General features: G+C 55.2%; 2 protein-coding genes across 9 annotated transcripts in view; one reads left to right on the forward strand and one right to left on the reverse strand.

Annotated features, from left to right (window-relative positions):
• The first annotated feature begins 27,531 nt into the window (after positions 1–27,531).
• SLC45A4 (solute carrier family 45 member 4) lies at positions 27,532–91,533 on the forward strand. 3 transcript variants are annotated; one of them, XM_088844824.1, is made up of 10 exons: positions 27,532–27,767; positions 28,536–28,598; positions 47,190–47,337; positions 63,059–63,700; positions 83,699–83,887; positions 85,068–85,247; positions 85,718–86,739; positions 87,397–87,496; positions 88,509–88,720; positions 89,734–91,533. In XM_088844824.1, exons 4-10 carry the CDS (start codon positions 63,457–63,459, stop codon positions 90,094–90,096), a joined length of 2,310 nt encoding a protein of 769 aa, XP_088700950.1. In that variant the 5' UTR covers positions 27,532–27,767; positions 28,536–28,598; positions 47,190–47,337; positions 63,059–63,456; the 3' UTR covers positions 90,097–91,533. The 3 variants fall into 3 exon arrangements, with proteins under 3 accessions (XP_088700950.1, XP_055288082.2, XP_055288081.2); XM_055432107.2 differs by lacking the exon at positions 47,190–47,337; XM_055432106.2 differs by lacking the exons at positions 28,536–28,598; positions 47,190–47,337.
• An 8,492-nt stretch (positions 91,534–100,025) lies between these two features.
• Positions 100,026–139,915, reverse strand: part of DENND3 (DENN domain containing 3) — a 50,330-nt gene continuing 10,440 nt past the window's right edge. For 3 of the 6 annotated variants that reach the window (XM_055431736.2, XM_055431732.2, XM_055431734.2), the window contains 18 exons: positions 134,203–134,322; positions 133,750–133,968; positions 130,801–130,916; positions 127,786–127,941; positions 125,928–126,024; positions 125,042–125,145; positions 124,306–124,505; positions 122,094–122,615; positions 120,190–120,449; positions 119,900–120,070; positions 116,424–116,553; positions 113,657–113,764; positions 111,779–111,918; positions 107,992–108,152; positions 106,641–106,774; positions 101,948–102,066; positions 101,729–101,866; positions 100,026–101,628 (listed from right to left, as the gene is read on the reverse strand). In XM_055431736.2, the coding sequence (XP_055287711.2) occupies positions 101,428–101,628; positions 101,729–101,866; positions 101,948–102,066; positions 106,641–106,774; positions 107,992–108,152; positions 111,779–111,918; positions 113,657–113,764; positions 116,424–116,553; positions 119,900–120,070; positions 120,190–120,449; positions 122,094–122,615; positions 124,306–124,505; positions 125,042–125,145; positions 125,928–126,024; positions 127,786–127,941; positions 130,801–130,916; positions 133,750–133,968; positions 134,203–134,322 (3,096 nt within the window). In that variant the 3' untranslated portion in view covers positions 100,026–101,427. Of the gene's footprint in view, positions 101,629–101,728; positions 101,867–101,947; positions 102,067–104,707; positions 105,539–106,640; positions 106,775–107,991; positions 108,153–111,778; positions 111,919–113,656; positions 113,765–116,423; positions 116,554–119,899; positions 120,071–120,189; positions 120,450–122,093; positions 122,616–124,305; positions 124,506–125,041; positions 125,146–125,927; positions 126,025–127,785; positions 127,942–130,800; positions 130,917–133,749; positions 133,969–134,202; positions 134,374–139,915 lie in introns of those variants that run through there. The other 3 variants (XM_055431733.2, XM_055431737.2, XM_088844825.1) reach the window with 3 other exon arrangements.

Here is a 139,915-nt window from a genome sequence, read left to right on the forward strand (position 1 = left end):
ATGTCTGCCATGGAGCTGGGGGTGGGGACACATGTCTGCTCAGAACACTCTGGACCCTCAGAAGCTTAGTGTTTGAGAGTCTTCAGGTCCAAGAGCTCTGAGTCTGTGGAACTGTAGGATTTGCGAATTCTGGAACCTCAGGCAGGAAGGTTTTATCTGCAGGTCTCTCCTGTGCTCAAAAAGCCTGGAGGGACCTCCGGCTTCCTGCCAACCCCTGCAAGGCCCAGCCTGGCCCCGCACTGGGGATTAGGCAGGCCTGGGGCGGTGAGCCCTGGGGGACAGAGCACAGCCAGGACCCTGCAAAGAGGAGCTCAAAGCCCAGCTTCAGCCCGAATGTCCATCGACAGGTGAGCAGTTAAACGGCCAACTGGTGGAATACTATTCAACCATGAAAAGGAGCAAGGCTCTGACACACCCCTGCACGGATGAACCTGGGAAACACGCTCGTGAAAGCAGCTAGCTGCACACAACAGTCATCCTGTGTGAGCCCATTTATAGGAAATGTCCAGAACGGGCAAATCCACAGAGACAGAAATGAGGTTAGCGGCTGCCAGGGCCTAGGGGGTGGGAACGGGGAGGGACTGCTTAATGGATCCAGGGCTTCCTTGTGGGGTGATGGAGCACTCTGAACCCAGAGTGGGGGGGTGGTTGCTCAACGTTGTGAATGTACCAGACACCACTGAATTGTACACTTTAACATGGTGATTTTATGCTGTGTGAATTTCACTTCAATTTAAAAAAAACAAAAACACTATTAAAAACTCCTTATCTGAGAAGCAGGGAGAGCAACACCCTACAAGACCGTTGACAGGATTAACCAAAAGTACCTTGTGTGACCCGCCCAGCACTGCCTGCAGCCAAGCCCAGTGCTCAGACCAGGCAGGCTGGGGTGAGTCAGCACAGGGAGGTGTAACCTCCCTGCTGGCCCCAGAGTCTCCAGAGAGACCCCAAAGGGCCCCAGAGAGTGGCCGGGGGACCTCACCTACCTGTGCATCACCCACCATCCCTGCCATTCCTGTCGGGACCCCAGCACCACACGGGAAGGGGGCTGGGGACTCCCAGAAGAGTCTGCATGTGACCTGGGGGCCACCCAGGCCCACCTGTCTCCACGGGCCTGCAGGTGAGGGCCAGCTAAGTGCTCCCAGTGCAGGTCCCAGGACTGGCCGACCACCCCGGCCCCACGAAGGCAGCTGGGCAGGTCCGGGGCCTCAGCCGGCCTCTGGCCCTAGAAAAGCCAGTCTGTCTCCTAGAGCTACTACACTAAATGATGACACATTCAGCGGCTTAAAACAACTCCGTCTATTCTCTCTGGGTTCTGGAGGTCAGGAGTCCTGAGATCAGCAGGCTGGTTGCCTCCGAAGGCTCCAGGGGGCAAGCCCTTGGCCTTCCAGACCCTCCTGTCCCTTCTAGCCAGCAGAGTTCCCAGGCCCACGTAGCCTCTCCCCCAACCCCGTCCTTGCCCCTTGGCCCCGGGGCCCATTGCTTCCAGGCACAAGTCTCCTGATGCTCCCCCAGCAGACTGGTGCTCCCTGAGGGCGGGTCTACGGGGAAGTGCTCCATTACCCCAGTGCCTTCGGCCCAGCCTTGGCAAATCCTTCCTGTCTTCCCAAGCCTCGGCCATGCCAGCCACTCAAATAAATTAATGTTCCCATCACCGCTGACTCACAGATGAGAGCACAGAAGACCCTGCCAATGGCTGCCCACCCCCAGCCCGCCCCGGAGCAGCCCTCCCCTGGTGGGGATAGTGCCATGAGCCCGAGGAGCCGCCAGCCGCCCACATCGAGGCCACCTTGGAGTCCTTCCTAATAGAGTTTGGGGGCTTGGCGATCTTGCTCCAGCTCTTCGAGGAGGGCGGGACCCCCCACCTCATCTCACAAAAGAGGAAACCCAGGCTGGCACTCACCCTAGGGAGGGAAGCTTCAGCTCAGACTCCAGGCCTGGTAAGACCTGGAGGACTCGCCATGGCTCCTCATATTAGAACAGCCCAGGGAAACTCAGGGACCCCATGTTCCAGGAGTCCATCCCCCAAGCCAAGGGGACCTTGGAAACCCTGTGGTCCAGGAGCCAGACCACACTGAGAACTCAAGAGAGCAGCAGATGGACAGTCCTCAGCCCTGGACGGCCCCTGGGCGCCTTTGCCCCGGGGCGGGCCTGGGTCAGCAGGCCTTCTTGAGCTAGGCAGGTACGTGAGGCAGGCTGCTGAACTTTCAGCAGCAGGGAAGGCGAGACAGGGAAAGCAGAGGGCAGGGAGGGGTGGCTGAGGTCAGATATCACTGACAAACAGAGCAGTGGATAAACCGGGAGAGGGAGCGGCTGGAAGACAGGAGTGATGCTATCAGGGTTGCTGAAATGTTAATTACAGACCTCTCCACCTCTCCCAGATCCGAGGGTGCCCTTTATCTGCCAGTCGTCTCACCTCTGCTCTTCCCAGGCAAGCCTTGCCAGGAGAGGGCACAGGGTGGGGACTGCTTCGTAGTTCACAGAGAGCAAACAGGCACTAGTATACATGTGGGCTTTCCTCGCAGCTTCGATGGTCAAGAATCCACCTGCAATGCAAGAGACCTGGGTTCGACCCCTGGGTTGTGAAGACCCCCAGGGATGGCATTCTTGCCTGGAGAACACCCCTGGACAGAGGAGCCTGGCGGGCTATAGCCCATGGGGTCACAAAGAGTCAGATGTGACCGTGCTGCTAACACTTTCACTGTTCCTCCTGTTTGACAGGACACCGAGACTCTGGCAGGCCAAGTCACTTGTCCGGGGCACACAGCTCTTTTGTTGCAGAGTCTGAATCCAGGACTGTGGAACCCCCCCGCCCCAACCTCCAAGAGCAGACTCCCATCCCCTCCATCTCTGCTGCCTGGTTAATCAGTTCCATCAGCCTGGTTCCAGGGGTCTGCTGCTCCCACCAGGGTTAGGGCAGAGCTTCTAAAGGAGGATCAGGGTGCTCCCTGCTTCATCAGCACAGAGGCAGGGTCCCATCCTGTGTCTTCCTCCCCAGCAGGATGACCTTGGGCACGCTGCCTAACCTCTCCGGGCTGTTTCCTAGTCTGTAAATGGGCTGTTAAGAGGATTTATTTCCTGAATAAATAAGAGATAATACGGAAAAAAAAAAAAAGAACAAAGCCTGCTACACAGGACACCCTTAATAAGTGTCAGCTGCTGGCAGCATCTCATGAGTGTTTGTTTAAGGCTGGAAAATCCAGGAACGTTACAGGATCAGATGTGACCCTAATGGGGGGTGTTTCAGGGCTGTCAGCAGTCGAGGGAAGGGAAAGCTTGCAAAGGCCTGAAGCCCACGTCAAGGCCCCTCACCGGCTGCTCGGTCACCAGAGTGCAGGCTAAGGGGATTATGAGGCCCTCGGGATGGATCTTATCGGATCAAGTGCTGCCCTCCACTCAAGGGAATTTAGAATGAGTTTTCATTTCTGCTCGGCACAGCCTGTCTCACGGCACAGCGTGACACCCTGCCATTCCCCCAGAACCTTGGCTCTGAGCACTGCCATAGCCCAATGGCCCCCTCTTCCATCAAGCCCTGACGCTATGAACAGAAATTCAGGCCAATTCACAGCCTCCTCTTGCCACTTATCCTGAACCAGTCCCCTGGCTTCACCCTTCAGGCCCAGCATGCCTACCTAGGTCCTTGGCCACAGGGACCCAGTGAAGCTTAGCAGGACCCTAAGGGGCCCTGCATGGGCTTCCCTGGTGGCTCAGACAGTAAAGAATGGAGACCTGGGATCCATCCCTGGGTTGGGAAGATCCCCTGGAGGAGGGTATGACAGCCCACTCCAGTATCCTTGCCTGAAGAATTCTACGGACAGAGGAGCCTGGTGGGCTACACTCCATAGGGTCACAAAGGGTCAGACACGACTGAGTGACTAACACACACAGACAGGACCCTGCAGGACACAAACCTTCCTGTGTCCCCCCTTTTCTTGTTTGTTGGAGCTAGGCTTCATTCAGCCTCCTAGGAACCTTCCTGAGTTCCAAGGGACAGATTCAAAGTTGTCAATCAGGAAAGGGAGAGAGTCCCTTGGACTGCAAGATCAAACCAGTCCATCCTAAAGGAAATCAGTCCTGAATATTCACTGGAAGGACTGATGCTGAAGCTGAAACTCCAATACTTTGGCCACCTGATACGAAGAACTGACTCATTGGAAAAGACCCTGATGCTGGGAAAGATTGAAGGTGGGAGAAGGGGACGACAGAGGATGAGATGGCATCACCGACTCAATGAACATTAGTTTGAGCCAGCTCTGGGAGTTGGTGATAGACAGGGAGGCCTGGCCCAATTCTCACATCTATACATGACTACTAGAAAAACCATAGCTTTGACTATACGGACCTTGTTGGCAAATTGATGTCTCTGCTTTTTATTATGCTGTCTAGGTTTATCACGACCAGGATAGTCACGATAATGTGGTCGCTGACCTAGAGCCAGACATCTTGGAATGTGAAGTCAGGTGGGCCTTGGAAAGCAACACTACGAACAAAGCTAGTGGAGGTGATGGAATTCCAGTTGAGCTATTTCAAATCCTGAAAGATGATGCTGTGAAAGTGCTGCACTCAATATGCCAGCAGATTTGGAAAACTCAGCAGTGGCCACAGGACTGGAAAAGGTCAGTCTTCATTCCAATCCCAAAGAAAGGCAATGCCAAAGAATGCTCAAACTACCGCACAATTGCACTCATCTCACACGCTAGTAAAGTCATGCCCAAAATTCTCCAACCAGGCTTCAGCAATATGTGAACCGTGAACTCCCAGATGTTCAAGCAGGTTTTAGAAAAGGCAGAGGCACCAGAGATCAACTTGCCAACATCCGCTGGATCATGGAGAAAGCAAGAGAGTTCCAGAAAAATATCTATTTCTGCTTCATTGACTATGCCAAAGCCTTTGACTGTGTGGATCACAATCAACTGTGGAAAATTCTGAAAGAGATGGGAACACCAGACCACCTGACCTGCCTCTTGAGAAACCTGTATGCAGGTCAGGAAGCAACAGTCAGAACTGTACATGGAACAACAGACTGGTTCCAAATAGGAAAAGGAGTATGTCAAGACTGTATATTGTCACCTTGCTTATTTAACTTATATGCAGAGCACATCATGAGGAACGCTGGGCTGGAAGAAGCACAACTGGAATCAAGATTGCCGGGAGAAATATCAATAACCTCAGATATGCAGATGACACCACCCTTATGGCAGAAAGTGAAGAGGAACTCAAAAGCCTCTTGATGAAAGTGAAAGAGGAGAGTGAAAAGGTTGGCTTGAAGCTCAACATTCAGACAACAAAGATCATGGCATCTGGTCCCATTACTTCATGGGAAATAGATGGAAAAACAGTGGAAACAGTGTCAGACTTTATTTTTTTGGGCTCCAAAATCACTGCACGTGCTGATTGCAGCCATGAAATTAAAAGACGCTTACTTCTTGGAAGGAAAGTTATGATCAACCTTGATAGTATATTAAAAAGCAGAGACATTACTTTGCCAACCAAGGTCCGTCTAGTCAAGGCAATGGTTTTTCCTGTGGTCATGTATGGATGTGAGAGTTGGACTGTGAAGAAAGCTGATGGCCGAAGAATTGATGCTTTTGAACTGTGGTGTTAGAGAAGACTCTTGAGAGTCCCTTGTAATGCAAGGAGATCCAACCAGTCCATTCTAAAGGAGATCAATCCTGGGTGTTCATTGGAACGACTGATGCTAAAGCTGAAGCTCCAATACTTTGGCCACCTCATGCGATGAGTTGACTCACTGGAAAAGACTCTGATGCTAGGAAAGGTTGGGGGCGGGAGGAGAAGGGGACGACCGAGAATGAGATGGCGGGATGGCATCACTGACTCTGTGGACATGAGTTTGAGTGAACTCCAGGAGTTGGCGATGGACAGGGAGGCCTGGCATGCTGTGATTCATGGGGTCGCGGAGAGTCGAACACGACTGAGCGACTGAAATGAACTGAACTGAACTGAGGTTTATCATAGCTTCTCTTCCAAGAAGCAACTGTCTTTTAATTCCATGGGACCATTCACAGTGATTTTGTAGTCCAACAAAATAAAGTCTGTCATTGCTTCCACTTTTTCTCCTTCTATTTGCCATGAACTGATGTCCAACCTCAAGGAAATCAGTCCTGAATATTCATTGGAAGGACTGATGCTAAAGCTGAAACTCCAATACTTTGGCCACCTGATTAAAAAAACTGACTCATTTGAAAAGACCCTGATGCTGGGAAAGACTGAAGGCGGGAGGAGAAGGGGACAACAGAGGATGAGGTGGTTGGATGGCATCACCAACTCAATGGACATGAGTTTGAGTAAGCTCTGGGAGTTGGTGATGGACAGGGAAGCCTGGCGTGCTACAGCTCCATGGAGTTGCAAAGAGTCGAACACGACTGAGTGACTGAAATGAACTGAACTGAACTGACGGAACTGGATGCCATGATCTGCTTTTTCACTCTCCTCTTTCACCCTCCATGAAGAGGCTATTGAGTTCCTCTTCACTTTCTGCCATTAGAGGGCTTGCATATCTGAGGTTGTTGATATTTTTCCCAGCAATCTTGATCTCCTTGCTTAGCCCTGCAATAAACCTTTCTCTGCTGTAAACTCCAGTGTCTGGGTCTGTTAATGAGGCTAAATCCGGTGCCCAGCTTCACAGGCACAGGAGGACAAGCCTGTGGGGCCCTCTCCCCTCCCCTAAACTTCCAGCTCTCCTACCCACACCTACGGCCCAACTGCAGCTAAGCCCCATCCCAGGTCAAACGTTGTTCTCCACTGAATGGTGAATCCATTCTCCTCCACTATCTTTTCCCAAAGGATCAGCCTGGCAAGACATCTCAGGATAGAGGAATGGAAATGGAAGAGCCTGAGATACTTGAAACTGGAAGCAAAAATCCCAGGGAGAGGGAGGGGGTGGGGTGGGGGGTCGGGGGAGGGTAAGCAGGCAGGGCCTGGACCCACCAGGATGTAGCGTCGAGTCCCCGACGTGAAGCATCAACTCTAGAACTTTAGGGGGAGACGAAGTCCTGGAGAGTAACCCCATCTCCCCCTCCGGTTCACCTGCCGCCCAGGTCCGGACCTAGAATTCGGCTCCTCCCACCACCACCCACCGACGCGCCCCAACTACTTCTCAGTGAGCCGATAAAAGAGGAAGGCATTAGGAAAGGCCAACGCCACCTTTATTTCTGAGTCCGCGCATACTGGAGAGGGTCCTCGGGTGTACGGCCAGAGTGGGCTCCCTCTCGATCCACCCCAGGACGCGGCAAAAACGCCTAACCCCCGAGGGTCCACTGACCTCCGCGGCCTTACCAACAGTTCAGAAACCGCGCCGCCTGCGGGAAAGGGTCCCTTGGCAGGGCATGCGCAGAGGGCGCACCGCCCGTAGAAGGGGGTCCTGGGCTGGGCATGCGCAGAGGGCGCGCCGCCCATAGTGGGGCGGGGGTGCGGGGGTCCCGGGTTGGGTATGCGCAGAGGGAGCGCCACCTGCGGACCCGGCTCCAGGGCTGGGCATGCGCAGAGGGCGCACCGCCTGCTGCGGGGCGGGGGGAGGGGGCTGCCGGACTGAGCTTGCGCACAAGAATCAGTCTTGGGGAGGGGGACAAAGAGAGGCGGGAGGTGCTGGCGGCCAGGAGTAGCGCCGGGGAGAGCGCTATCTACGTGCACTAACTTCCCGAGTGGAGGGGACGCTCCCTTTGCCCCCAATACCAGTCTCCTGGCCATCCTGGCAGAGGGTCTTGCCTCCTGCGGGCCACAGCTACCCCCGTCTCCCCCATTCTGCTCCTGCGTTCCTGTCCAATCTCGGCCCCACACTTGCCCCTTCCGAGGACTCTCCCAGGAGCCAGGCTGACCCTTTAGATCAGAGCACACCAACCCGGCTCAGTCCTTCCAAAACCGATATCCCCAGTCCGCTCCAGGGGGCTTGCCTGCTCGACCCTGCCCTGGCCTCCAGCTCCTCTCCGTGCCCAGAGTGGAGCTCTGGCCACAGGGCCTTTGCACTGGCTGCTCTGCCCCACCACCCCCTCCTCCTGATCCCACCCACTTCTCCATTCTTCTTTCAGTTATCAATGACCCATCCCTCTGCTTTTTCCTTCCTACTGCCAGCCAAGTATCTCTCCAAAGGACTGAGTTGCTGACTCAGTCATGTCTCTTTGCAACCCCATGTATTGTAGCCCACCAGGCTCCTCTGTCCACGGGATTTCCCAGGCAAAAATACTGGAGTGGGTTGCCATTTCCTTCTCCAGGGGACCTTCCCGACCCAGGGATCAAACCCGGGTCTCCCACATTGCAGGCGGGTTCTTTACCTCCTGAGCCACAAGAGAAGCCTGAAGGGCTGAAGACAGTCACAATTTTGCATTTACTCTGTGTAAGTCAGTAGTGTCTGCTCCCAAATTGTCACCTTCAGGAATGCAGGGTTTTCTTTCCTTCCCAGGTTAATACCCAGAGAAGGCAATGGCAAGCCACTCCAGTACTCTTGCCTAGAAAATCCCATGGATGGAGGAGCCTGGTAGGCTGCAGTCCATGGGGTCACTAAGGGTTGGACACGACTGAAGTGACTTAGCAGCAGCAGCAGCAGGTTAACACCCAGTGCCTATCATAGCACCTGGCTCCTAGGAGGTGCTCAATAAATATTTGGGGGTGAGGAGGAAGGGGAAGAGAAGGAGGGGGAACCCCGAGGGTGGGCACTGTTGGGTCCTTGGAGGACCCCGAGTGCTTCTTCTGAAGGAGGATGAACAACAAAGCATGAGGGAGTGAACTGGCGAAGAAGCAGGGTGGGGCTTACACACTGGGAGCAGAGTTCAGCTCAGGTGAGAGGAGGACTCACAGCAGAAATGAGGAGCGGCCCGAAACTTCCATCATGTGGTCACAGGTAGTTCTCACACGTGAGCTCGCTGAATTCTCACCCTGGCCCACAAGAGAGGTGTCCCCATGCCCCCAATTCACAGAGGAGCAAGTGGAGGCCAGGGATTTGAAGTGCCTCATTCGGGCCCCACGTGAGGAGGTGCTGCTGACCCCATCTCTGCTGCCGCACGTCCTGGGGCAGGGGCCTGGGCTGACGGGCAGCTGGCCTCCTGGACTGCTTGTGCTTGTGTGTTCCCCGAGAGCCCCAGCCGTCTTGTGGGGGTTAACCCTGATGCACCCCCAGACCCGGCTGCCGTGGGCGCTCCTCAAGAGCCCCAGGAGGGAGCTGGCCCTCCCCGTCCCAGAGGCCCTCGCCTCTTAACAGCTGCTGGGGGCCACCCTGGCCCAGCGCCCACCAGAGTGTGAAGTGCTTCCCGAGGGAGTCCTCAGGGAAGCCCCTGCCAGCCGCCCGCCGCGGAGTGCATCAAGAAAGAGGCCTTCCTTCCGGGCTCATCCGCCAGGGCCACCAGGGTCAGGCCTTGGGTCATCCTCCAGCCGCGACAGGAAGCCTCCCATTAGTCTGGAGTGGGGGTAGACAGGGGCCAGCAGACTGACCCGGCCGGCTGGAGACACCAGCTGTCTGGACTGAAACCAGCTTGTGCTACTCTGTGATCTGCCTGCTGGACACGCGACATGGCCCAGACCTGGTGCCATCTGGGACTGGTCGTTACAAGCCTGTCCTTGTGTGCCCCACCTGAGCTGTGACAGAGGCGGCAGTCCAGAGCTGGCCACAACCCTCCACACAGTGGCCTCTGTTGGCCTCCCTGTCTCCACTCCAGCCCCTGCAGCCCCTCCTCCACACCTGTGCTATCCAGGACGGTGGCCACCAGCCTCAGCTGGCTACTGAGTTCTTGTGGTTCAGATGGTAAAGAATCTGCCTGCAATGCAGGAGACCCAGGTTCAATCCCTGGATCAGGAAGATCCCCTAAAGAAGGAAATGGTTACCCACTCCAATATTCTTGCCTGGAGAATCCCATGGACAGAGATGCCTGGTGGGCTACAGTCCATGGGGTCGCAAAGAGTTGGACATGACTGAGCGACTAACACTTCATTCTGACATGAGATGTGCTGTAAGTATGAGAAAAATAATGTAAAATATCTCAATGATTTTTATTTAGATTAGGTTAACTAAAATATATTACTTAAATAAATTTCATGATTACCTTTTCCTTTTTATAGCATGACTATTAGAAAATTTAAAGTTGCTTATGTGTCTGGCATGCGATTCCTATTGGAGCCCATTGTCCACACCACCAATAGAGGGAACTTTCCAAATCTAAATCAGTCTCTGACTGAAAAGGACTCAGAGAAAGTCATTCACGTTCAGTGTGGACTTTTCCTGTGACTCAGTGTTGTTTCTAACTGCTAACCCCACCTTCCATCTGCCCCAACCGTGCCACAGCCGCACCCACCTGCGGGCCCAGCATGCTCTGTTCCCCTCTGGGTGATGCCCTTCTTGGATCTCTGATCCCCTTTGTATGAGTGTCACCCCTTCCTTGACACTTCCCTGACCAGCTCTCTTGTCCAGTCCACTCCAGCAGCCCCTGCCACACCCCCTGGACTGGGCTCAAAGAGGTGGGTACCCAGTGCCAAGGTCAGGCTGAATAACACCTCTGAGCCTCGGTTTGCTCATCTGTAAAATGGGAGCAAAGGAATGTGTCCCCCACCGCCCTTCACAAGGCCAAGGCACAGCTCAGAAAGAGTGTGCTCGGATACTCGCTTGGGGCCAGCTGGCACACAGTAGGTGCTTGGGAACCTTTGGTCGGAGGTGTTAAAGTCAGGAAACCAATGAGGCAGTGGATAAGTAACATGAGCTCAGTCATGTCTGACTCTTTGCGACTCCATGGATTGTAGCCCACCAACCTCCTCTGTCCATGCCAGGCACGAATACTGAAGTGGGTTGCCATTTCCTCCTCCAGGGGAATCTTCCCGACCCAGGGATCGAACCTCAGTCCCCTGTGCTGGCAGGTGGATTCTTTACAATGGAGCCACCTGGAAAGCCCACAATGAGGCAGCCACCCTCCCAAATGGAGCCAGGAATTTTCTCAAACTTTCCAAGTCCTGCACTGGGCTCCCTGGGGGGAGAGGGTGGAACAGATCCCAGGGTGCCTCCCAGCTGCCCTCCCAGCTGTCCTCCCAGCCAGGACCTCAGAGGTAAACCTGGAACCCCGCTTTCCCCCAGTGGCTGAATTCAGACCTTGAGTTGTTTTTTGTTTTTTCAAGAGAGTGGTGGGCTTTTTAATGTTAATGCAGTCGCCCACAGTTATTGGAGGTGCTCATCTGCCAGATGTTAACCTAGATGATCTTAACTACCTCCCAGGGTTGGTTTGCTGGGCTGCCTAACCCACGCCACAGGGCCCCAGGAGGGGCAGCTGAAAGGGCAACTTTTATTGTCTCAGGACTCTGAAGGCAGAAGTCTGAGATCAAGGCAGGCTCCTCCTGATGCCTGAGGGAGGTTCGGTTCCAGGTCCCCCTCCTCGGCTTGTAGATGGTGCATAAAGTAAAGTGAACTTGCTCAGTTGTGTCCGACTCTTTGCGACCCGGTGGACTGTAGCCTGCCAGGCTCCTCTGTCCATGGGGTTTTCCAGGCAAGAATACTGGAATGGGTTGCCATTTCCTTCTCCAGAGATGGTGCATAGCTGTGGGCGAATTTCCCCTGCTTAGAAGGATGCTGGTCAGATTGGATTAGGGCTGCGCTCCCTGACTTTAGGGCTTCCCTGGTAGCTCAGAGGTTAAAGTGTCTGCCTGCAATGCGGGACACCCGGGTTTGATCCCTGGGTCGGGAAGATCCCCTGGAGAAGGAAATGGCAACCCACTCCAGTATTCTTGCCTGGGAAATCCCATGGACGCAGGAGCCTGGTGGCCTACAGTCCACGGGGTCGCAAAGAGTCGGACACGACCGAGCGACTTCACTTTCTTTCACTGTCACCTGACTTTAATGTGACAGCCTCTTTAAAGGCCCCCATCCCCAAACTAGGTCCCACTCTGAGGTCCTAGGGGTTAGGATTTGGACATATGAATTTGGGAGCACAATTCAACCCATAACACCCCCAAAAGGGAAGACTCATACCCCACAACCCAGAGGAGGTGGTTAGGAAGGGGGCCGGGACCCCTCACGGTGGGCAGCGGTGTCACTTGCAGGAAGGGAGGCCCGGGAGAAGGTGGCTCCCAACCTGTGGGTGAATCAAGTTCACCAGGGCGGTTGTCACAGTCAAATTTCAAAATCCAGGCCCTTGCAACAGCCTCCTCCTCCTCGACTAATTGGCCATGGGCCCCCAGGCGGGTATCGATGTTTCTCCTCCAGGTCCAGGGCAGTCGTTCCCACAGACTGCGCGGGTCCCGCCCTGCCCAGGGAGCAGCCTGGGCCACCCGACCTCAGGACTGGGGTGCTGCTCTCCTCCCCTCGGTGTGCCCGTCTGTAGAATGGGCTGTGATGAGGGTTGAGGAACAGGAAAGGCTGCAGTGAGGGCCCCAAGGAGCTTTGGGGAAGCAGGCAGCTGGAAACCACACTGTGGACTGTCGTCTCAACTCTGCTGAGCTCAGGCAGTCTCTCTAATACTCAGAGAAACTCTGCAGGCTGCCAGACCAGCTCTTTAGTGGTGACCAGGCCCAGAGAGGAGGCCTGGACCCTGGGCCTGGATAAGCCCGACCTGAGGGTCCTCACCCCCATCCCTTTTTGTCCCTTCCTTGCCCTGAGCCCCAACTGTGTAGTCACACCCCCAGGAAAGCCTCTCCAGGAGGCCCCTCACTGTGTGTCCTGAGCTGGCCCAAGCATGGCGTTGCTCCTGCTCATGCACTTTGGTGGTGGAGAAGAAAGCCTTGGTGAGCCAGGTGGACGGAGTGGAGAGTGCGGGCAGGGCCGGGTGGCATTGCGGCAGAAGGAATGGCATGTGTGATTGGGAGTGTGGCTGACCACTGACCACCGTTCAGGGCAGGATCCTGGTACAGAGCAGTCCCCACACCCCATCCCACCCTCCCCTGGCTCCAGGCTTCCCAGGGGCCTGTCTGGTCTTGAGCAGGCCTCCAGGCCTGAATACTTTTGCACATACTGTTCCTTCTGTTGGAATGCTTTTCCCTGTCTTGTCTGTCAATAGAGACCAGCCCCTCCTCACCACCTGGCTCAGCAGCACTCACACGGGGAGGCCTCCCTGAGCCCTGGTCATAGTTTCACGAGCAGCAGCAAGCTCTGGCCCTGCCCTTGCCCACCCTACAACCCTGCCCCATCGCACAGGTGAGGAAACCAAGGCACAGAGAGCCCAGTCAGGCGCAGGCGGTAGCCAAGAGCCCCCATGAACTCAGCCAGGGGCCCATGACCTTCCTCTGTGGGTCTCACCCCCACCAGTCCTTCATTCACAGATGAGTTAATCCTGCCTGGCCACCCGCCCCCCCGCCCCTGGGAGGGTTGTTGGGTCAGGGGGCCCCATAGGGGTGGGATCAGGCAGCAGAAGAGGGGAGACAGAGAGATGGCGCGGGCGAGAAGGGAAAGGACGGGCGTGCGAGGTGGTGTGCGGAGGGAAGGGGCGGGCACTCCCCGCGGGTGCGGCCTCCGGGCGGGCTCTGTGCACGTGGAGGTACATGTGCCCACGTCTGGAGCGTGCCCATGTGTGTGAGCACGTTCACCGTGGGGTCTGAGGCCAGAGTGTTTCACGTGGCCGTGAATCCCCATCAGGTGCCAAGGGTCCCCCCACCCCCACCCCCGAGAGGTGTCAAAGAATCAAAGGCCCCCGAATACCTGCGCTAGTGCCCTGTGCCGTCACCCATGGGCACCCCGAGGCACGGGGCGGGACGCCTGTGTCTGGCTTCAGGTGGGTGAAGGCGGCTGGGGCGCTGGGACATCTGCATCTGAGAGCAGCCTGCGCCCTTTGACTCCAACCCCAGAACTGGGGCACCAAGCCTCTCGGGGGCCGGGCCCTGGGCCTGCACTGAGACACCAGCCCAAGGCCCTGGCCCCGGGCTTCTGTGAGGAGGTTCATGGCCTCAAGTGGCAGATACGGAAACCGAGGCCCTGGCTGACAAGGTGACCTGTCTGGGTCCAGACGGGGCTATCCGCGTCCCAGGCAGGGCTCTGACAACGCGGCCGCCTCCAGGTCTGTGCGGGCCCTGAGCCGCCCCCGGGCTCACCTGGACTCACCCACCAGGCTGGAGAACTTGAGGCTTTACCTGACTCCTCAAACCTCACTCGTCCCCTCTGGAGGCTAGGGAGGGCGTCCCAAGGACCCGTACCCCTTGTGGGCACAGCTGGCTGTAAAAGTCCCCGCTCTTCGAGGCAGCCAGTGGGGAGGGTGGCACCAGAGGGCTCCCCAGGCATGGGCCTCTGGCAGCGCCAAACCAACCCAGCAAGTTGGGCAGGAACTGGGTGGGCCTGGCCCCATCCCTGTACCCCACCCATGCAGGATGAGGGTGACCTTATTCCTGGCCTGGAGGACAGGCCTGGGGCTGCGGACAGACGGTCAGGGCTCTGCCATCACCTGCCGTGGGGCCAGGTCACCATGCTGCTCGCAAACTCTTTTCCACGTCCTTTGGTGGAGCTCAGGATGTGGCCCCCAGGCTGAGGGATGATGCTCACCCCAGCAGGCAATGAACGGGCTTAGCACAGAGTAAACTGTCAGCAAAGGCCGACTGTGGTCACTTCAGGCTCAGTGATGAGAGCCACAGGCCCGCCAGCGTGAGGTGCCTGGTGGGTGCTGGGCAGGACCTGCCAGCCCCCCTTGGCCAGTCACCTCTGAATTCACCCCTGGCCCTCTGATAGCCCAGCCGTCATCCCAGAGCCCTGTTCACACCAGCGGCGACCCTCGGGTAGGGTGGGGATGCACAAGCCAGGTTGTGGGACAGGGCCCGAGAAGCTGGCAGCCTGGAACAGGGGTGGGGGCAGGGCGACTGGGAGGGGGTGCGCAGGGCAGGACCTGCTCCTGCTGTGCTCCGGAAAGCTCTGCGCAGTGGGGATGAAGCGGGCCAGAGTAGGGGTCAGAGCCACGGTCTGGGCGGGCCGCAGGCTGGGCCAGCGGGTCAGGGGCCCCCTCCCAGTCCTGCACACCCCTGCACAGACGACTCAAGACAAGGGGAGGTCCCCAGGCCTGGGTCTGGTGTGAATGAGGCCCCGAGGCTGCAAGGACCTGGCCGGTGGACCGAGCACCCAGAGACGATGCCCAGGTCCCCGCTACGTGTCCCTTGCTGGCCCTCCCAGGGTTGTGTGCAGCCTCGGCCACTCTGCTGCCCTGGCCTCCGCCCACCCTCCCTCCCTCGCCCTTCCACCCCTTCCCACCAGCCCTCCTGGTCGGCCTCCCACACCTTCGTTCCTTCCCATTGTCTGCTGCCTCTGGCCCACCCATTATGGGCGAACTCCAGGGCAGGGAAGACCCACCAGAGCAACCACTCTGTCACCTGGCGGGACCTGGCCGGGGCCACCTCTGAGCCAGCAGGGCTGTCCGTCCCAACAGGGCTGCTCTGAACCTCGCCATCTGAGCCCCGGGCCCCCGGTTCTGACACTGGCCAAGCACTCTCCTCAGCAACCAGATTCCTTTGCTCTGAGCCAAGCAGCCCCCAAGCCTTTGCTCAAGTGGTGGCCTCTGCCTGGAATGCCCTCCTGCCCACACCCTTGAAAGAACCAGCCTTCAAAGCTTTCTCCAGGAAGCCCGGAGTCCCGAGAGAAACACGTCACTGGTCCTCTCTGGGCCCCGAAGTACCTGGTTCGATGGAGAGCTGGCTGAGCCACCAGGGGCATGGACCGGGCGGGGACTGCAGCTAAGCGACCCTGGAGTTGGAAGCAGTAGAGCCGTGCCTGGCACAGAGCAGAGGAGTCTTCCTCTTTTTTGTAATGGTCAGGTCTTTTTTTTTTTTTTATTGGAGTATGGCTGGTTTACTACAAATGCTATTAGTTTCGGGTATTCAGTGAACCAGTTTTACATATATAGATATCCACTCTTTTTTAGATTCGAGTGGAGGCCTCTCGGGCTTCCCTCGTAGCTCAGTTGGTAAAGAATCCGCCTGCAGTGCAAGATACCTGGGTTCAATTCCTGGGTCGGGAAGATCCCCTGGAGAAGGAAATGGCAGCCAACTCTAGTATTCTTGCCTGGCGAATCTCATGGACAGAGGAGCCTGGTGGGCTACCGTCCACGAGGTTGCAAGAGTCAGACACGATAAATGAAAGACAGCAGAAGCTGAATGGAGCTGAACTGTGCAGAGAAGACCCAGCAACCCTGAGTCCACCCCAGAGTTGCAGCAGCCGCATTGGCCTCAAGGCACCAACCCCACCTGACCTGAGTGAGACCTGAGTCTCACGGTGGTTGCTGATCCCACTCGGAGACTCATCCTGAATCTAGTACCTGAGCCCTGATCCACGCTGAACTCTGATCCTCATCACACTCGAAGCCTTGATCCCACTCACAGGCTGAACGCTGACCTTGCCCGTGGACTGAGTCCTGACCCTGCTCACTCTCTGAGCCCTAATCCTTGTTCACACTCTGAGAACTTTGATCAGACATCAAATCCTAACCCTGCTTATACGTTCAGTTCTGATCTCTTACCCTGGCTCTAGTTTTACCCACTGAACCCTGCTGTCTTTGCCCCTGACCACTCCTATCCCTATTTCCTAAGTCAGATCCCCTTTGCCTCTAGTCTGCTCCCTCCTCTCCAGGCAGCCTGGAGAAAGGGGTCTCCACTCGGTTCCACCCCAGCCTCAGCTCTGAGTCCAGACCAGAGGGAGGCCTAGGGTGGTCTCCAGGCCTGTAGATTCAGGAAGGGCCAAAGAGCCCCCCACCCTGACCCCACCGGTCCAGGTGGCATGACTCAGTCACCCCCTCTGCCCCTTGACCCCCAGAAGGCTGCCGGGGGGTGACCCCAGGACCTTGGCCCCGACACTCAGAGCTCCTCGGAGCTGGGGGAGCTCAGGAGACACCATGGAGAATGGGCCCCCTGGCACCGCCACCCGGGCAAGAGGACTCAGCACTCTTGGCAGCCCGCGAGCTTGGGTATGGACCCCAAACTTCCCCGGCAACTTCTCACGGGCCCTCTGACCACATGGTCAGACAGCACCGGCCTGCAGGGGGCAGCCACCAAACGGGGCTACCACACTTGTCCCCCAAATTCCTGCCTCCACCCCATGTGTGGTGACCCAGTCCCATTTCCAGCCCCTTGTCACCTTTGCCCTCTACCATCTCCTCTAAACAAGTAAGAAGCCCGGGAGTTCCCTGGTGGCCTAGGGGTTAGCATTCTGGGCCAGGGGCCCGGGTTCAATCAGGGAACTGAGACCCTGCACGCACACAGCATGGTCAAAAATAAATAAAATAAAGGAACCACCATTTGCAAAGCACCTACCGTGGCAGGCTACAGTCCATGGGGTCGCAAGAGTCGGATACAACTCAGCCACTAAACCACCACCACCAGCCCCACTGCCACATGCTCTGGCCCTTGGGCCAGAGCAGGGCTCAGCAATGACCAGAGCCTGGGCAGGAGTGAGGTCCTAGCGCCCCACTGGCCAGGAGAGAAAACTGAGGCTTGAGGAGGCTTATTGACAGACTCTCACTGCCGATAGCGACTTCACTCCGCATCTCCTGGCCAGGCCACCTGTCAGTCCTGTGGCTCTGAGGTGCGTCCAGCCACTGCTCCCCTCACTGCCACGGGCAGCTCTCCCCTGCACTCACTCCAGAGCCCCCTTTAGTCCCCTTCCCCTGCCTCTGCCCTAAGGACCTTTTAAAGCGTTAAGTCTGTGTACCCGCCTCTGCCCAGACCCTCCTGACTCCCACACCCACTCAGGGGGCTTTTGTGATCACCCAGACAGCAGCGCTCCCTCCCTGGCTGCCTTCCTCAGCTTTCTTTTTCTCCATAAAATTTATAACCATGGTCTGTCTCCCCACCAGAATACAAGTCCCGAGAGTGAGGACTTAAGAGTGTTTGTGTCACACAGGCTCAGTGAGACCCCGGCATTGCGTGGACAATCTGTTCTGTTTGCTGAATGAGTGGCCATGTGAACTGGTGAACATGAGGATGTGTGAATGGACTTGGGAGCTTTAGAACCAGGAGGGGGCCCCACTTAGCTAGTTTCTAGAGGGGGTGCTGGTTTCCACCTGGCCTGGGAGGGGATGAGCTCCTCTGTGGCCTGGCCTCCACTCCCCAGATGCCGGGCCCCTGTGAGCAGGGCCAGGACCTGCCCAGTGCCCACACGTTCTCTTGTTGGCTTTGGTGTCAGGCAATGGCCATGTGTGCGTTCGTGCCAGCCCGAGGCAGGGAGCCAGGGAGGAGCGAACCAGGGGGCACCCATCCTGCAGAGCTGAAGGTCCCAGAACCAGAGGCCGGGGCAAGGGGAGGCGCCTGGCAGGCCAGCCAGGCAGAGCCACAGCGAGGAGCGGTAAGAGGCACCCCTGCATTCAGCAGGGGTGGAGGGGTTGCCAAGCTCTCAGCATGAGACCAGGCTGCTTTCAGGATGGACAGCCTCGGCCATCCCTTCCCCGGCTTCAGGCCCTTCGCGAGGGGTCTCACGTGACCTCTCCCAGCCCAGCACTTCCTCCCTCCTGCTTCCACAGCTCCTTGCTGTGTGTTGCCTATTCACTGCTCGTCTTCTGATTGGGGTGCAGATTCCAGGAGGAAGGGTTTGTGTTGGTCTGTGTTTCTCATCTCTGCTTCCACAGCCTATACAACAGCGACTGGCACAGGCCAAGTGCGAGTCCACATTTATTGCACGAATGAATGACAGTCACATGGGCCCACCCTTGGCACCCAGGGAGGTCGCATTAGAGCCAGTCATTGGTGCAACTACACCCCCATGTGAATTCAGGCCCTTCCCTCGCCTCTTAGGTCTCCATTTGCAAAATGGGGACAAAAAAATCTGACCCCATAGGATTCCTGTGAACTCCAGATGAGACCGTGGACAGGCAAAGTGCCTTGTAAAGTACAGACAGCTCTGTAAATGGTGACTGAGGACACAGTCACAGCCCAGCTTTTTTTCCTTTTTCTTTTGGCCTCGCAGCTTGTGGGGTCTTGGCTCCCTGACCAGGGACTGAACCCGGGCCTTTGGAAATGAAATCACCAGATCCTAACCACTGGACCACCAAGAATTTCCCAGCCCAGCTTTATTTTTGCTGCCTGCTGATGGAGCTAAGGATGACTCTGCACTGGGGTGGTCTTAGAGGGCTTCCTGGAGGAGGCAAGCATGAAAAGGCAGACCCAAGGAGGAAGGAAGGCTCTGCTGATAGAAAAAACAAAGGCAGGAGGAGAGAGTAGACCCAGAGGACTGAGGGGGCTGCTGACCGTGCAGGGGTGGGGGTGGGAGACCCACCTGAGGACCGTGACCTGGCTGAAGCACCTCAGAGGTCCGCCCTGCCCTTGTTGACATCAGCAGGTGCAGCCCGCGCCAGAGGCTCTGGGTGGGGGCGGTCCCACGCATCACCTGCCTTCACCCTTCACTCCGACAAGTCCTGCCAGACACCCCGCCCTCCACCCGCTGTGGGCGGCTGGTTCCCACCTCCTCTCCAGGTGACCTGGTCTTCTGGTTCACAGCGGAGCTGAAGGGACTCTGACTGCCCCTCCCCATCCTGACAAGTGGACTCGAGAAGCTGAGCGGGGCTGCAGCCCCTCCCTACCCTGGCAGCCTGGGGGCTCTCTGCTCCATGACCTTGGGGAAAGGACTAGAGGACTCAGAGCCAGGCAGTGGGAGTTCACATCACAGCCCGCCCACTGGCCCCCGCGAGACATCAGGCCTGCCACCTTAACTCTCTGTGCCTCTGTTCCCTCTTCTTTCAGACGGAGACACTAACATCGAGCCCAGGGCTGCTGTGGGTGAGAGGTGACCCTGACCAGGCTGAGCCCCCGCTCAGCATGTTCAGTCCAGCATGGTTACCGCCGTTCATCACCTCTGGGCTCTAAGTATTAGCGCTGAACCCGTGCACCCAGTTTACAGATGGAGAAGCAGAGACTGGTTCATAGCTAGCACTGACTGACTACACAATCTTGGGGCCCCTGGGTAAAATGAAAAATAAAATCCCTTTGTTCACAAGTGGTAGCAGAGTGTTAAACCAAGTCCGGGGCCCCTCTGAGTGTAGGGCTCAGGTGAAGCTAGCAACAAAGGGCTAAAGTTGGGACTGGAACCCAGATGGGCTGGCGCCCACCTGTCCCACGTGAGGACTCCTGGGTCTCTGTCTACCAGGCTGCCTTCTACGTGGGGTTCCGGCGGGGACTACAGGCCCCCCAGGGGATCTGACAGGAGGGATCCCTTAATAAGGGCACGGGCCATTCCCTAGGCCCCAGTGGGGAAGGGAGTTGAGAGGCTGGCATTCCAGCCATGGTGTGTATGTGTCTGTGTGTGCTCACCCAGGACACAGAGGCGAGAGGACGGCCTGGAAGGAGCCTAAACTTCCAATGAGATGCATCTGGGACCCTGGGTGTCCATATGACCTGGGTAGCTCTATGACTCTGAGTGGACACATGGCCACGGGTCACCCGCTGACCAGATGGCATATGACTCCTGGCAATTGTCTGATCAGCTGATCGTATGACTCCAGGTAGCTCTGTGACCCCAAGAAGCTACATGATTCCAGATAGCCATAAGAACCCCAAGCAGCCTTACGGCCATGGGAGGCTGTATGATGCTGGGCAGCCTTTGGGTCCATGTAGCTGTATGATATCAGGCAGTCACATGACCCCGAGAAGCCCTGTGACCTCAAGAAGCTATATGACCTTGGAGAGCTCTATGACCCCCTTGTCCGTACAGTCCCAGGAAGCTGGATGACTTCGAGAGGCTGTGTGACCCTTGGTGTCTGTAGGACCTCGGTGGCTGTATGACCCTGGGCAGCCATACGGCCCTCAGTGGCCATGTGACCCTAGGAAGCCTATGACTCTGGGCAGCCTTGTGATCCCACCCTCCTCTATGACCTCAGGGAGCCTGCTGCTCTCTAGTTAACTCCAACACCTGGAGGTCCCGCATGGATTCATCCCCCTTGGGGCTGGGCTAGGCACTGTCTTCTCAGGCCCTGGGGTCTGTCGTGGGCATTCGGGGGGCTCTCCCCCTCTGAAGATCTGGCACAGGTTGGGCATGAGCCCACCGACTCACATCCCTGTAAGTCCGCACCCCACACCCTGGGGCGCCCAGCCTCTGCGTTTCACCTCTGGGCTTACAGAGACGAGCTTTCTCCCAGGGTCATGCAGGGAAGTGGCAGAGGGGCGATGCCTGCCCCTGTGTGCCCCGCTCTGGAGGGAGGGCGGCTGTCAGGCGGACAGCTGCAAGCCAGCACCCCGGGAACCCAGCCTGGCTCAGAGCAGGTGCTCAGAAATACATGGTGATAAATGAGCATGCTAATTGAGATCCTGGGACTCTTTGTAAACGAGTTTGTTTTTAAAACTGTTTGTTGCTTAAAAAAACAAAGGCGAGAGGAGGCATCCAGTAAGTACGTCCTGCTGGCATTCATTTGTCTCAGGAGAAAGCTCCTCACCTCCTTCCCTAAAGAGAGCTGGCGAGGCAGGCAAGGGGCTGGACGCACAGTAGGCCCTCAATTAATAAGCAGCCTCATTATCTCAATCACAGTGAAATCTGAGCCATGCCAGGCCATGCAGTTCCGGGCACACCAGCTCCCTTCCCGGTCCAGCCCCTGGAAAGTGCTTCTCAGGCACGGAGACGCTGCTCACTCGCACTAATGGACACTGGCTCATTCATTTCTCATAACAGCCCCGGGGGCAGGAACTGCCACTCCTACCTCCTGGAAGCTAAGGATGCCCAGGTCCAGGGGGCTGAGGTGGTCTGCCTGAGGTCAGATAGCTGGTCAGCAGCACGACCAGGGTTTCAGCTCAGGCTGACTGGCTGACTCCTAGGTGTGCTCCTGACTGTCACCTTCTCCAAGTAAGGTATCAAAGTGTTTGTGTTCATTTGGGTCTGACTCTTTGCGACTGCATGGACTGTAGCCTGCCAGGCTCCTCTGTCCATGGGATCTCCCAGGCAAGAGTACTGGAGTGGGTTGCCGTTTCCTTCTTCAGGGGATCTTCCTGATCCAAGGGTTGGACTCTTGTCTCTTGTGTCTCCTGCATTGGCAGTTGGATTCTTTACCATTAACGCCACCTGGGAAGTCCCTCTCCAGGTAAGGTCCCCTCCATTTCACACACTCAGGCTCACTTATAAGGAGGTGAAAATTCAGTCCCAGGTACTGCAACCCTCTAAGCCTGTCTGCCCATCACCCCTCCACTTCCCAAACCCTGACTTGCCCCCAAACCTTGCCCTTCCCTCTACCTCTCCCAGGCCTGCGTTCCCCTCCTAGCACTAGGATCAGGGATGCTTAACATCCTAGAGGGGAGTTCCCTGGCTGTCCAATGGTTAGAATTCCACGCTTCCGCTGCCAACGGTACAGGTTCAGTCCCTGGTTAGGAAACTAAGATCTTGCAAGTTTCATGTCATGGCCAAAGAAAAGGGGTCACATGGGCCCCATGCCCTCTGCTGCAGATGCCCTGAACCAAGTGGGGTCCCAAGATCAAGATGAACACTCCTGCCCCGCACAGGCCTGTGACTGTGGGAAACACAGAGTGGTGGGTCCAATCCTCAGCAAGCGCCCTGTCAAGGCTGGCTCATGCTGTTTCAGGGGTCTGTGGACACCCCCTCCCCAGAGTCTCTGCATGGGCTGTAATTAAAAACTTCCTTTTCTCTGTCTTCTCTGTCACCCTCTCCATCCAAATATGTCTGCAGCCCTACTGTGTGCAGGCTCTGGGATGTATCTGTGAACCTTGCCTAGTACCCATCCCTTGGCCAGGGCTCACAGAACACTAGAGAGGCAGACAATGCCCAGTTACAGTTGAGAATGATTGGTGAAGGGGCAGAGTGCCTCAGAGCTCATGGGAAGGAGGCACTCATTCCTCCAAGGCAGGGCATCTAGGAAGGCTTCCTGGAGGAAGTGCCTCCAGGCAAACCTCCAGAAATGGTCAAGGTTAAAGTTTTCCAGTTCTTAGGTCCTGGGGGTTTCACAGATGAGAGGGGCATAGCCCTGCTCCAACGGTCGCCGGGTGAGCAGGGGAGAAGGCAAGGTTGCACAGGCAGTACTGGAGAACCTGTCAGGCCCTGGGCTCCCCGCAGGTGTCCTTGCAGGTCAATGTGCTTGCAAATGAGGACACAGGGCTGGCTCTATCACTTGTGTAAGAACATGCAGAGTGACAGCCGAGCAGGTGAGCAGGCGCGGGGCTCTTCTGAGCACAGGGCGTTTGCAACCTTCCAGCTGTACACCTGTGATGGGTAGCTGCCCACACACATCCTGATCTAGAGCCAGGCCAGCCGAGTCCAGGCCAAGAGGGCAGCGCACGTCCTGCTCTGTCCTCAAAGGACTGCGGTCTACTCACTCAAGACGGGGGAAGGAGAAGCCGGGTGGGTGGGATCCCCGTCGGCCCCGTTCCCAGGTCACCCTGGGGAGCTGGATGCTGTGGCCACGGGCTGTAGACACACCTCCTAGACTGTCTTGGGCAGCTTGGGCTGCTCCTGCAAGACCAAAGATAGGCCGGCTTCTGCAGCAGACACCCGTCTCCCCCAGTTCTGGATGCTGGGGTCTGAGAAGAGGGGCTGGCATGGTGGGTCCTGGGGGCCCTCCCCCTGGCTGTGCCCGCACACCACCTTCCTTGCTGCACGCACACGGCAAGGGCAGGAGCCAGTTCTCCCACGTCTTCTCACAAGGGCACTAGTCCCACAAGGAGGGCTCTACCCCGTGACCTGACGAGTTCTTTTCAGTATTTATTTATCTGGGGGCTTCCCTCGTGGCTCCGTAGTAAAGAATCCACCTGCCAATGCAGGAGACACGGGTTCGATCCCCGATCTGGGAAGATTCCACGCAGCACAGAGCAACTAAGCCCGTGTGCCACAACTACTGAACCTGCCATCTAGAGCCCGGGAGCCACAATTTCTGAGTCCACGTGCTGCAATCACTGAAGCTCGTGTGTCCTCGAGCCCATGCTCTGCAACAAGAGAAGCCCAAGAACTGCAACTAGAGAGTAGCTCCACTCGCCACAACTGGAGGAAAGCACTCACAGCAACAAAGACCCAACACAGCCGAAAATAAAATACTTATTTCTAAAAAATTTATTTGGCTGCACTGGGGCGTTGCAGAGTACAGGATCTTCAGCTGCAGCATGCGGGATCTAGTTCTCTGCCCAGGGATGGAACCCCCTGCACAGGGAGTGGGGAGTCCTAACCACTTGACCACCAAGGAAGTCCCACTCCCCGTGACCCATCTTCAAATATCATCCCGCTGAGGGTAGCGCTTCAAGATGAATTTTGAAGGGACACAAACACGCAGTGCACAACACCTTACTTGGTGGTGGCTCCTGGATGAGGACCCGGCTGATTAGGCTAGATCAGAGTGCTGGCAGAGTGGCCCTGCCCCTGGCCCTCATGCACGTGTGTGCACAGGCACACATGTACACAGGCATACTGGCACATTTGGAGCGTTGGGCCCGTGCGCACTGGGGGCCATACTTTTCCTTAACTTTGTCCTCCGTCTAATCTCTCTGCGGAGCTCCGGATTACAGCGGCGATGGCGTTTATTTACTCTTGCGGAAACAGTCATGGAGAGCCTACACTAGGTCATATCCTGCGCTGGGCTCCATGGCTGCAGCACTAGTCAGGTGCAGTGCATCACCATCAGTCCACCGTGGGCCGTGCTTAGTCGCTCAGTGGCGTCCGACTCTGCGGCCCTAAGGGCCATAGCCGTCAGGCTCCTCTGTCCATGGGATTCTCCAGGCAAAAATACTGGAGTGGGTTGCCACACCCTCCTCTAGGGGATCAAACCTGTGTCTCTTATGTCTCCTGCATTGGCAGGTCGGTTGTTTACCACTAGCGCCACCTGGGACTATCTCACAATTTTTGCATCCATCCTGTGGTGGATGGCCATCTGTGTTTCCCATTCCACCATGGGATCCTTAAGGATAGAGAGTACATCTTGCTGCAAGCTCTGGTTCTAGCACCTGGCATAGTACATGGCATATGACGGGCACTCAGTAATTACTTACTGAATGAATGAAAATAAAGAAGATTCAGTAAACACCAGCATTTAGGGAATAATTAAACAAAGTTATTAAGTCCTTAGGCTGTTCTTCTTACTGTATCGAGTTTCTGTTTTTTTAATGTTTTGGTCACGGCACACGGCATGTGGGATCTTAGTTCCCTGACTGGGGAGCATAACTATGTCCCTTGCAGTGGAATTGCGGAGTCTTAACCACAGGATCTCCAGGGAAGTTCAAGTCTTTTTAAAGAAGCATTATTTGGAATCCCCTGGTGGTCCAGTGGTTAAGAATTCTTTCGTCAACGCAGGAGACAGGGGTTTGATCGCTGGTCTGGAAAGACCCCACATGCCGCGAGGCAACTAAGCCATGCTCCACGACTGCTAGGCCTGAGCTCGGGAGCCCACGTTCCACAGCAAGAGAGACCACCACAATGAAAAGCCCTCGAAAACCAGCTGGGAGGTAGCCCCTGCTCGCCACAGCTTGAGAAAAGCCTGCACAGCGATGAAGACCTACTCTGTGTTAGTCACTCAGTCGTTCCCGACTCTTCGAGACCCCATGGACTGTAGCCCACCAGGCTCCTTGGTCCATAGAATTCTCCAGGCAAGAATACTGGAATGGGTTGCCATTTCCTTCTCCAGACACCTACTGTAGCCAAAATTAAATAAATAGCATTGTTGAATCCTCAAGATGACTTGTGGGTTGGGTATTATCAGAAGTCTCATTTGCAGATGACTCTGACAGGTGAAATAAGGAGCCTGTGCAGCTGGCACACAGGACATGCAGCTGGAGTTGCTTCTGCCTCCATCTTCTGACCATAGAAGCCAAAACCCAACAGGGAAGGATAGATAGACAGTGATGAGCACCCTCAATGTGTCAGGGGCAACTTTGGGTTCTTACTACACACACACCAGATATTCTTATTAACTCCATTGAGGCTTCACATGCACACCGAAGAGTGCACACATGATGACTGCACAGCTGGAGGACGTTCCATGAGCCGAGTACAGCCATGGAACTGGCACCCAGATCAGGAAACAGAGCCGCATCAGCTCCCCAGACACTCCCTCTGTGTCCCGGCTCTGGCACCCCCCGCTCCAAGATTCACCACTGTCCTGACTTCTACCACCATTGGAACATTTTTACTGATTCATCCACATAGAATTCTATAAGCTTTAGGGTCTGTTTTTTTTTTTTTTCTTCTTAAAGTCGTCTGTAAGGGTGGCTCAGCAGTAAAGAATCTGCCTACCAATACAGGAGATGCGGGTTTGATCCCTGGGTTGAGAAGATTCCCTGGAGTAGGAAATGGCAACACACTCCCTCAAAATAAAAAAAAAGAAAAAAGTATCGTGTGTGTGAGTCACCCATATTGTTGGCTGTAGTGACAGATTATTCATTGTCATAGCACTGTATGAATATGTCACAGTTCATACATCCATTCTATGACTGATGGCATTTGGGTAATTTCCACTTTCTGTTTATTACAAACAGTGCTGCTATGCACAAAAACAGGATCACAGAAAGTACTCATTGAGGAGGTCACAGGTTTGACACAGAATCCAGTACTTCTAAACAGATTCCCAAGGTGGCTGCACCAATTTGCATCCCCGCCAAGTAGGGTTATGAGAGTTCCAGTTGCTCCATTTCCCTGCCAACACTTAATATTGTCAGATTTCTCCGTTTTTACTGCTCTGTAGGCTGTGCTGTACACTTTATTTCTCAATCCTTTCAGCAACCCCATGAGAAGGATTTTGTGATCTCTACATTACAGACAAGGACACCCAGGCTCTGAGAGGTGAAGTAATTTCTCCAGCGCCACTTAAACCCTGGCACTGGCACAGGGCTGTCTGACCTCAGCCCAATATATCATCCGTTTCTCTGTTTATCAAGCTGCCTCCTCCGACCTTGTCCCCAGGGGTTCCCAGAAGTCCCATCCTAGGGACTATAGCCACTCTGCTTCTTGGGTGATACCGGACTGGTGCCCCTGGTGTGGGTCGGGCTGCGAGTAGGAGGCCCCCTAGTCCGGGTCCTCTCTAGCTCTCCAGGGCTGGAAAGGCTGGAAAGGGCAGGGGGTGGGCAGCGGGGGGCACATTTAGCGTGGGGGTGGGGGTGTTACGGGGCAGGGGAGAAGGCCCAGGGCGAGGTAGTAGAAACCGAGGGGAGGGTTTTGCTGTCGCACCTGGCGGCAGAACCCATCTTACCCGTCAGGCCGGGGGATAGAGGGAGAGTGGGATGGGAGGAGGCTGTCTGCTGAGGGACCTGGCTGGTGGCGGGCCGCGAGGCTCTTAGGACCCTCTTCCAGGAGGCGTTAGCGGAGAGGCAGGACCGGGGTGAACCGGGGAGGGGCAAGGGTGGCAGGTTCTCCCTCCCGTGGCTACCGAGGGGCACCTCCGGGGCCAGAGTCTGGGGTCACGGCTCCCGATTAGGGTCTGTGCTCAAGTCTGGAGAAGCTGGGCTGGGGGCGAACGGGAGACCCTCGCCAGAGGCCGGAGGCGGGATGCGGCCGGGGCGGGGCCGGACCGGGGCCGGACCGGGGCGGGGCCTCGGCCAGGGGGCGGGGCGGCATGGTTGGCGGGGCGCGCGGAGACCAATAGGCGAGCGCGGCTCGGGCCCCGCCCCGCCCCCCGCGGCGGCTGCTGCATAGTCATGAGCTCGGGCCGGCGCTGCGTCAGCGGAAGCCGCGCGCGGCGGCTGTTTCCGACCTGATAAAGCGGCGTTGTCCCAGCGAGCTGGCCGCATCCTCGCAAGCGCTCGGTTCGCGCCCGCGTCTCTAGCTGACTGACCGCCCGGCCGGCCAGCTGAGGAGCAGCCGCCGCCGGGCCCTGCCGCCGCCGCCGCCCTCGGAGCGCCGCGCCCCCCGCCGTCCCCGCCCGGCCCGGCCCGGCCGCCCCGCCGCGCCGCCGCCCCGCGGCCACGGCCGGAGGAGACAGGTGAGCGACCGGCCCGCTGCCTCTACCCCGCCGCACCTGGGCGCCCGGCACCTGCTGCTGCCCACCCCGATTCGGCCCCCGCGCGGCCCCGGCCTCGAGCTCCGGGGCCAGCCCCTGCCCGCTGCGGCATCCCTTCCCCGGGGATGAGGCCCCCCCACGCCACGGCCGAGAGCCTGCTCCCGCCCGCACAGCCGCCCCGGGCTTGGGCCCCTTCCCTTCTCCGCGCGGGGTGCACCTGCCCGTCCTCGTCTCCGTCCCCCCACCCCGCCCCCAGCCTCCTGGAGCATCTCGGGCCCCTCCCCGCGGGGTGCGCCTTCCCTTGGACCCTGCCCCGGCCGCAGTCTTCGGCATCCCCCACCCAAGTCTTCTCGGGTTACTCTACCCGTAGGAAGCCTGGCGCCTCGGCCCCCTCGGTCCCGACCCTGCCCCGCGTCCTCGGCCTGACGTCGCCAACTTCTGAGAGTTCAGCCACTGTCCCCTCTGCGTGAAACCCTCCTGTCCCCGCACATGCACGCCCTCAGCGGCCTCGCAGGGCGGCCACACTCGGGGCTGCCCCCGTGTTTTGTCTGGTCTGCCCCTTTGAAGACACCTCCGTTCCCTCAGCCAAGCTGTGCCTGGGGTCGAGGGGCCAATGCCTCTGTACACCCAGGTCCAGCAGCCCCTGCCCTGCAGAAGTCCCTGCACGTTTGTCTGCATCTCCGCACCGCTCTCCCTTTCCCGTGCCGGCTGGCCTCCCAGAGCTCTTGAACTTAACCCGTTCCTCCCCAGGGTGTGTTGCTCTTGACTGGGCTGCGGGGGAACACCTTCCAGCAAAGGGCTTTTTCAGAGGAGGTATGTCAAAATGGGAGGGGTGGTGGTTTGAAAAAAGCACAGCCTCCCGGTTAATCATTCATAGTGATTCTGGGGGGCGGGGATACACACTTGATCTCCTAGGGAGTGTGAGTTTTTTTTTTTCCTTTCCGAGTGTGGGCACTGAGCCATCCAGCCCCATAGGTTACCTCAGCTGACTCCAGCCAAAAGGGGCCTGGTCGCTCCTGGTTTTGGGGGCATCTCCTAGCCTGAGGCCTGGGAAGGGAGGAGGGTGTAGAAGATGAGTGTTTGAAGCCATCGTTGTGGGGTCAAATGACTGTCGGAATCGAAGCCTGCTTCTTCTGGGAAAAGCCAGGTCGATCTTCCTGGCATTCTGTCAGTGTGCTCTGCAGTTCAGTGGTCCCCGCTTCTCCCATCAGCAATGGACAGGTAGGGTAAGGGGGGATCTTTCAGCTCTTCTATTTTCACCTGTAGTAGGAGAAAAAGGAAGACGATTAAAAGCTGGAGGATTGGTGTATTACCCTGATGTGGTGTATTAAATGGCAGGGCATCCAAAAGAGTGACCCTGGCCACCTTTAAAAATGAATACTTCCCTCAGTTTTCTGGTGGATCTGAATTATGTATTCAAAGAAACAGTAAGAGTTTATTGAGTGCTCAAGAGGTTTTGCAGAATCCACTTGAAGGTGGGGAGGGGCAGCGGCTGTGGCCTGGAGCTGTGTAGGCCCCAGGTGGGAAGATCCTTGCGGCTGCAGAATGCTGTGGCTTCTGGGGTGGCGGGGAAGGAGGAGTCGTCTGTCTTAAAAATCTGGAATTTCAGTCCTGTTAAGGCTAATTGATAAATCATGGGCAGCAGCTGTAAAGGAAAGTAGGGGCTAGTTTGAGATGCATTTGAAATGCATATGAGGCCCTGAGTGGAGGGTGTGTGTGGCCTGGATGTCCCCCTGGGGAGGCTGCCTGGGGGCTCCGGGCCTGTGACAGTGGGCCTGCTTCCCTGGCTGAGATGCGTGCTGCAGCCTCAGCCCGTGCTGCATCAGGAAAGCAGAGCAGAGATTGGACTGGGCAATCTCCAAGGTGCCTGGCAGTTTTTTTAACATCCTGGGGCTCTTCCCTGCCCTCAGCGCTGCTTGCTGGAGGTCGGGCAGGGGTGGGAGGAGCCTGGCAACAGAACCCTGGTCTCTGGGAGCCGGGAGAGCCCGCCCTGCAGGTCTGCGGGGGAGGAGGGGCTGCGGCAACTGCCGCTTGCTCCCCCACCCCCAGTGGAGGAGAGCACACACAGGCATTTTCGCAGGCTTTCAGGCTGCTTGGTGTTGGATTGGTTTTATCTGTGTTGTCAGAGGGATGGTGGGGAGGAGAGTGGACGGCCTCGCTGGGGTCTGGGCTTTGCTGGTGTGTCCTGACTGCAGTGCCCGTTGATCCCCGTCCCTCGTCTGCACCCTATTGGCCTCTCCTGCTCGTCCTGTGGGGCCCAGCAGCCCCGCCCTGTGTAGCCGGCAGGGGTGGTTCATGACTAACAGCCTGTCGGCCTGGCACGGAGTGAGGGTGACTGGTGAGCACAGTAGGTGGCAGACAACCCCAAATTGCAGTGCCCTCCCCGGGAACACCCCTGGCAGAGCCGTGCCTGTAATTTGTGGAGCCAGAACGCGCTAGAAGCAGAGTCCCCGCTGAGGACGGGCCAGGGTGCTGCTCCATGCTCGCTTCCTCTGGTTTCCCAGATTTTCTTTTTTTTTAATCACAACATAATTCCGCTGATGAAGAAACACTCAACGAAACCCCGTTAGGAGTGTTGCCTTCATCTCCAAGCCAGGAAACCTGAGAGCGTTTTAGCTCTGCGGAGTGGAACTCTGACCGGAGGGGAAAAACCTCCCAGAGGAAGAGCAGCCATAGGAAAGGAGGTGGGAGAGGACCCCCGGGCTGTGGCTCCCAGGCCAGGCCCACCGCCCCTCCCCCACCCCTGCCCACACAAGGTCCCCTTGTTTAAATTAGCTTATTTATCCCACCAAAATCAATGAACAAGGATCTTTTTAAAGTGGAAGTTTCAAAATCTGCTTCGAGTGGCTTTTTTTTTTTTAAGAGTATTAAATGCTAACCCTTTGTGAAGTAAGGCACTTCCAGCTAACTGGGAGATTGTGGACATTTGAACGTGTGCGCAAAGGAAGCTTCCCTGTCTGCATTCAGACCAGCCTACACGGCCGTCATTTTCAACCCCCTGCCACTTAGGTAGTGGTGACCCTGCAAATGTTCACTGGGGGCCACATAGTGTTTGTGAAGCTGCTGCTTCGGCAAGTGACTTTCAGAGGAGGCATTTTAAGAAGATTAAGAGCCACAGGCTTGCAGGGCAGCAGCATGATTCCTGCTGTTTTCAGGGCACCGACAGTGTTCCCCTCACACCAGGGTCGGCAGTAGCGCTGGGACACGGCCCGGACACTCAACGCGGGTGTGATGTCCGGAAGCGCGGGTGGTGGTCTGTCTGGGTCCTCTGTTGAGCTTGCTCATCTTGGGGTAAGCACGCTGCTGCTGCTAGAGATTGTGGGAAAGGAAACAGGTCCTCAGGGTTGGAGAGAAGGGCTCTGAGTTCTCTTCTGCTAGTTTGGAACCTCAAGCGAAGACAGGTCGCCAGAGTCCATAGCTGGGCCTGCAGGAAGCCCCCAAACGAGGATGTGCGCTGTGCCAGGCATTTTGCCCCCAGGTGCAGGGTTGGGGTGCTGGCTGTCCCAAAGTGGGCCCCCAACAGCTGGAGGGTTTGCAGAGCCTTTCCGAGTTGCTAAGCAGGGCTGCCCTGGCCTCACCACCCCCCCACCCCGCCCGCTCTGCTGGCCCTGCGCCCAGGTGAGGGAGGCTTGTTCCACCTGGGCCGCTGCTGTTTGGGTCCTCCCAAACCTGTTGCCGGATGGCTGGCAGTGAGGGGAGCCGCATTCCTGAACCGGTGCCGAGAGGCTCTTTATTGTGCTGCCTTCAAAAAGCACCTTCCAGCCTGGGATTCTGTGTCAGCTGGTTTGCAGTTTCTGGAGCTTGTTGGAGGGTTTCTCCTGGGGTTTCACCCTTGAATCCTGGAGCTCGTTGAATCGGTTGGTGACCAAATTCTTCCCACTGAAAGAAAGGAAGATCTTGAATGCAAAATCCATAGCAGACCCTTAGATAAAAAGGGATTGGCAGAGAGTGGATCCTGGTCCAGATGTCGTGATTGACGAGATTTTACATACAGATCTTCCTGCACAGTTTTAGACAAACAACATTTTAATCACCATTTTAGGAAAATGCGTTTATCCGAAAGAGAAGGTGATTTTTGGTTTGGAAAGAGGAGTGTTTTTCCATCAGTTATTTTGAGGGGAGGGGTTTGGGGGATGGTGAGGGGGGCACCAGCTGAGGGGCTGGAAGGCAGCTTCTCATCATTGTGATCACCTGTTAAGTTAGTGCTTCAGAGCGACAGTCCCTTAAAGCAGAGATCTTCAGACTTTCTTGCCCCTGTTCTGTGAAATAACAAAAACTATGGGCACATTTTTAAGTTGCCATCCAGACTTTTTCGTTTACAATAACTGAACACTCTAATGATCTGACCGCTCACCCTCACCCTTTGAAAAAAGGAGCGAAGTGTTTTCAGCAGTTTTAACACACGTGTCTTCTTTTCTTCCTCATCTTACATGTTTGCTCCATTGTTCCTTGTGGAATTTCGATGTCATGCACTTTTATACTTGAAAGTCTTTTATTGATCATTCTTCACACTTCTCTGTCACCAGAGTATACCTAAACTGCAGTTAAAACGTTCCTGTGATGATGAAGCTGTGTTAATGCAGAGGAAATTTTTAACAGTGTTTATTTGTGTATGGCTCAGAATTTAAAGTGTTTGAGAAGTAATTAAAAAGCAAGGACACAGAGAAGAACAGAAATGTTTCTTTTAAGAAACATAGTTAGGACCAGAAGGTAAGAAAGACAATGCTAATTATAAAGATTCATCAGAAGATTCCTTTAAGTAGCAAGCTCTCCTACTGTATTTACACAGGACTGTGTTTGCAAGAGAGAAGGCAATGGCAGGCCACTCCAGTACTCTTGCCTAGAAAATCCCATGGATGGAGGAGCCTGGTAGGCTGCAGTCTGTGGGGTCGCTAAGAGTCGGACACGACTGAGCGACTTCACTTTCACTTTTCACTTACTTCACTTTCACACATTGGAGAAGGAAATGGCAACCCACTCCAGTGTTCTTGCCTGGAGAATCCCAGGGACGGGGGAGCCTGGTGGGCTTATGTCTGTGGGGTCACACAGAGTCGGACACGACTGAAGTGACTTAGCAGCAGCAGCAGCAGCACCTGTGCACAGGCTCGGTGCTCGCTCTTTATGGTTGCGGCACATGGGCCCAGTTGCCTCACGGCGTGTGGGCGCCTAGTTCCCTGACTGGGGATCGGACTCACACCCCCCACACCAGGAGGCGGATTCTCAACCACCAGGCAGGTCCCCCAGGAGAGATTTTCATTATTGTAAATATCAGTACAGAATTGATCTCAGAATCAGAAATGTAGTACTGGTCTTGATAATTGCTTGATAACTACACATAGGCAGAATGTGTCTTAAAGAGCTGGCGGGTCCCTGTAAAGCACCTCCGTTAGGAGTTATCCCCCTGTGCTTGGTGCCAGTACCCCGCTCCCAACAGGGACTGGGGGAGGGAGAGTGTGAAGGCGGCCTCGGTGGGGGGTGGGGGCGTCAGACTTGACCACCGGCCGTGTCACAGACGGGGTAACGCCGAGGGCCTGCAGACTCAGGGTCTCCCAAACCCGGAACCCTGAGGGCGCTTGGCGTTTGGGCACGGGCTGGAGTGCTGCTCTGTCGCTGGGCCGGGCATGGTGGATGGAGCGGCAGGCTGCTGTTAGACGGTGGCTTCTGTGCTCCTCTGCGTGTGCTGGGATGTTTGACTGGGTGTTTCCTAGATGGACTGTGTTTAAGGGCACAAGACAGTGCAGCTCATAAACAAGTGTGTTTTGGTTAGTGGCAATGCATTTTTATTCGGTTGGGTTAAAATACAAGCCTGTGGACTAGTGCTGAGTTAGGTTTTTGTTCCCCCTCTGGGAATCCATCAGCCTACTCTGCTCGGCTCCCTTCTCAGGCCCAGGGAGAGTGTCAGCAGGGAGGAGAGTGTGCCCGCTGCTGGTCTCCAGGGCGAGGGCCCCGGGGCTGGGGGTGCAGAGGAGCCTGGCAGATCAGGGTTTGGGAAGCAGGGCCTCTCCCTAAGAACGGGTGGCACTGGCATCAGTTTCCAGACCTTCCTCAGAGCCGCTCGAAGCCTGGGCTGGCCTTCTCCTAGGTGAGCCGGAGATCCCCTCGAAACGTGAACATGTACTGTGTTTAGCCTAAAAGCCAGTTGACGTTAGATATGACAGCAAGTTTAGCGATTCAGCAGATTGCTCTGCCTTCCCGCCTTGACCCAGAGCAGGCTTTGGCTGGAGGGGTAGAACGCTGTGTTGCAGGGCAGTCTGTGACGTAGGGGAGGTTCCACGTGACCAGGGGGCTCTGCTGCTGGTGCTTGTGCTGGGCAGGAGGGCTGGCTGCTCTCCCAGCTCTGTGGACCCTGCTCATGTGGGTCAGCCTGCCATCCTCCCGTCTCGTGTCCTCAGGTCTGGCCATTAGCAATCCACTTAGGAACGCTTCACCTTGAATGTGGGCAACGTGTCTTCAGACCGTGAGGCAGAGCCTCGGTTTCTAGAGATAAGGGAAGGTAGGAGCGAAGCCATGGCCCCATCCGGGGGTCCCGGGGCACATCCCGGTGGTGAGGCGGTGGGCCAGGCTGTGCCGCCACCCCCGCCCCGTGAAGACCCCTGTGCCCAGATCCACGTTCACCTCTTGGCCATTTGGGCCTCGGTACTAAAGGATTAGGGCCCCTGCCACAGGGACTTAGAGAGGCCTGGGCTGCTCACGGAAAACCAGGGTGTCCAGGTGACCCCACATTGAGGGGTTTGGCATGCCCATCCTGCTCGGGGAGCTGGGGTGCTGGCGTCACCGTTGGGCTTCCTTGCATCACTTACAGTAAAAACCGGCAGCTGGAAGCATCGCCTTCACACCCTGCACACCACCACCCTCTGCCGGAGAGAGCCAGGCCTTCCGGGCGTCTGGCGCTGCCCCCCACCTCTGAGCGCCCATTACAGGCAGCTGTGACTTGGTGCAGGGGTGTGGTTGTGGGGTTGAGGTCAGCATGTTCTTAGATTTGCTGGCATGGGGCTCAGCAAGCCTCATGGGACAGGGCAGCTGAGAGAGGGCTCAGCGCTGTTTAAAATACGTCGAGCTGGCTCATCCTCGAATTATTCAGACGTTGAAAGTGCTCTTAATTCTTAAGAGGATCGGGACGGGCCATGTGCCGCCTTTTGCAGCAGAGACACGATAGTGCCTGGCGCTGGTGCCAGCCCCGGCTGGGTGACCTTGACCCAGAAGCCGCCCACCACTCGGAGCTCCAGCCCCTGTGTTCAGACCTGGGGAACATAATGCAGGTTTGTTGCTGGTGCTTAGCAGGCCCTGAGGGCTGGGTCCTCCTGGGTGGAGCACTGGGCTCCTCCTCTAACCATGTGGCCAGGGCTGTGCTATGTGTGACAGAGAGGAGAAGGGGGCACACACAGAGAGGTCAAACAACTTTCCCCGAGCCACACAGTAAGTGGCCAAGCCCGCCAGCGCACCTTGGACCTCACTGATGAGGTTGCTGGGCCGAGGTCTTGGGTCTCCCGCATGGCACCATGAGCCCTGGGGGTGCAGGGTGCCTCTACTCATATGATATATGTGTTTCTGGAAGTCTGGGGAACGTGACTTTCTCTCTCGTGCTGTGACAGCGTGTGGAAAACATCAGTACATCTTCACAGGATGAAATGCTTGTCGCTCACCAAATGCAGGTGAGAGTGGGGGCGGTTTTCCCAGCCGGTGAACAGCAGTGGTGATGCTGATGCTGTGACCCGGAGAGGAGGCAGGGGCAGCTGGCTTGGTCGGGTCTCAGAGATGGGCTGGCTCTCAGTCCTTGGCTACTCCCTGGCTGTAGGAGCCACCTGTGCAGAGAGGCTGTGCGCGGATAAGAGCCCGTGGAAGGCGGTGGTTTGTGGTTGTGAAGGTCAGATAGGCCTTTGGTTCCACCTCGAGCGGTAGGGAGCACCCAGAACCCGGAGCACTGGCTGGTTTCCACACAATTTGGGGAAAGTTTACCGGTTTTAACGTGGATTTCCTCGTGGCCTCCTAGATCCCGTCCATCCGGGGATTATTTCTGTCCACCCAGCTTAGGCTGGCCTTGGAGCCCTTTAGTAGGTGTGGCCTGGGGTCTCAGGCCTGCCCCGTGGCAGGCTGGCTCCATGAGAGAGGGCTGGAGGACCGCTCCTGCCGCTCCGCCAACCCCGTTGGCTTTTGGCCAAAGTCCTCTGTGCTCTTGACTTAAATGACCTGGGCAGGGGCAGCTGTAAGACCACCACGTGGATTGTCCGGGGAGGAACCCAGATCCTCAGCGAGGCCATCCCGTGAGTTGAGCCGGGGGGGATGAATGGGGGTCATCAGGTGGCAGCGATGTGCCCAGGCATCTTCCATCCTCTCTGAGTATTTGTGGGTGCTCACAGCCCCTGGAAGGGCCCCAGGCGTCTTTATCAGGCCCCTGTGTGTGGGGACCGTGGGCAGGTTCTGTGCAAGGTGCCACCTAGATTCGGAGGTAACTTATGAATTTGCCAAGCATTCTGCACGGGAGGGTGGTGTCCCCACTTTATTGATGAGGAAACAGGTCCAGAGAGCTTGAGTCCTTGTGGAGTTCTGTCTCCTAACTGAGTGCCTCTGCTGGAAAGCGTACTAGGGACAGCTGCTGCTGCTGCTGCTGCTAAGTCACTTCAGTCGTGTCCGACTCTGTGTGACCCCACAGTCAGCAGCCCACCAGGCTCCCCCATCCCTGGGATTCTCCAGGCAAGAACACTGGAATGGGTTGCCATTTCCTTCTCCAATGTGTGAAAGTGAAAAGTGAAAGTGAAGTCGCTCAGTCGAGTCCGACCCTTAGCGACCCCACGGACTGCAGCCTACCAGGCTCCTCCATCCATGGGATTTTCTAGGCAACAGTACTGGAGTGGCTTGCCATTGCCTTCTCCGACTAGGGACAGCAGGAAATGCAAAAGCAGTTCTCGTCTAAGCAGAGAGGTGAAAGCTGAAGAGGACCACACAGACGAGGGGACACAGTGCTGGCCGAACGCTCCAGATAGTTATTATCTTCACCACCTGAGCCTGTTCAGGGAGGACTTCTCGGAAGTGGAGGCTCTTACAGCTGGCTCAGGAAGAAAAAGAGCCCGACGTCTGGGCATGAGGATGCCGCTGTGGCTCTGCATGATGGAGGTGGGGTGGGCCTCCAGCCGAGTCTGTTTTAATCAGTGACAACCCGCCCAGGTTGCCGCAGAGACGCGCTGGGGGAGGAGGCCCCGCCAAGCCTGGATGGCACGGCCGGAAGGGGCCGGGGGCCGGGGGATGGGGCGTGACGCGCTGCTGGCCAGCGAGGCGTCCTTGGACTTCTCCGGTCCTCTCAGCCGAGGACAGACGCTCTGTGCCGTGCCCTCCGCGTCTTGGCCCATGGAGAGGAGCTGCCTTCAGCACGTGTACAGCGAGGCACGTGGACTGTGCATGGACTGCCCGAGCCCCCTGCCCTGGTCAGTGTGCCCCCTCCTGCCCACCTGGCTGCTCTCCTGGCCTGGTTTCCCTGCCGCCCTCCTCGGGGTCCCTGCATGCTCTGTGGCGGGCCTCCCCCCCACCCCACCTGGGCAGCGCAGGAGACGGGCTCAAGCTGAGGCTGCTGGGTGAGTCCCGCACTGTCCCCCGCATCCTCCCCCGCGTCCCCGAGGGAAGGTGGCTGCTCTGTCTCTCTGCCCTGGATCCCGTCTTGCGGCCACAGGTCAGGGACTGGGCGGGACTCTATCAGGCCTGGTCCTGGCTCAGGGCCCTGCTGCTAATACTCACAGCTCCTAATGACATTTCAACTTAAAACAGCTTTTCAGTGGCTAGCCTCATGTTTCATGTGAGAAGTCCATCTATTTAGGGACTGGCTGTGGCTCCCCTAACTGAAAACCCCAAGCTCCCAGTTCAGCACAGCCCTCCTGAAAGCCCGGTGAGGGAGGGTCACGGGAGTGAGCAGCTCGTTCCCCAGCTGGCTGAGGGAGCAGGGTGGCGTCCCGGGTTACCCTTATCATCCCGAGGCTCGGGAGGGCTGGGGCTGTGTGCTCATGGGCTTAGGGAGTTACCGTCTTCCGTTTGGCTGGGGGTTTTCACATCTGAGAACAGCTCAACTACTCAGGAGATGTGGTCAGATATTGTTCCCCAGGCCCTTCAGGGAGGGGCTGGAGCAGAGGCTGTGGTGGGGGGTGGCATCCAGGAAGACCCCTGGGTCCGGCTGGGTCATCACCACACGCCGCAGTTGTCCCCACGACGGCTGTTCTGGAGTTGTGGCTGGTCACTGAGGGCACTAGTGCTGATGCCTGCCTTCGCTGGAGAAGCCCCCCGGGGCTCCGTGGGTCCTGACCGGGACCGGCAGCAACCCTGTGTCCAGCCCACCTGTCAGGCTGAGCCTGCCCCCTATCCGACTGCTGCCCCTGGAGACGGGTCCTTCACAACTAGCTCCTGAGGGAGCTGCCCTCATGCTGGGCACAGGCATGGTAGCTTTGTAGTGGGCTTTTGGGACCTGTGTCCAGTGACCCCCGACCCGACCACTCACCCGTGTTTTCAAGGGCAGAGGCAAGCCTGCGCCTGTTGGCCTGATGGAACGCCGTGGCAGGGTGCAGGGGAGACCCAAGGTGCTGGCCCAAGGGCCCAGGGTCCTCCTGGTCAGTTTGGCCTGACTATCTTATTTTTGCCACAATCTGGTCTTAAGCCCCAAACCAGGATTTTTCAATCTTTTTTTCAAACCATCGTTACTTTTTTTTTTACATATTTCCGCCCCAGGAAGATCTTGTCTGGATTCACACTGTTTTTTTGAATTGCAAGACTTTTATGCATGCAGTATTCCTTTGCCAGCATAACTGCCCTCTCCTGACACCCCTGGAAGTTAAGCCCCAGGGGAACATACTGCCGTGGCACCTTTGCAGTTCCATCTCATACTCTGCAGAGCGAGCGCCATGTGTTTTTCGATGCGACATGTTGTTGATGCGATGCCAGTAGGCGAGTTGCTCTTTTACATTAAACAGGGCCTGCATGTTCAGTTTACGTAGAGTTGCCGTTAGGCTCTGTTTTCCTCAACGCTGACCAGAGTGGCCGCACGCCTGGGAGCCCAGTGCCCGGTTCTGATGTCTCAGGTGGACTCTGGGTCCTGAGGGCACCTGTACAACCCAGATTTGCCTACACTTTCTGCTTACTGTCTTGCTTCTGAGGGTCAGTTTTAAGGCTGAAGCATTTTGTCTTGATGTGATGATCAATTGACCAAACATTTCAAAGTCCCTCCTTCATACTTGTGTGGAGGTCATAAGGGTTGCCAGCTCCAATGCCCTGGGGTGATGGCAGGTGGGTGGTCTGGCTGTATCCGTCTCATCCTGCTGGTGGTGGGGAGCAGGTGGCATCCTGGTGGTATCCACAGGCAGAGCCAGGGGAGTTAGGTCCATATGGGGGGGCAGGCAGGGCTCAGGGACACAGCAGTGGGGGTGCTATCCCACCCCGGGCCTGGTTGCCACTGGGAGCCTTCCACTCATGGGCCCAGGGGCGCCGGGAGGAGCAGTGAGCAGGCCACGTGAGGGAAGAGTCTGTTGGAGATGGGGTGGCCTTCCACGGAGGGGCCTGGTCAAGCTGCAGTGACAGGTCAGTGTGGGCGCCTGCCTGTGGGACCAGCTTCCTACCGCCTGCTGTCTGAATGGGAGCTAACAGCTGTGGGTTTACGGTGGCTTGGGTTCTGAGCGGTGTTCTGAGCGGTGTCCTGAGCAGCCCAGGTCGAGTGGGTCTGGGGCTTCAGGCCCCTCATGCACAGGCCACGTCCCCTTCCCCAGGGCTGCAGGCGGGCTCCGTCCCTTATCTGCAGGGCAGCCTTGGAACAACTTGAGGGCAGTTTGAGCCCCGTGATGCGTGTACTCTGGGGTGATGCATGAGCGCTGGGGCTGATGCGGGTGCTCTGGTGGCTGATGTGTGTGCGCCTTGGTGATGCGTGTGCTCTGGTGGCTGACATGTGTGCTGTGGGGTGATGTGTGTGCTCTGGGGTGATGTGTGTGTGCCAGGGCTGATGCGTGTGCTCTGGGGTGATGCATGTGTGCTGGGATGATGCGTATGCTCCAGGGGTGATGCGTGTGCTCCAGGGCTGGTGCGTGTGTGTGTGCTGGGGCTGATGCGTGTGCTGTGGGGTGATGCGTGTGAGCTGGCGGCGTGGTGAGAGGTTGGATGAGGAAAGAAAGCCTGGCCTGGGTTGGCTCTGAAACTGGGGGTGCAGCGCCTGGCAGACAGCCTGGAGCCAGGCGCAGAGGGAAGAGCCAGACCGTGTCTGAGGGAGACGGCAATGCCCAGACTCCTCGTTTGAAGTCAACGTACAGATCAGATTAGAGTGTTATCTGGAGTACAGCTTGTGTTTGGTTATGAAACGTGAGACACGTGTTTTGCTGACCTGTTTTTTTCCTCACTCATCCCTCCCCAGCTCTGTCTTGGGTTACTTTTCAAAATGAATGAGCTAATACAACATACAGAAGGTTCAAAACAAGCTCATTATCACCCTGGCAAGCCAAGTAAATAACATTTACTCAGGACTCTTCTGCAGACGTCGAGGCTTGCCGGGCTGACTTTATTTCATTTGACAGAATGACAGTCGTTTCACTTACAGTGGTTTGTACTTTTGTCTGTTCCTTTAGGATCAACTCTGGAAATTGTGGTTTGATCTTTACTTTCTGCTGTCACCATGTCTGTGTGTCTCATAAAATCCCAGCTCCATAACAATCAGGGCTGGCCCTTGTTGGTTTCTGTTTCATCTGCCTTCTTTGTTTGTTTGAGCCTAAATTGCTCAACTACATTCTAAAGGAAATTACAAAAGGAAGGACTGACCTTAAAAAGTTATGAGAAAATGATGTAACAGCCATATCACAGCAACAATGCCCCTGACCGGTTGAGTAACCGCATGTACGCCCTGCTCCCTGTTCCCCAGCCAGGGTGGTTCTCTACCCAGTTGGGTCATGGATCCTCTGAGACTACTGAACACTGTGGACCTCCTCCTCACAAAAATGTGGAGACACCATCTTATGTGTGCGTTAGGGGGTACTCACGGCTCTCCTGGCGCCCCTAGGATGTGGGCCAAAAGGCCCTGTCTGGAGCCAGGTCAAGGACCCGCCAGGTGGGCTGCCTGCTCCGTCTCCTGGAGTGGCTAGCTCTGGCCTGGGGATGGAGATCAGCCCCCAGGTGATGGCTGGCGGTGTTTCCCAGCTGCCGTGACGGAGATGAGCAGTGACCACCCATTGGACTCAGGAATCCATCCCGGACCCTGGAGAGCCTGGAAGCTGTGGGCAGAGCGCCTGCCGGGGATGCTGTCATGCCCATGACATTAGGATGCTCCAGTTCACTTTGTGGGGAATGTAGGGTAGTTAAAATTAGCAGCGAGAGCCTCCGAGAGTCAAGGTTGTCCAAGAGCGCTGAGCAATGTCACATTGAGATCAGGCTCAGGGTGGCGAGTGGAATTCCCAGCCAAGCCTCAGTGGAAGGTTCAGGTCTGCAGCTGCAGCTCGCAGGGGCCCTGGTGTCAGCACCAAGAGGGTCTCAAGAGGGCCTCAAGAGGGCACCGGGTTAGATCTTCGACTGTGCTGCCCCTGATGTGGTTACCCTCGAGCCAGATGTGTGTCACGACTTGGGGAGTGGGCCCCCTGCACCTGCAGGTTCCCCGTGCATGGATCCCGAGGGCGGCTGCATTGTGCAGTTTCATAGTATAAGGGACTCGAGGACCTGTGGGGAGTCCTGGGTAGAACAGTGTGCTCTGTCTTTCGTGTGTGTGTATTAAACAATGTATATAAGGTTGTTTATCTAGCTGCATAGTATAACATACTATAGCACGCAATCACACTTGTGTAATGTCTTCTGCTGCTACATAGTCTATTGTTGTAACGTGTATTTTATTTCAGGTTCCTTGGGGAGATGTCTCGGCTTCTAGTTGCCCCACCAGCTCCTTTTCATTGGTGACATGAGGGATAGGGTGTTTCTTAGGACTGTGATGGAGGGTCTGAAGCTACAGTGCCAGGCATCCGCTGGGCCCGGTTGGCTGACTCCCGATTCAGAGGAGTTGGGGGTGGCCTCCTCCCCTCTAAGTCTGTTTGCCTAACAGAACAGGAGGGCCTGGGGTATTCTCCAGCCTTCCCCACGGGCCTCCTCCAGGCGCCCTCTGCAGAGGGACCCCGCTGGTCTCTGGCACGCGGCCACTTAGTTACTCTCAAGACAGGCCATGTGATCCTTTCCAGCCCAACTCCTCTCCACTGAGAAAACCCGGAGTCCCCCCCTGCTTACAGCACCACCTCTTCATACTCTTCAAATGAAGAGCACGCAGCCGTCCCTGATAATTCTCAGCAATCTGTTACCCGTCTGCAGCCCTGAAGATTAGAGTCCCGTCCTCGGGGGAAGCCACGAGTCACACAACGTCTCTGTGACTTTATGCTCCACTCTAGTGGTTGTCTGTTCTGTGTGAAAGGTGAAGTAGAGGTTGTTTTGAACTAAAGACTTCTGATCGGGCCAGGTTTCAATTTCCACCTGGAAAGGAACCAGCCCGGCCCCCACCTGGCCCACCCCGCGACCGCCTGACCCCTGCATTTGGGGGAGGGTTCCCACGAAAAAGCAAGACCAGAATGGGGCTCTGGCCCCTCCCCCCCAGTTCCCGTTGGTTTTCCCAGCCCAGCAGCGACACTGTTGACAGGCTCACGACAGCTCTGGGATGGAGCATCACCGGCTGGGCTGCCGTTTGTCCCCCTGAGGGCCCAGCAGTCACCATCCTGCATCTTCTGGGCAAGCGACCTAGTGCCTCAGTCTTCCCGTCTGCAAACTGAGGCTAAGAACAGCGTTCACCAGATTGGACTGTTGCGAGGACAGAGCGAGCTCACGCAAAGTGCCATGAACAGTAGTCGGCACCTAGGAGGCCGCTGAGTTTCAGCTGCCGTGACGCACCCACACGAAACGTGAGGATGCAGTACCAGGGAGAGGCTTGGCGGCTCCCGGGAGGGAGGGATGCGCTCCAGTGCGAGATGGGACCTCCTGGGCCCGTGCACACCGGGGCGGGGGCGTGAGTGCGTGCCGTCGTGCAGGGCAGAGCCAGCACTGCTGAGCGTGGGGCCGTGTGGCTGGGCAGGAGGCTGACATGGCACGTTTGGCTGCTCATCCTGGCCAGGGCTGTCGAGTTGGGCGGCGTGTGAACAGAAGCGCGCAGGTGGACATGGTGCTGTCCGCTGTGTTCCCCCTGCTTGTGGGGTCAGGTCTGCAAGCATGGGAGGGGGTAGGGCAGCATGCGGACTGAGGGGCTCATCCCGTCCGGGACCCTGCGGGCAGCGGCCAGCTGGTGCCCAGAGGCACCCGGGCTGCTGCCAGCCTGACTCCCTGGCCCAGCGTGAGCCCGCCGCAGCCCTCGGGGAGGGTGGTGTGGTGAGTCGCACAGTGAGCCTTTTATGGTCTGAAGTTGTCTCTCTCTTTTTTTTTTGGGGGGGCCACAAGCGCCCAGCATGTGGGTTCCCTGACCAGGCATTGAACCCATGCCCCCGACAGTGGAAGTGCCGGGGAGGTTCCCTAAAGTGTTTTCTTGACAGACTTAACCAGATGCCCCAAAGAATAACTTCTTTAACCAAATACATAATTTTCCTATTTGTAGTTAACTGCCTTTAATTGGCTGTTGTGCCAGCCTGACCATCCTTCCACTCCCAGGGATGCTCCGTGCTCCCTGGGAGACATTGGGAAATGCAGGCGCACCATGAAGGGTTCTCCAGGGGGCCAGCTCTGGGGGGCTCAGCGGGCCTTGGAAGAGGGAGGGTGGTCCCGGGGGCGGTGCGCAGCCGGCTCTCCTGGCCCTGCTGGATGCCGGCTCTCTTGTGCAAACACTGCCGTGGCTCCAGGTGACCTCACCTGTCAGCCGTCAGGGCAGCTGAGTCATGACACTATAAATTATATCCGCCAGGGCAGGTTTGTAGCTGCGGTTATATCTTCTTCCTGTTAAAATTAGTCTTGAGGAGAGTGAGGTGGTGTGCTGCATTTCTCACTCGTCACTTACAGGCTTCCTGCGGGCCCTGCAGGCCTTTGTCCTTTGATGGTGGTGCCCTCTCTGTGTGGTTCTGAGCGGGACCAGAGCTGGTGGCCGTGGGGGAGGAGGGGCAATACCCGCAGCCTGGAGAGGCAGCGGTTGGCTCAGGTACAGCAGTAGCCCTGGGTCCCCATCTGCCCTGTGCCCCTCTGCTGTTCTTGGTGTCCAGGGACGGACACTGACCCCATGAGGGGCACCCCACCCCTGGTGGCTGGCCAGGACGGTGCCTTCGCAGGGCCAGCCACACCCAGCTGTGAGCACTCTGTGAAGGGCAGTTGCTTCTATTTGCTGGGGGCAGGTGTGCACATGGGGAAGACAGTGGTGTTGAAGCAGGGCTGCTGCTAAGGGCACAGCGGGGTCTCCTGGGCCCTCTCCCACGGGGACAGTGGGCAGGAACCAGGTCTGCTGCAGATTTGTGCGGTCACTGCATTGCGCCCGATGGGAATGGTGACTTATTCTGTTTATGTTTACCTTATTCTGGAAAGGCTTTAAGCTGGTTTAAGAGTCTGTAAAGGTGCAGTAAGGTATGTTTGCAGCTTGCATGCTTATGTGTCCTGCTATGGTCTGTTTCCAGTGAGCGCCCGAGGAGGCTGCCCCCCCACCCCAGCCTAGGAGCTCCCCGGGAGTGCAGAGGGGCATTTGCCCCTCGCCTCTGAGGGTCCTCCTTGTCTGTTCCCAAGCCGCATCTTTCTGGCCCAGAGTTGAAAGCCAGAGGGACCATGAGCTCAGACTCCTGCCTCCCTGGGCTGGGAGAGGGCACAGCCCAGGGGCTCCCAAAGGGCCAGAGCCAAGCTGGGCTCACTTGTGCCTTTGAGGCAGCATTCATTCAGGAGAAACCCAGAAGGAGGGCCCCCCGGGTCTCCCCACCTGCCTTCCCCAATGTGACGACCCCCTGCCCCTTCAGGCGGCCTCAGGAGTGTCCTGAGACGCTGTGGACGCCCAGCTTGTGGACTGAAGCCAGGGGCTGAAAAGCCCCCTCACTGGTTCTAGAAGCATTGCTCAGACTCCAGATGGAGCATCTTCAGAGACTGTTTGGGGAAGACGGAAATCCCACGATTGCGCACACCCTGGGCTCCCCCGGTGGGCCTCAGGGAGTGCACACAGACCGTGCGCACAGCGCCCTGCTTCTCCTTCTGCAGCGTTCTGTGCCAGCCTGTCTCGGCCTCCCCCGCCCGCCCCGCTCCCCTGTGCCTGTCGGCCTTTTGTGGGGTGTGCACGTCCTGGGGAGCATTGTCAGTGGCCGTGGCCGTGGAGGGCGCCGAGGGGACGCAGACTGGCAGGATGGGACGGGAGGCCGGCGGCTCGGTGGGCTTTCCGCCCTGGGAGCGGGGCCTCTGCGGCGGGCCCTTGTGCACAGCACCAGCACACGGGTCTGGGCCATGCAGCGGGCCCATCGCCCTGGACGGGCAGTCGGCGACGCTGTAGTGAAGGGTGGACGGACGTGGGAACGGCCTGTGCTGCAGCCCCGGCTCTGCGTGAGGCTGTGGCTCTGAGCTCACAGTGATAGGTGGGTCCCTGACCTGGGAAGGCCCATTGAGATGTTGGGGTGTCGGGCGTGGTCCCAGTGGCTGCTGCTGTGGAAGCCTTTGGGCCAAGGTCCCACAGGTGGGGAGATGGGGACCCACGGCCCCTTCTCCCTCGCTGGACCTCCGGGGATGGTGAGCTCGTGCTTGGAGGGAGCCTCCTGGGGTGGGGGACGCCCGCTGTGGAGCCAGGCTGGCACTGAGTCCCACTTACCGCCCGTTTCTGGTTCTGCCTCTCTGGTCACCTGTTCTCTGCAGTCGTCCTGGCTGGGGGTCAGTGCGCAGCGTGGACACCCTGGATAGCTGCAGCTGAAAGGGTGCTGACTCTCTCCCCTGTGAGGCCCCTGGGGACAGAGATGAGCCCCTGGGCCTGGGCGTGACCCACGCCCAGGAGGACCTGCCAGAGGGAGCAAGAAGCTTCCTGAGTGTCTGCGTCTTCAGAGGACTTGGACGAGCACAGGCCAACTTGGCATTGGATTACGCTTTTATCCCCCAGGAGAGAAACCAAATAAACAGAATAGAGTTACTTCAGGCCCCTGGCCAAAAGAGACATATTTTGGATCTGGTGACCTTTTTCTTTGGGTCACTATTCACTGGAGAAGGTTTTGACCGTATTCCATTTCAGAATAGGAAGAACAGCTTATTTTTCAGAGTGGCAAATAAGGAAAAGAATGAAAGTATCCCGGAGTCTCTGTTTCCAGAGGCTCCCCCGGGAGGAACATTTTTATAGACACCACACGTCCTTGCCAGCCCTGGCCAACTTTCCGTCCCGGCGTGCCGGGGTGTGCCGTGAGCTGCCGGCGCCTGGGAGGCCGGCACCTGCCCACGTCCCTGTGGCCCGCCGGCCACATCGGGGCCCCGCGCTGGCCCGCCCAGCTCCCCTGGGATCTTCGTAGATCACGAACCTCAGCATTTTCACGACTGCCCTGCGGAAAGTCAGTGTCGTCACTGAGTCCCAGAGCGCTGGTGTTCCTGGTCAAAGCCAGGGATGGTGGTGTGACGCCAGCCTTCGTCGAGGCCTCAGGAGACGCCCCACCACTCCTTCCCCGGCCTTGGTGCCTGGCTCAGGTGCAGGCAGCGTGTGCGTGGCCGTGCAGCGGAGGTGCTGCCTTGCATGGACACATGTGTGCCGGGCGAGGGCTGGGTGCCAACCGCCAAGCGCCGTGGCCTTTCCTCCTGGCTGCCCTGACCTCGCGTGGCTGCCGGGGTTGCAACTGAGTGCACGCCCCTGTCTGCGTTGCTGCCTCTCTCTGTGCCTTTCGGCTATGGAGAGGTCGCCTGGGAGGATCCCTGTGGCTGAGCATCGAGGGGACGAGTCCCCCTTTGGCCAGGGCCGCGGGATTGCCCTAAGTGCCTAGGCAGACTTGGAGCTGGTGTCACCCTGGCAATTCCGGGGAACCCGAGACCTTCTCAGTGTCCTCGTTTGTCTCTCCTGCTGCCCGCCTCTCCCGTGTGTCCCGGGGCGCTGGTCCCAGGACGCTGCACGAGAAGCCCAAGGGACCCCAGAACCTGGGGCTGGCAGGGGACGGGGTGACTTAGACAAGAGCCTGCTCAGAGGGGCCGCTGCTTGCTTCTCACGGGAGTAAGCACTCTCCCCACAGCTTTCCTCAGCACAGACTCCTGGTGTGCTTGGGGGTCCTGGGCTTGGCTCCCCACCCCACAAGGCTCTGCATATAGCTCAGGATGTTGGAGGGTCATTTGGTGGTGAGATTTTGAGGTTTGGATGTAGCAAACTGTAAAAGAGCAGAGCTCGGGTGTCTTATTGATGGTGCCCGGTGCCGGCCGCCTGGTGCTGGGCCCACGTGGAGCCAGCTCATGCTGCCGGGCTGGGCGAGGCCATCTGGACTGGGGTGGAGGCCACTCATCCCCACCTCAACCAGCTTGTGCTGCTTGCAGGGAACCCTGGGGCCTGAGGAGGCGTGGAGACTAGCGTCGGCCCCAGAGCTGCGGCCGTGTGTCCGGGCTCCAGCCACAGGTCCCAGGCTGCACAGCGTGCGCTGCACCGTGGATCTGCCCTGTCCAGAGAGGCGAGCATGCGGGTCAGGTACAGAGCCTTCCTGCGGGCTGGTGCACGCGTGGGTATCCCTGTGAGGGGCCGGGGGAAGGCACCGGATGGTTACAGTGGTGGGGGGAGCCCCTGCCCTGTGGCAGCCATGGCTAAGACCCCCAGCCCTGTCACCCGCAGCTCCTGGCAGGTGGGCAGCGTGGACACAGGCTCCCTCCTGGTCTCGGCCAGGTCCCTCCCCTCCAGGCACCTGACAGTGGGGGTGGGAGGGTCAGTGGGAGTCCCTCGGCCCGCTGGCGAGTTGTCCGCCCCGCTCTGCTGTTTTCTGAGCCCACCCCTCCTCAAGGGTCATCCCAGGGTCATCCGAGCAGCAGTCAGGTACCTGGCCAGGTACTGTGCAGGGGAGGTTGTGGTTAGCTGCTCTGTGCCTGCCTTAACAGAGAGAGGCTACACTTGGTTCTGATAACCAAATAGAATCCTTAACCCAAATTTATGCTTTTATAATAACATTATCACTTTTAGTGACAAGTGTGGGTCAAAATCCTCATAAAGCTAACGGTTTCATCGTTAACTAGAGCAGCCTCTTGTTCTTCTGGGCCGTTCACACCCAGAGTAGAGCCTGTCCAGTATCTCAGATTCTCGGGGAGCTGGTTCCTGGTGTTGGGTGGTTGTGGTCCTTAGGACTGAGTGCCTGCCCAGCGCATCCCCTGCCCCACGCATGGCAGGGGTTTCTGGAACTGTCCTTGCTGCCCAGAGGCCTGCGTTGCTGCAGTGCAACCCGCTCTCCAGGCGGGGCCGTGGGTGGAGGCTGCACGCTAGCTTCAGGCCTGGCACCCATGCCTCCACTCTGTGGCCCACCTCGAGGTCGGAAGTTCAGCTGCTTCCAGGGTGTTTGGACTTGCAGGATGCTGACCCCCTCTATCTATGCAGAGCCTGCCCTGCTCTATCTTGGAAGCGTGGCATCCCAGGAGCCAGGACGTCGGGGTCCAGGTCTGGGGGACCCTGACTGAGAGTCTTCTTCCCAACCGGGTTCAGGGAGCCCTTCTTCTCAAGCCTCCTGCTTGCCGGCGAGGCTCTCGTATCCCCTCGTGGGCCCCTTGTCCCCTGGGCAGCAGCTGCTGTTGTGACTTGGCGTCCTGTCCCCGCTGAGTGGCACGCTGACATTAGACGTAAAGCTGTCCAGATGAAGTCAGGGTGAGAGGCAGTCTGGAGCCAGTCATGGGCCTGGCCATCGGGGTGCTGACCGACCAGGTCCCTGGGTGTCACCCTCTTGGCCCACCATCCCCCCTGCTGCCTGCATCTGGTCACCAGGAGACTCACCTGTCTGTCAAGAAATTAAGTTTAAATCAGATTTGAGCAGTAATGCTCCTTGTTTGCTTTCATCCCAACCATCATCTTAAAATCTCCTTTTAATTAACTCCGTTTTCCAGTTCCTTCTGCCTGCCGGGTGGTTTGCTTGAGCGCATGGCACTCCGCCTCTGATCAGGAGCCACGGTCCTGCCCTCCTGTGCCCGGCAGCCCAGAATGGGTGGGCAGGGGCCCCGGGGCCTGGGACCCAGGGCAAGGTGGCTTGCTCCCCTCCAGCTACTGCTGTTCCTTCTTTTTTTCCTTTGTAAAACTTGCTTCTTTGGCAGCTTTCACTTCTCATGTAGGCAAGTCCCAAGCTAATATTTATTCTGTGAAGTATCTTAAAAATGCTGGAGGGCAAGTTATTTGCAGAGAGCTTTATCAGTCTTTGAAAGAGAGTCATTGTTACGTTGATAAACTGAGGCACTGCTTACAATAGCCAGATTGTGTTTGAACTTGCAACCTTTAATGCAGCAGTTTTTGTTAACAGATGGAGTCCTGTTGGCTGTTCTGGTGAAGAGGTCTTTATCCTTGTGTGCTTTGTTTGTCCCTGGCATGCACTGGGAGAGGGGAGACCTGGCGCCCAGAGCTGGTTTTGTAATACATTCAGGTGTTACTCGTTTTATGATTGGCAGGCTTTTCAGGAACGTGGACTTTGTACATGGAGCCCTCGGTTTTTATGAATCGTCCCTTTAAAAGTGGAGGTGCTGCCTTTCAGAGGGAAAGCTGGTCTCACCATGCAGTCTTCAAAGACTTGGTTGTGTGCAGGAAATAAAAAATGATGGGAGTAACAAGAATGTGCAGAAGGTGGTATTATTTATGTGTGGTCAGGTGGTTTCAGAAAGGAAAACACTCTGACTATAAACTAAGAACTTTCCTGAGGCCGTTACTTTTCAGTGGAAGGAGTGGCTTCCTGGGTCTTCTCTGGAGCCCTCTTCCCTACACGGCAGCCCCCCTCGACTCTGAGCGCCTGGGTAGGAGGTGGGGAAGTCCTCTGGGGGTAGGAGGGTGTCCAGGGCCTTGGCACCAAGCACCCTCGAGTTCATGCCCCTGCCTCCTGCCCAGGGATATCTGGGATGGAGGTGAGTGCTGCGGCTTCTGTACAGGGACAGACATGGGGACTCTCGTGTGGCTCTGATGAGAGGCAGGTCCAGAGGCGAGTTAAGCCTTAGTGACCAGGAGCTGGGAGCTCAGGAGGTTACAGGGCCAGGCCGGTGGGGGCAGAGGGGCCTTAGGCGGGCTATGCTGGGGCTGGAGGCCGGGACATGGGGACGTGAGCCAGCACTGGTGCTCCTTGGAGGGGCCCGAGGGCGGGCGCCCGGGGGGCAGTGGCTCTGCCCTGGAGAGACCTCAGTCGGACCAGGCACTTCCTCGTGGGTCAGCTGACTCCCTCCGGCTGCTGACTCGCTGTTCATCCGCGGCCTCAGCGTTTCCCTCTCTGTCCCTCCTTTCTGACTCACACCTGTGCTGCGCACGGAGCTGCCTGTGGCCTGAGTGGGGCCGAGAGCCCGTCTTCCTGCTGTCCTCACTGTGGCCACACAGATACACACCCTGTCCATGCCCCCGTGTCCCTGTGGGTGCGGAACCTGTGTTTAGAAGATTGATGGTTGGCTGAATTGTTTGGGGGACGCACTGAGTTTCTGCAGGGGAAAAAAATTCCATTTCTGGCCATCCAGAGAATGACTCTCCAGGTCATTTTCTAGGTGTGCCTCCCACGACTGTCATCCCCAGAACTTTTTCTTCTCTCCCAACAGAAACTCTGTGCCCCTTACATATATTTATTTTTTTCAGAGGAATTCTAGCTTTTCCACTTTTGTCCTTTTATACAAAACCAAGAAGAAGAAATAGAACTGCAGAAGTAGTTAATTGGTAGAATACACATACACAGAAATTTGGATAGGAGGACAAGCTTATTTACAGTGAGGAAACACATTTTTTTTTTTTTTTACTTAAAAATAACGTATCTTTGGCTGCGCTGGGTCTTCACTGCAGTGCGAGGCCTCCTCTGGTTGCCCAGGCTTCTCGTTGCGGTGGCTTTTCTTGCTGCAGCTCGTGGGCTCAGTCGTTTAGCTTGTGGGATCTTCCCGGACCAGGGGTTGAACCTGCATCCCCTGCATTGGCAGGCGGGCTTCCCTGGTGGGTTAGACGGTAAAGAATCTGCTTGCAATGCAGGAGACTCGGGTTTGATCCCTGGGTCAGGAAGGTCCCCTGGGGAAGGGAATGACAACCCACTCCAGTATTCTTGCCTGGAGAGAGGACAGAGGAGTCTGGAGGGCTACAGTCCGTGAGGTCACAAGGGAGTCGGACACGACTGAGCGACTGACACTTTCAACACTTTTCTTAACTACTGGACCACCAGGGAAGTCCCCTTACGTTCATTTTTAGTGCATCTGGAAACTGATCGTCGCTGGTGAGTTTCTGTGGTCAGTGCTGTATGTTCACAAATTTACGCTTTGGAACCACCTAGCCCTTCCTCCAGTGCTAACGTGGCTGGCAGGTGCCTGGGGACCCTGGGCCTCCTTTCCGGCTCAGACTCTGTTTCCTGGTGCTGTGTTTTTGTCTGGAGGCAGCATCCTTCTGCTGGCTCACAGACTGTAATCCAGTCCTGGGTTGTTGCGGGGTGGAAGGGGCAGCACTTAGTCCTGGGTGATGTCAGCACCCATGGGTTAACAAGTGAGAGAGAAAGGTGCTTCTTGGTGTTTGCAGCTGAGAAACTTGAACTCGGGCTTTGGCCTGGGGAGTCCGGTGCCATCTGGGCCTCAGGAGAGGCAAGGTGCTAGACAGGCGTGAGAGCTGCTCAACCCCAGGTGGATCTGTTTCAGACCCTGCAGGACTTTTCTGTCTTGTTGATCATGGCCTGGAGAGAAGAGGGTTGATCCCTGACTCCTTGATGGGCATTATGCCTGGGAGTGGAGGCTGGCCATGTGTATCCCTGAGTGCAGTGCATTGTGGGAGAATCCGTGATGAATGAAGCAGGCAGTGGTGCAGCTCGGTACGGGTGACTTACATCAGTCCAGTGGGGAGAAGGCTAAATAAATAAAGCAGCAGAGCGAAATCTGAGCTCCAGGAGGGACGACAGGTGCTGTCGGCGAAAAGCCCTGTGATTGTGCTTGGAAATTGGAGTAGCCCCAAGTGAAGGGCCTCACCAGTGACATAGGCCAGAGGGGTAGCGTCCATGTACCAGACTGTTTGGGAGGGACTTGCTGCATTCCTGGTGGGTGAATGAATGGTCTGCAGTTACTTTATTGCTGACGACAGATTGGGAAGAGCTTCTGAGCTGGTCCTTGGTGATCAGCTGAGTCATTTAGTGGACCTGCCAGGAGCTGAGTCCCCAGCTGGCTTTGCAGATCTGCCTCCCTGACCCTTCAACGCCATCCAACTCGCTCAGGCTGCCTGGCCTTGCAAGCCTCTGTCACCACTCTCTGGACCATCTGAGATTCAGCTTCATTGTAGAACAGTCCTGAATGTCATTCCACATATCAAGCTCTTATGTGAAGTTTGGATAGGGAAACTAAATTAGGAAATAACTTTGGGTCATATAGAAGCAATAACAATATATGTGTAATCATGAATCACTCAGAATACCTGTTTCTCTGCATTCAGTGTTGTTTAGTCCCTCAGTCATGTCTGACTCTCTTGCGACCCCATGGACTGTCGCCCACCAGGCTCCTCTGTCCATGAGATTTCCCAAGCAAGAATACTGGAGTGGGTTGCCGTTTCCTTCTCCAGGGGATTTTTCTAACCCGGGATTGAACCCGCATCTCCTGCATGAAGGGGTCAACAGAGGGGTGACAGAGGATGAGATGGTTGGATGGCATCACCAACTTGATGGGCGTGAGATTGAGCAAGCTCCGGGAGTTGGTGCTAGTCAGGGAAGCCTGGCGTGGTGCAGTCCATGGGGTCGCAGAGAGTCGGACATGACTGAGCGACTGAACTGAATTCATGCATTGGCAGGCAGGTTCTTATGGCTGAGCCACCAGAAAGCTCCTCTTTGCATCCATACCTTAAAAAAAACTTTATGGGACCATTATGTGTAGTTGATTTATAATGTGCCCTTTGTGCCTATTATTAGGCATAGCTCCACGTCAGCGGATAATCCCACAACGTGGAGTTTGTGTCAGAATCTATCTTCCTTTCCATGAGCAGGTTTCTCAGTGGTGCTGATTCGCAGACTGTACAGGCTTTGCTTTCCAAAGAGCAGAATTGCAGGATCAAAGGGTATTTACATTCTGAGGCTTTCAGTATCTACCAAGAGGACTGCAGTTGTGAGAAATTGTTTCTGATGGAGCCAGGATGGCCGGGATTAATCCCACAGGCGATTGTGCCACTCGCTGTGAGCACGTCAGCCCCGGTGACCCCAGGTAGGTGCCGGCCCCAAGTCGCAGACTTCTCCTGACAGCGGGAGGATTCAGGTACCAAAGCGGGCTTCTTCATCGCAGACCCTCGGGGCCCTCAGGGTAAGGGGTTGCTCAAGACGGAGGACGGATTCCTGAGCTGATAGTCTGGTTGATGCCCTCTGGGAGGACCCCTCCCCTTCCGCCTGGGTGATGTCCCATGCGCTCAGCCTGAGCTCAGAGGGGAGCAGGCCCTCCCCTGTGCCCGCCTGCAGTGGGGCTCCCCAGCGCCCTAGGACCACACCCTCCTCCTGGAAAGACGGACTGTAGGTGCCTGCAACAGTGGGAAGGCTTAGGAAAGGTGGAAAGTCTTCACAAGGTCTGCAGTATGCCTTTAGACCACGGTCTTGTTCGCTCAGCAGCACCTGGCAGTCCTGTAAATGGTGCAGACATGACTCATCCCCTTCGTGGCACGCTGACCTTCAGCTGACTTCAGGTGTGTGTGTGTTGGGGGGGTGGTGGCTGCGGGATGCTGCAGGACGTTTTTGCTGGTTGTCTTTATGGTCTTAGTAAGAATGACTGTAACCCCAGACTAAAGCTGCGTGTGTTCCCTTCATTCACCAAAATGTTAACTTTTTAAGAGAACTAGTTTTGATTTGAACATTCCTCAAATATATTTCATACTTCTTCACTTTAAAAACATTTGGCCATTTTGTGTTTACTTGACACATGGACCGTAATTCAAATAATTCCGTGTTGTTCAGCAGTTCGGTGGTTTCCAGCACTTCCTTGTGGAGCGCTGCATCCTCTTTGCCCGAGAGGGGACTCTGGACGCTGCTTTGATTTGATACAAGTACCATCAGAAGGTTTCATTACAGCTCTGCAGTCTTCAGTGGTAGCCCTTAACTATACCCTTGTCCTTGAGGTCTGTTTCTGTATTTTTTTCTTTTCTTGCCTGTTCCTTGAGGTTTATGGAATCTTAGTTCCCCCACCAGCGACTGAACCCAGCCTCACAGCAGTGAAAGTGGGAGTTCTAACCAGTGGGCCACCAGGGAATTCCTTGTTCTTGGTTGTATGTATGCAAAGTGAGGAATATTTGTTTTCATTTTTTTTAAATAATATTTGTTTGTTAACACATCCCCTTCAGCTGCTTGCCTGTCTCTCACACACTGTAGATGACAGAGTCTGCATTTGTTGGTACCTGGCCCTGTACCTTAGATGAAGTGATGAGTTTTGGGGAAATACTAGTCTCCTCTGGAACTGTTGGCAGTGGCTGCCCACTCGGCCTTCAGGCTGACCCTGAAGCTGGGTTATCCTGGGCCAGTTGGGGTTGCAGGAGCAGTGTGGTTTAAAGGCTTGCTGCTGTTTCCATAGCAGCCAAAGCTTCATCCTGACCCCAGTGGCGAAACTGGCAAAGTGATGCTAGAAATATTTACAGGAAGAGGAAGGCAAAAAACCTCTCAGAGATTTTTAATTAGAAAACAGAAAAACCTCCTACTCAGCTGACCTGCACGTGAAAGAGAACCGTGTAAAGGTCAGAGGTGAGAAGTCGGGTGAGCAGGTCTTTGTTTTAGCAGAAGGTGAAAGTCGTGGAGAATGTTTTCTCTGGTCCTTGTCTCAGGGTCATTTCCTCCGAAATGAATTTTCCTTCAGAACGAGAAAACTCGTTCCGAGTTTTCCTTCAAGTGCGGGTAGCAGTTCGCTTCAGCAGAGGGTGAAGACAGCTTCTGTTTGAGAACGTGCCGTGTCCATCCTAATGCCCTGCCCTCCCAGCTTTAGGAAGTTGGTGGGGGCACTGGGTCTTCGTTGCTGTGCTCGGGCGTGCTCTAGTTGCGGCGAGCAGGGGCCACTCCTCGTTGCGGTGCACGAGTTTCTCTTGTTGCAGAGCACAGGCTCTAGGCACATGGACTTTGGTAGTTGCATCACATGGGTTCTGTAGTTCATGCTTTCAAGCTTACTTGCCCCATGGCATGTGAAATCTTCCCAGACCAGGGATTGAAGCCATGTCCCCTACATTGGCAGATGGATTCTCACCCACTGTACCACCAGGGAAGTCCAGATGGTATGTGCTTTGATATGATGCAGTATTAAACATTTTTGCTGTCATATAAGCTGTCACTGGAGTTTGCCAAGTTTGCTTCCACGTGCCCTTCTACTTATTTGACCTGATGCTGTGCTTTGAGGTGGTTCAGAGCAACTGCTTCCCCAGGGCATGAGGGCAGGGGCGGCATGGAGTCCGGTACGGCGGCATGCATTCTCTGTGCAGGGCTCTCAGGGGGCTCCCGCACACCCACATCAGAGCAGGCCAGCCCCCCCTGAGGTGGTCCGGTGGAGGGGAGCTGAGCTTTCCGTGCTCCCCCTCATCCTGCTGTATGCTCCCTTCCTAAGAGAAGACTTTTAGGAAGTAGTTCTTAAGCAGAGTGTATTTTGAGATTAAGTTGCAGTATGCCAGTTTACAGGCATTTAAAAAACCATCTCTAGGAGGGTGTGCTTCCTCCTGTCCTGAGGACGCATGAGAGGGGCCACATCCCCGCGTCCCTGCTGTGAGGACTGTGGCCCGGCCTCCCAGGGGAGTGGGCAGCCTGGCCCAGGCTGGGTGTCCTTGACGGGGAGGTCCTGGGCACTGTCCGGGGAGGGACCAGCGTGCTGGGCTGGCCCGGGGAGTCACAGAAGAGCCCTCCAGGAGAAGCGCGCTGGAGTGCCTGGGCCCGCGGTTCCTGCCTGTTGCCGGGATACTAATCCATTGAGAAACACTTTAATTAGACTGGCTTGTTACAGTGTAGCAATATTTTCATCCCCTCGCTGCCTGGGGCCCCTTCCAGATTTCCTTTGATTCAGTCTTTGCCTCCTGGGAGTATTTGATACACGTAGTCACACGTCTCCTTACTCCCCTACCCCTCTGCCTGCACCAAGTTCCCGGCAAGCCCATCAGAAGGCACATCCAGCGTGTGGTGTTCAGTGTCTGAAGCGCCCTCGGCCAGGTCTCGTTGCACGGAACATACACAGGCGAGGTTACGAACTCACAGACCAGTCATTTCTACCTAGAGGGGCAGCGGGTTGTCCGGCCAGGTACCTTTGGCCAGCGGCTCCCACCTGGGGCGAGCAGGCCTGCAGACCCTCGGGCTCTTCCCCAGAGGTGTGGTTCCGTGACGCAGCGGAGCCCTGGAGTCTGCATTTTTAAACGTGCTCTCTTGGCCTTCCTGGCTCACACGGATTCAGTGTGTTGGTCCGTTTGGCCGACACGCTGTGGGGAAGTCCAAAACTCTCTGCTTTTCTGCCTTAGGGGGCAGAAACCACTGGTCCTGTTACTGTTTCCATAGCTGTGCCTTTTCCAGAACGTCCTGTAGTTGGAGTCTGGTCATATGTAGCCGCCTCAGATTGGCTTCTTTCACGGAGTCAATGTGCATTTAAGGTTCCTCATGGCTTTCCATGGTGTGATGGCTCATTTCTGTTTAGTGCTGGTTAATATTTCATTGATGCACCACAGATGGTTGATTCTCCTACTGAAGGGCATCTTGGTTGTTTCCAAGCTTCGGCCATTGTGAGTAAAGCTGCTGTATAGCATCCGTGTGCAGGTTTTTTGTGGATATGTTTTCAGCTCCTTTGGGCAAACACCAAGGAACACAATTGCTGGATCGCATGCTAAGAGTATGTTTAGTTTTGTAAAAAGCCACCAAACTGTCCTCCAAAGTGGCCGCACCGCTCTGTTCCCACCAGCAGTGAACGCGGGTCCCTGCTGCCCCACATTCTCGCCTGCGTTTGGTGTGCTGTCGGCGCTCTGGGCCTGGACCGTTCTCACAGGCATGAGGGGTGTCTCAGTGCTGCTTGAGTTTGCGTTTCCCTGAAGACAGGCGCTGGACGTGGAGCACCTTTGCTGTGCTCGTCTGCCGCCTGTCTTCTCTGGTGAGGTGTCTGTTCAGATCCTTGGCCCACCTTTATAACTGAGTTCTTCATTTCCTCACCGTCGGGTTTGTTTTGGATAGCCTCCTTTATCACTGTGTCTTTTAAAGTATTTTCTCCCAGTCTTGGGGCCTGTCTTCTTAATCTCTTGATACAGCATTGATTTTATGTTGGAAATCAATGGCATTTCTGAAATGCTTTGAAGGACGTAACTTTATAAACAATATTATACCAGAATGTTTTCCCCATTTGTATCAGGGGTACCTTGACTTTGCTTGATTCCATTTTATACCTTTTTTACTCTTGGTCCAGCAGCTGGTCTTCTCTGGTATGCAACCGTCTGCCCGGTTTCGCCAGCTTCGGTGTTGGCCTTGGTCAGTCACCTTTGCCGTGCTTGTCTGGAGGGAGGGCACAGTGGGCTGATGGTAGTGGAGGGTGGGCCTGTGCATTGGTTGGATGGGTTATCTGAGGCTAATAGTTGATGACGTCTTAGGAAAACATTAGCCGTTCTGGTAAGTTTTTCGACGATAGAGATGCCTGTCTTAGATGGTGAGTGTACAAATCAAACAGCCGTTGCCACAAATCAGACACCACAAAGCACGGGCTGCTTGTCCCCGACGCTGTGTGCACGTGTGTGTACATGGGGCCGAGACAGGAGCCAAGGCGCGTGAACCCCCCTCCAGCTGTTCTCTGGCACGTGTGGGTCCCTGACCTTCAAGATTGTATTCCCATCGAATACTGTGACTCCTGACTGCCTGTCAAAAAATTATGCTTCAGTTAAGTTTTTGATGATGTGAAGTTTACAGCCAGCTTTTCCACACAGCAGACTGTAGGAAGTCACGTGTTTTGGCATCAGTCACCCTGAAATTAGAAGCAGGACAATAGAGGAAGTTGTTGATTGGAACAATTGTAGTTTCACTTGTCTCGGTGCATCTGCGAATCATGACCAGATCGTCGTCAGGGAGCCTCCGGAGGGAGGCCTGACTTCAGAGTCGCTCTGGGCTCTGAAGAGCCTAGTGGAACAGGTCACAGTGGAAGCCTCTCCGCTCCTTTCAGCAAGTCAGGAGGAGGCTTTCGGGAGGTAGCAGCCTAGTCATCCTCAGATTGCTTTCGTGTGTTGTCACACTTTAGCTCGGGCCTTTTACATCAGGTGCTTTAGAGGAAAGCATTTTCATGGTTTTAGATGCTGTAATTAACAGCTCTAGCCTTTCTAGAAGATAGCTTCCTTAAAGAAAGCAGTTTGCTTGCTGAACGAATACTTCACAGTGGTGTCCGGTTGTCCCCCTAAATGGAGAGACACCCTTCCCACTCACACCTTCCTTTGCTTCTCAAAGCCGCTCTCCTTCCGTCTTCTTGTAGAGCAGAGCCCTGAGGAGAAGGGGCCATCACAGTCGAGTTGGAGCGGGGAGGGGGCGGATATCAGAGCCCAGGAAGGGGGCAGCTCATGCCGCCTGGATCCCTGCTTCATGTCCTGTGCAGGTGCTCTGCATAATTCAGACTGAGGGGACCCCAAGGTCAAGCCTCCATTGAGCTGGGGATTGGATGCATCTTGGTGCTGTTTAGACTTGCTGTCAGTCTGGTTATAGCCTCCTCCCCCAACCCATTCTCACTTAGGCAGAGAACCAGGTTATCAAGTTAAAATACAAAACCATGAGCCTTCACTGGATGGGAAAGGACCCACGAGGACTTGCCAGGATGTTGGAAATGTCCTCCCTGTTGACATAAATGAGTCAAAACTGATGGAGTGGTGCCTTTTCACTGTGTGTGAGTTATACCTAAGGGAGCGAGCAAGCCCTGGCGCCCTTCATGTGCACAGCCAACCACCTGGAAGGTCTAAGGCAAGGGAAAGTCACATCCGCAGTGGCCACAGGAAAGATGAAATCACCAGGTAGAAACTTCACAAGAAATGTCCAAAACTGTGGGAGGAATGTGTTGAAATTCTCCCGAAAGGCACTGGGTTTGGACTCGGATATATGGAGAGACAGCCCTAAGGGTGGCAGTTCTCCTTCAGCTAATTTATAAAATCAGTGAAATCTCAGTAAAAATACTGACGTTTCCCTCCAGAGCTAGTCAGACTCTTAAAGGTCATTTGCTCATAGAGTTCTTGCAAATAAACATGCTGGAGTGGATCGAGATTCTGGGAGGAGAAGCTGCGGGAGGGAAGGTGTGTCCCCAGCTCAGGACCTGCTGGTGGCTCTGTGCCTGCAGAGCCTTTGCCGGGCTCGCTGGGTGAAAGGGAACCAGACCCAGTGCAGACAGAGTCAGTGTGGGGAGAGGGAGGCGAAATCTCAGAGTGCTGGGGGCGGGCTCGTAAATAAATCACGCAGAAGCAACCGAACAGCCACTGGGAAGGTGGGATGCGGCGGGAAAGGGGGGCAGGCTTTCTGCCCTGAAGCCTGGGTCCTTCCTGCTGCCCCCCGCCGAAGGAGCATCAGGGCCGGATCTGGAGGGTGGGTGAGCCCCCTGACGGGCCACAACACCAGCCCAACCCCGGCAGGCCCCCCTTTTGAGAAGACTGCACACACGACTGTGGTTGAGGTCTGGAAGTGCACAGTCCCTGGGCTGCCTGGTTGGCCAGCATGATGCCCCGTGTGAGGCAGGCTCTGCTGACCAGTTTGGTGGCCGTGCCTGCCCCTGACCATGCGGGAGATGGCAGGTGGCTGGACCCTCTGCCTGGAAGCGTCCCGGAAGGGCAGGTGGCAGCCACCACCACCACTAGGGGCTCCCCCGCCAACTTTCTTTCCAGAGACCATGGCTGGGCCATTCTTAGACGTTTGGTGAGGACCCCAGATATGAGGAGGGACTCTGGTGTGGAGACTCGCTCTGCATTGCAGAGGGGGGCGCGCCGGCACTGGCCTGGAGGTCTGACGGCAGGCGGCTTTCCTAAGGGCGCTGGGCCCTCTGCTCCCCCATGTGCAGCCTCTGCTTCCCGGGCTTCCTGGCCATCTCTAGCTGATTCCGCAGGCCCTTGGGCAGGTGCAGCCCTGGGCCTGGGGTTGGATCCCACAGCCTGAACGTGACCGAGGCCAGGTGGACCGCTGGGCTTCTGCCCCTCGGCGGCTCTTACCTTCTCTTGGAAAATAAGTGCCCAGTAACGCCACCTTCTGTGGCCTGGGTGACTGACTGGGGGGGGACAGCTCACACCCCTTCCCACTTAAAAACCCAACCCTAGACCCCTCCTTGGGGAACCAGTGTCCTGAGCTCCCCTGTGTTTCCTCTTCTGCTTTGGGCAGAGGCTGGCTTAAGAAAATAAAGGGGAAGGAAGTGCAGTTGAGTTTGTAAATTCTGGGCTGGTTGACTGATTCACGTGATAAGGGTTTCAGCATTTTTAAGAGCACTTTTCTTCTTGTTTAGTAATAACCCTAGGAAACAGTCGCTCTCTGCTGAGCCCATCGCTGGACTCCCCGCCCCCCAAAGCAGGATACCAACCCCTGCCTCCAGTCATGAGAACCAGAAACATCTGCAGGCATCGCCCAGTGCTCCAGGGCTGAGACTCAACGGCCTTAAAATAACCGCAGTGCACTCACTGCGGAACCTCATCGCCTCAGTGTCAGCTGTTGCTGAGAGGACTCTTCACTCTCCGACATGCAGTTGTTGTTCAGTTGCTCAGTCGTGTCCAGCCCTTGTCCCACAGGCTTCAGCACGCCAGGCCTCCCTGTCCATCACCAACTCCTGGAGTTCACTCAAACTCATGTCCATTGAGTCGGTGATGCCATCCAGCCATCTCATTCTCTGTCGTCCCCTTCTCCCGCCCTCAGGATCAGAATCTGTTCCAGTGAGTCGGTTCTTCGCATCAGGTGGCCAGAGTGTTGGGGTTTCAGGATCATTCCTTCCAGTGAATAGTCAGGGTTGGTTTCCCTTAGGATTGACGGGTAAGGGACTCTCATGAGTCTTCTCCAGCACCACAGTTTGAAAGCATCAGTTCTTCAGTGCTCAGCCTTCTTTATGGTCCAACTTTTAACACCCATACATGACTACTGGGAAAACCATAGCTGACTAGATGGACCTTTGTCGGCAAAGTGATGTCTCTGCTTTTTAACGCGCTGTCTAGGATTGTCATAGCATTATTTCCAAGGTGCGAGTGTCTTTTAGCTTCATGGCTGCAGCACAGTCCACAGTGATTTTGGAGCCCAAGAAGATAAAATCTTCCACTGTTTCCACTTATACCTCGTTTATTTGTCATGAAGTGATGAGTCCAGATGCCAGGATTTTCATTTTCTGAATGTTGAGTTTTAAGCCAGCTCTTTTACTCTCGTCTTTCACTCTCATCAACAGGCTCTTTAGTTCCTCTTTGCTTTTTGCCATTAGAGTGGTATCATCCGCATATCTGAGGTTGTTGATGTTTCCCCTGGCAATCTTAATTCCAGTTTGTGCTTCAACCAGCCCAGCATTTCTCATGATGGTGGCTCAGACGGTAAAGAATCTGCCTGCCATGTAGGAGACCTGGGTTTGATCCTTGGGTTGGGAAGATTCCCTGGAGAAGGGAATGGCTGCCCACTCCAGTATTCTTGCCTGGAGAATTCCACAGCCAGAGGAGCCTGGTAGGCTGTAGTCCATGGAGTCACACAGAGTCGGACACAACTGAATGACTTTCACTTTCAACTCGCAGAGTTTGCTTTATTTCAACCTGACTTTCAGGATAGATACACAGTGGGACCAGGGGTGAGGGGACAGAACTGATGGGTTTGAGGATGATAATTAAGTCCTTAAGGTCTCAGAGAAAACTGGTTACTGTCCTTCTTGCCAAGAGTTCAGCTGATCAGGGATATAATGAGAGTGCTGCTAAGGGTTCACGCTGGGTGCTTGAACACTATTCTGTTTACATTGTGTATATGAGGAAGTGTCATGATAACATGTTTTTAAGAAAAGATTGTAGGAAGGTGACAGTTTGGAAACACTGGTCTTAATCAATATGATTGATTGTATGGTAGCGGACCGGAAAAGGCAATGGCAAGCCACTCCAGTACTCTTGCCTAGAAAATCCCATGGATGGAGGAGCCTGGTAGGCTGCAGTCCGTGGGGTCGCTAAGGGTCGGACTCAACTGAGCGACTTCACTTTCACTTTTCACACATTGGAGAAGGAAATGGCAACCCACTCCAGTGTTCTTGCCTGGAGAATCCCAGGGACGGGGGAGCCTGGTGGGCTTCCGTCTGTGGGGTCACACAGAGTCAGACACGACTGAAGTGACTTAGCAGCAGCAGTAGCAGCATGGTAGCGGACATTTGTAAGTTTGATAGAAGTCACAGGTGAAGGCTGCAGTTGTGGACTTGTAGTGAAGTGGAAGGCATAAGAAGCAGATATATTGGCTTGGACCCATGATTGCCTGAGAAGTTTTGGTGGAAGCAAAGAGAGCATGAGAAAGCCTCAGTTTGGTGGAAGAGTGAGGTGAGGGCTCTGAACCCCCAGGGTCAGCAGCTCAGTTTTGCCAGCAGCCAGGCCAGGGAGCCCCTATCACCTCCAAGGCTCCCTGAGAAGGGGGCTCAGTGAAGACCACCCCTCAACTTCTGGTCCTTTCTGGGGTGAAAAGTAGGAGCTATATGTCTTGGATTAAGTGAATGTTAAGCAGAAATATTTTTATTTAAAACAATTGAAATTTTTTGGTAAGATATCCACCCACCGACCCACCTTAACATAAAGTCACTTGTTGTGTGATGTCAGGTCCCTTCAGCTTGAACGGAGGCCCTTGTCCAGAGAACAGGGATGTAAGTGCATCCTTGTCTGGCCTTTCATGGGGGAGAGGCGAGGGGATGCTTCTAGGTAGGTTCTCGGCAGTCGGCACCTGCTCCTGGCATGTGCATCCAGGTGGAGACTGGTCACCGGTGCCAGGACGGTGGGAGCGCAGGCCCAGGGCCCGGGTTTCAGTGCCCCCAGAGTGCGCCTCGATGTGGTGGTCAGCACCCAGCCCTTCAGGGCCCAGCATCCGCGGATCGGTCCCTGACCTGGGAATGGGGAGCTCTTTCCGTGCCCTTTTCTCTCGTCACGTCTCCCATTGTCCCGGCTGTATCCTCCCCCAGGACCGATTCCGTCCTGGAAAACGTTCTTTATCCAGGGACTGGTTTTGTTTTCTCCGCAGGTGACTCTGTCCTCTGCTCAGAGAACCGAGGGCCTGGGGCGGGCCCGGATGACGGGTGGGGGCGGGCGGCCCCGGCCCGTGTGACCGGCTCTCGCTCCTTTGCAGATCACCCAGTCGCTCGATGGGGCACGCCGGCGACCTACCTCCGTGTGTCACCTGCCCGCCTCTCAGCAGCAAGGAACGGAGCTTCAGCACCTCTTCAGTAATGATGATGAAACTGGTATTAACTGAATGGCATTTATGGATTTTTAACTCTAATTCACAGTAAGCCAGAAAGCCATATGTTCAATCCAACCAAAAATCGTTCTGTTTTGCTGCGTGTCTCATCCGACTGTGAGAAGTTTCAAGATACCTGTTTGTACAAAGAGGAATATAAGTGTTACTTGCCGGAGGAGCGCAGCTGAAGCAGAAAGCGAAGACGTCTTAATTTATCCTTAAAGATATATGATAGAAGTATTTATTTAGATAGAGTAAAGAGAGAGAGATATATATTTTTGGTGGTGATGAAAATGGCTCCGCAGAATGCCGACGCAGAATCTATGCAAGTTCAAGAGCTCCCGGTGCCCCTGCCGGACCTGCAGAAGCCAGGGAGGGCAGAGGCAGAGCCGCGGGACGAGACCGTCAGCGAGGGCTCCGTCGACCGCATCCCTGTGCGCCTGTGGGTGATGCACGGGGCCGTGATGTTCGGCAGGGAGTTCTGTTATGCCATGGAGACGGCGCTGGTCACGCCAGTCCTGTTACAGATCGGTAAGTGCTACCCACGTCCCGGGCCGAGCATCGCACATGGGTGTGCGTGGGCACACGGGCTGACCACGTCCCCGGTCACCCCTCACAGCAGCCTCCTCTGGGCTTTCCTCCTGTGTCAGCGGGGGCGGGGTAGGCGGGGGTGGTCCTCCAGATGCTCACGTGGGGTCAGAAGCCCTGGCCAGGTGGTACTGGGTGTCCGAGCATGTGTGGCCTTCTGAAGCTCTGACCTGGCACACCCTCGCCTTCCATGAGGTGCCACTTGCCGAGCCCCGGGCCCCCCACCCCCAGTGCAGCCCCCAGCCATGTCATCCTGGCCGAGCCCATGCGCCCACACCCCCAGTGCGGCCCCCAGCCGTGTCATCCTGGTCGAGCCTGTGAGCCCCCACCCCCCACTGCTCTTCCGTAGAATGAGGTGAATCTCAGGTCAGGTCGGGGGCCGGGCACCTGCTCAGAATAAGGCCTCGCTGTAGAAAACACTGAATAATGCTGTTTTCTTTATTTTCATCTTGTTATTGACTTAATAGGAGTTTATTGTGGAAGTTAGGTGCCTGAATGATGGGTATTTCCAGAAATACTGAGATTCTCAGAGATACACTCTGAAAACGCTGTCATCCCTTCCACATTTCTACGGGAAATGTCTCAGGCCCTAAAAAAACATGGTCAGAGTGTTTAATTTTTCTCATTGTCTAAGGAAGTCTTAAACCTCTAAGCTCCCAACTTTGTAAGAGTCCGGGTGAGAAGCCAAACTATTCAGAAGGGTGCTTCATTCTAGAATTCCACGTGTGCACCGTAAAATATTTTAAAACTTTGATTTATTTTGGCTATCCCTGGAATGTGTCTCTCTCTGAACATGAGGGTGTGATTTCTGTTCAGAGAGCACACACTCAGGCCTGCCTGTCGCAGGTCGTGGGTGCAGCGGTGGCCCCTTCAGGGCGGTGGGCGGGGGCTGGTGCGGGTCCCAGCATGGCAGGTGCCTCGCCTGCCCACACCGTGTCATCAGACACATTACCGAAGGGGCAGGCGGGTCACTCTCTGTGTTCATGTCCCTGTGCTTCCGCGTGCTTTCCCTGTGACACCCCGGGTGCCTGTCTGTCTCATCTTTCATAACGTGAGGCTTTAACTGGAGGGATGACCCCCACCTGGACGAGTCGAGACCCTCTCCTGGGGAGCCGGGGGCCGTGGGCCGCACCTGTCCTCCGTCTGCATGTTGGCCATTGCTGCATTCACCCCACTCCGCTTCCTCGGTGCCCCCAGGTGCCAGGCCACTGGGCACAGATGGAGCACCACGTCTAGCAGTCCCCACGCGGCCTCGTTCTGGTGCTGGGAGCCAGCGAGTGACCAGCCCAGCAAGAGCCACCTTGCTGGGAGAGCTGGGGTGAGATGCCGGCCCCTGGAGGACCTGGGAAGACCTCTTGCGGGGAGAGGGCGGGAGTGCAAGAAGAGTCTTGGAGACCACCTGTGTGGCCAGACCCTGGGCGGGCCGTGTGCGGTGGCGTGGAAACTTACCAAGCATGCACTTCACGCCTCTGACGTGCCGGGGTGTGTGGGTTCATGGTTAAGGGCATTACGAAAACAGTGTGGCCAGACTCAGGTGGTCAGAGCCAGGTCCCATATTTAACTTCTGTGATCTCTTACGGTTATTAAGGCTGTTGATTACTGAGAAGTAGGTTGGTAGCAGGAGTGGAAGTTTGGGAGCATTTCCTTGGTGGCAGATCACGTGTATGGTGGCCCAGCACCCTGGTGCTTACACAGCTCTTTGGCACTTTCACACTTTACAGGTTCTGCGTCTCAGTTTCCACACAGCTTACATTTCACCGTGTGGTTCTGAGTGTATACGTATTACACGAGACTTGCATCCATTTTAGAGAATCCAGGGTAATATATATTCTAATTTTTCTATATAATGCCTGGGCTGTGCATTAATTGTAGCTTTTGAAAGTTGCAAGTGTGTCTGTTCTGTGTGACCATGCACCAGTGATGATGAGAAGGACAGCTGTCATCACAGTCACTGCGACAGAACGGCCCAAAGTGGGTGAAGGGGACCCTTGTCACTGACCCCAGACACTGCACAGGAGGGCAGGACTCTGGCAGAAGCTGTTTCCGTGGGCTAAAGGAGCAGAGCTTAACAAGAGTTGTTCTGAGATGGGCTTAGATAGGAGCCAGACATTAGGGCCTGATCCTTTTCTCAAGGTTGTACTTGAATTTCACTCTTGGGGCAATGCTCAGTTCAGTTCAGTCGTGTCCAACTCTTTGCGACCCCATGGACTACAGCATGCCAGGCCTCCCTGTCCATCACCAACTCCCAGAGCTTGCTCAAACCCATGTCCATCGAGTCGGTGATGCCATCCAGCTATCTCATCCTCTGCCGTCCCCTTCTCCTCCCACCCTCAATCTTTCCCAGCATCAGGGTCTTTTCCAGTGAGTCAGCTCTTCACATCAGGTGGCCAAAGTATTGGGAGTTTCAGTTTCAGCATCAGTCCTTTCAATGAGTATTCTGGACTGATTTCCTTTAGGATGGACTGGTTGGATCTCCTTGCAGTCCTAAGGGACTCTCAAGAGTCTTCTCCAACACCACAGTTAAAAGCATCAATTCTTCGGTGCTCAGCTTTTTTATAGTACAACTCTCACATCCATACATGACTACTGGAAAAACCATAGACGGACCTAGGGTCAATGTAGTGGTCAGAATTTTCTGATTTGAGTCAGGGCTTCTTAAAGTGATCTGTCACATCCAGAAGTACAATGTTTATTATTGGATTTTGTATATTAATAATTATTAAAGCTGAAACAGGGATTTCCCTGGTGATCCAATGGCTGAGACTCCAAGCTCCCAATGCAGGGGGCTAGGTTTCGGTCCCTGGTCAGGGAACTAGATCTCACATCCCTTAACTAGGTATTCAAATCCCGCAGCTAAAGATCTGGCTTGGCACAATGAAAACTGAAGATCCTTCATGCTGCAGTGCAGCCAAATACATCCATACGCATGTGTGTGCACATATGTGTATATATGTGTGTATATATGTATATGTGCGCATAACTGTATATATGTGTGTATGTAAATGTGTGTATGTGTGTACATGTGTATGTGTGCATAACTGTATGTGTGTATGTGTGTAAATGTGTGTATATGTATGTGTGTGCGTATGTGTATGTGTGTATATGTGTGTGTGCGTGTGTATGTGTGTATGTATATGTGTTTGTATATATGTATGTATGTGTATATATGTATGTATGTGTATATATGTATGTGTCTGTGTATATATATAAATGTGTGTGTGTGTGTGTGTGTGTGTGTGTGTGTAGCTGAAGCTGCTGTCTCAGTGTGGACAGTTTGATCCACCTGATAGATGTCTGCAGTATAACCAGCACCACAGTGCTTCCATCGTCCCAGGAGGCTCCCTGGTGGCCCCTTGCATCAGTGCTTCTTCGTGGTGGGGGTCTGCTTCTGTCGTGATCATGCCCTGTCTGAAGTTTGTACGAGCGGAATCACGCAGTAGGTGGTCTGGTTTCTGCCGTGCTTTGGCAGTTGATTCGTCCATCCTGCTGCACTAAGTGGGCCACTGAGTGGACACACCCCCTTTCCCCTGTTCAATCACCAGCTCATGGGCATCTGGATCATTTCCATCTGGGGGCTGTTTTAAATAAAGCTGCTCTGAGCGTCACCTACAAGTCTTTGTGTGGACTTGTGTTTCATTTCCCACAAGTAGAGACCTCGGAGTAGGGTGGCTGGTCCCATGTAAGTGCAGGTTCACTTTACAAGAAGAGACCATTGCAACGATTCCCCACGTCCTTGAGAACACTTGCATTCCTCTGACGAATAGCGATGTTAAACGTCTATTCTTGTGCCTATTGGGCATTCGTGGATCTTAGGTGGAGTGCGTGCTTAGATTTTTTTGCTGATATTTCAGTCAGGTGGTTTGTCTCATTAATGAGTTGTGAGGTTCTTTATTAAGAAGTCCTTTATCAGATATGTCTGCCCTGGGGCATCCAGCTCTGTCCAGGGCTGATCGACTTGCTCCTCACTTGTGTGGTGAGTCCATCACTGGGCCAGGCTCTCATGGTCAGCCTGTGCATGTCCTCCCCACCCTGGAGACTCCAAGGAGCCACCTGAAGTGCCGTCTTCCCATCACTGTTCTGCATGATCTCCCCCTTCCCCCACCCCTACACCCCCGGGCCCAGAGCAGTTTCAGACACTCACCAGTGCCCCAGGCCCAGGGGAGGCTCAGTGAGTATTTGTGGGTGGAAAGAATGAATGACACAGCTTGGATGCCCGATGTGTCCGTGTGCCTTCATCAAAGCCCAGCTCCTGGTTTCCTGCCTTCCAGAGTCTGTCCCTGATGGCCGGCCCCCCCCCCGGGCTCTTGGGGCCTCTGGACCCATTGATGCATGCAGCACAGAAGGCCCGTGGGATTCCCCAGGGAGCCAGTCAGCGCCCACCCCAGCGGAGCCACGTGCATTGCCTCTCGTGCAAGTCATACGTGTTTGCTCTGTGAATGACTGGGCCTGTCTCCAGTGGCGATGAGGGCACAGGTAAATACTGTGGACACAGCGCTGGTCACCCTCCCACCGGTGGGTTTTTTTCAGGTGGCAACGTGAGGAAGCAGAGGCTGGGAGGGCTGGCCCACCTGCCTTGGGGGAGCCCACCAGGGGCACGTGGGCTGTGTTTAAACCTTGAAGCGTCTCGCCCAAGTTTCAGCTTCAGCATCCCGGCCTTTTTGGTTTGGTCCGATGGCCGTCCATGAATAGAGCTCGTTGCTCTGTCTGCTGGGGGCTGTGTTCCACTCAGATCCCAGCCCTCTGCCTGGCCCCTCACCTGACATCGCACGTCTGCCGCGTCAAGGACCTGGGGAACAGTGGCTGGAAGGCGAAGTGCTCTCCCCACCACGGCCGTGGCCTGAGCTCACACATGGGCCCAGGAAGTTGACTTTAACCTAAATACTGATCCCAGCCATCGGTCCTCAAAGTACCTCATCACCCTACCGCCCCGAGGGTGGGTGCAGGCTGAGGGCCGCCTGGGTTCCAGGCTGAGGGCTGCCCAGGCCACGGGAATCTGGGAAGAGGTAGTGGTTTCTAAGCCAGGCATGTGCTCCTCAAGCTCCATGCCTGCCCGGCATGGCTGCTGGCCTGCGGGAAGAGCTAATTCCAGAGACACCTGCAATTATGAGGAGAGTTATTCCAGCCAAATAGAAAATACAGATTCTAGAAAAGCCACTGCCCTTCGGCATGCCACAAAATTGCCATGTCAGTCCTTGGTGGGCGGCTGCGGGTTGGGATGCCCACCGCTGGAGAGTGCCGTGCAGTGAGGTTGTGGGGCCGAGCCCAGAAGCAGGTGGAGGGAGCCTGCTGGCAGGGGAGGTGTGCTCTGGGTGCCTCGTTTGCCCCCATCCACCTCCCTGAGGAAGGACTCGGGTTCTCAGTGGAAAGGCTACCACTCCTGCTATGGTCTGGAAGGCAGCTGGGCCTGGCCTATTGCATTCCTGGGTTTGGGGAACTAAAAAATTGTAATTCCAGTACGTACTTTGGTTTGTTTCTTAAATTCGGTTTGTCACATGAGCTGGATTGTCAGTAGTCGTCCTGGTTGTCATTCTCAGCTCTGCGTTTTTGTTTTTCTTTTTCACGAACTCGAGTCTCAGGGCTTTGGTGTTTGGCTACAGGCTGTCTCCTGTGATCCTCAGCTAGTTGCACGTGTGTTGACAGATAGCCTTGGCAGGGCTTGTCTGGTTCCAGCTCTGGGGTGATGGAGCCGTTCTGTTTTCATATCTTTTTATGAAGGGGGTTAGAGGACAGGGTCTCTGCCCACCGCCTCCTCACTTCTCTCTCTGATCCTGGACCCACTGACCCCGGTGGCTGCTTGGCCACCTGCCCTGTGGTGGGGTGTAACAGGAAGTCAAATTGCCACGCTGTTTTTGTAGAGAGGTGAATAATTTTGGAAAGTGCAACTTAAATTGCAGCACTGTGAGACATTACTTTGCCGACCAAGGTCCGTCTAGTCAAGGCAATGGTTTTTCCCGTGGTCATGTATGGATGTGAGAGTTGGACTGTGAAGAAAGCTGATCGCCGAGGAATCGATGCTTTTGAACTGTGGTGTTGGAGAAGACTCTTGAGAGTCCCTTATACTGCAAGGAGATCCAACCAGTCCATTCTAAAGGAGATCAATCCTGGATGTTCATTGGAAGGACTGATGCTAAAGCTGAAACTCCAATACTTTGGCCACCTCATGAGACGAGTTGACTCACTGGAAAAGACTCTGATGCTGGGAAAGGTTGGGGGCGGGAGGAGAAGGGGACGACGGAGAATGAGATGGCTGGATGGCATCACCGACTCTGTGGACATGAGTTTGAGTGAACTCCGGGAGTTGGTGATGGACAGGGAGGCCTGGCGTGCTGTGATTCATGGGGTCGCGGAGAGTCGGACACGACTGAGCGACTGAACTGACTGACTGACTGAGCCATCTATGTGTGTTTGCTGGCCCTGGCGTCCAGGGTGCCCCCTCCATCAAGGACACTACAGCCCTCGTCCGCGGGAACCCTGCTGCAGGAAGGCCTTGCCTGGCCGGGCCAGGACCTGCAGTGAGGACTCCTGACTCCACGTGAGCACCTCTTTCTGTTGGAGCCTCTAGACCAGCAGCAGAGCTGTCCCTCGGCGCTGGAAGGGCAACACTGAACCAGCAAGCCTTGAGGACGGCAGTGGGGGCAGGCGGGTGTGGCCAGGACAGCCGCCCCTCCTGGTCCCACTGGCCGGGCCGCAGAGGAGGCAGAAGGGCGTTGCGGGCGGGTGGCGCCCACCCCTTCGGGAAGGTGCGGGGCAGGAGTCCTGAGACTGCAGCTCCGCAAGCTCAGGGAGAACGTGGCGCAGGCTCGGGGCTGCTACTGGTTCTCCGTTCTCCTTCACAGGGGAGGGGCCTTTAAAAACCGGGCCTCTGCTTTCTTGGACCCAAAGCACTTCCACCAGGTTCAGGATTCAGAGGTCAGGGAAGTGAGACTTCCATCCGTCTCCTGTCCTCAGCACCTCCTTCTGTCTCTGGAAGAGCAGGTTTCATGAGCCTCCTTCTGGACGTCTCCCACACGTGTGACCTGTGAGACACGCTCTCCCCACCAGCAGCAGAGAACGTCCCAGACAGATGAGAACCCAGGTCCAGGTCAGGGCAGAAAGCCTGTTGGTCTCTCCAGGCTCTTGCTGCATCCTCCTGGTGGGCCCGCCCACCTTGGCTCCGACCTTGGGGCTGGCCCAGGTGCCTTCAGCATCACCATCACCCCTCCCTACCCGTCTAAGAGGCTGCATCTCTTACACCCTAGATCCCCACACCGTTAGTCAAACATCTCAGCTTCTGGAGGGGACCTTTAAAGATACGTGCATTCTTAGATTTCAGGCTCAAAATGAAGTCGCTCAGTTGTGTCTGACTCTTTGCTACTACCAGGCTCCTCCGTCCATGGAATTTTCCAGGCATGAGTACTGGACTGTGTTGCCATTTCCTTCTCCAGGGGATCTTTCCCACCGGGGATCAAACCCGGGTCTCCTGCATTGCAGGCGCACACTTTACCATCTGAGCCACCTGGGAAGCTAAGGAGGGAAGAGTAGCAGCTAAATATTGTTGCTTTGTTAGTAGGGTTCTGGTAAGTAAGACCCACAAGCTTGCAGCCAAACAGAGGGTGAGAATGTGACATGCAGGGGCAGGGGACCCACGGCCCCGCTAGGAGTAGCAGCATCCATGCCTGCTTCCTGCAGGGCCGGCGGTCTGGGGGCTGAGGAGAGGCTGCCCAGGAACTTCTGCAGACCAGCTCCTGGTGCGAGCCTGGCACTGCAGGTAGGTGCCCGTGGTTTGCACGCTGTGTGTGTGTGCGTGCATGCGTGTATATGTGTGCACACGTTTGTGATGTGTGCATGTGTTGTGTGTATGGTACACACGTGTGTGTTGTGCACACGTGTCATGTGCGCTCACACGTGTGATGTCCGCATGTGTGCATGTGCGCACGTGTGTGATATGTGCATGTGTGTGTGCGGGCATGTGTGATGTGTGCATATGTGTGTGTGCACTCAGGTGCACCTGACGAGCCTGGCCTCAGAGTCAGGGTCAAGTGGGAACGAGGGGTCCCCTGTCAGAGGAGAGTCTGGGAATAGCCTGCCCAGAGCCAGAGCAGACCCCCTTGAAGCTCCGGAGCCCTCCTGGACTGGCGCGGTCTGGTCCCACACAGCTTTTCCCTTGGGAAGCAGACATCTCCCCCCCGCCCCCTACTGTTTCCTTCTTCGTTCCGGAAATACCCTTGAAGGAAAAGGAAAGTCTTAGAAGAGTGTCCTGTGGCCTCTCAGCTGACAGATGCCAGTATCTCTCCTGATGGAAGTTGCGGGGGAGCCTGTGCTGTCTGGGAGTGACCAAGTGCTTTGTACATTTATTAATGGGGAAGCATAGGTTTAATCCTGTCTGTCTCATTCAGGAGGGACAGAACTTTGTTCATTTCGTGTATGTCTGTTTTTTTTTTTTAAAGCACTCTTCCCACTTTCAGTCCTAACTTAATGTGAATCAGAATTCCTAGGATGTGATGTGTCAGAACTGGAGCCTCACCTTTTCTTCCTGTGGGAAAAACCTACCCTTTAGCTGCCGGCCTTAAAGAAAACACGCGAGCTTGAAGTGCCATAAGTGCTAGTCACTTTCCTCCGCTCCCTGGATCGCGGAGGGAAGCGGACAGCGAGGCCGGCACCTGCGGAGCGGAGTGGGGCTGTTACCCGGCAGCCGGCAGCCGCGCTGAGTCGCCCGCCCCCTTCTTCACCCCCCTGTAATCCAGCCTCCCGCCCGCCCCCCAGGAACTCAACGCCTGTCTCTGAAGCTGTGTGCCTTCTGGTGCCATTGACTCAGGCTAGCACTTGACATCCATCGGGCAGCACCCGGAGCACACATGCCTTTTGTGAGAATTGAGCGCTGTGGGCTCATGCTATATCCCAAGTGAGGAGCGTGCCATGCTGAGTGCCTGCGTGTACACTGGCGCGCTGGATGGACTCAAGAGGAGATGTGCCTTGGAGCACACGAGCGTGCCCTGCACCCTTCTCGAGTGAGTGTGGATGTTGCCCACCGGTGGCCAGTCATGAGTTACCTTACCGTAAGGCCTGCAACGTGGCCCTCCCAGCAGCTGCTTTTCGCAGCTCGTGCTTCCCCAGCTCAGATGCGCTTCCTGGGAATTCCCTTGGTGTATAGTGCCCCCTCCCCGGGCCTTCTGCAGGGGGCACTCCTGGTTGGTTTTCCCATTTGTCCAAAGAACTGGCAACTCGCTGCCCTCAGTCTCCTTTGTACCACCCAGTTCCTAAGGCATCCCTGTCTGGTTCTTGCGGGTCCCCTGGTACTCTTTGCACAAAGCTGCGTCACTTAAGGGCTATTTCAGAGAACCAGGCCGCTGCATCACCGAAAGAGGGGCAGCTGAAGGAGGCCGGAGAGCTCGTCCCTGGAGGCCGGGAAGAGGGGCACGTGGTGGAGCCTGGGGTGTCACTGTCGGCTGCTGAGACCACGCTCACAGGCCCTCCAGCCCCTGGGCGGGAGGCTTTCAGGCGGGTGGCCCGCTGCTCTTCGGTACGTGGGCACCTCCCCCTGCGGGTCTTTGGTCCTGGGCCGAGGGCAGCCCAGAGCGCGTGAGCTGAAACTCTGCCCTGATGCTTCCACTGTTCTTCAGCAGCGAAACCCCACCGGGCTTGGCCATCCTGCTCCGGGTGGTGGGGTGTGTCTTTACGATGCTTCTGGTCTGACAGTTGTTTTCGCATCTGTGGAAGCTGATGCTGTGCAGACCTGGAGGATTCTATCAGAGCCGCTCTCAGGATGGGTTTCCCCGGGACCCGCCCGCCCTGTCTGGGCTTATACTTGGTCTGCAGGCCCGGAGGGCAGGGTACCCCGGCACTGGGGGAGGGGTCCCCAGGCTGCCCCGGGTTGGGACGCAGAACCAGGCCAAGAGCACTGGGCTCCAGGTCCTCGTCCACCCCCACCCCAGAGCGCCGTCGAGGGGAGGGGCGGGCGTGCCTGCAGGGCTTGGGGCGCCGAGGAGGAGGGTAAATGGATGAGATGGGCCTTCACAGGCATCTGTGTGAGTGAAACAGTCCAGACACAGAAGGACAAGCGCCGTGTGATTGCCCCTCTGCTCGGCACACAGGAGGAGGGTGTGGGGGCTGAGGGAGGGGCCCGGGAGGGCTTTAAGGGGGATGGAGTTTCAGCTTCACAGGTCACTGAGCCAAACACCTCAAAGTGGTTAGAGAGGCAACTTTTACACGATGGATATCTTACCCCCACTTTTTAAATGTGGAAAAAAATTGGACGGGCCATTCTATCCGACTGAAAACTGGATTTCCTGCTGACGAGAGACTGAGGAAGCCTGAAGGGTGACACATGGCCTGGGCTGGGAGGTGGCGGAGGGCTCACACTTGCCGTGGATGGGAGGTCCAGACACACGCGCGTGTCCGTGCCTGGGGGCCCTGACGTGACACCCACCCGGGCCGGGGGACCCTTGTGGTGCCCTCAGAGCCCAAGCAGCATGCTTGGAAGGACAGCAGGAGTCCGTCAGAATCTCCTGGAGTTTGATGAAATAACTGAAGAACTGTTGTGCGGGACCGTTTTGTTTGGATTGGGAAGTCTGGATTTCCTTGTGTTTCAGATCATTGTATTTTAGAGACAATGCAATGTCAGCCGCAGTCGTTTTTCCCAAGGAATTCCATGCCTGTTTTTCTTTCATCAAACGCTTATTGAGCACCTACCCGCCAGGTGCCGGGCGTTGTGCCAGGTGCCTGGGCGGGGTCAGCAGCCAAAGCTCCTGCTTCAATGGGGCCATGCACATGCAGGGACTGAGCATGTGGGGGTCCCTGTGGGGTGACGGGCACCCGCACTCCAGGGACCAAAGGGTCCCAGGTCAGGGGAGGCCTGGAGGAGATCACCGGCTCCACACACCAGCTCTGACACTGTGCTGCTCTGTGCTCGCCGGGCCTGGGGTCAAAGCTCTGATTTATGGTTTGGAGAAGGAAGGGCAGAATACAGGCCACTGCCTTCTCCGTTGAAGGTGAGCGTGGGGATGGCGGAAACACGACAGGCGGCAGCAGCCGGGCACAGAGAGGAGGGGGTGGGGAGGCTTGTGGGGGCGGTGGCCCTGGGAGCACACGGGTCAGTGAGCGAAGGTGAGTCGTTGCCACGTTCCAGTCTGCGGCGTGGTAGGGAGAGGCACAGAGGGAAGTGTGGCCTGTTAGGGGAGCCGTGACTAAGTCTGAATGGCACAAGCTTGGTGCCACGTCCTGTACGGGAAGCTCTGGCTCCTGGTGGGCCAGATCACAGGAGGCCTTAGGTGCCACTCCAAGGAGGTGATTTCCAGAAGAATCTGAGTGATTCTGTCCTTTGACAATATTGCACACGTGATCCTTAGTAAAGCAAGAATGGAGCAATTATGTTGTATTAGGTAAGTAATCTTAGAGACAATTTAAAATATACGTGAGAATGTGCATAGGTTAGTGCGGATACCTACCGTCTGTATCAGGGACTTGAGCACCTGTGACAGTGCTCAGGGAGGGTCCGGGCCGGCCTTCTGTGGATGCTGCAGGTGAGCGTGTCCATGGGTGACAGGACAGAAGGTGCGTCAGTCATCCCTGCAGAAAGTGGTCGCAGTGCTTTGTAACGAAAGCCAGAGAGAAGCCAGATAAACTTAAGCAGAGCAACCAGGTAGTGCAGAACCAGGGTTTGGGGTGACCTGTCCTCCATGGGTCCCTCTTTGGGGGAGCCCAGCCCCCAGGCCCCCTGCTGCTGATCAAGGCAGAGCTCTCCAGGGAATCACTAAATGTTTAGTGTTTCTCTTAAACCTGAAACAAGATTATAATCAGAGAGAGGAGGTTTATTTAATAGTAAATTTTGAAACCAATGCTCTCTTTGCTGTTAAAAGCAGCCAGTGTAGAGTGTGTCCACCAGCAAGACATGTCCCAGATGGTAGTAATTTTGTCATTAAAAAGCCAACTATTTAAATCCTACGTAAAATGCATACATGTATAAATGATGGAAATGGTGTGTGAATAGGGTTTGTCTTCGGGTGCAGTGTAGGTCGTTTTCCCCCGTTTAATTGGAGAGAGCACATGAGTGTCTCTTACAGCTTGTTAGCTTCAGGGAAGCATCACAGAAAGAAACTTGAAAGAATTGCCAGCCCTCGTGAGGACTTGGGAATGGCTGCGTTAGTGCTTCATCTGCAAACCTGGAAGAGCGCTTCACGCCCAGGAGGCGTAGCTCACACTGCAGAACCAGGCAAAACCAAAAGCCCGAGTCTCGCTGCGAGGCTGGACGCCTGCCTGCTGGGCTGCTGACCGCAGCTGGAAGAGCCCTGCCCTGGGCAGGAGGAATGGAGGCAGCTGGCACAGGCTCGGCTCAGGGTCGGGGGAGGCAGCACCGATTCTAGCAAGTGTCAGGCTTTATCAGTTTCTACCAAGTTACGTGTCCTCAAATTCCCTCCAGATGTTCACGCGTGTCCCTTTTGCTGTCGTTTATTACTGGCACAGTCAGCGGGCATCGCTGCCTGCTCTGATCGATGCCAGGGCATCTCCGTGCGGGCCCCAAGCTCTGCCTCGGCTGAGACCCCAACCCTGAGCACCTTCCTTCCCGCCGCCCCTGGGGCTCTGCTGCCCGGAGCGCTCTACCACAGGTCCGACTGGAGCCCTGGGTCCCCACATCCTCCCCACAGTCTCTCAGACTTCTTTCCTTCACCTTTGTCATGCTAGAGTGTGACCGAAAAGCGAGAGTTAACCAGAGCCAGACGGGAAACGCAGCCCGTGTAGACGCAGCCTCTGCCTGGGGAACGCTCCCCCGGGTGCCCACCCCTGTAATCAGACGCTCATGGTGGGTACGCGGGGCCTCACGTGCAGCTCATGCATTTTAATCGTTTCACTGAAGTGAAGAGCAGGGCAGACGTCTCACACTGTGGATTTCTCTGTGTGGGGTGGTGGCCAGCGGTGCAGCTAGCATGGGTCAGGCCCAGCCTCGCCTCCGGGTCTGGTGAACAGAACACAGGGGCGCAGATCACTGGCATTGCTGGAGGTAGGCCCCCACTTGCAGGGGCCCCATAGCCCCTGTCCTCAGGGAGAGCCGGCCAGCACAAGGAGAGCACTCTCCCTTTAACCCCAAGCTCCAAGGGCAGCGTGCAGGGTAGCCACTGCAGGCGGGCTCTGAAGCCCCGAGAGCCGGCTGCCAGGAGGAAGGCTCACCGTGGAGCCTGGCGCGGGGATCGGGCTTCCACCTTCCCTGGGAGGAAGGCTCAGCACGGAGCCTGGCATGGGGGCCGGGCCGGGCTGGGCTGCCGCCTTCCCCCATTGCGGCTCTGGGCCCTGCCACACTGCAGGCAGAGTGTGGTGAGACCGTGGCTGTGGCCTCTGGGGGAGACTGTGCCAGTGGCAAGCAGCCTAGGACCAGGGTCAGACAGAGCAGCATGCTGCCTAACCACCAGGACGGGCAGTTGGAGAGAGGCGAGGCTGGGCACAGAAGCTCGGTGTTAAACAGGCCCTGAGCGAGGCTCCTGGGCTGCCCCAGGGGCCTGACCGTCTCCTCTCAGCCCTGGACAGGTCTGCTCTGAACCACTGGAGTTGGGGCTCCGGGAGGGAGGTGACTTTCCCAGGGCTCCATGGCCAGAAAGCGTAGAATCAGGGCTCGAGCCTCTCCTTCTCTTCCGGCTGGGCCAGACCAGAGGCTGCTGTGAACTCTGAGAGAGTATGGTGTTCCCTGCTCTTAGAAATGAGATGTGCAGACCCCGCAGTAACCATGCCAGCAGCAGCTGGTCCAGCGACCTGATCCTCCCACTAACCTGGAGATGGCATTACCGTGCAAATGCTCGTTGGGGAGGCAGCCCCCGGCGGCCCTGCCACCTGTGCTGGCTGCAGCTGTGAGAAGGGGAGCCCTGGTCAGCGGGTTTCAAAAGTGCTCACGATCTCTCTCGGTTAGGGTGGTGCAGCCTTTCGTGTGAATTCCGTTTTTAAAGGTTCTGGACGGCCTGCTAGTTTTCCCGTCGTCGTGCTTTCAGGAGGCAGACTGCGAAGGCCCCGCTAGCTGCAGCCCGGGCCTGCCTGAGCTGGCTCCCAAACTTCCAGGGCTCCTCGGGGCCCTTGGCTGAGCACACCCACTATTTAAAAGTTAATTGCGTGCTCACAGTCAATGTGTTGACAGGAAGGCAGCGCACACGCGTGTCTTCCTGCCTACTCGTCTGCACTTCACTGTCCCCAGCCCTTGGGCGATCCCAGCGCCTTGTGTCTGAGCTCCTGGTTCACTGACGTGATGTAGATGTCATGACATTGGCTGACGAAGTCTGCTGGTGCCCCCAGCAGTCCCCGTGCCCCCCCCACAGCCCCACTTGTTAAAACCAAAGCACTGTGAATCACAGCATATAGGTTGGTGCCTGGGGTCCCTCCCCAGTTCAGATCATTGACTCTCGGGGCCGGGAGAGACCTCGGCTGTCAGCACGTCCAGGCCTCATATAGGCACCAGCCTGAGTTGGGGCCAAGTAGCCACCACGAGGCTCAGGGCAGACTTGATGCCCCCACCGTGACCTGGGCACTGTGGCCTGGAGCAACATCTGTGTCAGAGCCGGATGGGTGGGCGGCGGAGAGCCGTCAGTGCGCCTGTCTGTGGGGGGCCGTGCTCCTGGGAGCTGCCCGGAGGAGAGGCCCCTGCATCCGGGCCTCAGGGGCCCCAGAGAGGTTCCCACTGGTTTCCCAGAGGTCAGTGTCCAGTCCTGTCTAGCCAGGAGCACCCTGCTGGGCTGTGGAGGCCTCTCCTGGTCCAGCAGAGGGCCAGTGCCCCCGCCGGGTGTTGGGCAACCCCCGTGTGGGGCTGCCAGTCTGTTCCTGGGGAACCAGTCCCAGCCTCAGGGCCGACATGAGGGGCTGAAGGATGTTTATTTTTACCAGAGGACTGTTCAGAACCTTCCGTTACTTAGGTAATGGTGCCTTCAGTAAGTTTGAATTGTGCTGTTTCCAAGGGGTCGCCTCTCTCCGGAACAGCTCCTTCTTTACCACGGTCCCCCCTGCAGGGAACACATCCGCCCAAACTGGACAGAAGTGGCCACGCCACATGGCTCTCCCCCAGCACTGATGGCGCTGGCCCTGCGTGGCCCGGGCTCTGGGCCCTGCACCTTCAGGCACCTGTCCCAGTGCTTCCATGCTGTGATGAGGGACGTCTCGTTCAGTTCTGGGCTCCCAAGGCCCGGCCCGTCGCACCTGGAGACAGCAGGACTTGCTGTCCCAAGGGGGAGGCCCCAGGAGAGGCGCCCCAGCTAGTTTTTTTCCTTCGTCCTCCTCTCTCTCCCTACCTCCCTGGGGCTCTAGATAGCTCCTTGCAGCTCTGTGGTCCTCCCTCCAGCTGGAGGAGGTGTTGCCTGCTGCCCGGTGCAGACCCTCCCGGCTTGGGGGTCCGGGGCGGGGGGCCCTTTCCCCAGGACCCTGCCTCTGGCCCGTGCCCGGCGTCTCCTGTGTGTGTCCAGAGGCCGGACTGTTGCTCTTTCGCACCTGTACCCCTCACCAGGGCCACTTGGTGATGGCTCCCCACAGGGCTGGTAGATCCTTCCGAGGTCACCCCAGGCTGCTGAGCAGTTCCCACGCAGAGCTGGTTCTCATGGCTTTGGTGTTATCGTGAAGTTTTTGTCTGACAATACAAGCGTATCTTGATGAGGAAGGCTTTGTCTATTGAGAGAAAGAATGAAGTTCCTATTCCCATTTCAGATCTTTTGTTAAACAATTTATAGGCCGCTTTCCCGGTACCCTGGCCCCCTCCCCCCAGAAGGACCAGTTTATCAAAAAAGTGGTTGTGTTGAATGGGAGGCCGCGCGTGACCGAGCGTGGCCGCAGTCGCTCGTGACCTCACTCAGCCCTCGGCGAGCCACAACACCCCAGCGTTTCCTGTGAACTGGCAGCCTTCCTGGTCCCACCATTGTTGTTCGCTTTTGCCTGGAAGAAAACAAAAATTATTTACTACACACCGGTGCTGTGTGTGTTTAGAGCCTTGCTGGGAAATGCCACGTCCGGGCTGTCCCAGCGGCAGCCACGCCGGGGACGGACGGGGGCCGACCCAGGGCTGTGTTCTCAGGCTTGTCACAGCCCCGAGGACGTGGTGGGATGCGTCCATCTTTGTCGCCCCCATGTTTAAACGACATGTCCCTGCTGTGGTCAGCGCTGGGTGCACCCAGCCCTCCCCAACCCTTGACCACTCAGCTGCTGGGGCCTCGCACCCCCTCTGTGACTTTCAGGAGAATCGGGGACAAAGCACGGGAGATGGACCCCACCATTGGTCCAGGTGGCCCCCTGGGCTCTGCATCCTGACCAGCTCCTGGCCCAGCCACCTCTGCACGGAGGCCTCCCTGGGGTTGGCTTGGGGGTCCTGTGCAGGGTGGGGAGGAGGCGGGGGTTTGGGGGGAGGGTCCTGGTGCTCAGCATTGAGCCAGGGGAACCGGCACGTGTGCCAATGCGCTCTGCCTGCGTGGGGCTTCGGCCAAGCCTGATGAATGAGGGCCAGCTGGACTGGCAGGCAGGCGGCCTGGTGACCCATGAGGGCAGTTTTGGGGGAGCCGAAGGGGGGATCCAGGCTGCTGTGGGTGGAGGGGGACGGGAGGTGGGGAGGGAGGTGACAGTGACAGCCTCACCAGAGGAGACACACGCTGGCTGCTATGGCAGCCATGGGACAGGTGCGAGGTGGTGCTGGTGGAGGAGGAGCCAAGGGGTGGCGGGGCTGGGGGTGCTGACTCTGGGGTGCACCCCCCCAGCCCCTCGGGTTGTGAGCCAGCAGGCAATCCATGCGCACCCACAGCCACTCCTGCAGGGCCAGGGCTCTGGGCGGCCGATTCCACGTGGCGGTGGTTTTCCTGGGCAAGCAGGACACAGTTTTGGGGTGAATTGCTGAGCAGCACCCAGCTTGACAAACTTCCCGAGATTCACTTTCAGTTGCGTGACCCCTTTCAGAAAGGGTTGACAGAATTCCCCAGGTCATGTCTCTGAAGCCCCACAGCCCTGCGTCTGAGGAGATGGACGCGCCCACAGAGAGAGCACGGGTCCCCGAGCATTCTGCTCCCAGAGGCCGCCTTGCGTGGACTTCACACCAAGCACAACTCACTGTAGAGGCATTGACCCAGAGTCCTGCACACGGCAGAAATACCTCTGAGGGACAAAAGGAGGAGAACTGCGGTCAACTGTCATCAGCAGACCTCTTGGAAATGCTGAAGAAGCTGAAGGCAGTTCTTCAGGCCACAGGGAAGTGATACCCCGTGACCCTGGGATCCCGAGGAGGGAGAAAGGAAGACAGGTGGGTAAGAAGAAAGATCGTTTCCTCTAGAATGAGCGACTGTTCAGCGCTCCCTGCACAGTATGGGTTTATCAAGTCTGCAGACGTGACATATGTGCCGCTCCAGCATAGACAGACCTGGGCTGGGTGGGCACAGACAGGTGCCAGGGTCTCACCGGAGGGGAGCAGTCTCCACTCAGGCTGTAGGTGACATGTAATAGTCTCGAGAGCAGCCACTGCCAAATAATGCTGAAGCGCCAGTGTGCGGATCACCGTGAAATGTGAAGGAGGATTCAAGTCACCAAGAGAAAGCAGGAGCAAGAGGGACAGAGCCGGCTGGGGGTGCAGCCGGAAGAAGGCGGTGGAGCGGCGGGCCCAGCATTGCCCCGCAACAGCTGCTGTCAGCAGAAGGGGCTAACCACACCGCAGGAGGAGACTCGGGAGAGTGGACCGAACAGCAGGACCCACCCACCGGCTCCAGAAATACTGTGACCCAGAGGGACTGAGGGTGGAAAGGTGGGGACAGGAAGCCTGAGTTGGCTGGGGCAGTGCTGACCCAGATAAAGGGGACTTCAGGTGGACAGAAGTTCGCCCGAGGGACAGGGACCGCTCGGGCTGGGAGGGGTGGCTCCGGAGTGAGGCGCCTGTGTCCTGGGGTCAGAGCCATGAGACACCCTCTTCCTGCACTGACGCAGACCCGGAAGGCAGATTCCAGACACCACGACTGCGCTGCGTCCAGAGCAGGGGTGGGCAGGCGGTTCCTGGCGGGGCCGCAGGGTGTGCTCCCCTCAGGCTTCTGCCGGGAACCGGGCAAGGAGGTGAGCGCCGGTAGCTGTGGAGTCCGGAACGCTCCCTGGTGCCTGAAGCAGGAAGGCCAGGCCCCCAGGGGAGACGGCGGGCGTGTGCACACATGCCTGTGTGCGTGTGTGTGCGTGCTGCAGCTCCGCACGCAGCCCCGGCACCAGGCTAGTCAGTGTTCAGCAGTAAAGTTGTGACATTTGAAAAAGCCCCGCAAGAGCGACTGTGTCCCTGGGGTAAGGATGCTCTCCTTTGTCTCTGGAGCCGACCGCGGACTCCCAGGAGTGGTGCGGGGAGGAGGGAGTCGTTCCTGAGAATCTCGTTCTCCATGCCGTGCTCTTGAGAATGGGCAGTGTCGGCCCAGCCCTGCCGTCCCCTGTGCCGGACCCTGATAGTGAGTGTCAAGGACCCAGGCCCACTGCATAGACCCCGGCGCATCAGTGGAGCACGCTCAGCAAGCTCCCCACTTCCTGAACCAGCAGCTCATCCTGCTGACTTACAAACAGGATCACAGCTCACCCTTCCTAAGGTTCTGGAAAGGTCGAGGCAAACACCTCGAATTCTAGGCTGAACACATCAACATTTTAATGGGCACACTAGCAATGGTTTTGAAAGGTGCTTCCCTCCTCCTTTGAAAATGATTTCCTCCTCCTACACAGTTTATTTTTCTTGGTAGTTCAGCACAATATTCCATTCCTCAGCGCCCTTGGCGGTGTAAAACATTCGCTGACCGAGTCGCTGGCATGCCGGACCACCTTGTATTTTTTTTAAGTTAGCTCTTTACTGAAGTTAACACACAGAGGTGCATGACCCACGTGCCCTAGCTGGGTGAGCTGTCCCCAGGGACCCCTGTCCAGGTCAAGGTCAGAACACACCAGCCTGAAGTCCCCGTCTGTCCCTGCCCCCCGAAGGGCGGCCACCACCTGGCCCCGCCAGCGGAGGCTGTTTCCCCCGTGTGTCTGTGGCATGAATGGAACCCACGGAGTGTGCAGAATGCGGCCGAGGTACATCCCGGGCATGAGCGGGCCAGACCTATCTCTGTCCCAGGGATGGCAGGCCTCGGGGTTGTGTCACCGGGTGACAGCGTGGAGGGTGGGGCTGGGACGGTCTGTGCTTATGCGTGGAAGCCAGGCAGCCCTGGGTTAAACGCTGGGGCCGGGGAGGGTCCGTTCTCAGCGTGGAAGCCAAGCAGCCCTGGTTAAATGCGGGGCTCCTTCTCTCGTGCTCTGTCAACGTGGGGCAGGTCACCTGACCTCTCTGAGCTTCAGAGTGCCCGTCTGTGAAACGGGCACGGTCATCCCTGCCTCTGGGCGGGTGGCAAGGTTGGGTACCACACCCAACCCCCTGGCTCCAGCTGGACACGCACGGAGGTGTCCCCTCTCGTCGCCCTCAGGAGCCACTTGGAAGCCCAAGTGCTGGGGCCGTTTAGCGCATCAGTGGTGCAGGGTCCCTCTGTAGGGCCCTGGTGATAGATTTTGGCCAGTGAGGCCCAGGGTCACAGGTCCTCTACTCTCTGAAGCTGCAGCCCCCTGCCATATGCCGTTTTCTGGGCTGATGGGGGCCCGGTCCCTGAGGGTGGCATTGAGCACCGCTCCTGAGACCCCAGGCTCCGGTCAGCGCCAGTGGAGCGAGAGGGCCTCACCCTCATGCCACCGCCCCCATCGATGCCAGCTTCGTGGGCCTGACACCGTGTTCTCCACGCATGCGTGGCGGCCTGGGCCCGCTGGGCCTGGGTGCTGCTCCGAAGGCTCTGTACCCTGGGGCCCAGCTCCACAGCCCACGTCTGGCCTTGGGCCACTTGATGCTTCCCAGGTGGGCTTTGGTTGGTTTCAGACTCTTGGCCTTGCAGGGGGACGCCTGCCCGAGGGGTCTCCAGCGGCGGGTGTGTGCGCATGGCATGTGCTGCCGGCCGCCTGCCTTCCCGAGGGTGACAGCGGTGTGTGTTGCAGGCCTCCCGGAGCAGTACTACAGCCTCACCTGGTTCCTGAGCCCCATCCTTGGCCTCATCTTCACGCCCCTCATTGGCTCCGCAAGCGACCGCTGCACCCTGAGCTGGGGCCGCCGGCGGCCTTTCATCTTGGCGCTCTGCGTGGGCGTGCTCTTCGGAGTGGCGCTGTTCCTCAACGGCTCTGCCATCGGTGAGTGTCCCGCCCCGGGTGCGGGGGCATGGAGCCGGGCTCCACCGGGCATGCAGGTGTGAGGAGCCCAGGCCGCTGCTCCTGGCCGGGACTGCTGGCGGGCGTCCTTGGCCCCCCGGGCGGCGGCCGGTCCACAGGCCCCACGTGGGAACGCCGTGGGAACCTGTTCTCAGGGAGCGCTTCCTGTTGTGACCCATTTGTTTTTAATGCGTATCTGACACCACGTCCTGTTTCCAGCATTATTTCAGAAATTATCTTCTTTTTTCCTCCTTTCTCAGACTTGGTATTGAAACTGCCCAGGCCCACTCTGCTGCTTGTTTTTTTTGGTTCACATGCTCAGGGTTTGTTTTGCTTCTTTCTGTCGTCTTGTTTTCAGTTAAAGCAGCTGTTTGTGGGAAAATACCTTTTGTCCTGAGAGCACCCGTCAGAAATGTGAAGAAGCAAAAAGTCCTGTTTTCTGACGACAGCTAAGATAAAAGCTTAACCTGTGTCCTGACGCAGGTGAACCTGCCCGCGTCCACGCCGGTCCTCGGGTGGTAATGGGCGCTGGGAGGCTCAGGAAGGGAGGTGGCCGAAGAGTTTCGTGTGCAGCAGAGCTTCACTCAGCTCCTCCAGGGCCCACATGGGCTGGCGGGGTGGGGGCAGTCCCAGGCTTGGAGAGGGTGCAAGAGGGGCCTCCCTGAGCTGTGCACCATGCCCCCTCCCAAGCTGGCTGTCCCTGGGTCAGGAGTCCACAGGCTGCTCCCCTCCAGGCACCTGCAGGCTCGGTTCAGAGGGAACACTGGCCTTCGCAGGGACCCGTCTGTTGGGGTGGCCCCAGCCCACTGTGGCCCGCACCCTGGTGCCACTTCTCTCTGTGCCCGTGCGTCTCCTGGTTCCCGGCCCTCATGTGGGGCAGGGCTGTCTGGGAACCCCCACTTACAGAGTTGGGGGATCCCAGGCCCCCCAGCACCTCTGTGCCCAGAGTGCTCCTCGTCCAGCACCGCCAGCAGCCGCTCAGCCTTCAGGGAGCAGGCTTTTCTCCGGGTTCAGGGACAGACTTACCTGGCTCATAACCCGCTTCAGAGCAGCGGGAGAAACAAAGCCCACCTCCCCTATGGAGAGGCTGTGCCCAGGAGCGCAGAGCCCCCCGAGACGGCTGAGGTGAGCACTGAGCCGCTGCTCCTCTGTGTCCCGGCAGGCCTGGCCCTAGGCGATGTCCCCACCCGGCAGCCCATCGGCATCGTTCTCACTGTGCTGGGGGTGGTGGTTCTGGATTTCAGCGCTGACGCCACAGAGGGGCCCATCCGTGCGTACCTGCTGGACGTGGTGGACAGCGAGGAGCAGGACATGGCACTCAACATCCACGCTTTCTCTGCTGGTGAGCGGGCCCTGCGTCAATATCTGGGGGAGGCTGCTTTGTGACCCCCGAGCGGCTTCATGTAGATCCTGGTGGGGGAGGCAGCGAGCAGGGACCCGGCAGGGCCGAGTGACTGGTCTGAGGTGGGGGGCGTGCTAGGTTGCTGGCCCGAGGCCAGGGCCCCGTGCTGGCCGCCCCCTCCATTTGGGCCGCTTTCCCATCCAATGGGAACATGGGCTCCTGAGCTTCGGGGCTGGTGGTCAGTGGGGAGAGAGTCCAGGGCGGCCGCCAGCTTCCCTCAATTCAGGAAGCAGGAAGCTGTTGGGTCAGGGTTCCAAACCTGGGCTCAGCTGTCCCTCCTCCCGTTTTCTCTCTCCGAGACACCCTGGAGCCCACCTTGGGCGGGGGCAGTTCTGAACACCTTTCTGAGCTTCCCGCCCCATGGCCCGTCCCTCTCTGCTCACGTCTGCTCTGTCCCCTCCCATCCCCAGGCCTCGGCGGGGCCATCGGCTACGTGCTGGGCGGGCTGGACTGGACCCAGACCTTCCTGGGCTCCTGGTTCCGGACACAGAACCAGGTGCTGTTCTTCTTTGCGGCCATCATCTTCACGGTGTCCGTGGCCCTGCACCTGTCCAGCATTGAGGAGGAGCAGTACAGCCCCCAGCAGGAGCGCAGCGGAGACACAGCTGGTGCGCCAGCCCCTGGCCCCCGCGCCTGCGTGCTGGATGGCAGCGCCCTGTTCCCAGACGAGGTGCAGTCGGAGCACGAGCTGGCCCTGGACTTCCTGGACGAGGGCCTGGTGCGCAGTAAGAGCGACTCGGTGCTGCACGTGCCTGAGGCCACGCTGGGCTTGGAACCTGAGCTCTTCCTGCAGGACATCGAGCCCTCCATCTTCCACGACGCCTCCTGCCCCGGCACCCCCCACAGCACCAGCCAGGAGCATGCCCCCGCCCGGCCGCCCCGCCGGCCCCCGCTGCTCCGTGCACCTGCCAGCGAGGATGAGACCTTGCTAGAGGAGCCCCTGAGCACAGCCAGGCTCCCTAACGGGGGCAACGCGGGGCTGCGGGACGGCCCTGGCACCTGCACCTACAGCCAGACCGCCCTGAAGGCCCCCACCGCAGCAGGCCCCACCCGCCGGCGCCGGCACATGTTCCGCCGGCAGGCCTCCAGCACCTTTTCCTACTATGGCAAAATCAGCTCCCACCGTTATCGCCACGCCGTGGTGCTCATCAAGCCCTCGCGCAGCATGAGTGACCTCTATGACCTACAGGCACGGCCACGGCAGCACCGCCGCCGCCACCAGAGCGGGGCCACCACGTCCAGCGGGGACTCAGAGAGCGAGGAGGGCGAGGGCGAGACCACCGTGCGGCTGCTCTGGCTGTCCATGCTGAAGATGCCCCCCGAGCTGGTGCGCCTCTGCCTCTGCCACCTGCTCACCTGGTTCTCCGTCATCGCTGAGGCCGTATTCTACACCGACTTCATGGGCCAAGTCATCTTTGAGGGGGACCCCAAAGTGAGCACCCAGGCCCCCCTGCCCTGTGGGAGGGAGCAGTGACAGCCGGCCCAGGTGCGCCCCTGTTGAGAACATGGTTAGGAGTCCTCGTGTATGAGTGCGAGAGGGCACCCAGGCCTGGGTCTGTGGTGAGCACATCTGCCCCGCCCCAGGCTTTGAAGTGCGGGAACACCAGGGAGCTGGAGGCAGACAGGCCAGCTCTCGCCATACACAGGTGGCCCCAGAACCCACAGGCTGAAGCAGCTTTCTGTTGTTGCTGGTGTCCAGGCCACGGGGGTGCGGCTTCTAGGCCCCAGGGCGTCTGCAGGCTCACACCTGTGCTCGTGTGGCCCAGAATGGCACCAGGAGGTCCAAGGTGGTCACGGCTCAGGCCTCCCCACCCCACGCAGCCCACCAGGCCGCTCCGTGCAGCCACTGGGCTCCGGGAGGCCAGAGGCGGGAGCCGCGGGCGTCCTGGGCCCAGATAGTGGAGCAGGAGCAGGACTAGGGGAGAGTGCGGAGGGTCCGCTACAGGCAGCGGCCTGGGCCGTGGCTGCTTCTCCTCCCTGCGCTGCCGCAGTTGAGATGCGCCAGTGATTTCAATATAAACGACCCCTCCCCCTGGAGGCACAGCATGCCGGCCCCACCCCCTGAACCCTCGTCTTGTGTCTGGAACAGGCTCCGTCCAACTCAACAGCATGGCAGGCCTACAGCGCGGGTGTGAAGATGGGCTGCTGGGGCCTGGTCATCTACGCGGCCACCGGTGCCACCTGCTCAGGTAAGCGGCCCCCAGCCAGGTGAGCCGAGCACCTGGACTCGCTCCATGACCTGAAAGACCGATAGGCGTCCTGCTCCATGGGCCGCAGGCCCTGCCCTGACGGGGCCGGCCCTCAGGGACAGCAACAGTGTCACCGTTCACCGTCGCCTTGAGGCAGCAGTGCTGCGAGCCCTCAGCTGTCCTCCGGGTGGACGCCTGCCAGCTCCCGGGGAGGGCCTGCCAGGGCTCAGGGCAATGGCAGCACTGCAGGAACTGTGCTCTGAGCCAGAAGGGCGGGCGTCCCGGGTCCTGCCTTAGCGCATGCTGTGTATCTGGGGTCTGCTGGAGGTTGGGGTGGCTGGAGGAGACAAGCAGCCTTTCTTGGGGTCCACTGTGTCCTCGAGGACAGAGGGTGGGAGTAATAGGCTTCGGGCTCAGGAGTGGCGTGCGGGCACGCCTTCCAGAGATGGGGCAGAGACGCCTTTAGGGGCCTCTGGCTGATCCTGGCCTGGACCCTGCTCAGTCTCTACCTGAGGCTGACTGGATAACGGCCAGTGACCATGGACAGCCAGCCTGACGGTCGCAGTGCTGTCTGCTTTACTAGAGGACTTCCCAGGAGGGCTGGGTCAGAAAGGCTGACCCAGAGGGGTGGGGACTCACGAGGAAAACCAGCTATAACTCAGTCCCCAAGGCAGGGCAGGACCCAAGGCCAGAGAGGGCACCGAGTGGGCCTGGACTGGTGGAAGGATTAGAAGGACTGGCTCTGCAAGGTAGGGAGTCCCCATGGGGCTGCAGGATAGAACTAGGTTATAGGTCTGGAACCAGGAGGGTGGACCTCCTTTTGAGGTGTGGAGCCCCTGGCGGTGGAGTGGGGCACGGCCAGCTGGGGTCCATCCGGGAGCTGTGCATGGTGGCCGGGGAGTGAAAGACCAGGGGCGTCCCGTCCCTGTTCCTGAGCCAGGCGAAGTGCAGTGGAGGCAAGGGAGCGAGCAGGCCACGTGCCTTCCAGTCACCAGGCAGCCCCTCCCCGCAGCCTTGCTACAGAAGTACCTGGACAACTACGACCTGAGCATCAGGGTCATCTACGTGCTGGGCACGCTGGGCTTCTCCATCGGCACGGCTGTGATGGCCATGTTCGCCAACGTCTACGTGGCCATGATCATGATCAGCACCATGGGCATCGTCTCCATGAGCATCTCCTACTGCCCTTACGCCCTGCTCGGGCAGTACCACGACATCAGAGAGGTGCGTGGGCGGGGCTGGAGGGGCCCAGGCCGCACGGTCACCAGCTGTGGGCGGCTCTGGGCCTCTCCCTGGCGCGCTCTGGGTGGGTGGAGCATTCTTGCTCACGTCTTCCCTCGCACTCACGCCCTCGGCCTGTGGTCTGCCTGGGATAGAGTGCATGTGTGTGGTCTAAGGTCGATCAGAACTTTACGGCACCCCCAAGTACGATGGTCACGTGACCGGTGTCCTGCCCCGCCCCCACCGCCGAGCCATGGCTGTGGTGGGGGGTCCACCCCCTTCCCCCCCACCGCCGAGCCATGGACGTGGTGGGGGTCTGGCTGGGGGGTGTCTGTACGTTCTTCCGTGGCTCGCTCTGTCCACTCACAGTGGCTACACTGTCTTAAGTAGTTTTACGAGAAGACCTAAAGGAAACTTGGTAGTGTTAAGTTCTCCAGCTTGGTTCTTCAGCATTGTTAATCAGTTACCTTGACCGTTTCCTTTTTATTTAAATGTTAGAATCATTTTCTGGACTTTTTTTAATTGGAAACATATTGATTATATGGATCAATTTGGAGAGAGTTAAAACTGTAGTATTGAGCCTTTGTGAAGTTGCTCAGTTGTGTCCGACTCTTTGCGACCCCGTGGACTGTAGCCTACCAGGCTCCTCCGTCTGTGGGATTCTCCAGGCAAGAGTACTGGAGTGGGTTGCCATTTCAAATATGGTATATTGTATCATTTGTCATAGCATATTTATAGATTCTTCCAGGCTTTCTGTACACACAGTCACATCCTCCATGGGTAATGAGTTTCATTTCTTCCTTTCTAATTCTTAAGGGTTTTATTTATTTTCCTTGCCTTTCTGCAGTGGCTGGAACCCCCAAAACTGTGTTCAGTGTAAGTGGGGGGGACAGAGAGCCAGGTGAGCAGGTGTGCAGCCACTGAGGGAAGGCAGTTCTATCTCAGACCCTGGGGAGGCCGGCGCGCGGCTTTCCTGTTTGAGCCCTGCCCTCACGCCGTGCCCGCCTCTCTTGCAGTACGTGCATCACAGCCCTGGGACCTCCAGGCGTGGCTTCGGCATCGACTGCGCCATCCTGTCCTGCCAGGTCTACATCTCCCAGATCCTGGTGGCCTCCGCCCTGGGCAGCGTGGTCGACGCGGTGGGGACCGTGCGTGTCATCCCCATGGTGGCCTCCGTGGGCTCTTTCCTGGGCTTCCTGACGGCCGCCTTCCTGGTCATCTACCCAGAGGTGTCCGAAGAGGCCAAGGAAGAGCAGAAGGGCCTGTCTTCCCAGCCGCTGGGCGAAGGCACGAGTGGCAGCGCCGAGAAGCCCACGGTGCTGAAGCTGTCCCGGAAGGAGGGCCCGCAGGGGCTCGTCGAGACCGAGTCGATGGTCTGAGCCGCGCCGCACACACATTCCAGGGCAGCGGGGAGGTGGGGGTGGCGCCCGGCAGGCCGGCTGCCGTGGCCTTGGCGGCCGCGCACACTACAACCCTTCACTGACCCTGGTGGAGGCTCAGTAGCTGTAGGGTAGGTTTGCGCCAGTAGGCGAAAACACCTCATTAATTACTTTTTCCACAATTAAAAAGAATCATTTTTTTTAATCGAAAAAAGATCTTTTAATTTCAGCTGTCTCTTTTGTTCTGCAGGTATATTATTCTGCATGTTTTAAAATTATAAACCAGAATTACCATATAGAGAAGTGATTTAGAAAAAAATAAGATTTTTGCATTTCTAAAGTTATATTTGAAAGCAAAAATGTATCTGATGTATTTTGCTATATCTTATCTGAATTCTTCAGATAACGGTCGTGTAGTCAGTGACTAAAACACTTTCTATCACATTTTTTCCCTGTGGATGCCTACAGGTGTTTGAACGTTCTGTCAGATCTCGTCACATTTTGTTGGTGCTGCAGCTATTAGAGAGTATTTTTCTCTATGATTTATTTTAGAAAAAAAAAATTTTGTCTTTATTTTCCAAAACTGTGGTTTTCTTGAAGAACACATCTCCTGCTTTCCTGTTTGGCACGTTGTACCCAGGCGGCGGGCAGCAGTAGCAGCGCCACCAAAGCTGGGAGGAGGCTGGGTCCCCAGGATGGGTGGGGAGGCCTGCCAGGCCGGGCAGTCCACCGGGGGCAGCCCTGGAGCCTGGCAGAGCCGTCCCTGCGCCCGCTCGCAGCTGTGCCCGCCCCCTGCCCGTCGTCTTGTCCCAAGCTCCGGGAGACGCTGTGACTCTTGCGTTGCAGTTTGTCTTTGAATCATCTGTTGGGGGACCACGGGGGCAAAGCTCCCAGCATGGCATTGCCACCTGTGTCCGCCGCCAGGTCCACACGCCGGACACTCTGCGCCCATCTGACCTCTGCGCCTGCTCACCCCCGCCGGCCGCTGGAGTCAGGACCGCCCCGCCATGAAGAAAGCGGGTCTCAGACAGGGGGACGGTCTGCCCCACAGGTCAGCTCAGCACGGCGTTTCCGATTTCAGCGCAGAACCAAACTTGCACCCGGGGGAAGCTCGGTCATCACATGCTGCAGCTGTTTGGAAATGCTTTTCAAACCACAATCTCTTTCTAAGTAAGCAGTTTCTGCTTTTCTTCTTTGGGACGGTCAGTCTAAGTCCGCTGATCTCAGGAGAAAGAGGGAGGCCTCCCACACATCTCCCGGATAAAGTGAGAGGACTGTAACTCTTCGCTGCCTCAAGTCGATGTGTTTTTAAATAAAGTACTTTAAAACGCATGAGAGTCATGCTGCAATATGATCATTCTAAAGCGAATATATATAGAGAGAGATATATATTTCAAGATGGAGCTACGCAGTTTTTAAATAAACTACTTGAATTTCCTGTGTGTTGAGAGGCACAGCGTGCTTCGTGTACTTGACCGGCCTCTGGTCCCGTCCCGTCTCTCCGTCGCTGGTGGCACTTTGCAGGTTGCAGTTTGTCCCTGAGGAGCAGCGGTGTCTGTCTTGGATGCAGCCACAAGCCACGTTTCCTCCCCTGGAAGCCCAGGGTCACGGAGAACTGACTGGGAAATGGGAGCGTTTTCGACGTGCATCACAGCTGGAGAAGGCCCTTGGGGATCCTGTGCCCAGACGGGCCAGTCCTTCCCACTCCTGAGCCCCCGCATCCGGTCTGTGCTCCTCCCCTCACCCCCCACCCCCGGCGGGCAGCTTGTGGCTTTAGGGTGGAAAGTCCTCCTGCTGTGACTCTGTAGATCGCAGCCTCTGTTTAGCTGCTCTGCTCTTTGAGGGGGTCTCCTGACAGCTAGAAAATGGAGGGGGACAGTGAGCTGTGAATGTAGGGGTGCGGGGGAGAGCCCGAGTCAAGCTCTGAGATGAACCGGCCAGAAGGGCCGTGCCTCCCGGGCGCACCCGGTCCACAGCCCGGCCGGGGCTTGATGTGTAGGAGCAAGCAGGGCTTGTGGCAGGACCACCGCCCCGGGGATGCCAGCCTTAAGCCTGATCTAAAACAGCGAAGACACGGAAGGATAAGAACCACCCTGGATCACGCTCGGGGCAGAGGCCTGCTGGGAAAAGGCCTCTGTCGGTGGCTGATTCAGAAGTGAGTGTGTGTGCGGCCGTCTCAAGTCCTGCAGGCCGCCAAGCCTTCTGCCTGTGTGTGACCGGAGTGTGTCTTACCATGTGGGTCTGGGAGGGCAGGTGCCTCACGGCCCAGATCAGGAGAGAGCAGTCGTGGAGCCGGCCTCCAGCCCTCGACTGGTAGTCAATTTTGTGGGGGGTGTTGTGGAGTGAGTGCTTTGCCTCAGCCCCATCCCCTCAGCGAGGTTATTCCCAGGTTGCACTGACCCGAGGCTCTGGCGTCACCTTGTGTCTTAAGAAAAGCGAAGCGGCTGTCCGCGTGTTGGTGGCCAGCCGTGGCTGGGGGCTGTGGTTGGTTCCTAACGCTGTACCTCAAATAGCTGTGGGGGCCGCTGGTGGGCCACCCCAGGGAGCGCAGCTGTGGCCCGGGTCTGGTCTCCGGCCAAGGTGACCAGTGGGTGGTGCCACCCACGGTGTGGGCTGGCCGGGTCACTGATGCCAGAGTCGAGCCTGGAGTTGGCCTCATGGGCCCTGGGGGTCATGGGTACTGGTCAGGGCTGGGTGCTGTGAGCAGAGAGCTTGGTAGGGATTTGGCTGGTTGCCGGGTCATATCGATGGACTACCCAGATAGGGTGGTATGGATCTGATCTGTGCCTTTGGTTCCTTCAAAAGTCAGCTCAGGGAAGACAGGCAGCACCCTGTCCCCATTCTGCTGGCAGTTAGCGTTGGCGATGTTTCTGGGTGGGTGGAGGGCTGGCAGTGGGGAGCTCCTGCCGCTCCCCACTGCCCCTTGAGGGGGGCAGGCAATGACTGGGCCCTGAGAAGGTCATTGACTCCAAATAGTTCTCAGGTGTGTTTCTTAAAGGCGTGAGTGTGTGGAGAAGTAGCTCTCTGCCTCCCAGAACCCCAAAGTGGAGCCTCCGAAGGGGCTGCCTGTGTGGTATGTCTGAAGAACACTCCAGAAGGTCCCAGCCATCCCCTCCTGTGGTCGAGGGTGTGGGCTGCCAGCGCCAGAGAGCCACTAGGAGCGAGTCTGTCAAACACCACATTCACTGGACACAGAGCACCTTGGAGATGTAGGCTCACACCTGAGCCTCCGTCCGCCTTTGGCCACCCCCGCCCCGAGCACAGGCTAGGACCCTCCCGGAACGTCGCTACCGGTGACAGACGCGTGGCTGTTGATGCTACATCTGCAAGTTGCTGCTTCTGACTCTCCATCCGCCTTCTGCCTGCTTCCGGGCCTGGGGGCTCAGGCTGGCCTGACAGGGCTGCCCAGGGGCCCACTTCCTGAGTGCAGCTGCCCAGGGAGTGGTGTCCACTCAGTGCGGCCCTCAAGCACAAGCACGTTGGGACCTCCGTCACTACCTCCTCGTGGGGAGCCGGCCCCCGCCATCCTGGCCCTCGCCCAGCCTGTTCCCGGGTGTGGCCACCTCTGCTGGACCCTCGGCAGAGCTGAGCGCCCGCCCTCCCCCGGGCGGCCAGGAGCAGGCTCCATGTGCTGTGGACCAAGACTGTGTCTCAGTGGCGGAATGACCTGATTATTGGAAATGCCTCTTGTTACAAGAGGAACTCCCCAGGCATCTCGGAACAGGACTTATTTAGTTCCATTGTGAACTGGCCACAGGACAACATTTTTTTATCAACTTATTAAGTTGGAGCACTATAATAGCTCTTGCTGATTTTAGCAGTGATATAAGTGTGTGTTAAACACATAACGTTTTATGAGGAAAAGGGATTATAAAGAGTAATATCGCACATTTCTGAATTTTGTATCAGGTGGGCACAAGCGGCCTGGTGTCTGTGTGTCTCAGCGCCGAGCCCCCGGTCTCATGGCTGCTCCCGGGGTGCTGTGGCTGCATGGCACTGTCTGCCCCCCCACCCCCCGCACAAGGTCCCGTCTGTAACGCGCTCACCTCCCGGTGCAGACCGGGCTCCCCCCGCATCTGTTTCGCTCTGTTACTCTGTGGTTGAAGCTTAATAAACCTTTCCCTGCCAGGTGCCCGTGTGGGTGTGTCTCTGCTGTGTCCCCAGAGCCCCTCCCTTCTCCCCTGCCTCCCTGGAGCCTCAGGGCCCAGTACAGGGAGGGTCTGCCAGTGGGTGTGGGCTGGTGCTCAGGGGCCCTCCCAGCTCCCAGCCTGGGGCCCATATCTGAGCCCCCAGCACCCCCCAGGGCCCCTGCCTCACCTGGCTCAGGTGTGGGCTCAGGCTGAGCCAGCAGGGGATGAGGCCCACCCGGCATCCGGTGACCTGGCATAGCCCTTTCAGGCCAGACCCCGGGCTGGGCAAACGTCTGGCAGCCCTTCCTTCCCGAGGCCTGTCCTGGTGGGTGGGTGGTGGGGTCCTAAATACTGTAAGCAAGCCTTCCAGGGAAGAGGGGAGCTCGGGAGCCACCCTGGTTACCACTCGCCAGCCAGAGGGGCCAGGCTGCCATCAGGCATGAGATGGGTGCCACAGGGCCTGGGTGGGGCTGCGGGCAGCTGCCAGTCACCGCCACCCTGACTTGGCAGTGGGGGTAGTGGAGGGGGCGGGTCTTGCCCAAGGTCACACAGGTGGTGAGATGTGATGCCCGAGGGGTTGACTTGACCTGCACCGGGGAGGAGAGCGTGCATGCGTGCCAAGTCGCTCAGTCGTGTCTGACTCTGCAACCCTCTGGACGGGTGCAACTCACCAGGCTCCTCTGTCCATGGGATTCTCCAGGCTAAGAAAACTGGAATGGATTGCCATTCCCTTCTCCAGGGGATCTTCCCACCCCAGGAATCAAACCTGCATCTCTCATTTCTCCTGCATTGGCAGGCGGGTTCTTTACCGCTAGCCTCACATGGGAAACCCAGTGGGGAGCAGGGTGGCCCTTAATTGGGGTCCAGCAGAAGCCGGCCCCAGGATGGGGGATGGGAGAAGGGGGTCGGCTCGCGCGCGTCGGGGAGCGAGTGCGGTCACCAAGGGGCCTATCAGGGAGGTCCATCCTGGTCATCAAGGGAATGGAGGTTGGGAGGCCCCGGGGCCTAGTCCTGCGCTGTGCCATGAGCGCCCCACGGGAGGAACCCGGGCACACCTCCCGATCGGAGGGACCAAGGGGCTCCTGGGGACTACAGGGGACCACGCATCGCTCCTCCTGCGGCTGCGCCGGCCGCGAGAGGCGGGCCCGCCCTGCAGGGCGGAGCTTGGAGTCCGGGTGCCGCCCTCGTCCCCTTCGCGGCCGAGCGAGTTGGCAGCGCCCTCTGGCGTCCGCCCGGGGTGCGCAGGGCCCGCGAGACGGGGGCGGACCGGGGGCGGCACCGCACATCTCCACCCGGCCTCCAGCCCCGGGGGCCGCGCCAGGCGCCTGCAGAGGGTGCGCAGGCTCGAGGGAAAGGTCACGGAAAACGAGCGGCCCGGACCCCGCCTCAACCCGCAAGCCTCCGCATCTGTCCCACCGCTGTTAGTGCAGAATCAATGTTTTGTTTGGGTTTTACAATTGAACCACCCCACGTAGAGTTTGCAATCTACATTTTCTGTTTAGCAAAATACTTGATCATCTTTCTTTTTAACACGGATTGGTCTACTACATTCCTTTAACAATATGAACAGAAGTTTCTGTGTGGGGTGTTGTTTTAATTTTTATTGGAAAATCAGAGAAAACTGTATCTTGTTCATCTTGTCTATTATCACCTGCCTGTAACTCACCTGTCATTGTAAAAACTCACTAATTTGTGTTTCTGGTAGGTATGCCTTAGGATTTTCCTGGGAGTGGGGGAAGAAAAAATTATTAGTGAAAAGAGTTGAATTCGTAGTAGGAAATCTCACATTTGGCTTCAAACTCAGTACAGAGAACACACTGGCATTAATTATAAAGCTTTTATCTGCTTCCCATTTGCACAGTTCTTTTTGCATCATTCTGTTTACATCATGCTCGGGTTCTGCCAACAAAATTGAGAGATTGTATATACTATATAATTATATAATAATTATATATGTTTGGCTGCACAGCACAGCATGTGAGATCTTAATTCCCCTAGTGAGTAAGTAAGGTGAAGTCGCTCAGTCGTGTCCGACTCTTTGCGATCCCGTGGAATGTAGCCCACCAGGCTCCTCCATCCGTGGGATTCTCCAGGCAAGAATACTGGAGTGGGTTGCCATTTCCTTCACCAGGTATCTTCCCTACCAGGGATTAAACCTGTGCCCCCAGCAGTAGAAGCACAGAGTCCTAATCCCTGGATTGCCAAGGAAGTCCCTGTATAATAATTTTTAGATCAAGAAACTGAGCTCTGAGTTACTAGAAGGTGGACACACAGTCTTTCCCAGGTGCTCAGGAATGATAGACACACAACAGATATACTCAAGGACAAGGCAGGATTCTTCCAGGGGTGCGTAAACGATGCAGGACCCTGGAAGGGTGTGTGGTGGTGTCTCTGTGGTTTTCATCCGTGCTTCCTTAGATGTTAAGCATCTTTTCCTGTGTTTGCAATTTATATATCTTCTTTGGTGAACTCTCTAACCTAGTTTTTTGTCCTATTTTTCGGTTGTTTTTCTTGTTACTTTTGACTTCTCAAAATAGAATTCCTTTATCTGACATATACTTTGTAAAGATTTTCTCCCAATCTGTAAGAGAAAGAAGTCTGCCTTATTTCTGATTTCAGAGTGAAATCACTGTCTTCACCACCAAATACAATGTTTGTGGGTTTCAGCTGCTCTTTATACAGTTGAAGATGTTTCCTTCTATTCCTAGTTTGCTGAGAGTTCTTAACATGAATGGATATTGAATTATGTCAGATATTGTTTCTGAATCTGTTGAGATGAACTTGTGTTTTCTCTTTTTGCATTTGTTAAGATGGTGAATTACATCAACTGGTCTTGAATACTAAGCCAACTTTGCATTACTGTGGTGAATTTCCTTGATCATAAGGTAATGTCCTCTTTGTGTATTGCTAGATTTGATTTTCTAAACCAGTCCATTCTAAAGGAGATCAGTCCTGGGTATTCATTGGAAGGACTGATGCTAAAGCTGAAACTCCAATACTTTGGCCACCTCATATGTGACGAGTTGACTCACTGGAAAAGACTCTGATGCTGGGAAAGGTTGGGGGCCGGAGGAGAAGGGGACGACAGAGAATGAGATGGCTGAATGGCATCACTGACTCTGTGGACATGAGTTTGAGTGAACTCCGGGAGTTGGTGATGGACAGGGAGGCCTGGCGTGCTGTGATTCATGGGGTCGCGGAGAGTCGGACACAACTGAGCGACTGAACTGAACTGAAGGTTTATGAGGGAAATTGGTATTTTTTTCTTTGTAATATCTGGTTTTTGTAGCCAAGTAATATTAGTCTTATTAACGTGATAGGAAGCATTCAACTCTTCTGTTTTCATGAAAAGAATGATCAAATTTGTATTATTTATTCCTTACTTTGTCATTTTTTAAATTATGGATTAAATTTCTTTATTGTAAATAAGTCTATTCGGGTATCTATTTCTTCTTAGTCATGGTTGTTTATATCTTTTACATAAATTTTCCATTCCGTCTAAGTTTGATGCCAAATTTACTGGCATCAAATTCAAAATATTCCATAATTCATTAATATCTGTAGAATCTGTAGTGATTTTGTTTTAAAAATCACTTAAAAAGTGGGTAAATTTACACAGTGACATGAACAGGTCCAATGTTCTATGAACGTTCTGACATATGCCTACTCCTCTAACAATCTGCATGAAACGGTTTCTTCAGAGAATTCTCTCTCGATGCCTTCCAGCTTACCTCCAATCCCCACTGATGAATTCAGTTATCATGATTGTTTTTGTCTGGTTTGAACTTCTTGTAAATGAAAATAGCAGCCTTTGTGTCAACTTTGCCCAGCATGCTTTGGAGAATGAAACACATTGCTGTTCTTTTTTTTTTTTAACTGCTGTATAGAATTCCATTGTGCGGCTGTATTACATCCATTCTCCCGCTGATGGGTGTTTCCAGCATAGGGCTATTACAAATAAACATGCTACGGAGATTCTCATGAGTCTCTTCACAGATGTATGTTTTGCTTTATCTTGGGTAAAAAGCTAAGTGTGGCATTGTGGAGTTGTAGGGTGGGTATGTGTATAAAGGTCATCCCTGGTGGCTCAGAGGTTAAAGCATCTGCCTGCAATGCGGGAGACCTGGGTTCAATCCCCGGAAGATCCCCTGGAGAAGGAAATGGAAACCGACTCCAGTATTCTTGCCTGGAGAATCCCATGGATGGAGGAGCCTGGCGGGCCACAGTCCACAGGATCGCAGAGTCGGACACGACTGAGCGACTCCACTTCGCTTCATGTGTCTAAAGGAAACTGACAGCTCGCCCAGAGGTTGTGCTGTTTTTAATCCACTTATGGATGGACACTCCATCTGCTCCACGTCCTCATCTTTATTTGCCGTTGTGAATCTTTAACATTAGCCATTCTCAAGTATACAAGTGTTATTTCACTGTGGTTTGACACTCCTGATGACTCATGATATTAAGCCTCTTTTCAAACTGGCCATTGATATACCTTCCTCAGTGAAGAATCTTTTGCCCATTTTTAAGATTATTTTTCTGTTTATTGATTTGCAGGAGCACTTTATATATTTTGGATGCAAGTCTTTGTCGGATATAGCACTGTCAATATTCTTACCTCATCTGTGGTTTCTCTTCATTTAATGGCATATTTTGATGAAATCTGATATATTAATTTCTTCTTTTGTATTTAGCACTTTTTGTATTGTTTCTTTAAAAAATCTTTGTCTATACCAAGGCTGCAGAGATATTTTAATATTTTTAAAATTGAAGTACAGTTGGTTTACAATGTAGTGTTAATTTCTGCTGTGCAGCAAAGTGACTGAGTTACATGCATACTTTCTTTTTTGTATTTTCTATTATGGTTTATCACAGGATATTGACTGTCGTTCTCTGTGCTATAGAGTAGGACCTTGTATAGCCATTCTGTCTATGAAAGCTTACACCTGCCAACCCCAGCCTCCTACCCCCTTACCTACCAGGCTGTTCTCTGCGTGCTTGAGTATGTTCTGTCTCATGGACAGGCTCATTTGCCACAGGTTAGAGTCCACAAGTCAGTCAGTCATATGGTGTTGTCTTCACTTCCCTCAGTATGATAACCTCCAGCTGCACCCATTGCTGTAAATGGCATCATTCCATTCTTTTTATGGCTGGATAGTGTTCCATCGTGTATGCTACCACACCTTTATCTGTTCTGTTGATGGACATTCAGCCCATCGTGTCTGAATGTTGTCTCCATGTTCAGCTGTTGTATACAGTGCCACTGTGAACACAGGGATGCATGTATCTCTTTTTAATATTTGGCTGCGTCGGGTCTCAGCTGTGGCTCGTGGGCTCAGTTGCTCTGTGGCATGTGGGATCTTAGTTCCCTGACCAGGGATCAAACCCATATCCGCTGCATTGCAAAGTGGATTCTTAACCAACAGACCACCAGGGAAGTCCTGCATGTATCTTTTTGAATTATAGTTTTCTCTGGAAATATGCCCAGGAGTGGGATGGCTAGATCATATGGTGATTCTATGTTTAGTTCTTTAAGGAACCTTCATGCTTTTTTCCATAGTGGCTGCACCAACTTACACTCCCACCAGCAGTGTAGGAGGGTTCCCCTTCCTCCACACCCTCTCCAGCATTTGTTATTTGTAGACTTTTGAATGATGTCCATTCTGACTGCTGTAAGGTGCTACCTCATGGGCGCTCTGATTTGAATTTCTCTGATTAGTGATGTTGAGCAGTCCGGTACTATTTTAAAGAAGCTCCCCCACCAAGTTAACACTGGCTAAAGTAAAGAAACTGGACAGCATGTTAGTACATGAGAATTTACTCCGGATGAGGTGAAAATACCTGGCTGCACGTGGATGGGAATTCAGTAATTTATGTGGATTCTGACGGGCTTTTACTCTAGTCTTTCATGTCTGTACAAAACCAGAATTCCACCTTCTGCCCTCCGCTGCTGGTCTTCCCTCTGGAAGTCAAGGGAACACACCTTCCCCAGAAGGATGGACTGGGGGGATTCAGCCGCCTGGTTCTTCTCTGCACAGCAGTCTCAGAACATTCCAGAACATGATCGAACCTTCCAGAATGTTCGGGTTCTATAAACCCAGCCAGAGGCTAGGCCACAGCTCTCAACCGGGAGTCACTGCAGACACCTCAGAAGCCTGGCTGTGTCCTGGGGCCTGACAGAGACCTCGCTCACAAGGTCTGGCAGGATGTCTAACCGGGTTCCCCAAACCCAGGGCAGAGGGTGTGGCAGCCAGCCTCCTGTGGTGGAGCACACTGTGGGTCCACAGGGGACAGCCTGGGGCCCTGACACAGCGCTCCCTCCACGCCCAGCAGCCATGCCGAAACAGGGACAAAAGCGCAACGTTACAGTAAAACTGTACAAAAGGCCTTTTGCTAATATGAGTATCTTCAGTTAAATAATAAGGCACTGTCCACATGTACATTACTCGCTGTGCACCCAGGATCCGGATGCAGCGGAAATGGGCACGCATTTCTGGTAAGGGCTAGTTCGTGCTGTTTTAGGTAGAGTGCTGATCTTTGGTATAAAATGTGTCTCTTTTCATTATAAAAACACTGCATTTGTTAAAAAGAAAACTCAGAGCCTATCTCAGCCCCGTGCAGACAGCCTCACCCCAGTGCTGTCCCCTCCTGGGCAGGCTCTGTCACCGGCTCTGATGGGCGACAGCAAGGGCCGGTGCAAACCTGCTCAACCGCAACGTGGTTGTTTGAAAAGCAGCCCTTCCCGTGAGCTTCGCTGGAAACGAGGCCAGTGTGCGGCCACCAGGTTCCTGGAAGCTTGGCGCCTGGTAACTGGCCAGTGAGTGAGGGAAGCGGGCGGGAAAGCATGGCCAGAGACCAGCAGTCTGCAGCTCATGGGTGCTTTGGCTCAATGGCTCCCGGCTGGCCTGGCACTGGCCCAGGGTGTAGATTCTGGAACCATCCAGACATCACAGGAGGGCTTCTTGGCAGAGGCTGCCTGAGAAACTCTACCCCACCCCACCCCCGCCCCGCTGAAACGGTCCAGTTTCAGCCAACGTCCAGGAGGGGAAGTGTGACAACGGCAGTCAGAGAGCCCAGGAGGCCCTGCAGTGGGCACCCCCCCAACACTGGGCAGACGGCCCCGACTGGCTCGGACTGCCTCCCCTGGGGAAGCGCCAGCAGCTGGAAGGTGCATCCCTGGCTCGCAGCGCACACACACCCTCGGTCACTCGACCTTCCAGATGGCGATCTTCCCCTCCTCACGGCCGGCGCCGCTCAGCACGTATCTGTCCTCCGCGGAGCAAAGTGTCTTCACCGTGTCTGCGTGGGCCACCAGCTCCTTTTCCACCGTCCTCCTCTCCGCGTCCATCACGTAGATCTTCCCCTTCAGTCGGCCCTGCGACAGCCCTGTGGTGCCCACCCAGATCTGCCAGGAGAAGCAGGCATCGCATGTGTAGCCCAGCTGGGAGGCGCGTGGGGCCCCCGGGCAGGCAGCAAGGGGCACCCCCAGGCCCGCGTGCACTCACCTGCTTCTTCACCCTGATCATGCAGTTGATCTCAGAGCAGTCCTGGAGGTGGATCCTCTGCGGGGGCTGGGCTAGGTCCTGCAGGCTCCAGACGTAGACATCGGGGTACCCGGCACAGGCCACCCAGAGCTGCTCCTGCTAAAGTGAAACGGGTCAGGGCAAGCGCAGCAGCAGTCCCGCAGCTCCAGGGCGCCGGGCCAGCCCAACGCGCCAGGGTACCTCGGGCATGAGCTGGAATCCCAGGAAGGAGGTGCCTGTCTCTTTAAAGCTCCCGTCGATCTTCAGCTCTTGACAAGGAGATCCATTCATGTTCACCACCAGGATGCTGTCTCCAGTGCCTGCAGGACCGAAGAGCAGGATGAGGGGCGGGCAGAGTGAACGTGGAGCTCAGGGACAAAAGGGCCGTGAGGGCTCAGAGTGACCGGCAGGCCACGGCCCCTTCCCCACATCTGAGTGCGGCATGAGACACTCTAACTACAGCCTCCGTGTTACAGGCCTAGACAGCACATTAAAAAGCAGAGACATAATTTTGCTGACAAAGGTCCATCTAGTCAAAGCTATGGTTTTTCCAATAGTCATGTATGGATGTGAGAGTTGGACCATAAAGAAAGCTGAGCACCAAACAATTGATGCTTTTGAACTCTGGTGTTGGAAAAGACTGTTGAGAGTCCCTTGGCCAGCAAGGAGATCCAACCAGTCCATCCTAAAGGAGATCAGTCCTGAATATTCATTGGAAGGACTGATGCTGAAGCTGAAACTCCAATACCTTGGCCACCTGATGTGAAGAACTGACTCACTGGAAAAGACCCTGATGCTGGGAAAGATTGAAGGCAGGAGGAGAGGGGATAACAGGATGAGATGGTTGGATGGCATCACTGATTCGATGGACGTGAGTTTGAGTAAGGTCCGGGAGTTGGTGATGGACAGGGAGGCCTGGCATGCTGCTGTCCATGGGGTTACAAAGAGTCGGACACGACTGAGCGACTGAACTGAACCTCCAGGTGGTGCTTTCACGTCTTCCCTCAGAGACCCTTGGGTGGTTAGCACTATCTTTACCGACAAGGAAGCAGGTGGACTCCTTCCTGCCATGGTTATTCGCAGCCACGCCGTGTGCCAGGCCCATGGAGAGGATCCGAGCTGCAGGCAGTGGCTCCCAGCCTGTGCGACACACCTCACTGTCGAAGTTCCTCTGACTGCTTCTGTTAGTCACTCCACCAAACCAAGTCTCCACATCATGAGAGCTACAGGTCATCAAAATTATCCAGCAGCGAGGTCATCAGACCAAGGCTCCAAGGGAGACAGAGTCAGGTTCAACATAAGGTGAGGAGCCGCAGGGCTGTCCTCTCGGGGTTTTTATTGCCTGCTCCCTCTGCCTCCCGCCCTGCATGAAGCCACGGGGACAGGAGGACACAGCCCCGCCCCGCAGGCAGCACCATCTGGTTGCAGAGGGAGGAGGTGCAAGTCCACCCAGCTTCCTGTCACAGTGGGTGGACTCCAAGCCCACCGAGAAACGACCCTTGGCAGTGCTCAGGACTCAGGAGCTCAGCTGGGTTCTCAGTCACAGGAGGCGAGAGCCTTTCCTTCCTACCCGAGACCTAATAGAAACCCCAGCATCCCTCCAGGAAGGCTTTCATCCCGAGGTGCCATCATCCACTTGGCCTAATTAAGAAGGTCCTTTCAGATGCTTCTACTTGTTAGGAATACCTGGGCGGCAGGGCGTCCTGCCAAGAGGCGCTAATGCCCCCGGGACTCCCCTCCTTAGTGCCGACCAGCACGCTCACTGCCCACCAGCCCTGCAGAGCGCGGCAGGCGGACTTCACAGCCACCAGCCTGTGTGAGCGCGCAGGGGGCCTGCTGCACACAGAGCAGGGGGCGGGGCCACAGATGTGGGTGAACTGATCACTGGCCTCGAGGTGTCCCGCCTGTCTGGGCCGCCTTCTGGGATAACTGCCAGTGAGTGGCCCTCACAGTCACTGATGCTCCGAGGCCCACATTCTGCCTCTAGCATCTCCCAGCTGCCAGCCTGCTCTCCAGGGGAAAGATGATGGCATTTCCACCTCACCTTTCAGATGAGCAGAGAAACTGAGGTGCCAGGGTCCAGCCCAAAGTGATCAGTCGTCTGTGACGACCCCAGATCTGATACTGAATGCACACAGAGGCTGCAGCCTGGACCACCCGTGCGCCTCCCAGTGCCCACCTCCAACCACAGGGAGCAGGACCGGCTCCACTCCCTCCCAGTAACCACCAGAGCTGCACCCTGTGAGGGGTGCTCAGGCCTGGGGCCAGGGCCGGGGGTGCTGCGGCGCTGCAGCAGACGTAGACTTAGGGGAAGGCACAGAGGGTCCGAAACACTGGCCAAACTGGAGGGGGCAGTCAGGACCCCCAGGCTCACCCCACCCAGGGCCTGTGCGGGAGTCAGAGGCACCGCCCTGCCCCTCCACACTCACATGCTTTCAGGCCATACATCAGCGCCCACAGACCCCATCGGCTGAGTGACCGAGGTTTTAGCTTGTTATCCTTGCTTAAAGACTTGGAACAGCACTTCACAGTACACGTTGTTCTTTACCCAAAGAAACCCTGCTTTCCTCTTGTGCTTTTCTCATTGTTCAACAGGAAAACTACTTACTGTACTCATTAACTTGAAAAATATGAGGAATTCCACCCTGAAAACGAGGTTATCTGCCCTTATTCTAATCTGTTATATCCCTCCCCATATTTAACAGGGACCTTTTAGTCCCAAATGCATCCATGAATGGACACACACACATCTGACAGTCACTGGAGACCAACCAAAGCTGAAGGATATAGTCTTGGGAAGAACAAAGCTCGGTGAGCAGCACAGTTCCCGAGATTCCCCTCAATTCAAGAAAGCAAACCGCAGGCAAGATCAACACAAACCCCTTCACACCCAAGCACACTATTCCAACTCCTGCAAACCAGAGACAGGATCTTAAAAGCAGCCACTAACCCCAGACACACTCTGTTCAGCAGAACGTTGGGAATGGCGACCGACTGCTATCAGGAACAAGAAGAGCTGCGAGACGATGGAGCGACATTTCTACCGAGCAGGGAAACCACAGCTGTCAACCTGGACCCCGTTTACAGCAGACACAGGTCCCTGGGAACCCGAAGGCTGAGAGGCAGTGTGACGCAAGGCAGAAACCTGAATCTTAAGAAGCGACGAAGCTCACCAGAAGTGAAAAACATGTGGACAAAAATAAATTTTTTTCTTAATTTCTTTGTAAGACCATTGAGTACTCAGGCAAAATTTTCTAAAATATGAAGTTTATCACAATCATAGCAATAAAATATGGCATTTAACAACAATAGGAAGGGGAAAGAAAGGTAAATGGAATTACTTCTACTGCTGTCCACTGTGTCCATTATACATGAAGTGGTGTAATAGTTATTGAAGGTAAGTAGTGAGAAGTTAAGGCTGCATATTGAAATCCTTAGAGTCGTTGCTAAAAAGTAGAACAAAGCCCAGAGAACTAAAGAGACAATAAAAAAGATTAAATTGAATATTAAAAAAAAAAAAAAAAAAGCCCAAAAAGAGGCAGGAAAGGAGTAACAAAAGTACAGATGGGAAAATGGAGGGGAAAAAAAAAAGTTTACACCCAGCCATGACACAACTGAGGGACTTCACTTTCACTTTTCACCTTCATGCATTGGAGAAGGAAATGGAAACCCACTCCAGTGTTCTTGCCTGGAGAATCCCAGGGACAGGGGAGCCTGGTGGGCTGCCGTCCGTGGGGTCGCACAGAGTCGGACACGACTGAAGCGACTTAGCAGCAGCAGATCATTAATCGCCTTGAAAATGAGAAGACCTATGAGCACAGGATCTGAACAGCCACGTCTCTGAAGAAAACAGAGAGATGGCAAACAGTCCATGAGTCACTGGGGGAAATGCAACCAAAGTCACAGTGAGATACCACTTCATACCCACCAGGACAGTTACCATAAAAAATAGATGACAGGTTTGGTAAGGATGGGGAGGAACTAGAAGCCTCATATACCACTGGTGGGGATATAAAACGATGTGGCAGCGTCAGAGAAGATGACAGTTTCTCAAATGGTGAAACATGGTTAACTCAGGTCCAGCCACAGGGAAACCAGTAATGGAGCTGTAGCATCCACACAGTGGAACGATGGTGCTGTTGCTCCTCAAACCCTGTGCATGATGAACCCTAAAAACATCATGTTGCCTGTCCTGAGCCAGATGAAAAGAGCGCACGCTGTAGAGCCCATCTACAGCAAGTTCAAGAACCAGGAAAACAAACCCACGGGAGAATTCAGAACAGGCGTTTCCCTGGAGAGGGGCACAGCGGGACCAGTGGCGCTGATGGAAACGTTCTGTGTCTCCCGTGGCAGGTGTTATGTGGTATGCCCTTTCAACACACAGTGAACTACACACACCCTGTGCATCTCGTCACAGGTTAAAACAAGCTTCGATTTAAAAAAGCATCCATGACCATCATCCATGGTATCTGGCACATGCTAGCGAAGCTTTCAAAGTGCAGGCCACGTTTGTGCTGTGATGTTCATAAATACAGAAACCACACCTCAGGCGTCTGCACCTCCCCATCAAAACCCGCCCCCCTTGGCGAAGTGCCCGCTTAGGACCACACACGTCAGCACACAGAGGATAGGGCCAGGAGGGCTGCGGGAGGAGCGGCCATGGCCCCAGGGGCGCAGCGAGAGCAGGAGGGAGGCTCACCGGGAGGGGCGGGGCAGCGGGAGGGGGAGGGGCATGGGGCGGGGCAGCGGGCGGCCTCACACTCGAGGGATGTGGGGAGCAGGCGAACAAAGAAGGAACCTGCGTTCTGAAGCCCCAGTTGGAATGCGAAGCGGAGGAAAGGGCCTAGCCTCTTCCTGGCCTAGCGGGGGCAGGGGCCAGGGCCGGGGCACTTACAGCACCAGAGGCGGCCGTCGTGCAGTCTGATGGCCAAGAGCCCTCCACTGGGCACCTGGAACCTGCCGGTCACCCGCAGGGAGCTTGCGTTCCAGGCCAGGACCGTCCCGTCGGCGCTGCACGAGTACACAGTGCTGGGGAGTGAACACATGCGCTCACTTAACTGCGGCCCCGAGAAGACCACATGATGGTGATGATGACGCTGATGATGCAAAGATGGCCCTTCCATCCAAAAAGAACAAAGCTGCCACCAGGCAAGCACCCACGACCCTGCCAGTGGGGACACCGGGGACGCCAGTATGGTGGGGGTAAGCTCAGTGCCCACGCCCGCTCCCGGCCCCTCCATCAGGGACTGTGAGCAGAACCTCACTAAAATCTAACTCCCCCAACAAGGGGCCAAAAGCCAGTGCTCCCTGCACCCCTGCACAGCGAGCTCAAGGGTCAGCAGGGCTTGGGGCCAGCAGCTGCAGGGGGCAGGCTCGGCTAGTGCTGTGTGTGCCCTCCACCTTCTGATGGCATGTCCCCTTCAACTGAGGACCCAGGTCCACCCGACTGAGGACACACGCACCCCTGCAACTCGGGGGACAGGAGGGTGGGGGTGGCACCAAGGGAGCCACCAAAAAGGAGCCACGGTCACTTGTGTCCACTTGCTCCCAGGTCACAGCGGGAAGCGGGGCTCCACCTGGTGCTCAGTGCCCCCCACCCCCCACCTGCTGTGTGCCAGGCCCTGATCCAGGCCCAGGCCACAGCGAGAGAACAGGGGCTACCCTCAGGGCCTGACGGTCTTAACAAAGGACAGTGCAGAATGAGGTGAGGTTCAACAGCTAGCGGGCTGGACTGCAGTCCCGAAGAAAGACATGTTGATGCCCTTACTCTGGCACTTCAAATGCCACCTTAGTTCACAGCAGCGTCTTCACAGTAGTTAAATGATGCTAACAGGGTGGACCCTAATCCAGCTACTGACCAGCGTCCGAATGAGAAGGGCACAGCTGGACAGAGCCACACGGGGGTCCCACGCAAAGACAGAGGACTTCAGTGATGCACCCACGGACCAAGGACAGCAAGCCAACCCCAGAGTCAGGGAACAGGCTAGGAGGCCAGGGGCCCGCTGCGTGCCCACCATGTTCACCCCAGAGGAGGTCTACTCTGACCATGTCTTCAGACCACTTCTCTGTACCCATGACCAGAGTCACGCAGGGATGTCCCCTGGCTCACCTGCCAGACCTGCTTCGCTCCCCCTGCCCAGCCCGGGCCCTGCTGGCCATCACCCACGGCCACCGGGACCCTGCCCTCTGGGACCCCGACCCGCCCACAAGCCAGGCAGCCCCCCACCCGGTAAAGCCCGCCACACCTGGGCGCCTGCACCCCATCCTGCACAGCCAGGCCCGTGATGCTGGAGCGGTGGTCGGTGAGCTGCTTGTTGCAGGACATGCTGTGGACACTGATGATGTAGATAACCGAGTCCTCCGAGCCGACCCACACCTGGCTCTGCTCCGCCATCACCATGCAGTTCTGTCGGGCCAAGGAGACAGCAGCGCGGTCAGCGGCCCATGTGTCCTGCACCGAGCCGCCGCTCCAGGGGACCCACAGGCTCAGGTTCCTGCTGGCCTCAGGTCACACCACTGTCACACGATCAACACATCATCACTGAAGTGTGTTTCTGTTTAAGGACACCTTTGATCCTTGAACAACACAGGTCCGAACTGCGTCCACACCTCCATAAGGCTCTTCAGCTCTATACTAGGGCACCATTTTAAACAGCAAAATCACACACACACACAAAGCACAAAAATGGGAAAGACGTGGAGCTAAATAGGCCGTGGAAAGGACACCTGTGCACAGTGTGAGCTGACCTCAGAGGCAGAGCCGCCTCGCCCGACCTCGGATAAAACACGTACTCAGCTCCCAGGCCCTGTCCACGAGCACAACTGGACAACCACGAAAGCTCCATTAGCGTTTGTTCTGGGGCCACAAATCAATGAGCGATGAGGCAAATCTGCAAACAATGAGGATTGATTGCACCCTAGCAAGAAACAAAACCGCCAGTGCTCCTGCAGCTGGAGTCAGCTCTCAGGGATTCCGGTGTGGCAAGGATCGACAGCAGTGATGATCTGCAGGGTTTCCGAAATTAGAAATTAAGGGCGAAGACACTGAAGGGCTATAAAAGGCACGTAAGTGTGTGAGCCGTTAAGTGTGTCTGCTGGTACATCTCAGCCAACCCGACTGCACCCCTAAAAGTTTCCTGAGCTGGTGCTGGACTTCATCCACGACACTAGCAACGTTTTACTGAAACTGAACAGATGTCTCAGGTTTTCAAATACAAGAATAACAGTTACATCATGTTGGAGGGGCCAAGGCTAGATCTAATACAGTACATGACTATCAATGGTGGTTACTGTTACTTTATCTGGTGGTTACCATTGCTTATCTGGTGGTTACTTTTACTTATCGTTGCCACATGAAAGAGCTTATAAAAACTGACAGTTTCAATTTTACCAATATGTGTTTTCGAAAGATGCTACTTTGCTAATTTCAGAATTATTTTAAAAAGCCCTTTCTTTTGTGGCATCTACAAGAGAATTATTATAATTTTAGTAAAGTGTCTTTCTTTAGTGGCCCAAGGATATCTCAGATAAACTACTTTGAACTTCAAATTTCAGAGGAGGCAGAATTTTCTGGAGATAATTGCCCAAGTTTCTGCCTTGGCAAATGATACAAAATGTCCCTGTGAAACTAGTGGGAAGATATTTTCACATAATTTGTTAACTTTCTGCTTTAATTAAATGTTACCTGGCCTAATTGGCGATCATTAGAGATTGATACAAAATGCAGCCATTTGATTTCATTTTCAGGAGGATTTTAAAGTTTTAAACAGTCTTTGAAATGCTTATAACTAACAGGGAGGCCTGGCGTGCTGTGATTCATGGGGTCGCAAAGAGTCGGACACAACTGAGCGACTGAACTGAACTGAAGAAGCAACAGGAAAAAATTAAATTTTAGAGTAAGAATGATGTCCTTAATTTTTCCTTCTTGTTTTTTGTTTCATCTAAAGCATTATTAGATTTCTATAAATATTTTGCTCTAATGTGCCTTGGATCCCATTTCTTTATCATCCTAAGCTCATTATTTGAATGTGGAGGGAGATGGTTTTTAGCAACTTTAAGAATGATCCCCACCCTTTGGCAACATGGATTTGAATCACAGTGTTTCACCCCAGTTTTGGAAGCATAGACTGTGCCATAGATTGTCCCCTTGTTTTTAGATGATGGAACGTGACCATCAAAGTGGATATAAGCTGAACACTTAGGTATGCAAACTTCACCTTGCTTTTCACAGGAAAAAAAAAGTTGTTTCATGTTAAAGGAGTTAGCATGAAACTTTTCCTAGCAAGACCCCTTGGGACAGTGGCTTCTTTTGTGCCCTCTGAGGGTCTTGAACAGGATGAAGCCCACCAGAGAGTAGGTGTGACAGCATTTTGAACAGCAGGGTAGTGTCGCCAAAGACACCCGAACCCCACCAGCAAGAAAGCACGGATCGCCCCTCTCCTGGAAACACTGGAATTCACAAGGTCCGTGCCAGGTGTGGTTGTGTTAAGCCCTGGGGCATGCGGGTGACATCACAGCGAAACAAATTATTTTCAAAGAGTCGTGAGGGGTCTTGAGAACCCTCCAAAACCAGTGGGCTGGTCCTGGTAACACTAGTGGCTACAGACCTAACACTTGACCCTGGGTTTCTAAGGGGTGGGGTGAGGTAGTTTTTGCACGAAATTAAAAGACGCTTGCTCCTTGGAGGAAAAGCTATGATCAACTGAGACAGCATATTAAAAAGCAGAGACATTACTCTGTCAACAAAGGTCTGTCTAGTCAAAGCTATAGTTTTTCCAGTGGTCATGTATGGATGTGAGAGTTGGACTGTGAAGAAAGCTGAGCACTGAAAAAATGATGCTTTTGAACGGTGATGTTGGAGAAGACTCTTGAGAGTCCCTTGGACGGAAAGGAGATCCAACCAGTCCATCCTAAAGGGAATCAGTCCTAAATATTCATTGGAAGGACTGATGCTGAAGCTGAAGTGCCAATACTTTGGCCACCTGATGCGAAGAACTGACTCATTGGAAAAGACCCTGATGTGGGAAAGATTGAAGGTGGGAGGAGAAGGGGACGACAGAGGATGAGATGGTTGGATGGCATCACCGACTCAACGGACATGAGTTTGACTCATGTCCTGTCCAGGAGTTGGTGATGGACAGGGAAGCCTGGAGTGCTGCAGTCCATGGGGTCACAGAGTTGGACTCAACTGAGCGACTGAACTGAACTTTCTTTTAATAAAGTAAAGTTGACTAAGTTATCAGTCTAAAAGCTTAAACAATTGAGGTTTCTCAACCACACGCTAACTATGATATCATGCAAATTTTTATTTACGTGGTTCTTAGTCTCGACCCCAAATATGTTAAAATAATTCCAGTGTCCGCTTTTGGTGACTGGAAATGTAAATGTGAGAATACCGCCCTGCCCTTCACGGGACTGAAATCCAGTTTTATAATAGTTTTCAGAGTGCGGGGGTGGTGAAAGCCATTATCTGCTCACTTAAATAAGAATATTTAAGTGAAAGACAGAACAAGTTTACATTCAATTTAAAAGCCCAAAATAAAAATGAAAACCCCTCAGGCTTCCCTGGGACTCAGTGATAAAGGCTCTGCCTGTGAATGCAGGAACCATGGATTCGATCCCTGATCCAGGAAGATCCCACATGCTGTGGAGCGCTAGGCCCGTGTGCCACAACTGCTGATCATGTGCCCTGGTGCCTGCGAATCACAGCTACTGAAGCCTAAGTGTTCTAGAACCGTGGTCTGCACCAAGAGAAGCCGCCACAATGAGAAGCACGGCGACTAGAGAGTGGCCCCTGCTCACCCCAACCACAGAAAAGCCCGCACAGCAACAAAGTCACAGCACAGCCCAGAGTAAACAAACAAAATATAAAGCTCTAAAAAAAATGAAAGCCCCAACTCAACAGGACTCAGTGATGCGTGGGGCTCAAGTATCCGCTGCCTATGCAGGTGGACATGTTCGCTTTCCAAAACCGCAACTGAACCCGGAAGCTGATGAAAACTGTCCACACTGAGCAGCACACCGTTTACTCACCAGCCTGGAAGTGCCCACTCGAAAGCAGTGCTGGTGGATCATCCAGGAGGAAGCATCAAATACGATCACCTTGCCCTCGTCCAGCGCGCACCATAATTTGGGGTGAGCATCCTCCACTTTTTCCGCTGGGTCAAGATGCCCTGAAGAGGAAAGCAACTCGACATGTTGAAAGAAAATCCTCTGCTGCATCAGCACGGGATTTGTGATTCATGCCAAGACTCAGGTCCTGCTCAGTGCCAGGTGCCACCCTGGGTGCCCAGACTCCAAAGGTGAGCACAGCCTGAACCGCCAAGCCCCTTGGAGCTCAGAGTCGCAGACCAGCTGGTTCAGCCAGAGAAGCACACAGACAGAGCCCTCCCCCAGGCAGGTTGGCAGGAGGCCTGAGCATTCTCTTGGGGGCAGCGCTTCAGGCAGCGGGAAGGGGGCTCAGGGACAGAGGAAGGGTCTGCGGCCACTGCACCCCCTTCCCCACGAGCACAGCCAGGCTCCCGCTGTCCCTACATCACCACACGCATTTGGCACCATTGGTCTCTCCCGTCATGGCCGCTCTGACACCGTGAAGATTTTGTTTTTTCACTTGTGGTTTGTTTGCATCTCCCTGGCGCTCACAAGGCTGATGGCTTTAGTCTGGTGTCTGGATCTCCTCCATGGGGAAGTGTTTACGCCTCCTGCCCACTTCTGAATCGGGCTCTTACTCTCCTTGACATGGAGCCGCTCTTTAAATACCACCGATTTCAAATACCCCATGTCGAGTCTATCCTCTTACGAACATCCTTTCTAAGTCTGCGACCATCACTTTCACTCACTTGAAAGTTTCTTTTAAAAATCCTTTATATGGTCAAATTCACCAACCTGTTCCTTCACGGCTCGTAGTCTTTCTGAGCTTTGTGACTTGTTTCCTTATCTTAAGGTCACGGTCATCGTCTGTATCATCATCTTCAAGGCTCATTTGCTTATGTTTGCTTTGCCTTTCATGTCCAGATCTCCGTCCTCGGAGCCGATGGCCATGTGTGATCTGAGGCGTGCCTGAGCTCCATCTTCTCCACGTGGACCCACAGCATCCCAGCGCCTCCTACAATGGAGACAGTCTTTCCCCCACCCCTGCTCTGAAGCACCACCTCAGTCCTAGTCCAGGAAGTGTGAATCTGCCAGTCTTTCTGGGGTGCTCATGCCTTGGTCTCCTGGCCCCTTTGGGGTGATCTGCCCACTGAGATGCAGTCTGCAGTCCCCCAGAGCCTGAGATGCTCCAAAGCTAGGCTCAGTGCCCGGGGCCTGGCTCCCTGGCTCCCAGCGTTCTTGGGGGGGTTGACCGCTGCTCCCCTGGTCCCTGACCAGGGGGAATGGCCAGCTGTGTCATCAGATGTGCACATCAGCCAGGAGGGGCCGTCATCCCATCCCAGTGACAACAGGCTCGCCCTGAACAAAGATGTGCGTGCAGAGGCTTTATCCGCTGGACGAGAGGACGGCAAGGCTGGATGGGGACTCAGCCACGCACGGCCCCTTGTGGCCTCCAAGTCCACAGACCAGCTGCACCTGGTCACCCAGAGTCCTGCCTCCAACGGCAGTAAACCACCTGGGCCCTGTCCACCCTCATCCTGCCATCGCCCTTCCACCTCAGTGCTGACCCTGAACACACGTCCCAACTCTCAGATTGCTTAAAAGAACAGCAGCGACACAGACAACATGGCCCTATTGGCACAGGCAGCCGTGATCCATGTCCCATGATAAACCATAATGGAAAAGAATATGAAGAAGAATGTGTATACGTGCATTGACTGGGTCACCTGCCGCACAGCAGAAATGAACACAACGCTGTAAATCAAGGAGATGCCAATAAAGCTGTAAAACCCAGCAGCGGCAGCAAGGGTCGGGCCTCACCTGGGGTGTAAAGCAGCGCATCGACAGCTCGCGGGGCAGTCTCCCCCGCCGAGGGGTTGATCTTGTGTTTCAGGGTTTCCGAGGTCGTCTTCGGAACCGCCATGGGCACTGAAAAGCAGACACGTCGGGGTCAGGTCCCCAGACTCCAGGACATACTCACACACTCTGCTTCCCTTAGGATATCAGTCCTGGGGTAAAGCCGGGATTTCTGAAACTGGACATAAGTAAAGCCAAGCATTTCTGGCCAGAGGGTGAGTGTCTGCCAAGGTCTCACACTGCCTGTCATCTAAACGCAGCTGTCAAGCTAAATGATATAACACTCAACTGTTAGGGATGCTCCAGCAGAGAGAAGACTTTGAATACTTCTCCATCAGTCTAACCCACAAGCAGCTCTCACCCCGGCCCATGGAATGGCTGCCGTGGGGGAAGTCCTGTGCACTGCAAAACCGTTAGCAGCATCCCTGGCCTCACCTGGTCAGTGCCAGTAACAACGCCCACCCCTACCCCCCGACACACACACGACAAATATCTCCAGTGCTTGCCAAGTGCTTGCCTCCAGGGACAGGGTGCAAACTTCAGAAAGTTTCATTTTTAGACCTTCCATCAGAAATGGACCACAAGCTATCACTGAAGCCCGGGATCACATATTGCTGCCTCATTACACTTCACACAGAGCAAACGGTCCTTGACTGGGAACAAGGGATCCGGGACACTGAGCTTGGGGACCGCCCCTGCAGTATGGGATCAAGAGTGAGTGTCACGTGCTGGGTCCCTCCGTAGAGACTGTGAATGTGATATCCAAGTGAGAAGGCGTTTCTGCAAACTCTTGACAAAGATCAGGCCTGAGCATGGAGTATTCTCCACAGCTCAAGTGTAGTGTGTATTTGATCTGGTTCCTAATTAAGGGGAGGAAAAAACCCTGCCGTCAACATCTGGCTCCAGGACTGTTGACAGGAGCTCCTCCAAGTCCCTCCAGCAACTGGAGCATTCTGGCTGCTCCCTGAGAGTGGGGTCCTGGGATGCGGGGGCGGTGGGGGGGCTTCTGGGACCAGGAAGCACTAGTGATGGCACGCTTAGTGACAGACACGGCAAAGAGCAAACCGCCCCAAGGGGATGAACACAAAACCAGGGCTTGCTTCCCTTTATTCTGGGATGACATTTTAAACAGACTCTTCCTGGCTATCGACTCAAGAGGAATAAAAACATGTCCAAACAAAAACTCGTACAGGAAATATTCACAGATGCACTGTGTGCAACAGGCAGGAAGCAGGAAACCTCGAACGGTCAACAGAGGGAGGGATAAACTATATTGTGTCCACCCAGCAGAGTGCACGCAGCCACAGAAGGGATGACGCAGTGGCCCCGCCACACGGATGACCCCTGGAGCACGGCACCAGGCGAAGGACGCCAGACACACAGACATGCACTGCCGTGAGCTCACGCACAGGGAGCACTCAGACGGCAAAAACGGGGCACCGCCCCAGCGACAGAAAGTAGGTTGGGGGTCGCTCAGCAGCTGAGCGGCGGCTGCTGAACGTATGGGGCTGCTTACTGGGGTGAGGAAAATGAAACCCACGGTGCTCATAGCTGTAGAGCTCTGAACACACTCAAACCAGTAAGGTGGACGCTGTGAAAGAGAATGGTGTGTGAACTACATCTCAGTAAAACTGCCACGTTTTTTAAAGTGCATACAAGCAAAACTAGCTGTCATCTGAGAAACATCCCTACAGGACTTCCCTGGTGACACAGTGGATAGGAACGCAGGGCTCACGGGTTCAGTCCCTGGTCAGGACTATCCCACACGTCCCAGAGCACCTAAGCCTGGGAGCCACAACTACTGAGCCTGCGCGCTGCAGCCACTGAAGCCCGCACGCCCACAGCCAGAGACGCCACACCACAAGAAGCCCGCGCCGCAGCAAAGAGCAGCCCCTGCTCGCCACAGCGAGACAGCCCGCGCCGCAGCAAAGACCCAGCATGGCCGCAACAAGGCTTCAAAAATCCCTACAACTTGCTCATCTGTGTTTCAAGAACTAACTTCACGTGGTGGGTGTAATCGAGCACATGTGACTTCCGGCACGTAGTAAGGTTGAGAGAGTAAGTGGTCCTCTACAGTCTCTGCTTCTTTATGCAAAGCGTGGACAGCTGGTTTTAGGAGATCATTTAAAAGTGAACACAAAACAGAAGTAGCTAAAAATGTTGCATAAACCTATTCTTATCTTCTATTTCCTGGACTTGAAAAATCTAAAAATAAAAAACTGAGCTAACCACTGACCTCTATGGCTTCCAGAATGTGAGAGCCAGATCTAAACCTACAGGCAAGAGACCAGAGAATTCCTAGGGGTGGGGAACTGACCAAATCAAGGGAAAAAAGTGAGATGGCCTTTGGGGGTCTCCCCATGCCCGAGCAGTGAGGTCCGGCAGTCAAGGACAACCACACACAGGGGTCCCTGTGGCCCTGCAGCGGACGTGTGTGTGACCACAGAGCTCCAGAGACTGTGACGGCAGTTCTGTGAGCCACTCAACGGAAACCCTGCTGTCGCGTCGTCGCTAATTCAGGCTCAGGACCGGCCGTGCGGGGTAGAGTGGATCCTGAAATGGTCAGGTGGCTCTGTGTCTGCTGAGGAGCAGAGCACCCAGGGGCCTGCTGGGCGAGGAAAGCAAGGACGCAGAGGGAGGCGCGGTGCTCAAACGGGGAACGCCCAGAAGAAAGAAGTCAGACCGTTGCTTCCAACTGATAAGACAAAAGCCAACCAGATAAAAACCTTACTTTCATTCTTCATCCTATCAAAGTAGGACAACTTGGAGGCCGCGTAAATGGCTCCCGGTGACTGCAGCGTGCCAACGACCGCGTCCATCAGGAGAACGTGCGTCAGAGCCTGCTGTACGTACTGGGGGTCCTGTGGGAGGCACGGTCATCTCAGCACAGCGTCTCTGAAATCACGTCCCGCTAAGAGTCTGTCCCGTTACACACAGCAATACTTTTAAAAATGTGTGGTTTTCAAAGCCACCTGCAGAGTTTAAATTTGGATTTCATGTCATGAACTTATGTTCCCTTAGTTGAGAACAAATACTGGTTGTCTCCACCCCTTCCCCAAAATAGTTGGAATAATCCTCCCACTCACTAGCCTATGAAATTACCCAGACCATAAAAGCTAACAATCAAAGAACTGATGCTCTCGAACTGTGGTGTTCAAGAGCTCTTGAGAGTCCCTTGGATCACAAGATCAAACCAGTCAATCCTCAAGGAAATCAATCCTGAATATTCATTGGAAGGACTGATGCTGAAGCTAAAGTGCCAATACTTTGGTCACCTGATGTGAAGACCCTGATGCTGGGAAAGATTGAAGGCGGGAGGAGAAGGGGGTAACAGAGGATGAGGTGACTGGATGGCATCATTCAACTCAATGCACGTGAGTTTGAGCAAACTCCAGGAGACAGTGATGGACAGGGAAGCCTGGCGTGCTGTAGTCCATGGGGCTGCAAAGAGTCAGACACAACTTAGCAACTGAACAACAACAACTTACTACCAACAAAGCCAGTGGAGGTGATGGAATTCCAGTTGATCAAATCCTGAAAGATGATGCTGTGAAAGTGCTGCACTCAATATGCCGGCAAATATGGAAAACTCAGCAGTGGCCACAGGACTGGAAAAGGTCAGTCTTCATTCCAATCCCAAAGAAAGGCAATGCCAAAGAATGCTCAAACTACCGCACAATTGCACTCATCTCACACGCTAGTAAAGTCATGCTCAAAATTCTCCAAGCCAGGCTTCAACAGTACGTGAACTGTGAACTTCCAGATGTTCAAGCTGGATTTAGAAAAGGCAGAGGAACCAGATCAAATTGTCAACATCTGTTGGATCATCAAAAAAACAAGAGAGTTCCAGAAAAACATCTGCTTTATTGACTATGCCAAAGCCTTTGACTGTGTGGATCACAACAAACTGTGGAAAATTCTTAAAGAGATGGGAATACCAGACCACCTGACCTGTCTCTTGAGAAATCTGTATGCAGGTCAAGAAGCAACAGTTAGAACTGGACATGGAACAACAGACTGGTTCCAAATCGGGAAAGGAGTACGTCAAGGCTGTATATTGTCACCCTGCTTATTTAACTTATATGCAGAGTACATCATGAGGAACGCTGGGCTGGAAAGAAGTACAAGCTGAAATCAAGATTGCCAGGAGAAATATCAATAACTTCAGATATGCAGATGACACCACCCTTATGGCAGAAAACTAAAGAGCCTCTTGACGAAAGTGAAAGAGGAGAGAGAAAATGTTGGCTTAAAACTCAACAGTCAGAAAACTAAAATCATGGCATCTGGTCCCATCACTTCATGGCAAATAGATCGGGAAACAATGGAAACAGTGACAGACTTTTATTTTGGGGGGCTCCAAAATCACTGTAGATGGTGACCACAGCCATGAAATTGAGAGATGCTTGCTCCTTGAAAGAAAAGTTATGACCAACCTAGGCGGCATATTAAAAAGCAGAGACATTATTTTGCCAACAAAGGTCTGTCTAGTCAAAGCTATGGTTTTTCCAGTAGTCATGTATGGATGTGAGAGTTGGACCATAAAGAAAGCTGGGCGCCTAACAATTGATGCTTTTGAACTGTGGTGTTGGAGAAGATTCTTGAGAGTCCCATGGACTGCAAGGAGATCCAACCAGTCCATCCTAAAGGAAATCAGTCATGAATATTCATTGGAAGGACTGGTGCTGAAGCTGAAGCTGCAATACTTTGGCCACCTGATGTGAAGAACTGACTCACTGGAAAAGAGTCTGATGCTAGGAAGGATTGGGGGTGGGAGGAGACGGGGACGACAGAGGATGAGATGGCTGGATGGCATCACTGACTCGATGGACATGAGTTTGAGTGAACTCCGGGAGTTGCTGATGGACAGGGAGGCCTGGCGTGCTGTGATTCAAGGGGTCGCAAAGAGTCGGACGCAACTGAGCGACTGAACTGAACTGAACTGATACCAGGTGTCACTAAACTCCTATAAAGGGCCAGGCAGTAAACACTTCAGGGTCTGTAGGGCATACAGTGTCTGTCACAGTGACCAGCTCCACCGTGTATGGCAAAGGCAGCGGCAGTCCCCGTGAAGGGCGGGCAGGATGGGAGCCCGTACGACTGTCCTTCGGCGCCTGCCGCCACCAGCTTTGATGTGCTTTGTCGCTGTTCAGTTGCTCAATCATGGCTGACTCTTCGCGACCCCGCTGGACTGCAGCCTGCCAGGCTCCTCCGTCCATGGGATTCTCCAGGCAAGAACACTGCAGTAGTTACCACTTCTTTCTCCAGGGGATCTTCCCAGCCCAGGGATCGAACCCGCATCTCCTGAATTGGCAGGCAGAGTTTTTACCATGGAGCCACCTGGGTTGTGCTAAATAACCAAGTGGACGTAAAATCAGAGTCCAAAAGTCACAGAACATTGGAATCTTAGGACCTAGTCCTCCCTTTCTTATTTTAAACAGAAACCTCCTTCCATTTCCTTGACCCCAGGCTCCTCCAGGGATGGAACGTCTGTCACAGAGGGCAGCTCTTCCACCACTGCACGTGCGTTCCTCCTGAAGTTTGCCGCTGGGTGGCCACCGCCCCCACCTGCGTCTCCCTGATGACCAGTGAGCTGCAGCTCCCGAGACCCTGACAAGCTGCTCCCTGTGTGAGTTCCCAACCTGGACCCTTCGCTCACTCTGTCGTGGGTTTCCTGTCTCATCTCGCCATTCGGACAAGACAGACACCACCCCAGTGTGTCCTCATGTCTTACCTCCATCCAGGGTGCCCTTCATGACTAGGAAGTCTTAACTTGCTGTAATCAAAGCCATCAGTCTGGCCCAAAGTAAGTGAAGCTACAAAATTCCCTAGGATTTTAAACGCAGCCCTATGGAAGGAACCTAATACACCCCCGACCAGAACCCCAATCCCGTGAAGGGAAAGAGTTGAGAGTTGAGCTCACATCTGCCAGAGTCCAGCCCTGATGCTCCCCTCCCCGGGCGTCACCTGGAGCAGAGGAGGCGGAATGCAGAGGCCAAGCCCAGGTCCACGCGTACCGCCCTGTGGGCTGGCCTCTGTGTTTGACCCCAAGGCCTCCCCCAGCACCCCAGGGCCTTGCACCGAGTCACATGGACCACAGCATCCTCAGTGCCTTCTGACGAGATGCTGCGCCCAGGCCCAGGCCCGAGTCGCCCAGGCTTCATGCTCAGCATCACTAAGAGACCGGAGCCCCGGGTGAGAACAGACCTTGTGGTCATCGGCCAGCTTCCTCCCAGCCCACATCTCCTTCACCATCAGGTGCCAGAGGTCACATTCCGTTTTCAGGTTGGCTTCAAAGACTTCTTTCTTGGACGCCATTTTGATTTTTAACATGGGAATTCTCAGGAGCAGAAAAGTGGCCATGGTGCTTCTGACATCCTGCAGAGGCAGAAAGAGAGGCGGGTAAGTGAAATGACGGCCTGGGCGGGGACCTAGGGGTTAACAGGAGCTGCGCATAGAGAAGGGCCCACAGCGGGCGGGCCCAGGCCTGTCCTCACCTCTATGTTCCTGAAGGTGGAGATCTCCACGTAGCCCGGCCGCCCCTCCGTGAGGAGGAACAGGCGCTTCTGGGTCATGGCGATCTTGCCCACCCCGCGATTCGTCTTGACGGAGCGCGACAGCTTGTACACACACTCGTTTTTGTCCAGCTGCTCCATCACCGACAAAGGCAGGCTGACCTCCTGTGCCTCTGCCTCTGCCTCCTTCCAGCAGTTGTAGAAATCTTTGAATGTTTCTGGGTCAATCTGTTTCTGGTGTCCTTAGTTTTATAAAGAAAAAAAGAGGTTCTTAAAGCCACGGACACCAGGACACTGCGCATTACCCACAGAAGGCAGCAGATGGCGCCAGCACCTAAGTCTACCTGGACGGGAACCACCTGGGAAAGAGTCCCCTTCTCACCCAGTTTCCCCAGGGAGGCACTTGATCTGGGCTGAGTCCATCTGTCCTCTCTAGCCCCTACCTAAGCAGGCAGTCTCAGTGCCTTTCAGGGCACCAGGTGGGGACCCTGGGACAAGGATAAACTCCTGTGTCACCTCTGGAACTGGTGAACAGCCATCCTGGGGCCAGCTGGAGAGTGTAGCTAACACTAACAGATCCTTGGACACCCCCACAGTGCTGGATCAAGCCTTGCCTGAAGGCTTGATCTTTATCTCTGTACTCTGGTTACGTGAACAAATACATCATTATTTGTAAGCATGATGATCTTAATTGATTCAGTAACCTTCCCAAATGTCCAATATTCAGCGTCTCTAGAGCGGGAGAGAGACCCAAGTCCAAAATCAGCTTCACTGCTGTTCAGCAGTGTGGCCACAGGCAAGATACGGAGCAAACCTGCTTCCCTATCTGTGACACGGAGCTGGGACCACCCCCAACTCCCACTCAGCTGCTGCGAAAAATGGTTCGTCTTAATCCTGATGCTACCCCGTGTCTGGTTCCTGTGGCTCCATTCCGCGTCATGGATCTGTCTGCCCTCCATCCTTAGCAGGCACCTCACACCCTGCACAGGGAGTGACCCCAGCAGGCCTGCTTCACTTCACGCCCAGGGTGAGGCTCCCCATGTTCATGAGGCCGACTCCTCCAAGGTCAGGCCCCTCCTCTGGTCACGCTCTAGCCTGCCAGCACAGTGACAACATGTGGTAACACGCCTCTGTACACACTGGTCTGCAGTGCTCAGACCAGAAAACTCCTACCCATCGTTCAAAACCCAGAGAGAGGGCCCATGGGCAGCCTTCCCGGACAAGGCGGTCATCCTGGCTGGACACCCCCTGAGCTGGCATGCTCTTTCCTCACGGCATCTAGTGACACTTCCTGTGCTCCACCCTCCACACAGGCCCAACCACCGTGGGACCCTGTCAAAGAGAGACTGGGACCTGGAAGGAAAAGCCCTGCTGGCTGCTGGGCAGGTGCCAGGCAGGTAGCCCCGCCGACACTGTGCTGCTCTGTGTGTCCGTGGGTCTGTACGCAGGAACCTTCCCATCCCAGCTGTGGGTCCCCATGTGGGAGGGAGGGGTCATCACACCGTGAGCAGGTCCCCCAGGACCGATGTCACCAAGCTTCCCCAGACCCTCTGCCTCTCTCGGCCAGCTACTGGGTTCGTCAGCAGGTAAAGCCCCCACCCATGAGGCTTTCTGGAAGGCAAAGGTGGCTCAGACAGTAAAGAATCCACCTGCAGTGCAGGAGACCCAGGTCTGATCCCTGGGTTGGGAAGATCCCCTGGAGGACAGCATGGCAACCCACTCAAGAATCTGGCCTGGAAAATCCCATAGACAGAGGGGCCTGGCGGGCTACAGTCCCCAGGGTCACAAAGAGTCAGACACGACTGAGTGACTCACACACACGGGAGGCTCTCCCTGGCTGGGCCAACCTGCATCCAGGGCACCCCCGGCTGCGGGCATCCTCCTACCTACAGTCAGTGCCTCGAACAGCCGGTGTATGACGCCGCTGTCCTTCACAATGCCCGACTCCTGCACTCTCTTCACGAAGTCGTCCAGCTGCATGTGCTTCCTGGGTAGCTCAAAGTTCTTGACGCGGTCGTCGGCCTTGGGGGCGTCCACGGGCCTGTCCATGACCTCGCTGATGAGCCGGCGCAGCTCAGGCATGCACTCGGCCTGCGTGCGCTCAGGTGTCGACAGGGACTCCACGGTCGTCTGGACGAGGTCAGCAGGGAAGACGCGCACGTCGGTCTTGTACAGGCTCTGGAAGTCCAGCAGGGAGCCCAGCAGCTGGCCCTGCATCAGCTGCACCAGCCCCCGCAGGTAGAAGTACCTGGCCAGCAGCACCGAGTTCTCGGGGGCCAGCGAGCCCATGGCCTTGCTCAGCTGGGCCACGCAGTCTGCGTAGAACGCCTGCACGCACTGGGCCACCAGCGGGAAGTGGATTTCTGGGATCTTGAAGGTGTATGTCGACTTGGGGGGCACGTCCAGAACTGGGGGTAAAGGGGAAGTGAGCAGTAAGCGCAGACCTTAGAGGCAGAGGTGCATTCCCGCCCCAACACTCTGCTGTTTCCCGGTCCTGGGTACAGTGTAGAGCAGGAACCAGGTACATCTTCCAGGAAGCTCCATGAACCCCGTGCTGAAGGGGGCCCCCAGCGGCCTCCCGTGGCACCCTGAGAGAACGGCATTATTTAATTTGCTAAAACTGCTGATGGCTAAACGGAAACACGTGATGCTGAGTCTTCACTGGAGGATTAAGCTAATAACCTAGGCTGAGACGTACCTGCCATTTCTTTTACCTCAGCAGCAGCTCTGTGCACGGGTATTGTTGCCACACTCATCTCACAGGTATGAGGGCTGAGGCTTCCACTGGTCCCCGGCACACAGCTGCTGCATGTCACACCTAACTAGCTGTGTGTCACACCAGTGCCTTCCACAACCTCACCCCCATGGCTCCCAGGCAGCGCCAGTGGAAAGGCCAGGCCGCAGGAAGTAGCTCACCCCAAGGAGGTGGATCTCAGTAACAAAGCCTGGAGGACAGCGGAAGAGCCTGGGGGAGCGGCAGAGGGAGAGGAACATCTTCCTACAGCAAGGGCAGGCCCAGTGCAGAGTGCAGAGCCCCACGGTGCTCTAATGAGAGGGCGTGCAGGCCCAGAGTGGCGGAGCGACCTGCCCAGGGTCACACAGCCACAGGCAGCTGCACAGGGGCCTCAGACCCACCAGCGGCCTCCAGAAGGTTGCTCCTTTGAACACACAGCCCCTCCCAGCCTCGAGGGCATGCTCCTCCCTCAGCCTCTGGCTCTCAGGCCAACGCACCTGAGACCCCGGCTGGTATCTGATGCCTCCACCCACAGCACTGTCTCCCCACCACTCCGTCCACTGAGGACGGGTGAAGACCCCTCCCTGGGGGCTGCAAGGAGAAGCCCCACGCACCCACAAGCAGCACCACACGTGACCGGCTTCGCTGCGGCTCACATGGGAAGGACACGCGGGCTCACACACGTCCAAATGGGCTTCACCAACAAGGGGAGCCTAAGCAGACGCTCTGCACGCGGGTGGAGAGGCAGCCGCTGCCTCCCACAGCACTCCCCTCCGCTGGCGTCCACCTCCCGAGACCACAGCACTGCTCTCCACCCCCACGGCACGGCCCTACCCGTCACCACCCCCGACCGTGTCACGACACTGAATACCTCAACTAACCCCCCACCAGTGTTACGCACTTCTATCGTCTGCCTTCCTCCCCGTCCATGGGGGCGGGGGCACTGGCTTCCTGTGTACCCCAACACCTAGGAAGGGCCCGGCAATCACTGGAGGCTTAACAGTCGCTGCACCTCATTAGAAAGTGACACACATAAACATCTGTCTCCTACGTACATATGCATATACACACATATACACACACGTATGACAGACGTGAAAATCGTGAACAGCTGTGGTCCTCAGCAGTTGGGAACCAGGTGATGGAAAATACAGACAAGAAATCATTTTCTATAATGAACATAGTTTGCAAAGTAAATATTCTAAAAATATTTCAAATAATCAAACTACTAGAACCACCCCCCACCCCCCCAAAAAAAAAAGCCCATTCCCTTCTCCTGAAATGAGCTCTGACTTCTTTCAGCAACTGGCGGCGTTAGAGTCACAAGACTGGGAAAAGCCACGGAAGGGGCGTGGCTGTCCCACCTGCGCGGCTGCTCCCACACTCCGCGGTCTGTATCTTCCGAAGCGACGAGTTCCGGGGCGGCAGCTCGGGCACCGCAATGTCATGCAGGTTGGGCATGCTGACCACCATGCGCCGGTGGGCTGCGTGTGGGGCCAAGGACTTCCGGCTGGCCATCTTCTCGATCGTGGGTCTCCTCGGACTCAGGAGCATCCCGTTTATCCTGGGTGGAAAATCCCAACATCATACACATACGATAATGATCCAAGAACTGGCTCAACTGGGCATTTTCCCAAGTGTGGTGACCAGTGTCCAGTATCCCCGTGCCAAGGGAGAAATGGCGGGAGCTTGCCTGGCTCTCCCACGTGCAGTGAAGGCTGAGTGCAGGCCATACCCCTCAGGAGAGGTCACGACACACAGGATAAACGAGGGCATTGCTGACGGTGACGCATGTTTGAGGAGTTCAGGAAAAGCAACACAGAGGAGGCAGGAAACGGCGAAGATGTAGGGAGAGCAAGAGAAGGAAGATGGGGAGAGAGCAGCACAGACACAGACCCAGAGCGGCACTGCAGGCACCTCAGTGCCTCCCCCTCCGAAACAGAGCTGCATGGGAGGAGCCAGGCCTGCTAGCCAGCTCATGCTCGTCTAAATGTGTGACTCCTCCGATTTGACTGATCATTCACCCATCCAGAGGTAACTGCTGCTTGAGTGTCGGGACCCCCAGAAAGCGGCACATCCTCCAGAACCCAACATGCACACCTGTCCTCCTCGGACTGCGTGTGGAGGTCCATCTGGGCAAAGGCATCCATCCTTCTGCTGAGCCGGGCCTTGAGGAAGGCGTGAAACATGTATGTATCCAGGACCTGGAAGAGACGCCAAGGGGCGGTCACTGCACCTGCTCCACTGTCCTTCTGAGCCGCCAGGGCCCCTGCAGCCGCTGCACGAGTGGCCCTTCCCTGACCGACCAAGGCCTCTCGCCAGCACCTCTAGACCGAAGTTCCCAACACAGGCAGCTTTCTTAGTTCATCAGAATCTAAACTAAGATCCTCCTCAATCCCTCACCAGCCAACCTCAAAGAATCAGATGCTGTTTACATTTGAAAAATCACAAAAAATTCGAAAGCCCAAACTACCCTGCCCCCCAGGACAACAGCAGCTGAGTCATCAATTCAGGGATCTCCTGGGGACGGCGGCCTCCCCCACACACCCACCTCACAGCCAGCCCACCCATCCACAGATTCTTGCAGAACACCCTCCCAGTCAGCTCCCAGGGAGAGTGGACGTGGCTCAGCCCAGGGAAGGAGGCGGTGATGGGAAGGGCATGGGATTGTGCGGGCTGATAGGATGCGTCCAGATCCAGGCTGAGGAAGGGGCTGCCAGGCACGGGCCTTGGTCACAACTCGGCACACTCTGCACTTAAGATGGGTGCACTGAGTTACATGTGTATCACTCCAAAAAGCCAATTAAGAAAATAAGAGCTGGGCAAAGGATCAGCAGGACCCATGCTCAAACAAACTTCTAGAAGCAAAAGCACAGAATAAAGTATTAACAGATGCTGGAAACCCTGGATGTGAAAAGTATTTTAAGCACAGAAAAGCACAAAGGATGGAATATACACATGCACACAAACCCCATACGCCTCTCACCTGTTTATAAAACTGCTGGTCCCCTAGAGCTCTTGTTTTCAGAAACTCTTCACTATTGAACACTCTGTGTTCATAATTCAAGTGATTCTTCACTTCCCTGGTGAAGAAAGACAGTCTAAGTGTTGACATGTTTTTAAACACATGAAAAACATATTGCTGTTAGCAGAAAAATGATGCCAAGAAATACACAGCTTGAAAAGCCCTGTCTGCACAAGGATTATTCTGAGCCCCGAGGGTCTGGGTGTCACCTGTGGCCAGGCTGTCCTGTCACTTCAATATAGCTTTCCTCCAACTGGAATGAAGCTCTGGGAGGCAGGCAGGGGGGAAGGGGGTCTGTCTTGAGCCCCTTAGCTCCTTATTCAAGTGAAGAAGATGCGATTATCCATAACTGTTCATACTAATAAGACTGAGTTCAGGGTGGTGACAGAGGAAGGGCAAACAGACCCTGGGTATTAGCGCAGCTCGGCTGCCAGCTGGCCCCCTGCCGGCCACCTCCAAATCTGCATTCCGTGAGGACTTGGCCACACGACGCCCCAGATCTCATGTGATAGCTACCAACAGAATCAATAACCGTACAGGACATATTCAGGACGTAGTGTATTCAGTGCTTTCCTTCTCCTGTGAGAAGAGACATGACTTCATCTAGGGGAAATCAACTTTGAGAATCATACTGTCTGCTTTTTAATGAACTAAACTCATCAAGCTTGCATGCTCATGCTCAACTGTGTCCAACTCTTTGTGACCCCATGAACTGAAGCCCACCAGGCTCCTCTGTCCATGGGGATTCTCCAGTCAAGAAAACTGGAGTGGGTTGCTGTTTCCTACTCCAGGGGATCTTCCCAATCCAGGGATTGAACCCTTATATGTGTCTCTTATGTCTCCTGCATTGGCAGGCAGGTTCCTTACCACTAGCGCCACCTGGGAAATCATTCATAAAAGATTTCATATTAAAAGAACAGAAGGAAAACAACATTTCTACGACCACACAAATTACAGTGCCTTAACCAGAAAGCTAATGCAACCCATCTATAATGTAACATCCCATTTTTCCCTAGTAGATTATTTGCTTTATGTAAGGAAAGATGGCTAGAAAATACAACCATTAAAATGTTGAGTCACACAGTGTCGTCAAGTCGGCCAGCTCTGGTCTAAACCCTTCCCAGGCTGGGTCCGTCCAGATCAGAAGAGGACCTGGAGTTGCCACCTTCCCTGCCACACACGACCCGAGGGTGGGAGGAGAAGCAGCGGGGTGAGGCAGGGGAGAAAGAGGCTGCAAGACAAAGCGGAGAAGAGAGAGTTGGAAGGAAAAAGGCTTGAAGGCTTTCCCACCGATAACTTCGCCACAAAGTTAACATGAATGTCGGCATGGACCTATCGGACATCCCGCAAAGGGCTGCACGTTTAGGCCAGAACCACCACTGGGCCCTGCACTACATCCCAGTGTAGCAAACACACTGTGCTGTCCACCTGACCTACTGGGCTCAAGAGCTGGCTCCCAACAACACACAGCAGACTCCGATGCTGAAGGTGACGACGACGGGGAGAAAGAAGGAAAGCTCTAACGGGGGCCAGTCCTGGGTGCTAACCAGCCTGGGCTCTCCTTCAGACGGGCTGCAATCCTGAAACCATCCATCTGTCCATCGACCAGGGGCTGACCACCCACGTTGGTCCTTTGCAGGAGAGAGCAGGGGGTGGGGAGGCCCCGGCAGGGCTGACACACTCCCAGGGATCCTCCTGGGGGCAGCGGCCTCTCCCACATCAGTCCTGGATTTCAGTCCCTGAGCTCTGGGGCCATGGCCGGCGTGGAACTGGGAGCAGGCTGGGGACCGGGTGATGACCCTGGAGGGGCTTTAGATACCTGAAGATGCTGACGAGCAGCTGCAGGGTCAGCTGCTGGATCTGGCCGTTGAGCCGCTGCTGCCAGGCCCGCCTGGAGGCCCGGCCCTCGTTCATGTCTGTGCTGGTGCAGAGGTGAGCCAGGTCCAGCTCGTGGTGCAGCTGAAGGCTCTGGACTCTGGAAAGGAACAGAGGGATAGTGACCACAGCTCAGGCCACAGCACGTAACAACTGCTCACGGGCAGGAGAGAGAATCCTCCAGGGAAAGCTAAAGTGACCTTCTTAGGATGCTCAGAACACCTATCAATACCGGGGCAGTGGGTGGAGAGGGGATGTCATTAAAAACACATTCCGGTTGGGAGTCTGTTCATGTCCCAACACAAACAGCTCACTAGTGCGGAGCCCACAAAGGCCTTGTCTTTGGACCACAGGTGTTTTTGTCCAAGCTGAGTCGTCCCGTCCCCCTTTTCAACACCTGCTCTTCCACAACGGCCAAAGGGTTCCCAGTGGGCCTGGGCAGGAAGGCCCTGCCCCAGCAGGTGTGGTTGCTCGAGGCATGGCCACTCATTCAGGGGGGTTCTCGGGGATGGGGGCTCCCAGAGGTCTTCATCACACAGGACCCCCGCCTCCCCAGCACCAGCCATGGCGGCACTTTTAGATGCGACTTTGGACACCAAGGAGAGAGTCGGAGGCTTTAAATATGCAAATAAACCCACATGACACATGTCCAGAGATCAGGCGGGGCAGAGGGACACGGCAAACACACACTCTGCTCAAGGCAAGTGAGACAGCATGGCACAGGGTGGCCAGGTGCAGGGGCGTCTTCCCACCAAATACGGTGGGTGGGTGCTCATGCACCTGGTCCCCAAGAGGAGGCCCGTGGCCATGGCTTGGATGACGGTCCCAGGGCCCTTCACAGACATGCCACCAACCACGCACAGGTTAGTTCATGTTTCTAAACAGCCCCTCATGGTGAGCCTGAGATGCCACATCCCACCTCTGGGGGTCTGATCAAGCAAGAACCTGGGAATGTTCTAGAATTCTCGCAGTAACACGTGGGCAGAGGCAAGATCTCATCTTATTGGATATGCTCCACCCAAGCAAACACTTGAGAAGCTTCACCAAACGCTGGCCAAGATCAGTCCTCAAAAATCAGGGAATGTGGACTTTGCTTATCAGAAAGTGCCCAGACGGTGAGGAATGTGGGTTTTGCCTTCTGAGTTCACACAGGGACACACTCCACCAGGTCACCTGGCTGGGCCCCGTGAGCACGACCCACCAGCCACGCAGGCCTCCACACCTGCAGCCCAGGCTCTGGGTGCTGTAAGATTGTTTATGATGCAAGCACCATTAATAAAGGTGGCACTCCCATTAACTCTGTAGAAACCATCCAGGGAGAGGGAATAATCAATACCAAAATGTGACAGGCTGAACTGTTGGTTCCCCCAAATTCCCATGTCGGAGTCCTGACCCCTAGTACCTCACAGTGTGACTATGTTTGGAGTTGGGGCCTTCAAAGAGGCAATTAAGTTAAAATGAGGTCATGAGACTGGACCTACTCCAATATGATGGGTGTCCTTATAAGAGGAGATTAGAACATGACACCCATGGGGGCACGACCACGTGAAGACACACAGGGAGGAGCCAGCCCTACTGGCATCTTGACCTTGAACTTCCAGCCTCCAGGACTGGGAGGCAGTAGATGTCTGTTGCTTAGGAGGTGTTTGTTACAGCAGCCCCCGCTGACTGATACACAGTTAAGAGGCACAGATGAGAACAGCCAAGTTAGGGAGCCAACAGAGGACCACCCGCGCCTTCCCCTGCTCTCAGGCCTTGGCTCGGCCTGTGTCTGACCTCCCAGCAGCAGACAAGATAAAGGGGGAAGGTGAGCACAGATAGAGGACGGCCAGTAGCAGCTGCTACGCTCACCCCCGCTCCTCGCCCTGCAAGCATTGCCCCACGAGGTCCACACTGCGCCTGCCTGCGGTCCACACCCAGGCTGGAAGACTAAAAGCAGGATCTCTCCCACCACCACCTTATTAGGTTCCAAAGAGGGGAACGTCCCTCTGCAGGACCCCCCGAGGGGGCCCGGCTCTGCCCTTGCTGCCCCGGATGCACCTTCGTCCTGGCGTAAGTAGTGACCACACCTCCTCTTATTCACCCCCGAAGACGCTCGTGGGGCCGCCCCTCGCTGCCATGCCTCTCCCACCACGACAGAGGCCGTGGGACCTGCAGAGCCTCACCAGTTATCACCTGCCCTCTCTGGGAAAAGTGTGTCAGGCCTGAGCTCAGCCAGTGAAGTGAGTCATAGAGATGGCCACGACAGTTATGGAAAAATAAGAGCGCTAAGAGAGAGGTCTGTGGCGGGGAGGGGCAGGGGCGAAAGGGGAAGACAGCTGCCCGCCCAGGGAAGGGCGGGGGTCACAGCCGTCGGGCCAGCTGACAGTGCCCGGGCAGGGGCCACGCTGTCCTGCTCATTATGCACATACTCTGCCCAGTGCACTGGACACATGTCTGGTGAGTGAGTGGACGAAGGAAGGAGAAAGGACTTCAGAGGTCACGAGACCAGAAGGGGGGTGGGCGGTGTCCTGGGGGTGTGACCGTCATGGTCCGGGGGCCACTTAGTATTTAGACAGGATCAGAATGAAGACAACTAACTTTTATATTTAAGCATTCACAAATAATTCCCAAACTATTAAATACATTTTTTTAAAAAAGTAAAAGTGTTAGTCGCTCAGTCGTGTCTGACTCTCTATAACCCCTTGGATTGTAGCCCACCAGGTTCCTCTGTCTATGGAAGTCTCCAGGCGAGAATACTGGAGTAGGAAGTCATTCCCTTCTCCAGGGGATCTTTCCGACCCAGGGATGGAACCCAGGTCTCAAGCATTGCAGGCAGATTCTTTACTGTCTGAGACACCAGGGAAGCCCCATTAAATCCATAAACCATCTGTTAATATAAGATTGGAAAAGATACTCAGATGTGGCAAACACAAAACTGAGCAAGACTTTCCCAAAGGCACACGCTCTCCCTGCTTACCTCTGAATAAATGTCTGTGCGGCCAGGAGAGGGATGTCAGGAACATCAACCTCCTCGTCGTTAGAGTAGGTGATGTTCCCATTGTCGATGTTTATCAGAATTAAACCATCGGCTTCCTATAAAATAAGTTTGTAAAGATCAAAGTAAGAATCTGAATTTGTAAACATCTTTGAAAACACCAAGATACATTTTGCATTCACTAAGATCAAGTCATCATTAATTAAATTATTGTATATTTAATATGCACACAAAGCCTTATATTATCTGCTCCAAAATGTAATGCATACCATGAGTCAGGTTAATAAGCTAAGATGATTAAACATGCCTTGAGTCAAGATTCCAACACATGCGGTCGGGCCTCCCCCACCCTGGTACAAACACTCCGTGGACCACTTCAGGGAGCCTGGAGAGGACATTCCAGAGCTCCAGCCAGAGCACCCCGACATTCAACACTCAGAGTGCCCGCTGGGCCGCCCGGTCAGCTCCCCACCCCCAAGGACCAGAGCACAGATGGGCCCTGGGCTCAGGGAGCCAACACACTCAAGCGTTCTTGAGACGTGTGTATGGCTTACTTGTGAAGTCTTATCTGTGATGGAACACACAAATACTGAGTCACACTCCTAAACTGTGCACTTCAACTGTCCCGGGAACACAACACCAAACTCTCGCTGGCTTTCCTGCCAGGCCGGCCTCTCAGTGCGTGTTCCGTGTCACATGGAGTATGCACAAACACACGCCCCAGAGCAGAAAACTACGCTGGAGGGGACAGGCATCCTCAGCGCATGAACGCCCAGCTTTTACAAGGACCCCGTCCACGTGCCCAGCACCATCAAGAAAACAACAAACCCCAAATGCGTTCAGCCAAGATCCGCTGCCTTGCCCTGATGCCTCCCAGAGCAGGCAGCCTCTAGGAGGACTTCCTTCAAGACTGCGGACTGGAGTCAAGTGCCTGTGCCTGCAAGTGTCCTTCCTGAAGGGACCAAACGAAGGTGGTTTTTCCCCTGACGACTAAAAAAAGAAACCCAGTTTTAACTCCAGAGCATGCCTATTTTTTCCTCACTTAAAAGAGTGACGTTTCTCCGTTCCTTCCGGGAGGTCTGAATGGCCTTTTCCCAAGGCGTGTTTGTCCCCGGTGAGTGAGTCACCAAGTCTGCCAGGAACAGACATGCCAGCCCCGCCCCCAGGAGGGGCACCGCGCCCAGCCAGGCTGTGCTGCAAACGCCAGAAAAACCCGGACGACCTCCGAGGACACAGTGGGCCGCGCGGCAACCTGCCACTCCTCTCGGGTTCTGCGCACACTGAGAAATTTTTGAAATAGCAAATACAACACTGTAAATCAACTACATGTTAATTAAAATGAAAATGAAAAAGTTACATGAGAACCCACCTGGACCAACAACCAATAAGCACAAGAAAAAGACCTCCACAATGCAAGTCATCCAAACCGGCCAGCAGGAGGACTGAAAGCAGAAAGACCGGTGACACGCGCCGGGAGGAGGCAGGAACCCGGAGCCCTCCCTGTGCTGGAGGGACGGTGAGCCAGGTAGCTGCGGAGGGCAACAGCCTGGACATCTCTCCAATGGCTAAACACAGCGCTAGCACTGGGCCCGGCAATTCCTCCCTCAGGTGTGTACCAAGGTGTGTACTGAGGTAAGTACACGAACGCACGTCCACACAAAGACCTGTGCCTGAGTGTGCACAGCTGCACCGCTCACAGCTGTCAAAGCACAGAAACAACTGCCAACACCCTCAGCCCATGAGCGGGTAAACAACCGTGGTCTCCTCATTCAGGGCAACCCTAGGGCAACAAAATAAAGTGCCGCGACACGGATGAGCCTCGAAAACACACCGCTAAGTGAGAGGAGCCAGTTACGACAGATGGCGCACGGGGCGATTCCACCTATGGAAACCTCACGGGCACAGAGCAGGCAGCGGTGGCCAGGGTCTGGGGGCGTGGGGGTGGTGGGGTGACTGCTAACACAGGCAGGGTTTCTCTGTGGGCTGACCAAAAGGTCTAAAATTAGTCACCACAGCTCCACCAAGTTACTAAACGCCACTGAGTTGTACATTTTAGTCCAGGAAACTCTGCGGTATGTAAATAGTATCTGAAAAAAAAGTTGTTTTAAAAAAACCCTATCTGCTCTTACAGCTGGCGATGTCCACGGCCTGAGCTCCCCTTCGAAATGCACCCTGTCGGCACAGCAGCAAAAACAGATGCCCTTATGAAGCACCTACTCTGTGCCCCAACACTGCCTGATGCTGCGGCCAGCAGCATCCCGTCAGGACCCAGGTCTGCCCCCGAGCGACTAAATGGCCACTGGATTCGGCAAGGCCCACAGACCCCTCGGACACCAAGCATGCACCTGCATTCATCTAGGAAGTAGCTTCACAGCACTAATGAACAGCAGAGGCTTAATCAATAAAAGTGAAAATGGAAAATATAGAACAGTATCATAGTGGCTCCCGTCCACCAAGCCCAGTCCCCTGCCAGGAGGGACAGGGGACATTCCTGACCCAGAACCCTGCCAGGAGGAATGGGGGATATTCCTGAGCCAGAACCCTGCCAGGAGGAATGGGGGACATTCCTGACCCAGAACCCTGGCCAGGAGGCCGCAGCCGTGCCCACTTCACAGATGAGAAGACTGAGGCTTAGCAAAGGCCAGTAAGCCACTCAGGGTCACAGAACTAGTACGCAGCAGAGGCGACAATCGAAATCAGTTCCCTCGACTCCGATGCCTGCCCTCGCCTCCCTGAAAACCTGAGAAGTGGTGTCAGGTGTGACGCTCGGAGCGCGGGCCCTGAGCACACCCCGAGGACAAGGAGGGTACGCTGGTGCCCTGTGTTGGAGCAGCCCCAGGCCTCTGCACCCGCCCTCACCACCAGCAGCTCCCCATGCGTCCTCCTAAAGCCGCGTGACTCCGCGCCCTGAATCCAGCAGCGGGTGCTCACCTTGCTGACCTCCTCAAAGTGGTCGAGGTGGCAGCCCATGAGGAAGGAGGTGGGCGCCATGAGGAAGTCCAGCATCTGCCCGGACAGGATGGGCACGAAGGTGTGCTGCCACTGCAAGGGGTGCAGGTAGGCCATGAAGCACTCGGCCACGAGCGTCAGCAGCGCCCAGCTAGACGAGAAGAAGACGATGCGCTGCTCCGTCAGGAGGCAGGTGAGGATCTGTGGGGCAGGCAGGGGACAGCACAAGCCTGAAGGTGCCGCCCAAGGAGGCCAGACGTGGGGCAGCTCCCACTCCTGGCTCCCCCGACCCGTTTGCCAGAACCCAGACCACCCTGACTCCAGCAGTGTGCTCTGCAGTGAAAGTTGGTTTTAAGCAAAAAAGGAAGAATCTCTCTTTGATGTTCCGTTAAGTCAGTTCGCATGAGATGCTCACAGGTGTGGAGGGACGCATACCTGTAGCACCTTCTCAGGTCTGAAGCACAGCAAGGGCAGGTGAAGGTCCAGGTCGATGAGGGGGCTTTCGGGGTCTGCTCTCGAGGGAAACACGATCTGTAGTGGTTTCATGTTAAATATCTGCAACAACCAATTTCCATCATTGGCTCAGGAAGCTGCTTCCAGCAGAGGCTGAAAGGCATTGAAAGTCACCATTTGGGCTCAGAAAGCATCTGAGTTAGAAGACACTTTCGAAGACTCATGTTGTCACCTTCAATGTCACAGAAATAAAACCATCTAGAGATAAACAGAACTCCCAGGAACGTTTCATGACAAATTGAGGACCTAATGTCTTTTGGGAATACCAGATGGGAATACCAGACCACCTGACCTGCCTCCTGAGAAATCTGTATGCAGGTCAAGAAGCAACAGTTACAACTGGACATGGAACAACAGACTAGTTCCAAATAGGAAAGGAGTATGTCAAGGTTGTATATTGTCACCCTGCTTATTTAACTTATATGCAGAGTACATCTTGAGAAATGCTGGACTGGAAGAAGCATAAGCTGGAATCAAGATTTCTGGGAGAAATATCAATAACCTCAGATATGCAGATGACACCACCCTTATGACAGAAAGTGAAGAACTAAAGTGTTGGGACCAGCCCAACAACAAACCAACTTGAGGGAGTGGTGCCGCAGAAGAATAAGGAAAAATAAGACTCAGAAATAAGGTGGGGATCAGGGGACTGACGTCACTCGCAGGCAAAAGCCCAGATCCTAATCCTTGCCTGCTTTTTATGGCTAACATCTACTTCCGTGTAGGTGCTCTAGCGATATCTGCTTTCCACAATCTCAGATTGGGGATAAAGACATCCAATGCACAGTCCTCAATGTCAAACCTTCAGGCCTTTCATGACTCTGTTTAGCCCTTCAGCTAGTGACGACCCTTCTCAGCAAACCCCTCAAGGCTCTGGTCAGGAGAGGAGTCACTAATGGTTTTCCATCAGTCACATCAGTACAACACATCATCTTGTTTTCAAGATGTTTTTCTACTATGTACTTTTTATTGCTCCCAGCCCTTCGCTTGGGGGCTATGAGAAAGTAGTTCTTATTCTTCAAAGAAGCCCTGTTAATTACATTACAGGCCTATGCATAGCATATTCCCTACACTACAGAGCCTCTTGATGAAAGTGAAAGAAGAGAGTGAAAAAGTTGGCTTAAAACTCAACATTCAGAAAACTAAATCATGGCATCTGGTGCCATTACTTCATGGAAAATAGATGGGGAAACAGTGGAAACAGTGTCAGACTTTATTTTTTGGGCTCCAAAATCACTGAGGATGGTGACTGCAGCCATGAAGTTGAGAGACGCTTGCTCCTTGGAAGAAAAGCTATGACCAACCTAGACAGCATATTAAAAAGCAGAGACATTACTTTACCAACAAAAGTCTTCTAGTCAAAGCTGTGGTTTTTCCAGTAGTCATGTATGGATGGGAGAGTTGGACTATAAAGAAAGCTGAGCGCTGAAGAATTGATGCTTTTGAACTGTGGTGTTGAAGAAGACTCTTGAGAGTCCCTTGGACTACAGGCAGATCCAACCAGTCCATCCTAAAGGAAATCAGTCCTGAATATTCATTGGAAGGACTGAAGCTGAAGCTGAAAGTCCAATACTTTGGCCACCTGATGCAAAGAACTGACTCATCTGAAAAGACCCTGTTGCTGGGAAAGATTGAAGGCAGAAGGAGAAGGGGACAACAGAGGATGAGATGGTTGGATGGCATCACCAACTCAATGGACATGAGTTTGAGGAAGCTCATGGCAAGCCACTCCAGTACTATTGCCTAGAAAATCCCATGGATGGAGGAGCCTGGTAGGCTGCAGTCCGTGGGGTCGCTGGGGGTTGGACACGACTGAGCGACTTCACTTTCACTTTTCACTTTCACACATTGGAGAAGGAAATGGCAACCCACTCCAGTGTTCTTGCCTGGAGAATCCCAGGGACAGGGGAGCCTGGTGGGCTTCCTTCTGTGGGGTCGCGCAGAGTCGGACACGACTGAAGTGACTTAGCAGTAGCAGCCGGAGTTGGTGATGGACAGGCAGGTCTGGTGTGCTGCAGTCCATGGGGTCCAAGAAGTCAGACACGATTGAGCAACTGAACTGAACTGAATGTCTTTTTCAGCCAGACTCCCTTAAACTCTTTAATTAAACAGCAAATTATTCATTGACAAAACAAAGATAAACTGCCTCCCAAATATCCAGTTTGATTAGCACAAATTCTTGATCAAGCATGTTCAAACCAATCTTAACCAATATACATTATTCATGGTTACTACTTACTACATATTTGCTTATATTTTCAATTTAACAGTCAAAATTCCTTGCGACTGTACTCAGTCGCTTAAGTCATGTCCGACTCTTTGCAACCCCATGGACCCCACCAGGATCCTCTGTCCATCAGATTTCCCAGGTAAGAATACTGGAGTGGGTTGCCAAGCTCTCCTCCAGGGGGTCTTACCAACCCACAGGTGGGTTCTTTACCCCTGAGCCACCAGGGACACCCCAAGTCTCCTTAAAGATATGGAATTTGAAAAAATTTTAAGGACACTTTATTTTTCTAAATGATATTATTTTAAAATGACACTTCAAATCCTACATTCACAAGATGCTTATTATGTGTTAAAGGTTGAAGCAGAAGGCAGATGTGAAGGAGGAAGACAGGGCCCCTCTGAAGAGGTGGAGAGTTGGGAACAGCAGGGTTAAGCCTGTCCTGGCCTCAGGCACACAGGCCCACTCAGCAAGGGCTCTTACACAGCAGGTGGGGTGTCTGACACTGGTTTGCAGTAGGTTCTGGAAAACACTGCCTAATCAGCTACTGCATCAGATAAAACTGACCTCTTACGTTTCTTCACAACAGTCAACAGCCACAATTCTACAACACGCATTATGACAGACGATGATCACCATACCATCTGGGACCCCACAGCTAATTAGACTTGTTAGTGGAGGAGCCCAGGGACAAGTCTGATCCAAACGTAGCCTGTGACAAGCCACGGGTCCCAGCACGCAGGCCCTGACTCAGCACTGCTGGTGATGTCAGAATATCCCTTCGTTCATTCACTGAACAGTGCTCTGCAGGGCAGCGGCCAAGTGCTGGAAATGCAGCTCTGAGCATGGCCTCTGTGCTCCTGTGGCCCAGAGTCCAACGCAGGAACTGGACGTTAAACAGAAAATAGGCCCACTCAAGCCCACACTGCCACTGTGCTGAGCTCTGCAGGAGAGTGAGAGGCCGCGCTGGACAGTGTGAGAGGGGCTGCCCTGAGACCCGGCACCTGAGCCAGGCCTGAGAGAGCGGCAGGAGCTGGAGGGGGACCGGCACATGCAAAGGTCCTGTGCGAGGGACGGCAGGGGCCCAGTGAGGCTGGACGACACTGAGCCAGGACTGCATGGGGCGGACGGAGCCGGATGGCGACATGGGGGAGGCAGGTCTGGGTGGAGGGGCCAGGGAGAAACCAGTGGGGGGGTCTTAAGTCCAAAAGGAAAGTACAGAGTTTAAGGATCTCTCTATCCACTGTGCAAAGGATAGACTGATTGCAAGGTCAAGACTGGAAGTGGAGGGCTTCGCCGGTGGTTCAGTGGTTAAGAATCCACCGTCAATGGGACATGGGTTCAGTCCCTTGTCTGGGAAGATATCACATGCCATGGGGTAACTAAAACCCATGCATCACAACTACCAAGCCTGTGCTCTGGAGCCCAGGAGCCACAGCTGCCGAGCCTGAGCGCCGTGAGCCCACACTCCACGGCAAGAGAAGGCCGTGCACAGCAACTCCGCTGACTGCAGCTAAAGCCCGCGTGCAGCAACGGAGACCCAGCACAGCCAAAAACAGATGCATACAGAGACAAAACCTTCAAAAAACGAATGCAAGTGGACAGAGCAGTGGCTCCCTAAGTCACGCATGTGGCAGAAGCTGGTGGCCCAGAACCGCGGCGGCCGTGGAAGCAGGGGAGCTGGAAAGAGCTGCTGGAGGCGGACCCCGTGTGACTGAGAGGGAGGATGAGGCACAAAGAGGATCCAGGAGATGCCCGCTAACCTACCCCCAAAGTTTCCCCAGTAAGCATTCCCACTCCAGGTGGCAGAAATGCAGGAACAACGGATTGGTTACTGCAAGAGTCTAAGATACAGAAAACTGGTGTTAAGTACTATTTACACTGACCTAATTATAGGGAACCCTAACACTGTTCTGAACTCGCGGAGTTTGGTTCACTGCTGTAGCAGGGTCTCAGTGAGCAGGGGTTGAGTTTCTAGAATAAGAACACAAACTGTGATGATTTCACTGCACGGAAGTACCAGTTATCCACATAGTAAAGATGACTGCCTGACACGGAAATCCATCAAACGTTGCCCACAAAGGGTTCTGAGACTAGAACCCAGACAGACAGACATCCTGCCCTGCCTTGAGCTGGGAATGTACTTGGTGGGATGTCCCTCCCGAGCAGACTGCTGGGTTTAGGGTAATACAAAAATGTATATACTTTAATAATAAATAATAATCACAAATATCCTAATAATTTCTCAACTGTCCATAATAATCAAAACATAGAAAAAATAAGATGTATAGGTAAAATCTTCCAGAAGGAACTACCAGAGTGAAATTAACATTTACTATGTACTTCAAGACATTTATTTAATAGATGTTTGTTTTCAAAAAAAGGAAGCTTCCCACAGTTAAATTAGTTTGGAAATCGTTGACTCAAACAGGTTTCATCACCCAGCTTAGCAGTCCGGCATGTTACTCAGCAAAAGGGGAATAAGTCTGTCTTTCTTCAACTTTCCTTAACCCAAAAACCTCCCGCCACGAGAGAGCCAGTAACATCTCAACCATTGTTTCACAGAACCCAGTTTAAGAGCCCTTGTCTATCAACTAAATAACACAGGGCACTATGAATAACAAAAGAACCAAACCACTTGCTTTTTACTAACTACACTGGACAAGAAAAAACATCAATAAGTTAAATATAAACCTCATATTCAAGACCAAAAAAGCAGGGGGGCGGGATTTGTAACATAAGTAAATTTGATGTGTTTTCTGAATAGCCAGTAATGAATTAACATGTTAACCAACCAAAGGGGCCTATTACTAGCTCAGTATCTGTTAATCATGAGCCACTCAGCAAAACTCAGACCTAAATATTTGACTTTAGACTGAAATTTTATTTTTAAATTTTTAGAAGACAAATTTTCTAATTTACTTATAGTTTACTAACCTTTGGACACAATGCATAAAATGCTTCTGTAAGGAACTTAAATTTAAACAAAGCAAGAACTTAAAATCATTTAAAAGAATTGAGCCATCTTCACTGATGTGGTACCTGTATACAACGGACTACTCCTCAGCCATAAAATAGAATGAAATAATGTGATCTGCAGCAACACGAATGTAACCAGAAATTATCACACTAAGTCAGAAACAGAGAGACGAATACCGTGTGGTATCAGTTACATGTGAACTCTAAAACATGACACAAATGAAGCTATTCACGACAGAAACAGACTCACAGGTGTAAGACCAGACTGGTGAATGCGAAAAGGGAGTGATTGGGGAAGGCTGGAGTGGGAGTTTGGGACTATCAGAGGCTAACTATCATATACAGAATGGATAAACAGGGTCCAGCAGTACAGCATGGAGAACGATATTCAATATCCTACGATAAACCAGAATGGAAAATATAAAGAAT

This window comes from Moschus berezovskii, chromosome 16 (genome assembly GCF_049115385.1).
Source record: "Moschus berezovskii isolate FMDL1 chromosome 16, NW_MosBer_1.0, whole genome shotgun sequence".
NCBI lineage: Eukaryota > Metazoa > Chordata > Mammalia > Artiodactyla > Moschidae > Moschus > Moschus berezovskii.

Excerpts from the sequence above, each read along its gene's own strand:
- SLC45A4 (XM_088844824.1), top strand. The coding sequence starts at position 63,457 with ATGAAAATGGCTCCGCAGAATGCCGACGCAGAATCTATGCAAGTTCAA. Across the intron at positions 83,888-85,067 it reads CCTCAACGGCTCTGCCATCG|GCCTGGCCCTAGGCGATGTC; the intron begins GTGAGTGTCCCG and ends GTGTCCCGGCAG. Across the intron at positions 86,740-87,396 it reads TCTTTGAGGGGGACCCCAAA|GCTCCGTCCAACTCAACAGC; the intron begins GTGAGCACCCAG and ends TGTCTGGAACAG.